This window comes from Taudactylus pleione, unplaced genomic scaffold (assembly GCF_031769625.1).
Source record: "Taudactylus pleione unplaced genomic scaffold, aTauple2 ptg000095l, whole genome shotgun sequence".
NCBI classification, from domain to species: Eukaryota; Metazoa; Chordata; class Amphibia; order Anura; family Myobatrachidae; genus Taudactylus; species Taudactylus pleione.
Window position 1 is genome coordinate 5068131 of NW_028284497.1, and position 144179 is coordinate 5212309.

Genomic DNA, 144179 nt, shown 5'->3' on the forward strand with positions numbered 1-144179 from the left:
ATGGCGCCTTGGCTGAACAGCTGTGCAAGGCAGCCACGGTCTTCCGTCCATACCTTTATCAAGTTCTATGCATTTGATACTTTTGCCTCCCAGGATGCTTCCTTTGGGCGGTGGATTCTCCTCTATGCTCAGGAGCGTCCCCACCCTTAAGGGAACTGCTTTAGGACGTTCCCGAGATAGATTCTGTGGACCCTATGGACCCTGAAGAAGAAAATCAGAGTTATGGTATAACATACCTTAGATAACTTTTTTTCTTCGTGGTCCATAGGGTCCACAGAGCACCCACCCTGACGCACCTGGCCTCAGTTGGGATCTGTTCTTTGCGTTTTTGTATCACTGATTCCCTCTTCATATTTTGAGAGTGTTTCTTCCATACATTGTACTTCCTTCTCCACTTTCCGTCTCTTGCTGTTAGGCTTGATTACAAACTGAATGGCTGGAGGCGGGGTATATAGGGAGGAGGACCAGTACATGCTGGGGGCTTTAAAGCTGTAGCTGCTTGGTGCAATGGATCTCTCCAACTACATACCCCAAGGTAGATTCTGTGGACCCTATGGACCTCGAAGAAAAAGAATTATCTAAGGTATGTTATACTATGACTCTGATTATCAACAGTCATAATAGTAAGCTGAATTAGTATATTTGTGCATAGCATGAATAAAGGTCCAAAATATGAAGCATGAGGAACACACTGTAAACACTTACACATAGAAACTGACACAACTTACTACAAAACGGCAAATAATAAACTCAAACTTGGACCACCGGTGATGTGTCAATGATTTAACCTGAGTGGTAAACACCAATAAGCACATGCAGAAGTGTCGGGGGAAATGGAGCACCGGTGAGCATATCCAACTCTAATGCTAAAGAGGCTAAACATCATGTATTATATAGACCATATAGATGAAGATCATGTGTAGCCTGATTATAGGTGTTCACAGATTTTTAGGGGCCATTTATATCAAATAATATTTGCAAGATATCAGGTGTTTTCAGTGAGTATCCTCTGAATGTATGAACTGCAGAAGATATTGGAGATATCTGCTACGATCCCCCATTTTTGATTGTAAAGGCTGCCCCATAGGTTTCTATAAGGGCTGCTAATTGCCGAATTTGCTAAGCTCCTGTAGCCAACGCCATCTTTATTGAATGGAGAGGTGGTGTTAGAATGTGCATAGTAGTCAGGGAAGTAGATGAGTGAAGGTCTATTTCTGAGCATTGTTTTTACATAGGACAGTTGTCCACAAAATTCCAATAGTAGGACAGAATGGGAGAGACCTAACTCTGAGCTGCTTGACACAGAACTTTTTGACAAGAAGTGTGGGATTACGCAGTTTCTATAAGTTTTGTGATACTTGCAAGTGGCTTGAGCACTGCAGCGCTCACACTCTCTACAGATCCTTTCCAATAGTTGGGAACTTTATAAACGGGTGGCTGTAGACACAGTAGAGCCTCGATCAGGGAACAGAAGGACAGGGCATATTCAACAACTGACTCATAATGTGGAATCTGGGATTGCACAGAAGATTTGGTATGCCACATATTGGTTGGCCTCAGAAGTGCTAAAGCTGATTAAAAAGAAAGTGAAGGAAATTTTGGTGAAGGTTATCATTGTGCCATCTTGTGTGAGTGTAGCTACCACCATTTCCAAAAAGAGCCAAACGATTATTGATTTCTAAATGTATTTATTTATTTATTAACAGTTTCTTATATAGCGCAGCATATTCCGTTGCGCTTTACAATTGGAAACATTGATAGAACAAAACAGGGTAATAACAGACAGACATAGAGGTAAGAGGGCCCTGCTAAATGAGGTGATGGTGACATTGCTCAGGGTGGACCATGTGCTAGACCAACTAGGAGGTGCCCACTCTGTGTCTACCCTGGTTTTGGAGTTCTAACCAAGTAAAAACAACAGCAGTCAACATTCATCACTTCGTTCAGGCCTTACTTCATATGACCTGAAAAATGTCATTTGGGGACGGCTGAGGTGCTGTACCTTAAATATCTTGTGGAGGCAATCTGTTATTGGACCTGGCCCACCAACAAGCAGAAGGTAATAGATTGCCTACACTGGCTATTACTGCCAGTTTGTACTCCAATGTAGCACATGCAAATCTTCCGCTGTGGTGTGTAAAGTTAAAGAGGGCATTCTTGTTGCTGAAGTCCACATTGGTCCAAGCACCAAAACTAACCGGTCTGGAATTCTAGACAGGTTCATAATGCAGATTGATGCTTTATTCTTTGGCCTGGGGCTGTACTGAGCCAAATGGGGGGTAATTGGGACAAAACTTAGTGGTCTATTTCTCATGTAATATTGTGGATAAAGAGGTGGCTTGTTTTACTATTGAGGAATGTTTGCCCAAAGTACTAGCACTAAATAACCTACAACCCTACTTTACTGTCTTGAGTTCTCAGTCACTTCAATGCTTAACTTTATCATCTCTCACAAAAGGGAAAAGGTAATGTTGCTGCCAGAGGGGCATTCCAAGGTTACATCAATGTCCAAAGATACACCCAAATGACCTAGACTTTGCCAACTGCCTGACTGGATAGTGAGCTCTGTCATAAAGATTAAGGGCTGAATCCAATTAGGTTCAAATGGCGAGTAGCGAGTTTGTTTCTTGAAACTCTCACACTTTGCAGAAAAGCAAGCTCCCGAGAATTCTCCAATCCAATTAAAAATGCCTATTCGCACTAATCGCAGTGGAGGGGTGCGAATTGACTGTCAAATGAGATTTGCGTGAAATGTATTAAAATGTGGGGAGAGTATCCTGGACCCCCAAAAATTTATAATTTCATTAGCAGGACAGTATAGACGACTGTTTGTGGGCATTAGGAAGGTAATGTAGGTTTCTAAATGTTGTCAAATGGCTGATTTGTGGGGGGTTTTTTAAATGCAAGAAAATGATAAAAAAAAACTACCTTTTTTCTTTTAATCTCAAATTAATTAACTGAAAAATGCAAAAAAAAGTGGGAAAAAGGATGATTTGGGGGTACTTTAAGGGCACCTTGAAAAAAAAATTCTAAAAATTATTTTTCAACTAAAAAATTATTGTCATTAAATGTGGGCTGCCTAAACTAACAAAAAAGTTGATTTTGGGATAATTAGAGGACATTTTTTTTACCCCTAATTAAAGTAATTGGAAATGTCTAAATGCCTAATTATTCGTTAGAGGTGGGGGAGGTTGTCCAAGGGGTTCAACACAGTATCCCAACATTTTAACTTAAACTAAAGATTTTCCTTTCCATCTCTCACCCTCAGGGAGGTGCGAGTGGAAAGTTGCGAATTCAGTCTGACTGATTCAGTGCAAGTTGCTAATTGGATTGCAAAATGAATGCTATGCGAATTTGAAGTGAAAATAGCAACTCACACCTTGCAATTTGCACCTAATAGGTTTGATCTCTAAGAATGAAAAGAATATGTTATAAAGTGCATCCTTGTCAATGTCAGTATAGGTTCAACTCACCCTGGACCTTTTCACTCATTTTGCACCTGTTCAGCACAAGGCTGAATTTGCATAAGGGAATCAAGGAATCAGGCCTGAAAAAAAAATGCAGTAACTCTCTTGTCCAAAGCTAGAGACCTTGCCCACTCACATTACATTGCGTCACACTGCCTGGACAGGTTTTAAATATGGCTCCCACTAGTCTCAACATTCCTAAGGACAGCTTTTTGTTTCTGGAAGGCTTTAACTTGAACTATAACTATTTTACTGGATTTGTCACTCACAATATGCAAGAAATAGATCTTATACCTCAGAGTAAACTTCATATATGTTGTAATAATAATAATTAATATTATTATTATAGAAGTTTGTTTGGATAATTGAACATGCATAAAATAAAATATGTATATACATACACAAAGATGAGAGACAGACAGGGGATGGGGGGCAGAGATGGGAAATTGGGGGTAGCCAGAAGAAAAACTGGGCCTGATAGCTAGTGGCCTGACAAGTTAAGGGATCCTAATACTAGTTTTCAATACATTTTTATATATCTCTATTTACATTTTTTGCTTTTTTAATGGTTGACAACAAAAGCCGGAAATTGTAGAGGAAACCACCTGTGATTGCTGAGATTACCACAATGGAGTTTTCATGATTCGCAGTCTAGTTGGTAAGGTGCCATGTCATGTAATAATAATAATAGTACAATTTAGTAATGTGATGGAAACGTATGCAGCCATATTGCATGCTAAGTAATAAATGAGGATCTTCGCTCGCATTGAGAGCCCCCATCCATCCACTTGTAAAAGTAGCCGTCATTATAGTCAGCACATTAGCACCAGCACTATCCACTGAAATCTCACCTCTGAGTAGCCCATATGCCCGCAACATGCCCTCAGTCGGAACATTTATCCTACATGTGAGCACCCAGTTGCTGTCCAGTTAAACACACTCAGCCACAAGTGGAGATGCGGGTGAGATGTGGGTGACTTTGAACTACCCATACTAGCTGAAAGGTGCATGTGCTCCACCATGGAACATGCACAACACGGAAAATCACAAGATCTGTCCATAAAACAGACTTGCAAGTAGCCCCAAAGTGAATCACAATAATGGCTGTTTAAGTAAAAGGCCACTTTCTGTTTCTGGAAATACCACATACAGTAAACACACAAAATACATAGATTTAATATACAATATATTTTATTTAAGCCTTGTGTATAGAAAGAATAGAGGTATATATCATTTGCAGAAGGAATGTCAGACACATACAACAGAAATGAAATGTTTCCATCATCACACAGGAAACACGAGATGTGTTACAGAGTTCCTCTATACTGTACAGTCTGGGAGTAATCTTGGGATACAAGAGAAGGATTGTACTGACAGCTTATGCTTATAATAACCTGGTTTTCTCCAACATTGAATTAGCAATAGATTTTGTATCATTTTACCAATAAAAAACATATATGGACCCTAATAAAGTTATACTCTGCAGAAAAAGGGAGAGAAAACTGTAAACTTACAGCTATAAAATAAACAGTAATACAGTGGATGTGTAGAATGTATTATAGTGAAATACATTGCATAACAATTGTTTTACTATGATTATATAAGATGATGAGCAGGTCATTATCTCATTTACACACAGTTGTCATATAGAAATTATACAATATAGAAATGAATAATTCTTCTAATCAGGAGTGGATAACACTATAGCCATGTTAGTCACACTATAGCCATGTAAGTCTATAGGAGGTACCCTATTGGCTGAGAGTGATACTTTCTTACAAGCCAGTCATATAGAAATTACATACAGTATAGAAATGAATAATTCTTCTAATCAGGAGTGGATAACACTATAGCCATGTTAGTCACACTATAGCCATGTAAGTCTATAGGAGGTACCCTATTGGCTGAGAGTGATACTTTCTTACAAGCCAGTCATATAGAAATTACATACAGTATAGAAATGAATAATTCTTCTAATCAGGAGTGGATAACACTATAGCCATGTAAGTCACACTATAGCCATTAGTCACACTATAGCCATGTAAGTCTATAGGAGGTACCCTGAAATGTTGTCTGACAGTGATACTTTCTTACAAGCCAGTCATATAGAAATTACATACAGTATAGAAATGAATAATTCTTCTAATCAGGAGTGGATAACACTATAGCCATGTTAGTCACACTATAGCCATGTAAGTCTATAGGAGGTACCCTGAAATGTTGGCTGAGAGTGATACGTTCTTACAAGCCAGTCATATAGAAATTACATACAGTATAGAAATGAATAATTCTTCTAATCAGGAGTGGATAACACTATAGCCATGTTAGTCACACTATAGCCATTAGTCACACTATAGCCATGTAAGTCTATAGGAGGTACCCTGAAATGTTGTCTGACAGTGATACTTTCTTACAAGCCAGTCATATAGAAATTACATACAGTATAGAAATGAATAATTCTTCTAATCAGGAGTGGATAACACTATAGCCATGTAAGTCTATAGGAGGTACCCTGAAATGTTGTCTGACAGTGATACTTTCTTACAAGCCAGTCATATAGAAATTACATACAGTATAGAAATGAATAATTCTTCTAATCAGGAGTGGATAACACTATAGCCATGTAAGTCACACTATAGCAATGTAAGTCTATAGGAGGTACCCTGAAATGTTGGCTGAGAGTGATACGTTCTTACAAGCCAGTCATATAGAAATTACATACAGTATAGAAATGAATAATTCTTCTAATCAGGAGTGGATAACACTATAGCCATGTAAGTCTATAGGAGGTACCCTGAAATGTTGTCTGACAGTGATACTTTCTTACAAGCCAGTCATATAGAAATTACATACAGTATAGAAATGAATAATTCTTCTAATCAGGAGTGGATAACACTATAGCCATGTTAGTCACACTATAGCCATGTAAGTCTATAGGAGGTACCCTGAAATGTTGGCTGAGAGTGATACGTTCTTACAAGCCAGTCATATAGAAATTACATACAGTATAGAAATGAATAATTCTTCTAATCAGGAGTGGATAACACTATAGCCATGTTAGTCACACTATAGCCATTAGTCACACTATAGCCATGTAAGTCTATAGGAGGTACCCTGAAATGTTGTCTGACAGTGATACTTTCTTACAAGCCAGTCATATAGAAATTACATACAGTATAGAAATGAATAATTCTTCTAATCAGGAGTGGATAACACTATAGCCATGTAAGTCTATAGGAGGTACCCTGAAATGTTGTCTGACAGTGATACTTTCTTACAAGCCAGTCATATAGAAATTACATACAGTATAGAAATGAATAATTCTTCTAATCAGGAGTGGATAACACTATAGCCATGTAAGTCACACTATAGCAATGTAAGTCTATAGGAGGTACCCTGAAATGTTGGCTGAGAGTGATACGTTCTTACAAGCCAGTCATATAGAAATTACATACAGTATAGAAATGAATAATTCTTCTAATCAGGAGTGGATAACACTATAGCCATGTAAGTCTATAGGAGGTACCCTGAAATGTTGTCTGACAGTGATACTTTCTTACAAGCCAGTCATATAGAAATTACATACAGTATAGAAATGAATAATTCTTCTAATCAGGAGTGGATAACACTATAGCCATGTTAGTCACACTATAGCCATGTAAGTCTATAGGAGGTACCCTGAAATGTTGGCTGAGAGTGATACTTTCTTACAAGCCAGTACATACAAGTGTTGCTTTAACCATTTTACGCATTGTGTGTGTTATTAAGTAGGTTTAACTGTTTTACCTAACCAAATTCAAGTTTGTATTATTATTATTATTATCATCAGGAAGCAAATCTTTATTATACATGTTCAAAATTAATATTTAATAAATCAACATGTGCTCAAGGAGGTCTAAATAAATACAGTCGGTAATGAAAAAATAATTACATTCATTCAATTAGCCTTCTTAATAATTTATGTGTAACAGAACAATATTATCACAGGAGATAAAATAAATACAGACAGAGATATCGGAGGTCCAGTATATACACAGACTATGAGAATGTAGCCGAGGAATGCATTGTGGAATGCAATTTATACAGTATGAGAGGATTACAGAATAGCAATGCTGTGTCTGTCCTGAACACCAGTACATGGGTACAGAACAATAGCAATGCAATCCCAAGGATTTGAAAAATGTTATGGTTGGCTAAGCAGTAAGGCGTGTCTGGATCAAATCTCTGGAGGGTACATACAAGATGGAGTACAGCACTTGTTTCTCTCCATCCTCACATCCCCTGTTCTTCTAGCACACATTATTACTCAGCTCCATGCGCTGGACCAGAACAGACACCAGCTTCTCCATGTATTTGGCACTGTCCTTCCCAGCCTGGAGCACTTCTTCATGGTTAGCAATGGCTTCACTGTCGTAGTCCATCACAGCTTTATTGGTAATCAGAGATATGCCCAGAACCTTCAGGCCGCAGTGTCTGCCCACAATGACTTCAGGTACTGTGCTCATCCCTGGACAATGAAAGACAAGGAATAGATGAGACGTTAGATAAACCACAGGGCTTGTATAATAACATGGTCCATAGAGATCCAGCTGAAATGTGCTGTAACCAGACTTTGAGAAAATGATAGATCAAGGGAGATCATCTTTATGCTACTACAGCACATATGTGTTGTTTGCACCTTATTACAAAATAAGCCTTTGTGTATATCAGATGGAGGTGTAATAATATCCAGTGCTGTTAGATTAACAGCCAGTACTGTACTGAGAGATATACAGTATCTTCAGAGATATCAACAGTAATAATGATTTTGCATGGTGTGTAGAAGGAGAAAACTAAGCTGCACACTAATACCCCTTTTACACCAAAATTCGGGATCTGACCTGGGATTTGAAACATGGTTCCAACCCGGGACAGAACCCTTATACATTGCGGCTTTGACCCAGGTTACTCCCGTGTCGGACCGTTTACACTGCACATGGGTGCTGTGTTAAGTTTTCTTCCGGCAGTTCCTATGTTGTAAACGGGACCTGGGTCGGATGACCAGGATCACCCATTTACACTGACCCATAACACAGGTCCAACCCTGCTCGCTACCTGGGTTGGATTGACGGGTCACTAGATCCGGGTTATTTTTCGGGGACTCTTTTACACTGAGCTGTGACCCAGGTTGACACGGCAATAACCCGGATTATTTGGTCACTGTAAAAGAGGTGTAATACATTGTAATTTTACTTTTCAGTACACTCATATTTTCATTGTGTGAGGCTGTCACAGTACACAGAGGCCTACCCTTCCCTTCTCAGTGTACTCTGGTGTTTACATTGTGTGAGACTGTCACAGTACAGAGAGACCTACCCTTCCCTTCCTCGTTCTCAGTGTACTCTGGTGTTTACATTGTGTGAGACTGTCACAGTACACAGAGGCCTACCCTTCCCTTCTCAGTGTACTCTGGTGTTTACATTGTGTGAGACTGTCACAGTACAGAGAGACCTACCCTTCCCTTCCTCCTTCTCAGTGTACTCTGGTGTTTACATTGTGTGAGACTGTCACAGTACACAGAGGCCTACCCTTCCCTTCCCAGTGTACTCTGGTGTTTACATTGTGTGAGACTGTCACAGTACACAGAGGCCTACCCTTCCCTTCTCAGTGTACTCTGGTGTTTACATCATACTTGCCGACAATCTGGCTGCTCCTTCCGGGAGGGAGCAGCCAGATCGGCAGAACAGGGGGCGTGGCCGGCAAAAGGGGGCGGGCCCAAAGGAGCTGAGGTCTGTTTGCGGGTGTGACAGGGGGCGGGGCCACGCGATCGCGTCATTTTAGTCCCGCCTCCGCTACACAATGCAGAAAAAAGGCATTGTGAAGCAGGGGGCGGGGCCAAAATGACGCGAATCGCGTCAGCGGCCCCCGCTGCGGGGGTTAATCAGGTAATGGGGAGGGGGGATCGGCGGCAGGCGGGAGGCTTGCCTGTCTTTCCGGGGGGGCGGGAGCTGCACCCGTTTATCGGGAGGCTCCCGCCCGAATCGTGAGGGTAGGCAACCCTGGTTTACATTGTGTGAGACTGTCACAGTACACAGAGGCCTACCCTTCCCTTCCTCCTTCTCAGTGTACTCTGGTGTTTACATTGTGTGAGACTGTCACAGTACACAGAGGCCTACCCAACCCTTCCCTTCTCAATGTACTCTGGTGTTTACATTGTGTGAGACTGTCACAGTACACAGAGGCCTACCCTTCCCTTCTCAGTGTACTCTGGTGTTTACATTGTATGAGACTGTCACAGTACACAGAGGCCTACACTCTCCTTCCTCCTTCTCAGTGTGCTCTGGTGTTTACATTGTGTGAGACTGTCACAGTACACAGAGGCCTACCCTCTCCTTCCTCCTTCTCAGTGTACTCTGGTGTTTACATTGTGTGAGACTGTCACAGTACACAGAGGCCTACCCTTCCCTTCCTCCTTCTCAGTGTGCTCTGGTGTTTACATTGTGTGAGATTGTTACAGTACACAGAGGCCTACCCCCCCCCCCTTCCTCCTTCTCAGTGTACTCTGGTGTTTACATTGTGTGAGACTGTCACAGTACACAGAGGCCTACCCTTCCCTTCCCTTCTCAGTTTACTCTGGTGTTTACATTGTGTGAGACTGTCACAGTACACAGAGGCCTACCCTCCCCTTCCTCCTTCTCAGTTTACTCTGGTGTTTGCATTGTGTGAGACTGTCACAGTACACAGAGGCCTACCTTTCCCTTCCTCCTTCTCAGTGTACTCTGGTGTTTACATCGTGTGAGACTGTCACAGTACATAGAGGCCTACCCTTCCCTTCTCAGTGTACTCTGGTGTTTACATTGTGTGAGACTGTCACAGTACACAGAGGCCTACCCTTCCCTTCCCTTCTCAGTGTACACTGGTGTTTACATTGTGTGAGGCTGTCACAGTACACAGAGGCCTACCCTTCCCTTCTCAGTATATTCTGGTGTTTACATTGTGTGAGACTGTCACAGTACACAGAGGCCTACCCTTCCATTCCCTTCTCAGTGTACTCTGGTGTTTACATTGTGTGAAACTGTCACAGTACACAGAGGCCTACCCTCTCCTTCCTCCTTCTCAGTGTGCTCTGGTGTTTACATTGTGTGAGACTGTCACAGTACACAGAGGCCTACCCTCCCCTTCCTCATTCTCCGTGTACTCTGGTGTTTACATTGTGTGAGACTGTCACAGTACACAGAGGCCTACCCCCCCCCCCTTCCTCCTTCTCAGTGTGCTCTGGTGTTTAAATTGTGTGAGACTGTCACATTACACAGAGGCCTACCCTTCCCTTCCTCCTTCTCAGTGTGCTCTGGTGTTTACATTGTGTGAGACTGTCACACTACATAGAGGCCTACCCTTCCCTTCCCTTCTCAGTGTACTCTGGTGTTTACATTGTGTGAGACTGTCACAGTACATAGAGGCCTACCCTTCCCTTCTTAGTGTACTCTGGTGTTTACATTGTGTGAGACTGTCACAGTACATAGAGGCCTACCCTTCCCTTCTCAGTGTACTCTGGTGTTTACATTGTGTGAGACTGTCACAGTACATATAGGCCTACCCTTCCCTTCTCAGTGTACTCTGGTGTTTACATTGTGTGAGACTGTCACAGTACACAGAGGCCTACCCTTCCGTTCCTCCTTCTCAGTGTACTCTGGTGTTTACATTGTGTGAGACTGTCACAGTACACAGGGGCCTACCCTTCCCTTCCTCCTTCTCAGTGTGCTCTGGTGTTTACATTGTGTGAGACTGTCACAGTACACAGAGGCCTACCCTTCCCTTCTCAGTGTACTCTGGTGTTTACATTGTGTGAGACTGTCACAGTACACAGGGGCCTACCCTTCCCTTCCTCCTTCTCAGTGTGCTCTGGTGTTTACATGGTGTGAGACTGTCACAGTACACAGAGGCCTACCCTCCCCTTCCTCCTTCTCAGTGTATTCTGGTGATTACAATGTGTGAGACTGTCACAGTACACAGAGGCCTACCCCCCCCCTTCCTCCTTCTCAGTGTGCTCTGGTGTTTACATTGTGTGAGACTGTCACAGTACACAGAGGCATACCCTCCCCTTCCTCGTTCTCAGTGTACTCTGGTGTTTACATTGTGTGAGTCTGTCACAGTACACAGAGGCCTTCCCTTCCGTTCCTCCTTCTCAGTGTACTCTGGTGTTTACATTGTGTGAGACTGTCACAGTAATCAGAGGCCTACCCTCCCCTTCCTCCTTCTCAGTGTGCTCTGGTGTTTACATTGTGTGAGACTGTCACAGTACATAGAGGCCTACCCTTCCCTTCTCAGTGTACTGTGGTGTTTACATTGTGTGAGACTGTCAAAGTACACAGAGGCCTACCCTTCCCTTCCTCCTTCTCGGTGTACTCTGGTGTTTACATTGTGTGAGGCTGTCACAGTATACAGAGGCCTACCCGTCCCTTCCTCCTTCTCAGTGTACTCTGGTGTTTACATTGTGTGAGACTGTCACAGTACACAGGGGCCTACCCTTCCCTTCTCAGTGTACTCTGTTGTTTACATTGTGTGAGACTGCCACAGTATACAGAGGCCTACCCTTCCCTTCCTCCTTCTCAGTGTGCTCTGGTGTTTACATTGTGTGAGACTGTCACAGTACATAGAGGCCTACCCTTCCCTTCTCAGTGTACTCTGGTGTTTACATTGTGTGAGACTGTCACAGTACACAGAGGCCTACCCTTCCCTTCCTCTTTGTCAGTGTACTCTGGTGTTTACATTGTGTGAGACTGTCACAGTACACAGAGGCCTACCCTCACCTTCTCAGTGTTCTCTGGTGTTTACATTGTATGAGACTGTCACAGTATACAGAGGCCTACCCTTCCCTTCGTCCTTCTCAGTGTGCTCTGGTGTTTACATTGTGTGAGACTGTCACAGTACACAGAGGCCTACCCTTCCCTTCCCTTCTCAGTGTACTCTGGTGTTTACATTGTGTGAGACTGTCACAGTACACAGAGGCCTACCCTCCCCTTCCTCCTTCTCAGTGTACTCTGGTGTTTACATTGTGTGAGACTGTCACAGTACACAGAGGCCTACCCCTCCCTTCCTCCTTCTCAGTGTGCTCTGGTGTTTACATTGTGTGAGACTGTCACAGTACACAGAGGCCTACCCTTCCCTTCCCTTCTCAGTTTACTCTGGTGTCTGCATTGTGTGAGACTGTCACAGTACACAGAGGCCTACCCTCCCCTTCCTCCTTCTCAGTGTGCTCTGGTGTTTACATTGTGTGAGACTGTCACAGTACATAGAGGCCTACCCTTCCCTTCTCAGTGTACTCTGGTGTTTACATTGTGTGAGACTGTCACAGTACATAGAGTCCTACCCTTTCCTTCCTCCTTCTCAGTGTATTCTGGTGTTTACATTGTGTGAGGCTGTCACAGTACACAGAGGCCTACCCTTCCCTTATCAGTGTACTCTGGTGTTTACATTGTGTGAGACTGTCACAGTACACAGAGGCCTACCCTTCCCTTCCTCCTTCTCAGTGTACTCTGGTGTTTACATTGTGTGAGACTGTCACAGTACACAGAGGCCTACCCTTCCCTTCCCTTCTCAGTATACTCTGGTGTTTACATTGTGTGAGACTGTCACAGTACACAGAGGCCTACCCTTCCCTTCCCTTCTCAGTGTACTCTGGTGTTTACATTGAGTGAGACTGTCACAGTACACAGAGGCCTACCCTTCCCTTCCCTTCTCAGTGTACTCTGGTGTTTACATTGTGTGACACTGTCACAGTACACAGAGGCCTACCCCCCCCCCCTTCCTCCTTCTCAGTGTGCTCTGGTGTTTACATTGTGTGAGACTGTCACAGTACACAGAGGCCTACCCTTCCCTTCCCTTCTCAGTTTACTCTGGTGTTTGCATTGTGTGAGACTGTCACAGTATACAGAGGCATACCCTCCCCTTCATCCTTCTCAGTGTGCTCTGGTGTTTACATTGTGTGAGACTGTCACATTACACAGAGGCCTACCCTTCCCCCTTCTCAGTGTGCTCTGGTATTTACATTGTGTGAGACTGTCACAGTACATAGAGGCCTACCCTTCCCTTCTCAGTGTACTCTGGTGTTTACATTGTGTGAGGCTGTCACAGTACACAGAGGCCTACCCTTCCCTTCTCAGTGTACTCTGGTGTTTACATTGTGTGAGACTGTCACAGTACATAGAGGCCTACCCTTCCCTTCTCAGTGTACTCTGGTGTTTACATTGTGTGAGACTGCCACAGTACATAGAGGCCTACCCTTCCCTTCTCAGTGTACTCTGGTGTTTACATTGTGTGAGACTGTCACAGTACACAGAGGCCTACCCTTCCCTTCCTCCTTCTCAGTGTACTCTGGTGTTTACATTGTGTGAAACTGTCACAGTACACAGAGGCCTACCCTTCCCTTCCCTTCTCAGTGTACTCTGGTGTTTACATTGTGTGAGACTGTCACAGTACACAGAGGCCTACCCTTCCCTTCCCTTCTCAGTGTACTCTGGTGTTTACATTGTGTGACACTGTCACAGTACACAGAGCCCTACCCCCCCCCCCCTTCCTCCTTCTCAGTGTGCTCTGGTGTTTACATTGTGTGAGACTGTCACAGTACACAGAGGCCTACCCTTCCCTTCCCTTCTCAGTTTACTCTGGTGTTTGCATTGTGTGAGACTGTCACAGTATACAGAGGCATACCCTCCCCTTCATCCTTCTCAGTGTGCTCTGGTGTTTACATTGTGTGAGACTGTCACATTACACAGAGGCCTACCCTTCCCCCTTCTCAGTGTGCTCTGGTATTTACATTGTGTGAGACTGTCACAGTACATAGAGGCCTACCCTTCCCTTCTCAGTGTACTCTGGTGTTTACATTGTGTGAGGCTGTCACAGTACACAGAGGCCTACCCTTCCCTTCTCAGTGTACTCTGGTGTTTACATTGTGTGAGACTGTCACAGTACATAGAGGCCTACCCTTCCCTTCTCAGTGTACTCTGGTGTTTACATTGTGTGAGACTGCCACAGTACATAGAGGCCTACCCTTCCCTTCTCAGTGTACTCTGGGGTTTACATTGTGTGAGACTGTCACAGTACACAGAGGCCTACCCTTCCGTTCCTCCTTCTCAGTGTACTCTGGTGTTTACATTGTGTGAGACTGTCACAGTAATCAGAGGCCTACCCTCCCCTTCCTCCTTCTCAGTGTGCTCTGGTGTTTACATTGTGTGAGACTGTCACAGTACATAGAGGCCTACCCTTCCCTTCTCAGTGTACTCTGGTGTTTACATTGTGTGAGACTATCAAAGTACACAGAGGCCTACCCTTCCCTTCCCTTCCTCCTTCTCAGTGTACTCTGGTGTTTACATTGTGTGGGCTATCACAGTATACAGAGGCCTACCCGTCCCTTCCTCCTTCTCAGTGTGCTCTGGTGCTTACATTGTGTGAGACTGTCCCAGTACACAGAGGCCTACCCTTCCCTTCCTCCTTCTCAGTGTACTCTGGTGTTTACATTGTGTGAGACTGTCACAGTACACAGAGGCCTACCCTTCCCTTCTCAGTGTACTCTGTTGTTTACATTGAGTGAGACTGTCACAGTACACAGAGGCCTACCTTCCCCTTCCTCCTTCTCAGTGTGCTCTGGTGTTTACATTTTGTGAGACTGTCACAGTACACAGAGGCCTACCCTCCCCTTCCTCCTTCTCAGTGTACTCTGGTGTTTACATTGTGTGAGACTGTCACAGTTCACAGAGGCCTACCCCCCCCCCCTTCCTCCTTCTCAGTGTGCTCTGGTGTTTACATTGTGTGAGACTGTCACAGTACACAGAGGCCTACCCTTCCCTTCCCTTCTCAGTTTACTCTGGTGTTTGCATTGTGTGAGACTGTCACAGTACACAGAGGCATACCCTCCCCTTCCTCCTTCTCAGTGTACTCTGGTGTTTACATTGTGTGAGACTGTCACATTACACAGAGGCCTACCCTTCCCTTCCTCCTTCTCAGTGTGCTCTGGTGTTTACATTGTGTGAGACTGTCACAGTACATAGAGGCCTACCCTTCCCTTCTCAGTGTACTCTGGTGTTTACATTGTGTGAGACTGTCACAGTACAAAGAGGCCTACCCTTCCCTTCTCAGTGTACTCTGGTGTTTACATTGTGCGAGACTGTCACAGTACACAGAGGCCTACCCTTCCCTTCTCAGTGTTCTCTGGTGTTTACATTGTGTGAGACTGTCACAGTACACAGAGGCCTACCCTTCCTTTCCTCCTTCTCAGTGTACTCTGGTGTTTACATTGTGTGAGACTGTCACAGTACATAGAAGCCTACCCTTCCCTTCTCAGTGTACTCTGGTGTTTACATTGTGTGAGACTGTCACAGTACACAGGGGCCTACCCTTCCCTTCCTCCTTCTCAGTGTGCTCTGGTGTTTACATTGTGTGAGACTGTCACAGTACACAGAGGCCTACCCTTCCCTTCTCAGTGTACTCTGGTGTTTACATTGTGTGAGACTGTCACAGTACACAGGGGCCTACCCTTCCCTTCCTCCTTCTCAGTGTGCTCTGGTGTTTACATGGTGTGAGACTGTCACAGTACACAGAGGCCTACCCTCCCCTTCCTCCTTCTCAGTGTATTCTGGTGATTACAATGTGTGAGACTGTCACAGTACACAGAGGCCTACCCCCCCCCTTCCTCCTTCTCAGTGTGCTCTGGTGTTTACATTGTGTGAGACTGTCACAGTACACAGAGGCCTACCCTTCCCTTCCCTTCTCAGTTTACTCTGGTGTTTGCATTATGTGAGACTGTCACAGTACACAGAGGCATACCCTCCCCTTCCTCGTTCTCAGTGTGCTCTGGTGTTTACATTGTGTGAGACTGTCACATTACACAGAGGCCTACCCTTCCCTTCCTCCTTCTCAGTGTGCTCTGGTGTTTACATTGTGTGAGACTGTCACTGTACATAGAGGCCTACCCTTCCCTTCTCAGTGTACTCTGGTGTTTACATTGTGTGAGACTGTCACAGTACATAGAGGCCTACCCTTCCCTTCCCTTCTCAGTTTACTCTGGTGTTTGCATTGTGTGAGACTGTCACAGTACATAGAGGCCTACCCTTCCCTTCTCAGTGTACTCTGGTGTTTACATTGTGTGAGTCTGTCACAGTACACAGAGGCCTTCCCTTCCGTTCCTCCTTCTCAGTGTACTCTGGTGTTTACATTGTGTGAGACTGTCACAGTAATCAGAGGCCTACCCTCCCCTTCCTCCTTCTCAGTGTGCTCTGGTGTTTACATTGTGTGAGACTGTCACAGTACATAGAGGCCTACCCTTCCCTTCTCAGTGTACTGTGGTGTTTACATTGTGTGAGACTGTCAAAGTACACAGAGGCCTACCCTTCCCTTCCTCCTTCTCAGTGTACTCTGGTGTTTACATTGTGTGAGGCTGTCACAGTATACAGAGGCCTACCCGTCCCTTCCTCCTTCTCAGTGTACTCTGGTGTTTACATTGTGTGAGACTGTCACAGTACACAGGGGCCTACCCTTCCCTTCTCAGTGTACTCTGTTGTTTACATTGTGTGAGACTGCCACAGTATACAGAGGCCTACCCTTCCCTTCCTCCTTCTCAGTGTGCTCTGGTGTTTACATTGTGTGAGACTGTCACAGTACATAGAGGCCTACCCTTCCCTTCTCAGTGTACTCTGGTGTTTACATTGTGTGAGACTGTCACAGTACACAGAGGCCTACCCTTCCCTTCCTCTTTGTCAGTGTACTCTGGTGTTTACATTGTGTGAGACTGTCACAGTACACAGAGGCCTACCCTTCCCTTCTCAGTGTTCTCTGGTGTTTACATTGTATGAGACTGTCACAGTATACAGAGGCCTAACCTTCCCTTCGTCCTTCTCAGTGTGCTCTGGTGTTTACATTGTGTGAGACTTTCACAGTACACAGAGGCCTACCCTTCCCTTCCCTTCTCAGTGTACTCTGGTGTTTACATTGTGTGAGACTGTCACAGTACACAGAGGCCTACCCTCCCCTTCCTCCTTCTCAGTGTACTCTGGTGTTTACATTGTGTGAGACTGTCACAGTACACAGAGGCCTACCCCTCCCTTCCTCCTTCTCAGTGTGCTCTGGTGTTTACATTGTGTGAGACTGTCACAGTACACAGAGGCCTACCCTTCCCTTCCCTTCTCAGTTTACTCTGGTGTCTGCATTGTGTGAGACTGTCACAGTACACAGAGGCCTACCCTCCCCTTCCTCCTTCTAAGTGTGCTCTGGTGTTTACATTGTGTGAGACTGTCACAGTACATAGAGGCCTACCCTTCCCTTCTCAGTGTACTCTGGTGTTTACATTGTGTGAGACTGTCACAGTACATAGAGTCCTACCCTTTCCTTCCTCCTTCTCAGTGTATTCTGGTGTTTACATTGTGTGAGGCTGTCACAGTACACAGAGGCCTACCCTTCCCTTATCAGTGTACTCTGGTGTTTACATTGTGTGAGACTGTCACAGTACACAGAGGCCTACCCTTCCCTTCCTCCTTCTCAGTGTACTCTGGTGTTTACATTGTGTGAGACTGTCACAGTACACAGAGGCCTACCCTTCCCTTCCCTTCTCAGTGTACTCTGGTGTTTACATTGTGTGAGACTGTCACAGTACACAGAGGCCTACCCTTCCCTTCCCTTCTCAGTGTACTCTGGTGTTTACATTGTGTGAGACTGTCACAGTACACAGAGGCCTACCCTTCCCTTCCCTTCTCAGTGTACTCTGGTGTTTACATTGTGTGACACTGTCACAGTACACAGAGGCCTACCCCCCCCCCTTCCTCCTTCTCAGTGTGCTCTGGTGTTTACATTCTGTGAGACTGTCACAGTACACAGAGGCCTACCCTTCCCTTCCCTTCTCAGTTTACTCTGGTGTTTGCATTGTGTGAGACTGTCACAGTATACAGAGGCATACCCTCCCCTTCATCCTTCTCAGTGTGCTCTGGTGTTTACATTGTGTGAGACTGTCACATTACACAGAGGCCTACCCTTCCCCCTTCTCAGTGTGCTCTGGTATTTACATTGTGTGAGACTGTCACAGTACATAGAGGCCTACCCTTCCCTTCTCAGTGTACTCTGGTGTTTACATTGTGTGAGGCTGTCACAGTACACAGAGGCCTACCCTTCCCTTCTCAGTGTACTCTGGTGTTTACATTGTGTGAGACTGTCACAGTACATAGAGGCCTACCCTTCCCTTCTCAGTGTACTCTGGTGTTTACATTGTGTGAGACTGCCACAGTACATAGAGGCCTACCCTTCCCTTCTCAGTGTACTCTGGTGTTTACATTGTGTGAGACTGTCACAGTACACAGAGGCCTACCCTTCCCTTCCTCCTTCTCAGTGTACTCTGGTGTTTACATTGTGTGAGACTGTCACAGTACACAGAGGCCTACCCTTCCCTTCCCTTCTCAGTGTACTCTGGTATTTACATTGTGTGAGACTGTCACAGTACACAGAGGCCTACCCTTCCCTTCCCTTCTCAGTGTACTCTGGTGTTTACATTGTGTGAGACTGTCACAGTACACAGAGGCCTACCCTTCCCTTCCCTTCTCAGTGTACTCTGGTGTTTACATTGTGTGACACTGTCACAGTACACAGAGGCCTACCCCCCCCCCTTCCTCCTTCTCAGTGTGCTCTGGTGTTTACATTGTGTGAGACTGTCACAGTACACAGAGGCCTACCCTTCCCTTCCCTTCTCAGTTTACTCTGGTGTTTGCATTGTGTGAGACTGTCACAGTATACAGAGGCATACCCTCCCCTTCATCCTTCTCAGTGTGCTCTGGTGTTTACATTGTGTGAGACTGTCACATTACACAGAGGCCTACCCTTCCCCCTTCTCAGTGTGCTCTGGTATTTACATTGTGTGAGACTGTCACAGTACATAGAGGCCTACCCTTCCCTTCTCAGTGTACTCTGGTGTTTACATTGTGTGAGGCTGTCACAGTACACAGAGGCCTACCCTTCCCTTCTCAGTGTACTCTGGTGTTTACATTGTGTGAGACTGTCACAGTACATAGAGGCCTACCCTTCCCTTCTCAGTGTACTCTGGTGTTTACATTGTGTGAGACTGCCACAGTACATAGAGGCCTACCCTTCCCTTCTCAGTGTACTCTGGTGTTTACATTGTGTGAGACTGTCACAGTACACAGAGGCCTACCCTTCCCTTCCTCCTTCTCAGTGTACTCTGGTGTTTACATTGTGTGAGACTGTCACAGTACACAGAGGCCTACCCTTCCCTTCCCTTCTCAGTGTACTCTGGTGTTTACATTGTGTGAGACTGTCACAGTACACAGAGGCCTACCCTTCCCTTCCCTTCTCAGTGTACTCTGGTGTTTACATTGTGTGAGACTGTCACAGTACACAGAGGCCTACCCTTCCCTTCCCTTCTCAGTGTACTCTGGTGTTTACATTGTGTGACACTGTCACAGTACACAGAGGCCTACCCCCCCCCCTTCTCAGTGTGCTCTGGTATTTACATTGTGTGAGACTGTCACAGTACATAGAGGCCTACCCTTCCCTTCTCAGTGTACTCTGGTGTTTACATTGTGTGAGGCTGTCACAGTACATAGAGGCCTACCCTTCCCTTCTCAGTGTACTCTGGTGTTTACATTGTGTGAGACTGTCACAGTACACAGAGGCCTACCCTTCCCTTCCTCCTTCTCAGTGTACTCTGGTGTTTACATTGTGTGAGACTGTCACAGTACACAGAGGCCTACCCTTCCCTTCCCTTCTCAGTGTACTCTGGTGTTTACATTGTGTGAGACTGTCACAGTACACAGAGGCCTACCCTTCCCTTCCCTTCTCAGTGTACTCTGGTGTTTGCATTGTGTGAGACTGTCACAGTATACAGAGGCATACCCTCCCCTTCATCCTTCTCAGTGTGCTCTGGTGTTTACATTGTGTGAGACTGTCACATTACACAGAGGCCTACCCTTCCCCCTTCTCAGTGTGCTCTGGTATTTACATTGTGTGAGACTGTCACAGTACATAGAGGCCTACCCTTCCCTTCTCAGTGTACTCTGGTGTTTACATTGTGTGAGGCTGTCACAGTACACAGAGGCCTACCCTTCCCTTCTCAGTGTACTCTGGTGTTTACATTGTGTGAGACTGTCACAGTACATAGAGGCCTACCCTTCCCTTCTCAGTGTACTCTGGTGTTTACATTGTGTGAGACTGCCACAGTACATAGAGGCCTACCCTTCCCTTCTCAGTGTACTCTGGTGTTTACATTGTGTGAGACTGTCACAGTACACAGAGGCCTACCCTTCCCTTCCTCCTTCTCAGTGTACTCTGGTGTTTACATTGTGTGAGACTGTCACAGTACACAGAGGCCTACCCTTCCCTTCCCTTCTCAGTGTACTCTGGTGTTTACATTGTGTGAGACTGTCACAGTACACAGAGGCCTACCCTTCCCTTCTCAGTGTACTCTGGTGTTTACATTGAGTGAGACTGTCACAGTACACAGAGGCCTACCCTTCCCTTCCCTTCTCAGTGTACTCTGGTGTTTACATTGTGTGACACTGTCACAGTACACAGAGGCCTACCCCCCCCCCTTCCTCCTTCTCAGTGTGCTCTGGTGTTTACATTGTGTGAGACTGTCACAGTACACAGAGGCCTACCCTTCCCTTCTCAGTTTACTCTGGTGTTTGCATTGTGTGAGACTGTCACAGTATACAGAGGCATACCCTCCCCTTCATCCTTCTCAGTGTGCTCTGGTGTTTACATTGTGTGAGACTGTCACATTACACAGAGGCCTACCCTTCCCCCTTCTCAGTGTGCTCTGGTATTTACATTGTGTGAGACTGTCACAGTACATAGAGGCCTACCCTTCCCTTCTCAGTGTACTCTGGTGTTTACATTGTGTGAGGCTGTCACAGTACACAGAGGCCTACCCTTCCCTTCTCAGTGTACTCTGGTGTTTACATTGTGTGAGACTGTCACAGTACATAGAGGCCTACCCTTCCCTTCTCAGTGTACTCTGGTGTTTACATTGTGTGAGACTGCCACAGTACATAGAGGCCTACCCTTCCCTTCTCAGTGTACTCTGGTGTTTACATTGTGTGAGACTGTCACAGTACACAGAGGCCTACCCTTCCCTTCTTCCTTCTCAGTGTACTCTGGTGTTTACATTGTGTGAGACTGTCACAGTACACAGAGGCCTACCCTTCCCTTCCCTTCTCAGTGTACTCTGGTGTTTACATTGTGTGAGACTGTCACAGTACACAGAGGCCTACCCTTCCCTTCCCTTCTCAGTGTACTCTGGTGTTTACATTGTGTGAGACTGTCACAGTACACAGAGGCCTACCCTTCCCTTCCCTTCTCAGTGTACTCTGGTGTTTACATTGTGTGACACTGTCACAGTACACAGAGGCCTACCCCCCCCCCTTCCTCCTTCTCAGTGTGCTCTGGTGTTTACATTGTGTGAGACTGTCACAGTACACAGAGGCCTACCCTTCCCTTCCCTTCTCAGTTTACTCTGGTGTTTGCATTGTGTGAGACTGTCACAGTATACAGAGGCATACCCTCCCCTTCATCCTTCTCAGTGTGCTCTGGTGTTTACATTGTGTGAGACTGTCACATTACACAGAGGCCTACCCTTCCCCCTTCTCAGTGTGCTCTGGTATTTACATTGTGTGAGACTGTCACAGTACATAGAGGCCTACCCTTCCCTTCTCAGTGTACTCTGGTGTTTACATTGTGTGAGGCTGTCACAGTACACAGAGGCCTACCCTTCCCTTCTCAGTGTACTCTGGTGTTTACATTGTGTGAGACTGTCACAGTACATAGAGGCCTACCCTTCCCTTCTCAGTGTACTCTGGTGTTTACATTGTGTGAGACTGCCACAGTACATAGAGGCCTACCCTTCCCTTCTCAGTGTACTCTGGGGTTTACATTGTGTGAGACTGTCACATTACACAGAGGCCTACCCTTCCGTTCCTCCTTCTCAGTGTACTCTGGTGTTTACATTGTGTGAGACTGTCACAGTAATCAGAGGCCTACCCTCCCCTTCCTCCTTCTCAGTGTGCTCTGGTGTTTACATTGTGTGAGACTGTCACAGTACATAGAGGCCTACCCTTCCCTTCTCAGTGTACTCTGGTGTTTACATTGTGTGAGACTATCAAAGTACACAGAGGCCTACCCTTCCCTTCCCTTCCTCCTTCTCAGTGTACTCTGGTGTTTACATTGTGTGGGCTATCACAGTATACAGAGGCCTACCCGTCCCTTCCTCCTTCTCAGTGTGCTCTGGTGCTTACATTGTGTGAGACTGTCCCAGTACACAGAGGCCTACCCTTCCCTTCCTCCTTCTCAGTGTACTCTGGTGTTTACATTGTGTGAGACTGTCACAGTACACAGAGGCCTACCCTTCCCTTCTCAGTGTACTCTGTTGTTTACATTGAGTGAGACTGTCACAGTACACAGAGGCCTACCTTCCCCTTCCTCCTTCTCAGTGTGCTCTGGTGTTTACATTTTGTGAGACTGTCACAGTACACAGAGGCCTACCCTCCCCTTCCTCCTTCTCAGTGTACTCTGGTGTTTACATTGTGTGAGACTGTCACAGTTCACAGAGGCCTACCCCCCCCCCCCCCTTCCTCCTTCTCAGTGTGCTCTGGTGTTTACATTGTGTGAGACTGTCACAGTACACAGAGGCCTACCCTTCCCTTCTCAGTTTACTCTGGTGTTTGCATTGTGTGAGACTGTCACAGTACACAGAGGCATACCCTCCCCTTCCTCCTTCTCAGTGTACTCTGGTGTTTACATTGTGTGAGACTGTCACATTACACAGAGGCCTACCCTTCCCTTCCTCCTTCTCAGTGTGCTCTGGTGTTTACATTGTGTGAGACTGTCACAGTACATAGAGGCCTACCCTTCCCTTCTCAGTGTACTCTGGTGTTTACATTGTGTGAGACTGTCACAGTACAAAGAGGCCTACCCTTCCCTTCTCAGTGTACTCTGGTGTTTACATTGTGTGAGACTGTCACAGTACACAGAGGCCTACCCTTCCCTTCTCAGTGTTCTCTGGTGTTTACATTGTGTGAGACTGTCACAGTACACAGAGGCCTACCCTTCCGTTCCTCCTTCTCAGTGTACTCTGGTGTTTACATTGTGTGAGACTGTCACAGTACATAGAAGCCTACCCTTCCCTTCTCAGTGTACTCTGGTGTTTACATTGTGTGAGACTGTCACAGTACACAGAGGCCTACCCTTCCCTTCTCAGTGTACTCTGGTGTTTACATTGTGTGAGACTGTCACAGTACACAGGGGCCTACCATTCCCTTCCTCCTTCTCAGTGTGCTCTGGTGTTTACATGGTGTGAGACTGTCACAGTACACAGTGGCCTACCCTCCCCTTCCTCCTACTCAGTGTATTCTGGTGATTACAATGTGTGAGACTGTCACAGTACACAGAGGCCTACCCCCCCCCTTCCTCCTTCTCAGTGTGCTCTGGTGTTTACATTGTGTGAGACTGTCACAGTACACAGAGGCCTACCCTTCCCTTCCCTTCTCAGTTTACTCTGGTGTTTGCATTGTGTGAGACTGTCACAGTACACAGAGGCATACCCTCCCCTTCCTCGTTCTCAGTGTGCTCTGGTGTTTACATTGTGTGAGACTGTCACATTACACAGAGGCCTACCCTTCCCTTCCTCCTTCTCAGTGTGCTCTGGTGTTTACATTGTGTGAGACTGTCACTGTACATAGAGGCCTACCCTTCCCTTCTCAGTGTACTCTGGTGTTTACATTGTGTGAGACTGTCACAGTACACAGAGGCCTACCCTTCCCTTCCCTTCTCAGTTTACTCTGGTGTTTGCATTGTGTGAGACTGTCACAGTATACAGAGGCATACCCTCCCCTTCATCCTTCTCAGTGTGCTCTGGTGTTTACATTGTGTGAGACTGTCACATTACACAGAGGCCTACCCTTCCCCCTTCTCAGTGTGCTCTGGTATTTACATTGTGTGAGACTGTCACAGTACATAGAGGCCTACCCTTCCCTTCTCAGTGTACTCTGGTGTTTACATTGTGTGAGGCTGTCACAGTACACAGAGGCCTACCCTTCCCTTCTCAGTGTACTCTGGTGTTTACATTGTGTGAGACTGTCACAGTACATAGAGGCCTACCCTTCCCTTCTCAGTGTACTCTGGTGTTTACATTGTGTGAGACTGCCACAGTACATAGAGGCCTACCCTTCCCTTCTCAGTGTACTCTGGGGTTTACATTGTGTGAGACTGTCACAGTACACAGAGGCCTACCCTTCCGTTCCTCCTTCTCAGTGTACTCTGGTGTTTACATTGTGTGAGACTGTCACAGTAATCAGAGGCCTACCCTCCCCTTCCTCCTTCTCAGTGTGCTCTGGTGTTTACATTGTGTGAGACTGTCACAGTACATAGAGGCCTACCCTTCCCTTCTCAGTGTACTCTGGTGTTTACATTGTGTGAGACTATCAAAGTACACAGAGGCCTACCCTTCCCTTCCCTTCCTCCTTCTCAGTGTACTCTGGTGTTTACATTGTGTGGGCTATCACAGTATACAGAGGCCTACCCGTCCCTTCCTCCTTCTCAGTGTGCTCTGGTGCTTACATTGTGTGAGACTGTCCCAGTACACAGAGGCCTACCCTTCCCTTCCTCCTTCTCAGTGTACTCTGGTGTTTACATTGTGTGAGACTGTCACAGTACACAGAGGCCTACCCTTCCCTTCTCAGTGTACTCTGTTGTTTACATTGAGTGAGACTGTCACAGTACACAGAGGCCTACCTTCCCCTTCCTCCTTCTCAGTGTGCTCTGGTGTTTACATTTTGTGAGACTGTCACAGTACACAGAGGCCTACCCTCCCCTTCCTCCTTCTCAGTGTACTCTGGTGTTTACATTGTGTGAGACTGTCACAGTTCACAGAGGCCTACCCCCCCCCCCCCCTTCCTCCTTCTCAGTGTGCTCTGGTGTTTACATTGTGTGAGACTGTCACAGTACACAGAGGCCTACCCTTCCCTTCTCAGTTTACTCTGGTGTTTGCATTGTGTGAGACTGTCACAGTACACAGAGGCATACCCTCCCCTTCCTCCTTCTCAGTGTACTCTGGTGTTTACATTGTGTGAGACTGTCACATTACACAGAGGCCTACCCTTCCCTTCCTCCTTCTCAGTGTGCTCTGGTGTTTACATTGTGTGAGACTGTCACAGTACATAGAGGCCTACCCTTCCCTTCTCAGTGTACTCTGGTGTTTACATTGTGTGAGACTGTCACAGTACAAAGAGGCCTACCCTTCCCTTCTCAGTGTACTCTGGTGTTTACATTGTGTGAGACTGTCACAGTACACAGAGGCCTACCCTTCCCTTCTCAGTGTTCTCTGGTGTTTACATTGTGTGAGACTGTCACAGTACACAGAGGCCTACCCTTCCGTTCCTCCTTCTCAGTGTACTCTGGTGTTTACATTGTGTGAGACTGTCACAGTACATAGAAGCCTACCCTTCCCTTCTCAGTGTACTCTGGTGTTTACATTGTGTGAGACTGTCACAGTACACAGAGGCCTACCCTTCCCTTCTCAGTGTACTCTGGTGTTTACATTGTGTGAGACTGTCACAGTACACAGGGGCCTACCATTCCCTTCCTCCTTCTCAGTGTGCTCTGGTGTTTACATGGTGTGAGACTGTCACAGTACACAGTGGCCTACCCTCCCCTTCCTCCTTCTCAGTGTATTCTGGTGATTACAATGTGTGAGACTGTCACAGTACACAGAGGCCTACCCCCCCCCTTCCTCCTTCTCAGTGTGCTCTGGTGTTTACATTGTGTGAGACTGTCACAGTACACAGAGGCCTACCCTTCCCTTCCCTTCTCAGTTTACTCTGGTGTTTGCATTGTGTGAGACTGTCACAGTACACAGAGGCATACCCTCCCCTTCCTCGTTCTCAGTGTGCTCTGGTGTTTACATTGTGTGAGACTGTCACATTACACAGAGGCCTACCCTTCCCTTCCTCCTTCTCAGTGTGCTCTGGTGTTTACATTGTGTGAGACTGTCACTGTACATAGAGGCCTACCCTTCCCTTCTCAGTGTACTCTGGTGTTTACATTGTGTGAGACTGTCACAGTACATAGAGGCCTACCCTTCCCTTCCCTTCTCAGTTTACTCTGGTGTTTGCATTGTGTGAGACTGTCACAGTACATAGAGGCCTACCCTTCCCTTCTCAGTGTACTCTGGTGTTTACATTGTGTGAGACTGTCACAGTACATAGAGGCCTACCTTTCCCATCTCAGTGTACTCTGGTGTTTACATTGTGTGAGTCTGTCACAGTACACAGAGGCCTTCCCTTCCGTTCCTCCTTCTCAGTGTACTCTGGTGTTTACATTGTGTGAGACTGTCACAGTAATCAGAGGCCTACCCTCCCCTTCCTCCTTCTCAGTGTGCTCTGGTGTTTACATTATGTGAGACTGTCACAGTACATAGAGGCCTACCCTTCCCTTCTCAGTGTACTGTGGTGTTTACATTGTGTGAGACTGTCAAAGTACACAGAGGCCTACCCTTCCCTTCCTCCTTCTCAGTGTACTCTGGTGTTTACATTGTGTGAGGCTGTCACAGTATACAGAGGCCTACCCGTCCCTTCCTCCTTCTCAGTGTACTCTGGTGTTTACATTGTGTGAGACTGTCACAGTACACAGGGGCCTACCCTTCCCTTCTCAGTGTACTCTGTTGTTTACATTGTGTGAGACTGCCACAGTATACAGAGGCCTACCCTTCCCTTCCTCCTTCTCAGTGTGCTCTGGTGTTTACATAGTGTGAGACTGTCACAGTAAATAGAGGCCTACCCTTCCCTTCTCAGTGTACTCTGGTGTTTACATTGTGTGAGACTGTCACAGTACACAGAGGCCTACCCTTCCCTTCCTCTTTGTCAGTGTACTCTGGTGTTTACATTGTGTGAGACTGTCACAGTACACAGAGGCCTACCCTTCCCTTCTCAGTGTTCTCTGGTGTTTACATTGTATTAGACTGTCACAGTATACAGAGGCCTACCCTTCCCTTCGTCCTTCTCAGTGTGCTCTGGTGTTTACATTGTGTGAGACTTTCACAGTACACAGAGGCCTACCCTTCCCTTCCCTTCTCAGTGTACTCTGGTGTTTACATTGTGTGAGACTGTCACAGTACACAGAGGCCTACCCTCCCCTTCCTCCTTCTCAGTGTACTCTGGTGTTTACATTGTGTGAGACTGTCACAGTACACAGAGGCCTACCCCTCCCTTTCTCCTTCTCAGTGTGCTCTGGTGTTTACATTGTGTGAGACTGTCACAGTACACAGAGGCCTACCCTTCCCTTCCCTTCTCAGTTTACTCTGGTGTCTGCATTGTGTGAGACTGTCACAGTACACAGAGGCCTACCCTCCCCTTCCTCCTTCTCAGTGTGCTCTGGTGTTTACATTGTGTGAGACTGTCACAGTACATAGAGGCCTACCCTTCCCTTCTCAGTGTACTCTGGTGTTTACATTGTGTGAGACTGTCACAGTACATAGAGTCCTACCCTTTCCTTCCTCCTTCTCAGTGTATTCTGGTGTTTACATTGTGTGAGGCTGTCACAGTACACAGAGGCCTACCCTTCCCTTATCAGTGTACTCTGGTGTTTACATTGTGTGAGACTGTCACAGTACACAGAGGCCTACCCTTCCCTTCCTCCTTCTCAGTGTACTCTGGTGTTTACATTGTGTGAGACTGTCACAGTACACAGAGGCCTACCCTTCCGTTCCCTTCTCAGTGTACTCTGGTGTTTACATTGTGTGAGACTGTCGCAGTACACAGAGGCCTACCCTTCCCTTCCCTTCTCAGTGTACTCTGGTGTTTACATTGTGTGAGACTGTCACAGTACACAGAGGCCTACCCTTCCCTTCCCTTCTCAGTGTACTCTGGTGTTTACATTGTGTGAGACTGTCACAGTACACAGAGGCCTACCCCCCCCCCTTCCTCCTTCTCAGTGTGCTCTGGTGTTTACATTGTGTGAGACTGTCACAGTACACAGAGGCCTACCCTTCCCTTCCCTTCTCAGTTTACTCTGGTGTTTGCATTGTGTGAGACTGTCACAGTATACAGAGGCATACCCTCCCCTTCATCCTTCTCAGTGTGCTCTGGTGTTTACATTGTGTGAGACTGTCACATTACACAGAGGCCTACCCTTCCCCCTTCTCAGTGTGCTCTGGTATTTACATTGTGTGAGACTGTCACAGTACATAGAGGCCTACCCTTCCCTTCTCAGTGTACTCTGGTGTTTACATTGTGTGAGGCTGTCACAGTACACAGAGGCCTACCCTTCCCTTCTCAGTGTACTCTGGTGTTTACATTGTGTGAGACTGTCACAGTACATAGAGGCCTACCCTTCCCTTCTCAGTGTACTCTGGTGTTTACATTGTGTGAGACTGCCACAGTACATAGAGGCCTACCCTTCCCTTCTCAGTGTACTCTGGTGTTTACATTGTGTGAGACTGTCACAGTACACAGAGGCCTACCCTTCCGTTCCTCCTTCTCAGTGTACTCTGGTGTTTACATTGTGTGAGACTGTCACAGTAATCAGAGGCCTACCCTCCCCTTCCTCCTTCTCAGTGTGCTCTGGTGTTTACATTGTGTGAGACTGTCACAGTACATAGAGGCCTACCCTTCCCTTCTCAGTGTACTCTGGTGTTTACATTGTGTGAGACTATCAAAGTACACAGAGGCCTACCCTTCCCTTCCCTTCTTCTCAGTGTACTCTGGTGTTTACATTGTGTGGGCTATCACAGTATACAGAGGCCTACCCGTCCCTTCCTCTTTCTCAGTGTGCTCTGGTGCTTACATTGTGTGAGACTGTCCCAGTACACAGAGGCCTACCCTTCCCTTCCTCCTTCTCAGTGTACTCTGGTGTTTACATTGTGTGAGACTGTCACAGTACACAGAGGCCTACCCTTCCCTTCTCAGTGTACTCTGTTGTTTACATTGAGTGAGACTGTCACAGTACACAGAGGCCTACCTTCCCCTTCCTCCTGCTCAGTGTGCTCTGGTGTTTACATTTTGTGAGACTGTCACAGTACACAGAGGCCTACCCTCCCCTTCCTCCTTCTCAGTGTACTCTGGTGTTTACATTGTGTGAGACTGTCACAGTTCACAGAGGCCTACCCCCCCCCCCCCCCTTCCTCCTTCTCAGTGTGCTCTGGTGTTTACATTGTGTGAGACTGTCACAGTACACAGAGGCCTACCCTTCCCTTCCCTTCTCAGTTTACTCTGGTGTTTGCATTGTGTGAGACTGTCACAGTACACAGAGGCATACCCTCCCCTTCCTCCTTCTCAGTGTACTCTGGTGTTTACATTGTGTGAGACTGTCACATTACACAGAGGCCTACCCTTCCCTTCCTCCTTCTCAGTGTGCTCTGGTGTTTACATTGTGTGAGACTGTCACAGTACATAGAGGCCTACCCTTCCCTTCTCAGTGTACTCTGGTGTTTACATTGTGTGAGACTGTCACAGTACAAAGAGGCCTACCCTTCCCTTCTCAGTGTACTCTGGTGTTTACATTGTGTGAGAGTGTCACAGTACACAGAGGCCTACCCTTCCCTTCTCAGTGTTCTCTGGTGTTTACATTGTGTGAGACTGTCACAGTACACAGAGGCCTACCCTTCCGTTCCTCCTTCTCAGTGTACTCTATTGTTTACATTGTGTGAGACTGTCACAGTACATAGAAGCCTACCCTTCCCTTCTCAGTGTACTCTGTTGTTTACATTGTGTGAGGCTGTCACAGTACACAGAGGCCTACCCTTCCCTTCTCAGTGTACTCTGGTGTTTACATTGTGTGAGACTGTCACAGTACATAGAGGCCTACCCTTCCCTTCTCAGTGTACTCTGGTGTTTACATTGTGTGAGACTGCCACAGTACATAGAGGCTTACCCTTCCCTTCTCAGTGTACTCTGGTGTTTACATTGTGTGAGACTGTCACAGTACACAGAGGCCTACCCTTCCGTTCCTCCTTCTCAGTGTACTCTGGTGTTTACATTGTGTGAGACTGTCACAGTAATCAGAGGCCTACCCTCCCCTTCCTCCTTCTCAGTGTGCTCTGGTGTTTACATTGTGTGAGACTGTCACAGTACATAGAGGCCTACCCTTCCCTTCTCAGTGTACTCTGTTGTTTACATTGTGTGAGACTCAAAGTACACAGAGGCCTACCCGTCCCTTCCCTTCCTCCTTCTCAGTGTACTCTGGTGTTTACATTGTGTGAGGTTGTCACAGTATACAGAGGCCTACCCGTCCCTTCCTCCTTCTCAGTGTGCTCTGGTGCTTACATTGTGTGAGACTGTCACAGTACACAGAGGCCTACCCTTCCCTTCCTCCTTCTCAGTGTACTGTGGTGTTTACATTGTGTGAGACTGTCACAGTACACAGAGGAATACCCTTCCCTTCTCAGTGTACTCTGTTGTTTACATTGAGTGAGACTGTCACAGTATACAGAGCCCTACCTTCCCCTTCCTCCTTCTCAGTGTGCTCTGGTGTTTACATTTTGTGAGACTGTCACAGTACACAGAGGCCTACCCTTCCCTTCTCAGTGTACTCTGTTGTTTACATTGAGTGAGACTGTCACAGTATACAGAGCCCTACCTTCCCCTTCCTCCTTCTCAGTGTACTCTGGTGTTTACATTGTGTGAGACTGTCACAGTTCACAGAGGCCTACCCCCCCCCCCTTCCTCCTTCTCAGTGTGCTCTGGTGTTTACATTGTGTGAGACTGTCACAGTACACAGAGGCCTACCCTTCCCTTCTCAGTTTACTCTGGTGTTTGCATTGTGTGAGACTGTCACAGTACACAGAGGCATACCCTCCCCTTCCTCCTTCTCAGTGTGCTCTGGCGTTTACATTGTGTGAGACTGTCACATTACACAGAGGCCTACCCTTCCCTTCCTCCTTCTCAGTGTGCTCTGGTGTTTACGTTGTGTGAGACTGTCACAGTACATAGAAGCCTACCCTTCCCTTCTCAGTGTACTCTGGTGTTTACATTGTGTGAGACTGTCACAGTACACAGAGGCCTACCCTTCCGTTCCTCCTTCTCATTGTACTCTGGTGTTTACATTGTGTGAGACTGTCACAGTAATCAGAGGCCTACCCTCCCCTTCCTCCTTCTCAGTGTGCTCTGGTGTTTACATTGTGTGAGACTGTCACAGTACATAGAGGCCTACCCTTCCCTTCTAAGTGTACTCTGGTGTTTACATTGTGTGAGACTGTCAAAGTACACAGAGGCCTACCCTCCCCTTCCTCCTTCTCAGTGTGCTCTGGTGTTTACATTGTGTGAGACTGTCACAGTACATAGAGGCCTACCCTTCCCTTCTCAGTGTGCTCTGGTGTTTACATTGTGTGAGACTGTCACAGTACACAGAGGCCTACCCTTCCCTTCCTCCTTTTCAGTGTACTCTGGTGTTTACATTGTGTGAGACTGTCCCAGTACACAGAGGCCTACACTTCCCTTCTCAGTGTACTCTGTTGTTTACATTGAGTGAGACTGTCACAGTATACAGAGGCCTACCTTCCCCTTCCTCCTTCTCAGTGTGCTCTGGTGTTTACATTTTGTGAGACTGTCACAGTACACAGAGGCCTACCCTCCCCTTCCTCCTTCTCAGTGTACTCTGGTGTTTACATTGTGTGAGACTGTCACAGTACACAGAGGCCTACCCCCCCCCCCCTTCCTCCTTCTCAGTGTGCTCTGGTGTTTACATTGTGTGAGACTGTCACAGTACACAGAGGCCTACCCTTCCCTTCCCTTCTCAGTTTACTCTGGTGTTTGCATTTTGTGAGACTGTCACAGTACACAGAGGCATACCCTCCCCTTCCTCCTTCTCAGTGTGCTCTGGTGTTTACATTGTGTGAGACTGTCACAGTACATAGAGGCCTACCCTTCCCTTCTCAGTGTACTCTGGTGTTTGCATTGTGTGAGACTGTCACAGTACATAGAGGCCTACCCTTCCCTTCTCAGTGTACTCTGGTGTTTACATTGTGTGAGACTGTCACAGTACATAGAGGCCTACCCTTCCCTTCTCAGTGTACTCTGGTGTTTACATTGTGTGAGACTGTCACAATACATAGAGGCCTACCCTTCCCTTCTCAGTGTACTCTGGTGTTTACATTGTGTGAGACTGTCACAGTACATAGAGGCCTACCCTTCCCTTCTCAGTGTACTCTGGTGTTTACATTGTGTGAGACTGTCACAGTACACAGAGGCCTACCCTTCCGTTCCTCCTTCCCTTCTCAGTGTACTCTGGTGTTTACATTGTGTGAGACTGTCACAGTAATCAGAGGCCTACCCTCCCCTTCCTCCTTCTCAGTGTGCTCTGGTGTTTACATTGAGTGAGACTGTCACAGTACATAGAGGCCTACCCTTCCATTCTCAGTGTACTCTGGTGTTTACATTGTGTGAGACTGTCAAAGTACACAGAGGCCTACCCTCCCCTTCCTCCTTCTCAGTGTGCTCTGGTGTTTACATTGTGTGAGACTGTCACAGTACATAGAGGCCTACCCTTCCCTTCTCAGTGTGCTCTGGTGTTTACATTATGTGAGACTGTCACAGTACACAGAGGGAGGCCTACCCTTCCCTTCCTCCTTCTCAGTGTACTCTGGTGTTTACATTGTGTGAGGCTGTAACAGTATACAGAGGCCTACCCGTCCCTTCCTCCTTCTCAGTGTGCTCTGGTGCATACATTGTGTGAGACTGTCACAGTACACAGATGCCTACCCTTCCCTTCCTCCTCAGTGTACTCTGGTGTTTACATTGTGTGAGACTGTCACAGTACACAGAGGCCTACCCTCCCCTTCCTCCTTCTCAGTGTACTCTGGTGTTTACATTGTGTGAGACTGTCACAGTACACAGAGGCCTACCCCTCCCTTCCTCCTTCTCAGTGTGCTCTGGTGTTTACATTGTGTGAGACTGTCACAGTACATAGAGGCCTACCCTTCCCTTCTAAGTGTACTCTGGTGTTTACATTGTGTGAGACTGTCAAAGTACACAGAGGCCTACCCTCCCCTTCCTCCTTCTCAGTGTGCTCTGGTGTTTACATTGTGTGAGACTGTCACAGTACATAGAGGCCTACCCTTCCCTTCTCAGTGTGCTCTGGTGTTTACATTGTGTGAGACTGTCACAGTACACAGAGGCCTACCCTTCCCTTCCTCCTTTTCAGTGTACTCTGGTGTTTACATTGTGTGAGACTGTCCCAGTACACAGAGGCCTACACTTCCCTTCTCAGTGTACTCTGTTGTTTACATTGAGTGAGACTGTCACAGTATACAGAGGCCTACCTTCCCCTTCCTCCTTCTCAGTGTGCTCTGGTGTTTACATTTTGTGAGACTGTCACAGTACACAGAGGCCTACCCTCCCCTTCCTCCTTCTCAGTGTACTCTGGTGTTTACATTGTGTGAGACTGTCACAGTACACAGAGGCCTACCCCCCCCCCTTCCTCCTTCTCAGTGTGCTCTGGTGTTTACATTGTGTGAGACTGTCACAGTACACAGAGGCCTACCCTTCCCTTCCCTTCTCAGTTTACTCTGGTGTTTGCATTGTGTGAGACTGTCACAGTACACAGAGGCATACCCTCCCCTTCCTCCTTCTCAGTGTGCTCTGGTGTTTACATTGTGTGAGACTGTCACAGTACATAGAGGCCTACCCTTCCCTTCTCAGTGTACTCTGGTGTTTGCATTGTGTGAGACTGTCACAGTACATAGAGGCCTACCCTTCCCTTCTCAGTGTACTCTGGTGTTTACATTGTGTGAGACTGTCACAGTACATAGAGGCCTACCCTTCCCTTCTCAGTGTACTCTGGTGTTTACATTGTGTGAGACTGTCACAATACATAGAGGCCTACCCTTCCCTTCTCAGTGTACTCTGGTGTTTACATTGTGTGAGACTGTCACAGTACATAGAGGCCTACCCTTCCCTTCTCAGTGTACTCTGGTGTTTACATTGTGTGAGACTGTCACAGTACACAGAGGCCTACCCTTCCGTTCCTCCTTCCCTTCTCAGTGTACTCTGGTGTTTACATTGTGTGAGACTGTCACAGTAATCAGAGGCCTACCCTCCCCTTCCTCCTTCTCAGTGTGCTCTGGTGTTTACATTGAGTGAGACTGTCACAGTACATAGAGGCCTACCCTTCCATTCTCAGTGTACTCTGGTGTTTACATTGTGTGAGACTGTCAAAGTACACAGAGGCCTACCCTCCCCTTCCTCCTTCTCAGTGTGCTCTGGTGTTTACATTGTGTGAGACTGTCACAGTACATAGAGGCCTACCCTTCCCTTCTCAGTGTGCTCTGGTGTTTACATTATGTGAGACTGTCACAGTACACAGAGGGAGGCCTACCCTTCCCTTCCTCCTTCTCAGTGTACTCTGGTGTTTACATTGTGTGAGGCTGTAACAGTATACAGAGGCCTACCCGTCCCTTCCTCCTTCTCAGTGTGCTCTGGTGCTTACATTGTGTGAGACTGTCACAGTACACAGATGCCTACCCTTCCCTTCCTCCTCAGTGTACTCTGGTGTTTACATTGTGTGAGACTGTCACAGTACACAGAGGCCTACCCTCCCCTTCCTCCTTCTCAGTGTGCTCTGGTGTTTACATTGTGTGAGACTGTCACAGTACATAGAGGCCTACCCTTCCCTTCTCAGTGTACTCTGGTGTTTACATTGTATGAGACTGTCATAGTACACAGAGGCCTACCCTTCCCTTCGTCCTTCTCAGTGTGCTCTGGTGTTTACATTGTGTGAGACTGTCACAATACACAGAGGCCTACCCTTCCCTTCCTCCTTCTCAGTGTGCTCTGTTTACATTGAGTGAGACTGTGACAGTACATAGAGGCCTACCCTTCCCTTCTCAGTGTACTCTGATGTTTACATTGTGTGAGACTGTCACAGTACATAGAGGCCTACCCTTCCCTTCTCAGTGTACTCTGGTGTTTACATTGTGTGAGACTGCCACAGTACATAGAGGCCTACCCTTCCCTTCTCAGTGTACTCTGGTGTTTACATTGTGTGAGACTGTCACAGTACATAGAGGCCTACCCTTCCCTTCTCAGTGTACTCTGGTGTTTACATTGTGTGAGACTGTCAAAGTACACAGAGGTCTACCCTCCCCTTCCTCCTTCTCAGTGTGCTCTGGTGTTTACATTGTGTGAGACTGTCACAGTACATAGAGGCCTACCCTTCCCTTCTCAGTGTGCTCTGGTGTTTACATTGTGTGAGACTGTCACAGTACACAGAGGCCTACCCTTCCCTTCCTCCTTCTCAGTGTACTCTGGTGTTTACATTGTGTGAGACTGTCACAGTACACAGAGGCCTACCCTTCCCTTCTCAGTGTACTCTGTTGTTTACATTGAGTGAGACTGTCACAGTATACAGAGGCCTACCTTCCCCTTCCTCCTTCTCAGTGTGCTCTGGTGTTTACATTTTGTGAGACTGTCACAGTACACAGAGGCCTACCCTCCCCTTCCTCCTTCTCAGTGTACTCTGGTGTTTACATTGTGTGAGACTGTCACAGTACACAGAGGCCTACCCCCCCCCCCCCCTTCCTCCTTCTCAGTGTGCTCTGGTGTTTACATTGTGTGAGACTGTCACAGTACACAGAGGCCTACCCTTCCCTTCCCTTCTCAGTTTACTCTGGTGTTTGCATTGTGTGAGACTGTCACAGTACACAGAGGCATACCCTCCCCTTCCTCCTTCTCAGTGTGCTCTGGTGTTTACATTGTGTGAGACTGTCACAGTACATAGAGGCCTACCCTACCCTTCTCAGTGTACTCTGGTGTTTGCATTGTGTGAGACTGTCACAGTACATAGAGGCCTACCCTTCCCTTCTCAGTGTACTCTGGTGTTTACATTGTGTGAGACTGTCACAGTACATAGAGGCCTACCCTTCCCTTCTCAGTGTACTCTGGTGTTTACATTGTGTGAGACTGTCACAATACATAGAGGCCTACCCTTCCCTTCTCAGTGTACTCTGGTGTTTACATTGTGTGAGACTGTCACAGTACATAGAGGCCTACCCTTCCCTTCTCAGTGTACTCTGGTGTTTACATTGTGTGAGACTGTCACAGTACACAGAGGCCTACCCTTCCGTTCCTCCTTCCCTTCTCAGTGTACTCTGGTGTTTACATTGTGTGAGACTGTCACAGTAATCAGAGGCCTACCCTCCCCTTCCTCCTTCTCAGTGTGCTCTGGTGTTTACATTGTGTGAGACTGTCACAGTACATAGAGGCCTACCCTTCCATTCTCAGTGTACTCTGGTGTTTACATTGTGTGAGACTGTCAAAGTACACAGAGGCCTACCCTCCCCTTCCCCCTTCTCAGTGTGCTCTGGTATTTACATTATGTGAGACTGTCACAGTACACAGAGGGAGGCCTACCCTTCCCTTCCTCCTTCTCAGTGTACTCTGGTGTTTACATTGTGTGAGGCTGTCACAGTATACGGAGGCCTACCCGTCCCTTCCTCCTTCTCAGTGTGCTCTGGTGCTTACATTGTGTGAGACTGTCACAGTACACAGATGCCTACCCTTCCCTTCCTCCTCAGTGTACTCTGGTGTTTACATTGTGTGAGACTGTCACAGTACACAGAGGCCTACCCTCCCCTTCCTCCTTCTCAGTGTGCTCTGGTGTTTACATTGTGTGAGACTGTCACAGTACATAGAGGCCTACCCTTCCCTTCTCAGTGTACTCTGGTGTTTACATTGTATGAGACTGTCATAGTACACAGAGGCCTACCCTTCCCTTCGTCCTTCTCAGTGTGCTCTGGTGTTTACATTGTGTGAGACTGTCACAGTACACAGAGGCCTACCCTTCCCTTCCTCCTTCTCAGTGTGCTCTGTTTACATTGAGTGAGACTGTGACAGTACATAGAGGCCTACCCTTCCCTTCTCAGTGTACTCTGATGTTTACATTGTGTGAGACTGTCACAGTACATAGAGGCCTACCCTTCCCTTCTCAGTGTACTCTGGTGTTTACATTGTGTGAGACTGCCACAGTACATAGAGGCCTACCCTTCCCTTCTCAGTGTACTCTGGTGTTTACATTGTGTGAGACTGTCACAGTACACAGAGGCCTACCCTTCCGTTCCTCCTTCTCAGTGTACTCTGGTGTTTACATTGTGTGAGACTGTCACAGTAATCAGAGGCCTGCCCTCCCCTTCCTCCTTCTCAGTGTGCTCTGGTGTTTACATTGTGTGAGACTGTCACAGTACATAGAGGCCTACCCTTCCCTTCTCAGTGTACTCTGGTGTTTACATTGTGTGAGACTGTCACAGTAATCAGAGGCCTACCCTTCCCTTCGTCCTTCTCAGTGTGCTCTGGTGTTTACATTGTGTGAGACTGTCACAGTACACAGAGGCCTACCCTTCCCTTCCTCCTTCTCAGTGTGCTCTGTTTACATTGAGTGAGACTGTGACAGTACATAGAGGCCTACCCTTCCCTTCTCAGTGTACTCTGATGTTTACATTGTGTGAGACTGTCACAGTACATAGAGGCCTACCCTTCCCTTCTCAGTGTACTCTGGTGTTTACATTGTGTGAGACTGCCACAGTACATAGAGGCCTACCCTTCCCTTCTCAGTGTACTCTGGTGTTTACATTGTGTGAGACTGTCACAGTACACAGAGGCCTACCCTTCCGTTCCTCCTTCTCAGTGTACTCTGGTGTTTACATTGTGTGAGACTGTCACAGTAATCAGAGGCCTACCCTCCCCTTCCTCCTTCTCAGTGTGCTCTGGTGTTTACATTGAGTGAGACTGTCACAGTACATAGAGGCCTACCCTTCCATTCTCAGTGTACTCTGGTGTTTACATTGTGTGAGACTGTCAAAGTACACAGAGGCCTACCCTCCCCTTCCTCCTTCTCAGTGTGCTCTGGTGTTTACATTGTGTGAGACTGTCACAGTACATAGAGGCCTACCCTTCCCTTCTCAGTGTGCTCTGGTGTTTACATTATGTGAGACTGTCACAGTACACAGAGGGAGGCCTACCCTTCCCTTCCTCCTTCTCAGTGTACTCTGGTGTTTACATTGTGTGAGGCTGTCACAGTATACAGAGGCCTACCCGTCCCTTCCTCCTTCTCAGTGTGCTCTGGTGCTTACATTGTGTGAGACTGTCAAAGTACACAGATGCCTACCCTTCCCTTCCTCCTCAGTGTACTCTGGTGTTTACATTGTGTGAGACTGTCACAGTACACAGAGGCCTACCCTCCCCTTCCTCCTTCTCAGTGTGCTCTGGTGTTTACATTGTGTGAGACTGTCACAGTACATAGAGGCCTACCCTTCCCTTCTCAGTGTACTCTGGTGTTTACATTGTATGAGACTGTCACAGTACACAGAGGCCTACCCTTCCCTTCGTCCTTCTCAGTGTACTCTGGTGTTTACATTGTGTGAGACTGTCACAGTACACAGAGGCCTACCCCCCCCCCCCCTTCCTCCTTCTCAGTGTGCTCTGGTGTTTACATTGTGTGAGACTGTCACAGTACACAGAGGCCTACCCTTCCCTTCTCAGTTTACTCTGGTGTTTGCATTGTGTGAGACTGTCACAGTACACAGAGGCATACCCTCCCCTTCCTCCTTCTCAGTGTGCTCTGGTGTTTACATTGTGTGAGACTGTCACAGTACATAGAGGCCTACCCTACCCTTCTCAGTGTACTCTGGTGTTTGCATTGTGTGAGACTGTCACAGTACATAGAGGCCTACCCTTCCCTTCTCAGTGTACTCTGGTGTTTACATTGTGTGAGACTGTCACAGTACATAGAGGCCTACCCTTCCCTTCTCAGTGTACTCTGGTGTTTACATTGTGTGAGACTGTCACAATACATAGAGGCCTACCCTTCCCTTCTCAGTGTACTCTGGTGTTTACATTGTGTGAGACTGTCACAGTACATAGAGGCCTACCCTTCCCTTCTCAGTGTACTCTGGTGTTTACATTGTGTGAGACTGTCACAGTACACAGAGGCCAACCCTTCCGTTCCTCCTTCCCTTCTCAGTGTACTCTGGTGTTTACATTGTGTGAGACTGTCACAGTAATCAGAGGCCTACCCTCCCCTTCCTCCTTCTCAGTGTGCTCTGGTGTTTACATTGTGTGAGACTGTCACAGTACATAGAGGCCTACCCTTCCATTCTCAGTGTACTCTGGTGTTTACATTGTGTGAGACTGTCAAAGTACACAGAGGCCTACCCTCCCCTTCCTCCTTCTCAGTGTGCTCTGGTGTTTACATTGTGTGAGACTGTCACAGTACATAGAGGCCTACCCTTCCCTTCTCAGTGTGCTCTGGTGTTTACATTATGTGAGACTGTCACAGTACACAGAGGGAGGCCTACCCTTCCCTTCCTCCTTCTCAGTGTACTCTGGTGTTTACATTGTGTGAGGCTGTCACAGTATACGGAGGCCTACCCGTCCCTTCCTCCTTCTCAGTGTGCTCTGGTGCTTACATTGTGTGAGACTGTCACAGTACACAGATGCCTACCCTTCCCTTCCTCCTCAGTGTACTCTGGTGTTTACATTGTGTGAGACTGTCACAGTACACAGAGGCCTACCCTCCCCTTCCTCCTTCTCAGTGTGCTCTGGTGTTTACATTGTGTGAGACTGTCACAGTACATAGAGGCCTACCCTTCCCTTCTCAGTGTACTCTGGTGTTTACATTGTATGAGACTGTCATAGTACACAGAGGCCTACCCTTCCCTTCGTCCTTCTCAGTGTGCTCTGGTGTTTACATTGTGTGAGACTGTCACAGTACACAGAGGCCTACCCTTCCCTTCCTCCTTCTCAGTGTGCTCTGTTTACATTGAGTGAGACTGTGACAGTACATAGAGGCCTACACTTCCCTTCTCAGTGTACTCTGATGTTTACATTGTGTGAGACTGTCACAGTACATAGAGGCCTACCCTTCCCTTCTCAGTGTACTCTGGTGTTTACATTGTGTGAGACTGCCACAGTACATAGAGGCCTACCCTTCCCTTCTCAGTGTACCCTGGTGTTTACATTGTGTGAGACTGTCACAGTACACAGAGGCCTACCCTTCCGTTCCTCCTTCTCAGTGTACTCTGGTGTTTACATTGTGTGAGACTGTCACAGTAATCAGAGGCCTACCCTCCCCTTCCTCCTTCTCAGTGTGCTCTGGTGTTTACATTGTGTGAGACTGTCACAGTACATAGAGGCCTACCCTTCCCTTCTCAGTGTACTCTGGTGTTTACATTGTGTGAGACTGTCACAGTAATCAGAGGCCTACCCTTCCCTTCGTCCTTCTCAGTGTGCTCTGGTGTTTACATTGTGTGAGACTGTCACAGTACACAGAGGCCTACCCTTCCCTTCCTCCTTCTCAGTGTGCTTTGTTTACATTGAGTGAGACTGTGACAGTACATAGAGGCCTACCCTTCCCTTCTCAGTGTACTCTGATGTTTACATTGTGTGAGACTGTCACAGTACATAGAGGCCTACCCTTCCCTTCTCAGTGTACTCTGGTGTTTACATTGTGTGAGACTGCCACAGTACATAGAGGCCTACCCTTCCCTTCTCAGTGTACTCTGGTGTTTACATTGTGTGAGACTGTCACAGTACACAGAGGCCTACCCTTCCGTTCCTCCTTCTCAGTGTACTCTGGTGTTTACATTGTGTGAGACTGTCACAGTAATCAGAGGCCTACCCTCCCCTTCCTCCTTCTCAGTGTGCTCTGGTGTTTACATTGTGTGAGACTGTCACAGTACATAGAGGCCTACCCTTCCCTTCTCAGTGTACTCTGGTGTTTACATTGTGTGAGACTCAAAGTACACAGAGGCCTACCCGTCCCTTCCCTTCCTCCTTCTCAGTGTACTCTGGTGTTTACTTTGTGTGAGGTTGTCACAGTATACAGAGGCCTACCCGTCCCTTCCTCCTTCTCAGTGTGCTCTGGTGCTTACATTGTGTGAGACTGTCACAGTACACAGAGGCCTACCCTTCCCTTCCTCCTTCTCAGTGTACTCTGGTGTTTACATTGTGTGAGACTCTCACAGTACACAGAGGCCTACCCTTCCCTTCTCAGTGTACTCTGTTGTTTACATTGAGTGAGACTGTCACAGTATACAGAGGCCTACCTTCTCCTTCCTCCTTCTCAGTGTGCTCTGGTGTTTACATTTTGTGAGACTGTCACAGTACACAGAGGCCTACCCTCCCCTTCCTCCTTCTCAGTGTACTCTGGTGTTTACATTGTGTGAGACTGTCACAGTTCACAGAGGCCTACCCCCCCCCCCCCCCTTCCTCCTTCTCAGTGTGCTCTGGTGTTTACATTGTGTGAGACTGTCACAGTACACAGAGGCCTACCCTTCCCTTCTCAGTTTACTCTGGTGTTTGCATTGTGTGAGACTGTCACAGTACACAGAGGCATACCCTCCCCTTCCTCCTTCTCAGTGTGCTCTGGTGTTTACATTGTGTGAGACTGTCACATTACACAGAGGCCTACCCTTCCCTTCCTCCTTCTCAGTGTGCTCTGGTGTTTACATTGTGTGAGACTGTCACAGTACATAGAGGCCTACCCTTCCCTTCTCAGTGTACTCTGGTGTTTACATTGTGTGAGACTGTCACAGTACATAGAGGCCTACCCTTCCCTTCTCAGTGTACTCTGGTGTTTACATTGTGTGAGACTGTCACAGTACATAGAGGCCTACCCTTCCCTTCTCAGTGTACTCTGGTGTTTACATTGTGTGAGACTGTCACAGTACACAGAGGCCTACCCTTCCGTTCCTCCTTCTCAGTGTACTCTGGTGTTTACATTGTGTGAGACTGTCACAGTAATCAGAGGCCTACCCTCCCCTTCCTCCTTCTCAGTGTGCTCTGGTGTTTACATTGTGTGAGACTGTCACAGTACATAGAGGCCTACCCTTCCCTTCTCAGTGTACTCTGGTGTTTACATTGTGTGAGACTGTCAAAGTACACAGAGGCCTACCCTCCCCTTCCTCCTTCTCAGTGTACTCTGGTGTTTACATTGTGTGAGACTGTCACAGTTCACAGAGGCCTACCCCCCCCCCCTTCCTCCTTCTCAGTGTGCTCTGGTGTTTACATTGTGTGAGACTGTCACAGTACACAGAGGCCTACCCTTCCCTTCTCAGTTTACTCTGGTGTTTGCATTGTGTGAGACTGTCACAGTACACAGAGGCATACCCTCCCCTTCCTCCTTCTCAGTGTGCTCTGGTGTTTACATTGTGTGAGACTGTCACATTACACAGAGGCCTACCCTTCCCTTCCTCCTTCTCAGTGTGCTCTGGTGTTTACATTGTGTGAGACTGTCACAGTACATAGAGGCCTACCCTTCCCTTCTCAGTGTACTCTGGTGTTTACATTGTGTGAGACTGTCACAGTACATAGAGGCCTACCCTTCCCTTCTCAGTGTACTCTGGTGTTTACATTGTGTGAGACTGTCACAGTACATAGAGGCCTACCCTTCCCTTCTCAGTGTACTCTGGTGTTTACATTGTGTGAGACTGTCACAGTACACAGAGGCCTACCCTTCCGTTCCTCCTTCTCAGTGTACTCTGGTGTTTACATTGTGTGAGACTGTCACAGTAATCAGAGGCCTACCCTCCCCTTCCTCCTTCTCAGTGTGCTCTGGTGTTTACATTGTGTGAGACTGTCACAGTACATAGAGGCCTACCCTTCCCTTCTCAGTGTACTCTGGTGTTTACATTGTGTGAGACTGTCAAAGTACACAGAGGCCTACCCTCCCCTTCCTCCTTCTCAGTGTGCTCTGGTGTTTACATTGTGTGAGACTGTCACAGTACATAGAGGCCTACCCTTCCCTTCTCAGTGTGCTCTGGTGTTTACATTGTGTGAGACTGTCACAGTACACAGAGGCCTACCCTTCCCTTCCTCCTTCTCAGTGTACTCTGGTGTTTACATTGTGTGAGACTGCCACAGTACACAGAGGCCTACCCTTCCCTTCTCAGTGTACTCTGTTGTTTACATTGAGTGAGACTGTCACAGTATACAGAGGCCTACCTTCCCCTTCCTCCTTCTCAGTGTGCTCTGGTGTTTACATTTTGTGAGACAGTCACAGTACACAGAGGCCTACCCTCCCCTTCCTCCTTCTCAGTGTACTCTGGTGTTTACATTGTGTGAGACTGTCACAGTACACAGAGGCCTACCCCCCCCCTTCCTCCTTCTCAGTGTGCTCTGGTGTTTACATTGTGTGAGACTGTCACAGTACATAGAGGCCTACCCTTCCCTTCTCAGTGTACTCTGGTGTTTACATTGTGTGACACTGTCACAGTACATAGAGGCCTACCCTTCCCTTCTCAGTGTACTCTGGTGTTTACATTGTGTGAGACTGTCACAATACATAGAGGCCTACCCTTCCCTTCTCAGTGTACTCTGATGTTTACATTGTGTGAGGCTGTCACAGTACACAGAGGCCTACCCTTCCCTTCTCAGTGTACTCTGGTGTTTACATTGTGTGAGACTGTCACAGTACATAGAGGCCTACCCTTCCCTTCTCAGTGTACTCTGGTGTTTACATTGTGTGAGACTGCCACAGTACATAGAGGCTTACCCTTCCCTTCTCAGTGTACTCTGGTCTTTACATTGTGTGAGACTGTCACAGTACACAGAGGCCTACCCTTCCGTTCCTCCTTCTCAGTGTACTCTGGTGTTTACATTGTGTGAGACTGTCACAGTAATCAGAGGCCTACCCTCCCCTTCCTCCTTCTCAGTGTGCTCTGGTGTTTACATTGTGTGAGACTGTCACAGTACATAGAGGCCTACCCTTCCCTTCTCAGTGTACTCTGGTGTTTACATTGTGTGAGACTCAAAGTACACAGAGGCCTACCCGTCCCTTCCCTTCCTCCTTCTCAGTGTACTCTGGTGTTTACATTGTGTGAGGTTGTCACAGTATACAGAGGCCTACCCGTCCCTTCCTCCTTCTCAGTGTGCTCTGGTGCTTACATTGTGTGAGACTGTCACAGTACACAGAGGCCTACCCTTCCCTTCCTCCTTCTCAGTGTACTGTGGTGTTTACATTGTGTGAGACTGTCACAGTACACAGAGGCCTACCCTTCCCGTCTCAGTGTACTCTGTTGTTTACATTGAGTGAGACTGTCACAGTATACAGAGGCCTACCTTCCCCTTCCTCCTTCTCAGTGTGCTCTGGTGTTTACATTGTGTGAGACTGTCACAGTTCACAGAGGCCTACCCCCCCCCCCCCTTCCTCCTTCTCAGTGTGCTCTGGTGTTTACATTGTGTGAGACTGTCACAGTACACAGAGGCCTACCCTTCCCTTCTCAGTTTACTCTGGTGTTTGCATTGTGTGAGACTGTCACAGTACACAGAGGCATACCCTCCCCTTCCTCCTTCTCAGTGTGCTCTGGTGTTTACATTGTGTGAGACTGTCACATTACACAGAGGCCTACCCTTCCCTTCCTCCTTCTCAGTGTGCTCTGGTGTTTACGTTGTGTGAGACTGTCACAGTATATAGAAGCCTACCCTTCCCTTCTCAGTGTACTCTGGTGTTTACATTGTGTGAGACTGTCACAGTACACAGAGGCCTACCCTTCCGTTCCTCCTTCTCAGTGTACTCTGGTGTTTACATTGTGTGAGACTGTCACAGTAATCAGAGGCCTACCCTCCCCTTCCTCCTTCTCAGTGTGCTCTGGTGTTTACATTGTGTGAGACTGTCACAGTACATAGAGGCCTACCCTTCCCTTCTAAGTGTACTCTGGTGTTTACATTGTGTGAGACTGTCAAAGTACACAGAGGCCTACCCTCCCCTTCCTCCTTCTCAGTGTGCTCTGGTGTTTACATTGTGTGAGACTGTCACAGTACATAGAGGCCTACCCTTCCCTTCTCAGTGTGCTCTGGTGTTTACATTGTGTGAGACTGTCACAGTACACAGAGGCCTACCCTTCCCTTCCTCCTTTTCAGTGTACTCTGGTGTTTACATTGTGTGAGACTGTCACAGTACACAGAGGCCTACACTTCCCTTCTCAGTGTACTCTGGTGTTTACATTGAGTGAGACTGTCACAGTATACAGAGGCCTACCTTCCCCTTCCTCCTTCTCAGTGTGCTCTGGTGTTTACATTTTGTGAGACTGTCACAGTACACAGAGGCCTACCCTTCCCTTCCCTTCTCAGTTTACTCTGGTGTTTGCATTGTGTGAGACTGTCACAGTACACAGAGGCATACCCTCCCCTTCCTCCTTCTCAGTGTGCTCTGGTGTTTACATTGTGTGAGACTGTCACAGTACATAGAGGCCTACCCTTCCCTTCTCAGGGTACTCTGGTGTTTGCATTGTGTGAGACTGTCACAGTACATAGAGGCCTACCCTTCCCTTCTCAGTGTACTCTGGTGTTTACATTGTGTGAGACTGTCACAGTACATAGAGGCCTACCCTTCCCTTCTCAGTGTACTCTGGTGTTTACATTGTGTGAGACTGTCACAATACATAGAGGCCTACCCTTCCCTTCTCAGTGTACTCTGGTGTTTACATTGTGTGAGACTGTCACAGTACATAGAGGCCTACCCTTCCCTTCTCAGTGTACTCTGGTGTTTACATTGTGTGAGACTGTCACAGTACACAGAGGCCTACCCTTCCGTTCCTCCTTCCCTTCTCAGTGTACTCTGGTGTTTACATTGTGTGAGACTGTCACAGTAATCAGAGGCCTACCCTCCCCTTCCTCCTTCTCAGTGTGCTCTGGTGTTTACATTGAGTGAGACTGTCACAGTACATAGAGGCCTACCCTTCCATTCTCAGTGTACTCTGGTGTTTACATTGTGTGAGACTGTCAAAGTACACAGAGGCCTACCCTCCCCTTCCTCCTTCTCAGTGTGCTCTGGTGTTTACATTGTGTGAGACTGTCACAGTACATAGAGGCCTACCCTTCCCTTCTCAGTGTGCTCTGGTGTTTACATTATGTGAGACTGTCACAGTACACAGAGGGAGGCCTACCCTTCCCTTCCTCCTTCTCAGTGTACTCTGGTGTTTACATTGTGTGAGGCTGTCACAGTATACAGAGGCCTACCCGTCCCTTCCTCCTTCTCAGTGTGCTCTGGTGCTTACATTGTGTGAGACTGTCACAGTACACAGATGCCTACCCTTCCCTTCCTCCTCAGTGTACTCTGGTGTTTACATTGTGTGAGACTGTCACAGTACACAGAGGCCTACCCTCCCCTTCCTCCTTCTCAGTGTGCTCTGGTTTTTACATTGTGTGAGACTGTCACAGTACATAGAGGCCTACCCTTCCCTTCTCAGTGTACTCTGGTGTTTACATTGTATGAGACTGTCATAGTACACAGAGGCCTAACCTTCCCTTCGTCCTTCTCAGTGTGCTCTGGTGTTTACATTGTGTGAGACTGTCACAGTACACAGAGGCCTACCCTTCCCTTCCTCCTTCTCAGTGTGCTCTGTTTACATTGAGTGAGACTGTGACAGTACATAGAGGCCTACCCTTCCCTTCTCAGTGTACTCTGATGTTTACATTGTGTGAGACTGTCACAGTACATAGAGGCCTACCCTTCCCTTCTCAGTGTACTCTGGTGTTTACATTGTGTGAGACTGCCACAGTACATAGAGGCCTACCCTTCCCTTCTCAGTGTACTCTGGTGTTTACATTGTGTGAGACTGTCACAGTACATAGAGGCCTACCCTTCCCTTCTCAGTGTACTCTGGTGTTTACATTGTGTGAGACTGTCAAAGTACACAGAGGCCTACCCTCCCCTTCCTCCTTCTCAGTGTGCTCTGGTGTTTACATTGTGTGAGACTGTCACAGTACATAGAGGCCTACCCTTCCCTTCTCAGTGTGCTCTGGTGTTTACATTGTGTGAGACTGTCACAGTACACAGAGGCCTACCCTTCCCTTCCTCCTTCTCAGTGTACTCTGGTGTTTACATTGTGTGAGACTGTCACAGTACACAGAGGCCTACCCTTCCCTTCTCAGTGTACTCTGTTGTTTACATTGAGTGAGACTGTCACAGTATACAGAGGCCTACCTTCCCCTTCCTCCTTCTCAGTGTGCTCTGGTGTTTACATTTTGTAAGACTGTCACAGTACACAGAGGCCTACCCTCCCCTTCCTCCTTCTCAGTGTACTCTGGTGTTTACATTGTGTGAGACTGTCACAGTACACAGAGGCCTACCCCCCCCCCCCCCCTTCCTCCTTCTCAGTGTGCTCTGGTGTTTACATTGTGTGAGACTGTCACAGTACACAGAGGCCTACCCTTCCCTTCCCTTCTCAGTTTACTCTGGTGTTTGCATTGTGTGAGACTGTCACAGTACACAGAGGCATACCCTCCCCTTCCTCCTTCTCAGTGTGCTCTGGTGTTTACATTGTGTGAGACTGTCACAGTACATAGAGGCCTACCCTACCCTTCTCAGTGTACTCTGGTGTTTGCATTGTGTGAGACTGTCACAGTACATAGAGGCCTACCCTTCCCTTCTCAGTGTACTCTGGTGTTTACATTGTGTGAGACTGTCACAGTACATAGAGGCCTACCCTTCCCTTCTCAGTGTACTCTGGTGTTTACATTGTGTGAGACTGTCACAATACATAGAGGCCTACCCTTCCCTTCTCAGTGTACTCTGGTGTTTACATTGTGTGAGACTGTCACAGTACATAGAGGCCTACCCTTCCCTTCTCAGTGTACTCTGGTGTTTACATTGTGTGAGACTGTCACAGTACACAGAGGCCTACCCTTCCGTTCCTCCTTCCCTTCTCAGTGTACTCTGGTGTTTACATTGTGTGAGACTGTCACAGTAATCAGAGGCCTACCCTCCCCTTCCTCCTTCTCAGTGTGCTCTGGTGTTTACATTGTGTGAGACTGTCACAGTACATAGAGGCCTACCCTTCCATTCTCAGTGTACTCTGGTGTTTACATTGTGTGAGACTGTCAAAGTACACAGAGGCCTACCCTCCCCTTCCTCCTTCTCAGTGTGCTCTGGTGTTTACATTGTGTGAGACTGTCACAGTACATAGAGGCCTACCCTTCCCTTCTCAGTGTGCTCTGGTGTTTACATTATGTGAGACTGTCACAGTACACAGAGGGAGGCCTACCCTTCCCTTCCTCCTTCTCAGTGTACTCTGGTGTTTACATTGTGTGAGGCTGTCACAGTATACAGAGGCCTACCCGTCCCTTCCTCCTTCTCAGTGTGCTCTGGTGCTTACATTGTGTGAGACTGTCACAGTACACAGATGCCTACCCTTCCCTTCCTCCTCAGTGTACTCTGGTGTTTACATTGTGTGAGACTGTCACAGTACACAGAGGCCTACCCTCCCCTTCCTCCTTCTCAGTGTGCTCTGGTGTTTACATTGTGTGAGACTGTCACAGTACATAGAGGCCTACCCTTCCCTTCTCAGTGTACTCTGGTGTTTACATTGTATGAGACTGTCATAGTACACAGAGGCCTACCCTTCCCTTCGTCCTTCTCAGTGTGCTCTGGTGTTTACATTGTGTGAGACTGTCACAGTACACAGAGGCCTACCCTTCCCTTCCTCCTTCTCAGTGTGCTCTGTTTACATTGAGTGAGACTGTGACAGTACATAGAGGCCTACCCTTCCCTTCTCAGTGTACTCTGATGTTTACATTGTGTGAGACTGTCACAGTACATAGAGGCCTACCCTTCCCTTCTCAGTGTACTCTGGTGTTTACATTGTGTGAGACTGCCACAGTACATAGAGGCCTACCCTTCCCTTCTCAGTGTACTCTGGTGTTTACATTGTGTGAGACTGTCACAGTACACAGAGGCCTACCCTTCCGTTCCTCCTTCTCAGTGTACTCTGGTGTTTACATTGTGTGAGACTGTCACAGTAATCAGAGGCCTACCCTCCCCTTCCTCCTTCTCAGTGTGCTCTGGTGTTTACATTGTGTGAGACTGTCACAGTACATAGAGGCCTACCCTTCCCTTCTCAGTGTACTCTGGTGTTTACATTGTGTGAGACTGTCACAGTAATCAGAGGCCTACCCTTCCCTTCGTCCTTCTCAGTGTGCTCTGGTGTTTACATTGTGTGAGACTGTCACAGTACACAGAGGCCTACCCTTCCCTTCCTCCTTCTCAGTGTGCTCTGTTTACATTGAGTGAGACTGTGACAGTACATAGAGGCCTACCCTTCCCTTCTCAGTGTACTCTGATGTTTACATTGTGTGAGACTGTCACAGTACATAGAGGCCTACCCTTCCCTTCTCAGTGTACTCTGGTGTTTACATTGTGTGAGACTGCCACAGTACATAGAGGCCTACCCTTCCCTTCTCAGTGTACTCTGGTGTTTACATTGTGTGAGACTGTCACAGTACAGAGAGGCCTACCCTTCCGTTCCTCCTTCTCAGTGTACTCTGGTGTTTACATTGTGTGAGACTGTCACAGTAATCAGAGGCCTACCCTCCCCTTCCTCCTTCTCAGTGTGCTCTGGTGTTTACATTGTGTGAGACTGTCACAGTACATAGAGGCCTACCCTTCCCTTCTCAGTGTACGCTGGTGTTTACATTGTGTGAGACTCAAAGTACACAGAGGCCTACCCGTCCCTTCCCTTCCTCCTTCTCAGTGTACTCTGGTGTTTACTTTGTGTGAGGTTGTCACAGTATACAGAGGCCTACCCGTCCCTTCCTCCTTCTCAGTGTGCTCTGGTGCTTACATTGTGTGAGACTGTCACAGTACACAGAGGCCTACCCTTCCCTTCCTCCTTCTCAGTGTACTCTGGTGTTTACATTGTGTGAGACTCTCACAGTACACAGAGGCCTACCCTTCCCTTCTCAGTGTACTCTGTTGTTTACATTGAGTGAGACTGTCACAGTATACAGAGGCCTACCTTCCCCTTCCTCCTTCTCAGTGTGCTCTGGTGTTTACATTTTGTGAGACTGTCACAGTACACAGAGGCCTACCCTCCCCTTCCTCCTTCTCAGTGTACTCTGGTGTTTACATTGTGTGAGACTGTCACAGTTCACAGAGGCCTACCCCCCCCCCCCCCCCTTCCTCCTTCTCAGTGTGCTCTGGTGTTTACATTGTGTGAGACTGTCACAGTACACAGAGGCCTACCCTTCCCTTCTCAGTTTACTCTGGTGTTTGCATTGTGTGAGACTGTCACAGTACACAGAGGCATACCCTCCCCTTCCTCCTTCTCAGTGTGCTCTGGTGTTTACATTGTGTGAGACTGTCACATTACACAGAGGCCTACCCTTCCCTTCCTCCTTCTCAGTGTGCTCTGGTGTTTACATTGTGTGAGACTGTCACAGTACATAGAGGCCTACCCTTCCCTTCTCAGTGTACTCTGGTGTTTACATTGTGTGAGACTGTCACAGTACATAGAGGCCTACCCTTCCCTTCTCAGTGTACTCTGGTGTTTACATTGTGTGAGACTGTCACAGTACATAGAGGCCTACCCTTCCCTTCTCAGTGTACTCTGGTGTTTACATTGTGTGAGACTGTCACAGTACACAGAGGCCTACCCTTCCGTTCCTCCTTCTCAGTGTACTCTGGTGTTTACATTGTGTGAGACTGTCACAGTAATCAGAGGCCTACCCTCCCCTTCCTCCTTCTCAGTGTGCTCTGGTGTTTACATTGTGTGAGACTGTCACAGTACATAGAGGCCTACCCTTCCCTTCTCAGTGTACTCTGGTGTTTACATTGTGTGAGACTGTCAAAGTACACAGAGGCCTACCCTCCCCTTCCTCCTTCTCAGTGTACTCTGGTGTTTACATTGTGTGAGACTGTCACAGTTCACAGAGGCCTACCCCCCCCCCCCCTTCCTCCTTCTCAGTGTGCTCTGGTGTTTACATTGTGTGAGACTGTCACAGTACACAGAGGCCTACCCTTCCCTTCTCAGTTTACTCTGGTGTTTGCATTGTGTGAGACTGTCACAGTACACAGAGGCATACCCTCCCCTTCCTCCTTCTCAGTGTGCTCTGGTGTTTACATTGTGTGAGACTGTCACATTACACAGAGGCCTACCCTTCCCTTCCTCCTTCTCAGTGTGCTCTGGTGTTTACATTGTGTGAGACTGTCACAGTACATAGAGGCCTACCCTTCCCTTCTCAGTGTACTCTGGTGTTTACATTGTGTGAGACTGTCACAATACATAGAGGCCTACCCTTCCCTTCTCAGTGTACTCTGGTGTTTACATTGTGTGAGACTGTCACAGTACATAGAGGCCTACCCTTCCCTTCTCAGTGTGCTCTGGTGTTTACATTGTGTGAGACTGTCACAGTACACAGAGGCCTACCCTTCCGTTCCTCCTTCTCAGTGTACTCTGGTGTTTACATTGTGTGAGACTGTCACAGTAATCAGAGGCCTACCCTCCCCTTCCTCCTTCTCAGTGTGCTCTGGTGTTTACATTGTGTGAGACTGTCACAGTACATAGAGGCCTACCCTTCCATTCTCAGTGTACTCTGGTGTTTACATTGTGTGAGACTGTCAAAGTACACAGAGGCCTACCCTCCCCTTCCTCCTTCTCAGTGTGCTCTGGTGTTTACATTGTGTGAGACTGTCACAGTACATAGAGGCCTACCCTTCCCTTCTCAGTGTGCTCTGGTGTTTACATTATGTGAGACTGTCACAGTACACAGAGGGAGGCCTACCCTTCCCTTCCTCCTTCTCAGTGTACTCTGGTGTTTACATTGTGTGAGGCTGTCACAGTATACAGAGGCCTACCCGTCCCTTCCTCCTTCTCAGTGTGCTCTGGTGCTTACATTGTGTGAGACTGTCACAGTACACAGATGCCTACCCTTCCCTTCCTCCTCAGTGTACTCTGGTGTTTACATTGTGTGAGACTGTCACAGTACACAGAGGCCTACCCTCCCCTTCCTCCTTCTCAGTGTGCTCTGGTGTTTACATTGTGTGAGACTGTCACAGTACATAGAGGCCTACCCTTCCCTTCTCAGTGTACTCTGGTGTTTACATTGTATGAGACTGTCATAGTACACAGAGGCCTACCCTTCCCTTCGTCCTTCTCAGTGTGCTCTGGTGTTTACATTGTGTGAGACTGTCACAGTACACAGAGGCCTACCCTTCCCTTCCTCCTTCTCAGTGTGCTCTGTTTACATTGAGTGAGACTGTGACAGTACATAGAGGCCTACCCTTCCCTTCTCAGTGTACTCTGATGTTTACATTGTGTGAGACTGTCACAGTACATAGAGGCCTACCCTTCCCTTCTCAGTGTACTCTGGTGTTTACATTGTGTGAGACTGCCACAGTACATAGAGGCCTACCCTTCCCTTCTCAGTGTACTCTGGTGTTTACATTGTGTGAGACTGTCACAGTACACAGAGGCCTACCCTTCCGTTCCTCCTTCTCAGTGTACTCTGGTGTTTACATTGTGTGAGACTGTCACAGTAATCAGAGGCCTACCCTCCCCTTCCTCCTTCTCAGTGTGCTCTGGTGTTTACATTGTGTGAGACTGTCACAGTACATAGAGGCCTACCCTTCCCTTCTCAGTGTACTCTGGTGTTTACATTGTGTGAGACTGTCACAGTAATCAGAGGCCTACCCTTCCCTTCGTCCTTCTCAGTGTGCTCTGGTGTTTACATTGTGTGAGACTGTCACAGTACACAGAGGCCTACCCTTCCCTTCCTCCTTCTCAGTGTGCTCTGTTTACATTGAGTGAGACTGTGACAGTACATAGAGGCCTACCCTTCCCTTCTCAGTGTACTCTGATGTTTACATTGTGTGAGACTGTCACAGTACATAGAGGCCTACCCTTCCCTTCTCAGTGTACTCTGGTGTTTACATTGTGTGAGACTGCCACAGTACATAGAGGCCTACCCTTCCCTTCTCAGTGTACTCTGGTGTTTACATTGTGTGAGACTGTCACAGTACACAGAGGCCTACCCTTCCGTTCCTCCTTCTCAGTGTACTCTGGTGTTTACATTGTGTGAGACTGTCACAGTAATCAGAGGCCTACCCTCCCCTTCCTCCTTCTCAGTGTGCTCTGGTGTTTACATTGTGTGAGACTGTCACAGTACATAGAGGCCTACCCTTCCCTTCTCAGTGTACTCTGGTGTTTACATTGTGTGAGCCTCAAAGTACACAGAGGCCTACCCGTCCCTTCCCTTCCTCCTTCTCAGTGTACTCTGGTGTTTACTTTGTGTGAGGTTGTCACAGTATACAGAGGCCTACCCGTCCCTTCCTCCTTCTCAGTGTGCTCTGGTGCTTACATTGTGTGAGACTGTCACAGTACACAGAGGCCTACCCTTCCCTTCCTCCTTCTCAGTGTACTCTGGTGTTTACATTGTGTGAGACTCTCACAGTACACAGAGGCCTACCCTTCCCTTCTCAGTGTACTCTGTTGTTTACATTGAGTGAGACTGTCACAGTATACAGAGGCCTACCTTCCCCTTCCTCCTTCTCAGTGTGCTCTGGTGTTTACATTTTGTGAGACTGTCACAGTACACAGAGGCCTACCCTCCCCTTCCTCCTTCTCAGTGTACTCTGGTGTTTACATTGTGTGAGACTGTCACAGTTCACAGAGGCCTACCCCCCCCCCCCCTTCCTCCTTCTCAGTGTGCTCTGGTGTTTACATTGTGTGAGACTGTCACAGTACACAGAGGCCTACCCTTCCCTTCTCAGTTTACTCTGGTGTTTGCATTGTGTGAGACTGTCACAGTACACAGAGGCATACCCTCCCCTTCCTCCTTCTCAGTGTGCTCTGGTGTTTACATTGTGTGAGACTGTCACATTACACAGAGGCCTACCCTTCCCTTCCTCCTTCTCAGTGTGCTCTGGTGTTTACATTGTGTGAGACTGTCACAGTACATAGAGGCCTACCCTTCCCTTCTCAGTGTACTCTGGTGTTTACATTGTGTGAGACTGTCACAGTACATAGAGGCCTACCCTTCCCTTCTCAGTGTACTCTGGTGTTTACATTGTGTGAGACTGTCACAGTACATAGAGGCCTACCCTTCCCTTCTCAGTGTACTCTGGTGTTTACATTGTGTGAGACTGTCACAGTACACAGAGGCCTACCCTTCCGTTCCTCCTTCTCAGTGTACTCTGGTGTTTACATTGTGTGAGACTGTCACAGTAACCAGAGGCCTACCCTCCCCTTCCTCCTTCTCAGTGTGCTCTGGTGTTTACATTGTGTGAGACTGTCACAGTACATAGAGGCCTACCCTTCCCTTCTCAGTGTACTCTGGTGTTTACATTGTGTGAGACTGTCAAAGTACACAGAGGCCTACCCTCCCCTTCCTCCTTCTCAGTGTACTCTGGTGTTTACATTGTGTGAGACTGTCACAGTTCACAGAGGCCTACCCCCCCCCCTTCCTCCTTCTCAGTGTGCTCTGGTGTTTACATTGTGTGAGACTGTCACAGTACACAGAGGCCTACCCTTCCCTTCTCAGTTTACTCTGGTGTTTGCATTGTGTGAGACTGTCACAGTACACAGAGGCATACCCTCCCCTTCCTCCTTCTCAGTGTGCTCTGGTGTTTACATTGTGTGAGACTGTCACATTACACAGAGGCCTACCCTTCCCTTCCTCCTTCTCAGTGTGCTCTGGTGTTTACATTGTGTGAGACTGTCACAGTACATAGAGGCCTACCCTTCCCTTCTCATTGTACTCTGGTGTTTACATTGTGTGAGACTGTCACAGTACATAGAGGCCTACCCTTCCCTTCTCAGTGTACTCTGGTGTTTACATTGTGTGAGACTGTCACAGTACATAGAGGCCTACCCTTCCCTTCTCAGTGTACTCTGGTGTTTACATTGTGTGAGACTGTCACAGTACACAGAGGCCTACCCTTCCGTTCCTCCTTCTCAGTGTACTCTGGTGTTTACATTGTGTGAGACTGTCACAGTAATCAGAGGCCTACCCTCCCCTTCCTCCTTCTCAGTGTGCTCTGGTGTTTACATTGTGTGAGACTGTCACAGTACATAGAGGCCTACCCTTCCCTTCTCAGTGTACTCTGGTGTTTACATTGTGTGAGACTGTCAAAGTACACAGAGGCCTACCCTCCCCTTCCTCCTTCTCAGTGTGCTCTGGTGTTTACATTGTGTGAGACTGTCACAGTACATAGAGGCCTACCCTTCCCTTCTCAGTGTGCTCTGGTGTTTACATTGTGTGAGACTGTCACAGTACACAGAGGCCTACCCTTCCCTTCCTCCTTCTCAGTGTACTCTGGTGTTTACATTGTGTGAGACTGCCACAGTACACAGAGGCCTACCCTTCCCTTCTCAGTGTACTCTGTTGTTTACATTGAGTGAGACTGTCACAGTATACAGAGGCCTACCTTCCCCTTCCTCCTTCTCAGTGTGCTCTGGTGTTTACATTTTGTGAGACAGTCACAGTACACAGAGGCCTACCCTCCCCTTCCTCCTTCTCAGTGTACTCTGGTGTTTACATTGTGTGAGACTGTCACAGTACACAGAGGCCTACCCCCCCCCCCTTCCTCCTTCTCAGTGTGCTCTGGTGTTTACATTGTGTGAGACTGTCACAGTACACAGAGGCCTACCCTTCCCTTCCCTTCTCAGTTTACTCTGGTGTTTGCATTGTGTGAGACTGTCACAGTACACAGAGGCATACCCTCCCCTTCCTCCTTCTCAGTGTGCTCTGGTGTTTACATTGTGTGAGACTGTCACATTACACAGAGGCCTACCCTTCCCTTCCTCCTTCTCAGTGTGCTCTGGTGTTTACATTGTGTGAGACTGTCACAGTACATAGAGGCCTACCCTTCCCTTCTCAGTGTACTCTGGTGTTTACATTGTGTGACACTGTCACAGTACATAGAGGCCTACCCTTCCCTTCTCAGTGTACTCTGGTGTTTACATTGTGTGAGACTGTCACAATACATAGAGGCCTACCCTTCCCTTCTCAGTGTACTCTGGTGTTTACATTGTGTGAGACTGTCACAGTACACAGAGGCCTACCCTTCCGTTCCTCCTTCTCAGTGTACTCTGGTGTTTACATTGTGTGAGACTGTCACAGTAATCAGAGGCCTACCCTCCCCTTCCTCCTTCTCAGTGTGCTCTGGTGCTTACATTGTGTGAGACTGTCACAGTACACAGATGCCTACCCTTCCCTTCCTCCTCAGTGTACTCTGGTGTTTACATTGTGTGAGACTGTCACAGTACACAGAGGCCTACCCTCCCCTTCCTCCTTCTCAGTGTGCTCTGGTGTTTACATTGTGTGAGACTGTCACAGTACATAGAGGCCTACCCTTCCCTTCTCAGTGTACTCTGGTGTTTACATTGTATGAGACTGTCATAGTACACAGAGGCCTACCCTTCCCTTCGTCCTTCTCAGTGTGCTCTGGTGTTTACATTGTGTGAGACTGTCACAGTACACAGAGGCCTACCCTTCCCTTCCTCCTTCTCAGTGTGCTCTGTTTACATTGAGTGAGACTGTGACAGTACATAGCGGCCTACCCTTCCCTTCTCAGTGTACTCTGATGTTTACATTGTGTGAGACTGTCACAGTACATAGAGGCCTACCCTTCCCTTCTCAGTGTACTCTGGTGTTTACATTGTGTGAGACTGCCACAGTACATAGAGGCCTACCCTTCCCTTCTCAGTGTACTCTGGTGTTTACATTGTGTGAGACTGTCACAGTACACAGAGGCCTACCCTTCCGTTCCTCCTTCTCAGTGTACTCTGGTGTTTACATTGTGTGAGACTGTCACAGTAATCAGAGGCCTACCCTCCCCTTCCTCCTTCTCAGTGTGCTCTGGTGTTTACATTGTGTGAGACTGTCACAGTACATAGAGGCCTACCCTTCCCTTCTCAGTGTACTCTGGTGTTTACATTGTGTGAGACTGTCACAGTAATCAGAGGCCTACCCTTCCCTTCGTCCTTCTCAGTGTGCTCTGGTGTTTACATTGTGTGAGACTGTCACAGTACACAGAGGCCTACCCTTCCCTTCCTCCTTCTCAGTGTGCTCTGTTTACATTGATTGAGACTGTGACAGTACATAGAGGCCTACCCTTCCCTTCTCAGTGTACTCTGATGTTTACATTGTGTGAGACTGTCACAGTACATAGAGGCCTACCCTTCCCTTCTCAGTGTACTCTGGTGTTTACATTGTGTGAGACTGCCACAGTACATAGAGGCCTACCCTTCCCTTCTCAGTGTACTCTGGTGTTTACATTGTGTGAGACTGTCACAGTACACAGAGGCCTACCCTTCCGTTCCTCCTTCTCAGTGTACTCTGGTGTTTACATTGTGTGAGACTGTCACAGTAATCAGAGGCCTACCCTCCCCTTCCTCCTTCTCAGTGTGCTCTGGTGTTTACATTGTGTGAGACTGTCACAGTACATAGAGGCCTACCCTTCCCTTCTCAGTGTACTCTGGTGTTTACATTGTGTGAGACTCAAAGTACACAGAGGCCTACCCGTCCCTTCCCTTCCTCCTTCTCAGTGTACTCTGGTGTTTACTTTGTGTGAGGTTGTCACAGTATACAGAGGCCTACCCGTCCCTTCCTCCTTCTCAGTGTGCTCTGGTGCTTACATTGTGTGAGACTGTCACAGTACACAGAGGCCTACCCTTCCCTTCCTCCTTCTCAGTGTACTCTGGTGTTTACATTGTGTGAGACTCTCACAGTACACAGAGGCCTACCCTTCCCTTCTCAGTGTACTCTGTTGTTTACATTGAGTGAGACTGTCACAGTATACAGAGGCCTACCTTCCCCTTCCTCCTTCTCAGTGTGCTCTGGTGTTTACATTTTGTGAGACTGTCACAGTACACAGAGGCCTACCCTCCCCTTCCTCCTTCTCAGTGTACTCTGGTGTTTACATTGTGTGAGACTGTCACAGTTCACAGAGGCCTACCCCCCCCCCCCCCTTCCTCCTTCTCAGTGTGCTCTGGTGTTTACATTGTGTGAGACTGTCACAGTACATAGAGGCCTACCCTTCCCTTCTCAGTGTACTCTGGTGTTTACATTGTGTGAGACTGCCACAGTACATAGAGGCCTACCCTTCCCTTCTCAGTGTACTCTGGTGTTTACATTGTGTGAGACTGTCACAGTACACAGAGGCCTACCCTTCCGTTCCTCCTTCTCAGTGTACTCTGGTGTTTACATTGTGTGAGACTGTCACAGTAATCAGAGGCCTACCCTCCCCTTCCTCCTTCTCAGTGTGCTCTGGTGTTTACATTGTGTGAGACTGTCACAGTACATAGAGGCCTACCCTTCCCTTCTCAGTGTACTCTGGTGTTTACATTGTGTGAGACTCAAAGTACACAGAGGCCTACCCGTCCCTTCCCTTCCTCCTTCTCAGTGTACTCTGGTGTTTACTTTGTGTGAGGTTGTCACAGTATACAGAGGCCTACCCGTCCCTTCCTCCTTCTCAGTGTGCTCTGGTGCTTACATTGTGTGAGACTGTCACAGTACACAGAGGCCTACCCTTCCCTTCCTCCTTCTCAGTGTACTCTGGTGTTTACATTGTGTGAGACTCTCACAGTACACAGAGGCCTACCCTTCCCTTCTCAGTGTACTCTGTTGTTTACATTGAGTGAGACTGTCACAGTATACAGAGGCCTACCTTCCCCTTCCTCCTTCTCAGTGTGCTCTGGTGTTTACATTTTGTGAGACTGTCACAGTACACAGAGGCCTACCCTCCCCTTCCTCCTTCTCAGTGTACTCTGGTGTTTACATTGTGTGAGACTGTCACAGTTCACAGAGGCCTACCCCCCCCCCCCCTTCCTCCTTCTCAGTGTGCTCTGGTGTTTACATTGTGTGAGACTGTCACAGTACACAGAGGCCTACCCTTCCCTTCTCAGTTTACTCTGGTGTTTGCATTGTGTGAGACTGTCACAGTACACAGAGGCATACCCTCCCCTTCCTCCTTCTCAGTGTGCTCTGGTGTTTACATTGTGTGAGACTGTCACATTACACAGAGGCCTACCCTTCCCTTCCTCCTTCTCAGTGTGCTCTGGTGTTTACATTGTGTGAGACTGTCACAGTACATAGAGGCCTACCCTTCCCTTCTCAGTGTACTCTGGTGTTTACATTGTGTGAGACTGTCACAGTACATAGAGGCCTACCCTTCCCTTCTCAGTGTACTCTGGTGTTTACATTGTGTGAGACTGTCACAGTACATAGAGGCCTACCCTTCCCTTCTCAGTGTACTCTGGTGTTTACATTGTGTGAGACTGTCACAGTACACAGAGGCCTACCCTTCCGTTCCTCCTTCTCAGTGTACTCTGGTGTTTACATTGTGTGAGACTGTCACAGTAACCAGAGGCCTACCCTCCCCTTCCTCCTTCTCAGTGTGCTCTGGTGTTTACATTGTGTGAGACTGTCACAGTACATAGAGGCCTACCCTTCCCTTCTCAGTGTACTCTGGTGTTTACATTGTGTGAGACTGTCAAAGTACACAGAGGCCTACCCTCCCCTTCCTCCTTCTCAGTGTACTCTGGTGTTTACATTGTGTGAGACTGTCACAGTTCACAGAGGCCTACCCCCCCCCCTTCCTCCTTCTCAGTGTGCTCTGGTGTTTACATTGTGTGAGACTGTCACAGTACACAGAGGCCTACCCTTCCCTTCTCAGTTTACTCTGGTGTTTGCATTGTGTGAGACTGTCACAGTACACAGAGGCATACCCTCCCCTTCCTCCTTCTCAGTGTGCTCTGGTGTTTACATTGTGTGAGACTGTCACATTACACAGAGGCCTACCCTTCCCTTCCTCCTTCTCAGTGTGCTCTGGTGTTTACATTGTGTGAGACTGTCACAGTACATAGAGGCCTACCCTTCCCTTCTCATTGTACTCTGGTGTTTACATTGTGTGAGACTGTCACAGTACATAGAGGCCTACCCTTCCCTTCTCAGTGTACTCTGGTGTTTACATTGTGTGAGACTGTCACAGTACATAGAGGCCTACCCTTCCCTTCTCAGTGTACTCTGGTGTTTACATTGTGTGAGACTGTCACAGTACACAGAGGCCTACCCTTCCGTTCCTCCTTCTCAGTGTACTCTGGTGTTTACATTGTGTGAGACTGTCACAGTAATCAGAGGCCTACCCTCCCCTTCCTCCTTCTCAGTGTGCTCTGGTGTTTACATTGTGTGAGACTGTCACAGTACATAGAGGCCTACCCTTCCCTTCTCAGTGTACTCTGGTGTTTACATTGTGTGAGACTGTCAAAGTACACAGAGGCCTACCCTCCCCTTCCTCCTTCTCAGTGTGCTCTGGTGTTTACATTGTGTGAGACTGTCACAGTACATAGAGGCCTACCCTTCCCTTCTCAGTGTGCTCTGGTGTTTACATTGTGTGAGACTGTCACAGTACACAGAGGCCTACCCTTCCCTTCCTCCTTCTCAGTGTACTCTGGTGTTTACATTGTGTGAGACTGCCACAGTACACAGAGGCCTACCCTTCCCTTCTCAGTGTACTCTGTTGTTTACATTGAGTGAGACTGTCACAGTATACAGAGGCCTACCTTCCCCTTCCTCCTTCTCAGTGTGCTCTGGTGTTTACATTTTGTGAGACAGTCACAGTACACAGAGGCCTACCCTCCCCTTCCTCCTTCTCAGTGTACTCTGGTGTTTACATTGTGTGAGACTGTCACAGTACACAGAGGCCTACCCCCCCCCCCTTCCTCCTTCTCAGTGTGCTCTGGTGTTTACATTGTGTGAGACTGTCACAGTACACAGAGGCCTACCCTTCCCTTCCCTTCTCAGTTTACTCTGGTGTTTGCATTGTGTGAGACTGTCACAGTACACAGAGGCATACCCTCCCCTTCCTCCTTCTCAGTGTGCTCTGGTGTTTACATTGTGTGAGACTGTCACATTACACAGAGGCCTACCCTTCCCTTCCTCCTTCTCAGTGTGCTCTGGTGTTTACATTGTGTGAGACTGTCACAGTACATAGAGGCCTACCCTTCCCTTCTCAGTGTACTCTGGTGTTTACATTGTGTGACACTGTCACAGTACATAGAGGCCTACCCTTCCCTTCTCAGTGTACTCTGGTGTTTACATTGTGTGAGACTGTCACAATACATAGAGGCCTACCCTTCCCTTCTCAGTGTACTCTGGTGTTTACATTGTGTGAGACTGTCACAGTACATAGAGGCCTACCCTTCCCTTCTCAGTGTACTCTGGTGTTTACATTGTGTGAGACTGTCACAGTACACAGAGGCCTACCCTTCCGTTCCTCCTTCCCTTCTCAGTGTACTCTGGTGTTTACATTGTGTGAGACTGTCACAGTAATCAGAGGCCTACCCTCCCCTTCCTCCTTCTCAGTGTGCTCTGGTGTTTACATTGTGTGAGACTGTCACAGTACATAGAGGCCTACCCTTCCCTTCTCAGTGTACTCTGGTGTTTACATTGTGTGAGACTGTCAAAGTACACAGAGGCCTACCCTCCCCTTCCTCCTTCTCAGTGTGCTCTGGTGTTTACATTGTGTGAGACTGTCACAGTACATAGAGGCCTACCCTTCCCTTCTCAGTGTGCTCTGGTGTTTACATTGTGTGAGACTGTCACAGTACACAGAGGCCTACCCTTCCCCTCCTCCTTCTCAGTGTACTCTGGTGTTTACATTGTGTGAGGCTGTCACAATATACAGAGGCCTACCCGTCCCTTCCTCCTTCTCAGTGTGCTCTGGTGCTTACATTGTGTGAGACTGTCACAGTACACAGATGCCTACCCTTCCCTTCCTCCTCAGTGTACTCTGGTGTTTACATTGTGTGAGACTGTCACAGTACACAGGGGCCTACCCTTCCCTTCCTCTTTCTCAGTGTGCTCTGGTGTTTATATTGTGTGAGACTGTCACAGTACACAGAGGCCTACCCTCCCCTTCCTCCTTCTCAGTGTACTCTGGTGTTTACATTGTGTGAGACTGTCACAGTACATAGAGGCCTACCCTTCCCTTCTCAGTGTACTCTGGTGTTTACATTGTATGAGACTGTCACAGTACACAGAGGCCTACCCTTCCCTTCGTCCTTCTCAGTGTGCTCTGGTGTTTACATTGTGTGAGACTGTCACAGTACACAGAGGCCTACCCTTCCCTTCCTCCTTCTCAGTGTGCTCTGTTTACATTGAGTGAGACTGTGAGAGTACATAGAGGCCTACCCTTCCCTTCCTCCTTTTCAGTGTACTCTGGTGCTTCCTGGTGGAAACGCCGGCATTTCCCATAGCAATGCTTCATCTCGACAATCCGTCGCAGATGTATGGGCAGCTTTACACCTGATTTTGTTACTATGGTGTAATGCAGAAGACACAACATAGACCAGTGTTTCCCAACTCCAGTCCTCAGTGACCAATAACAGTGTATGTTTTACAGCAGAGGTCAGGGAACTTTTTTACCTTTTACCCCAAAATATATTTAGATACGCCGACGTACCCCCTTGATTTGAAAGGAAGGAAATATGAGAGCATCAATATTGGGGCATTTTGATGTCAGAGCAATTTGGATACAGCCTTCAGCGTCCAATCGCCCCTGTAGTAGTAATGCCCCTGCAGTAGTGCCCCCCATATAATGCCCCTTTAGTAGTGCCCCCATAGTTATGCCCCTGTAGTAGTGCCCCCATAGTTATGCCCCTGTAGTAGTGCCCCCCATATAATGCCCCTGTAGTAGTGCCCCCATATAATGCCCCTGTAGTAGTGCCCACATATAATGCCCCTGTAGTAGTGCCCCCATAGTTATGCCCCTGTAGTGCCGCTTGTACAAAAAAAAAAACTTACCTAAATCCCCGCTCCCACATCCGCCGCCGTCCTGTCCGCCCGACTGCTCCTCGGAACTATGGGAGAGACGTCATGCTGGAGTTCAGAAGAGAACTCTAGCCTCCGGCTAACACGGTGCTGCAGGGAAGGAGCCGGGCGCCCGCTGGTAATAACATCCAGCGGACGTCCGGCTTAGAGCCTCCCTGCGGCGCCGGGCTGGAGGTCACTGGCGCCGGGTACAGCGGGTGTGGCGCTGTACCCAGCACCAGTGACCTCCATTCCTGGCGGGTAATGGACGGACAGCCGGGCATGCAATGATTCATATGCATGCCCGGCTGTCCGTCCATTACCCCCAGGATTTTCATTTTTACCCCATGTGGGGTAATTTACCCCTGTTCCCCGACCACTGTTTTACAGATATCCTAGTGGTGCCTTGGTGTATTCATTACTACCTGACACATTGTAAAAGATCTAGAGGTGGAGCTAACTGTGAGATCTGTAAAAACATGCACTGTTAGGGGTCCCTGAGGACTACAATTGAGAAAAACTGTCATAGCAGCCTTCCATATAGTCACTTTCTTAAGTCTACTAAAAGTTATGACAAAGTGAATGATATGAGCAGGGCCAGTGAATAAAACACTCCTCACTGAGCACCAGTTGCTGACATGGTGACATGGTGGAGGGGCTACAGCAGACAGCTTCCTACCAGTAACTTGCCAGCTGCTGCTTCTCTACGTTGGCATTGGGCTGGGGGTCCAGTACTGGGCTATGATGTCACAGCCTAGTGCCACACTTTTAAGAGGAGACAATGCACCAGACAGAGGAGTTGCTACCAGTGAGAACGTGCTGGCACTGGACAGGGGTTACTGCATACCTCCCAACATGACCCTCTTCAGGAGGGACACAATGCTCTGTTCATGGACTTCCCTGGTCATTTATGATTGCAGACACCTGTGGTGAAACAGACCTTTCTTATCAATTAACTAGTTCAACACAGGTGTCTGCAATCATATATTACCAGGGAAGTCCAGGAACAGAGCATTGTGTCCCTCCTGGAGAGGGTCATGTTGGGACTAGGTATGGTTACTGCACATTTCTGCTCTTGGCAAATATTTTGTGCCTCACACACCATTGAACAAACACAATATATCACCCCTCAGTCATTGTCTCTTACCCACAGCGTCTGCTCCAAGTTTGTTGAGAAATCGACATTCTGCAATGGTCTCAAAGTTGGGCCCGCCAAGGCTGCAGTAAACCCCTTCCCTCATCTTCTTAGACAGACCTTGCTCCCGTCCGACTGCCAGAGCCAGCTTTCTGAACTCCTTGTCATAGGCATCAGACATGGGGGGGAACCGAGGGCCAAAGCTGTTAATGACACACAAACACAAACTCAGTAATAAGAAGACATTTCATTACCCTCATTGGATTTTGCTTATCATATGACTAAAGCAACGGCAGAATGGAGAATTGTCCCAATTGATTGTTGATATATGGGCTCTATAAGTGTAATTTCAAAGACTGTGCTAGATAAATGACAGAAGCTGACTGGTTGCTTTGCACAACTTCTCCACTTTATCTCTCGCCAAGGGCTCTATTTACTACAATCCTTACAGGGACAAAGCTTGCGATAAAGCTCTGTCCCTGCGAATCCCCATCGCAGCCTTATCACTGTATTTTTCAGAAACAATACAGTGACAAGGTGCCGCACATGCGCCGACCGGCCACCGCTGGAACGCCCCACCTTCATTGAGACCTACTAACAGAAAGTAAGGGGATCCGGTCACATGGTCACCGGGCACATCAGAATTCCAGAAGTGCTAGGATCAGGCTGCGAGGGGGAGCGGGGGGGTTAGGCGCTCGGGGGGAAGGTTAGGGGGAGAGATTAGGGATTTGGGAATAATACCAGAACTGCCGCAAGTCAGATGTCTGCACCAGAATGGTACACACGTGAATGCCAGGACTCAGAAGAAGATGCTAGAGTCACTGCAGCTGCCGGGACATGTTATCTGTTAAGACATGATAAATGTTGACATGGTCAATTGACCATGTCGAAGTTTTCATAAATGTCACCACACCCCAAAGTGAATTTTTATTCTAAAAATTACACCTAACCTGGATTACACTATCATTGAAGTGACTGTCTCCCACATTATTAGCACATTGATCTCCTGAAATGCTCTGTGCTGTTAATATTTCAATTATCTATTCTGGCTTCAGGTTACCCTATATCCACCCAATTCAAAACACATGAATGAACCTCAATAACTCTACCGTAGGCTTGTGAGTACAACATGTGCAAATGAGCAATTAAAGAAGATAACAGGAAGACCTATAACAGCTATAGACTACATTCTATTTGGCTAAGTTGACATTGCCAATTCCCATAAGGTAAAAACATGAATTTGTAGTTGTTACTGTGCAATCCTATTCCCAAATGAGTTGGGAATAGGATGCCAGCGGTCGTGATGCCGCCGATCAAAATACTGACAGCATCCAAACACTACAAGGTATGGTACCTAACGCTAACGGTATACAATCGGGAAACCGGCTGCCTTAATACCGACAGCCGGCTTACCAACTGTCATATCCCGGCGAGGGTGAAATGCCGGGCATCTAGATGTAGACGCCTGACACTTCCCCGATGCCGGGAGACCGGCGCCCCGATCGAAGGGATGCCAGGCGCCGCGAGCGGACAGCCGCGGGGGGAGAAGGGTTAGGTTTAGGGCACCCGGGGGGAACTTAGGGTTAGGCACCCCCCCCCGGGAGAGTTAGGCTAGGGGGAGGAAGGTTTAGGGTTAGGCACCCCCCCCGGGGGACTTAGGTTTAGGCAGCGGGGAAGGGGGGGTTAGGGTTAGGCACTTAGAGGGGGGATTAGGGTTAGGCACTTGGGGGGAGGTGGTATTTCATACCGATTCCACGCTAACCCTTACCCCTAACCCTCCTTCCCCGGTGCCTAAACCTAACCTCCCCCTAGTGCCTAAACCTAACCTCCCCCTCACCGCACCCTAACCCTCCCCCTTATTGTACTTAACCCTAACCCTCCCCTAACCCCCTTCGGGATACTGGAGGTCGGGATACTGGAGCCAGGATCCCGTCGCTGTTGGATTCCGGCGCCGGTACTTTGACTGTCGGCATCCCAAATGCCGGGATGCTGACTACATCTCTGTAGAATTTGGTTGTTTTTACAATGACATGGTATACAAAGATGTATGGGAGGAGTAGAGAGTGTTTCCTTCTTGTTACAGCAATTTCCTCCGGTGTGATGTTTTCACAGCAATTACATATAAGAAAATCATCAATGGATTTGAACAATTTAACAAGCAAAAACTGACACTGTGCTGATACTTTAGTATTTCACCAATACTGCTGAAGCCAGTAGTTCTTCCATAGGTTAATACCACATTTTTGGACTATACAAGAACTACGTCAGCATTACTTTAACACAAAACAAACTATCCACACAAATGTCAGGATACATTTGTTAAATGTTATATTCAATTAGGGAAAAGCTCTTGTCGGACAGTAAAATGTTAGCTAAATGTTAACAATTACGTGTGTACTTGGTTTCATTGATCTTTCTATGAAAACGTTACAGGTCAGGCTAATATGATTGTTTGTAACCGAGCTTACTTCTCCTCGTTAGGACCAGTGAGCGGATTCTGTCCGGCAAATCCTGGCATATTTATGTGATCCTTTATCACCATCATGTCACCAACTTTATAATCTTGGTTCAAGCCCCCAGCAGCATTGGTGACAATCAGAGTTTCCACCCCAATCAAACGGAAAACACGAATAGGAAATGTGACCTGAAATGAGTGAAAAGAAATGACAAGCTAATTCACCTTCTATGGGCTCTCATACACACTTTGTTCTGACGATTATTAATATATTGGACGTGGTGTTAGTTTAAGGATCACAGTGTATTGCAACTGCCTATTCTCGCACAGAAAATAGCTTAAAGTAAGCCAGTCACCTACACACTGCGGAGGATGGCATTTGTTATTCATATCAACGCAATAGGGAATAGTGATATTCCTGAGGCAGAAGGCATTATGCTATGCTTCAATGAGATTGTAGTAAGTTGATAGGCTGCATTCTCATGCATATTGGCCCAGCCTCCTCCGTGTGTAGGAGACGAAGACGCATGAACTTTGCTTAAAAGTAATTTTAGTGCTATGTGGTACAAGACAGTCAGTGTTACATACATTCTTAAGGTAATGCTCACCTTCCACAATGGGTAACCCTCATAGAAATGAAACCGTCCTTGCATGCACACACATGGCTTCCCATTGAGGTTCCCAAATATTAGACGTCCAGCGTGTCCAGGAACTGCAGGACAGGAGAAGACGGAACAGTACATTACACCTCTATGTAGCAATTATAAGGAAATGTTATTGACAGTATGTCCCATAAAGGAAGTGTCCTAAACATACATAGCCCTATATATACTGTAATATTGCACAGGGTTGTATGATGTTTTCAGAATTCAATAAATAGTTTAAGAAAAAGGTAATAAGCTTTATGATTTATATTACTAAATTATCCTTTCTAGCCAGTGCCCAGAGTCAGCCAGTTATACCAATTCTCAGGCCATACAGGAGTCTCAATTTGGGATAACTATAACATAACTATTATACTGTATATCTACACGGCCGACCCTTGCCAGTTACTCTGGCTTACATACCTGTGCTGTGTGGGAAGTTGGGGATGTCACTGTAGTGGAATACCATCTGATCCTTTAAGAGTTCACCCAAACCTCCAAGCCCAGAGCCACATACAATGGCCACTGAGGGCCGGTGCTCAGTATTGGACAAGAGCCAGTCTGCAGTCTGTTTGTAATCTTCATAAGTGTACCTGAAAATACACAATAAGTAAATGTAAAACAACGATAACCATGTTTGCCATACTCAGAATTTGAAAACTCACAAAAATGTAAATGAAAATCAATACTTCTCAGTTGGTCATTGTTTTTCTACATATACGAGTGACTTAAAAAGTGTATTATCAGGGCATTACATATTCAGTTTTTGTTTTCTTATGTCCATCACATATTTTACTGTGTATATTGGAGTGACATACAGATATTCCAATGGCACTCTTACATTAGAACGACACGCAAAGGTCGCAATGGTTGTTCCGATTTCCCTTCATCCCAGAACAAACTATATAGTGCGTACACACTATGCAATCTTCCAAACGATGGCACAATATATAATGGCGGAGCACTGTATCCATTAATCTTTTCTCCTGTACACACTATGCAATTATCATGTAGATCACCGTCAGTTCACATGATATCTTCAGAGAAAAGATTGAACCAATGTATATTATGGTCTCCCAGTTGAGCATACACACTGCACAATTTGCTCAACATCGTTAAAGTACTAGGGGGTCTATTTACTAAGCAGTGTTAGGAGACAGAGTGAAAAGTGATAAGAAAGTGATAAGGTGCCAGCCAATCAGCTCCCAACTGTCATTTTTCAAACACAGCCTGTGAGATGGCAGTTGGGAGCTGATTGGCTGGCATCTTATCACTTTCTTATCACTTTTCACTCTGTCTCCTAACACTGCTTAGTAAATAGACCCCTGTATCTTCTCATCTGCCGTGCAGCACAGCAGATGACAAGATGCACGTTAATGCACGATTATGCGTACACATTAGACGATATGTCCTTCCAATTCGCCTCAAAACGTCAAATAGTCCAATATTTCGTCTAATGTGTACCACACCTTATTTACTGATACTTGGAGTTACACAGAAGGCACACCATGCACTGGTTTATAGTTACATACAGTGGCAAATTTTACCTCCTCCCAGTAAAATCAGCCACCTCAGTGAGCCAGCTGCAGTCTGTGACTGCACTGCATACACTGTGACTGGCAGTGACTTCCCATTAGAAGCGCAACCTGTCAGTCACACACAGGACAGGCAGTCCCAGGGGGAGGAGATCTCACCTCCCCGTGGGACAGTCAAAGCGCTGCGATTAGTAGAGCTCGCTCTTCCAGTGGGAAGCCGCTCCTCTGCCTGTCGGGCAGCCCTATCTGGCTTCTAAAGGCTGTAGCTGATTCAGGGGTCTATGTACTAAGCAGTGATAAGAGACAGAGTGAAAAGTGATAAGTAAGTGATAAGGTGTCAGCCAATCAGCTCCCAACTGCCATCTCACAGGCTGTGTTTGAAAAATGACAGTTGGGAGCTGATTGGCTGGCACCTTATCACAGACTTATCACTTTTCACTCTGTCTCATAACACTGCTTAGTACATAGACCCCCTCAGTCCCTAGAAGCCAGTGTTATGTGCATGCGCAGACTAACCACTGCATGTGCACATGTGCCATTTCTGGCGCCTGCCAGATCCATTGCACAGACTGTAGTGTCTCCTCAAAACACGAGCATTCTGCAGTGTGTTTTTGTGGCGGTACTCATGGGTACTCAATGCTGGCGGGATATATACGTTTGGTTGACAATCAAAATGTTGACAGTGAATATGTGGACAGTAGCACCGTAATGCAGACGCGATTGCAATATTACTTACAGCATTTAGCGGTGTTGGCATAACTTTAAAGATGGTCGTTAAGCACTATGTTTAACTTTAAAGTCATAATGCAGACGTATCATTCATTTACAACAGTGTCTGCATTATAGAGCCAGCATTCTGCTATCCACTAATCACTGTTGACATAGTGATTGTAGACAACCTGACTGCTTTCTGTACTGGCACCATGTTTTTGATTACATATTTAATTTCAGAAACCAGACAAAAGCAGTTAAATCAATTCAGAAATGAATAAAATAAGCATCTGTACTTTTTACCAGTGTGTGGAAGCTATTGTAAATCTTGTATCAACTTTAGGCAAGTACAGGCATCTGTTTTTCATAGAACAAAAGCACTTGTATTATGTCATAATCCCTTTTCCGAGAAACGTTTGGCATAATTGTAAGGATCAGAGAAATGAAAGTAAATGTCTGACTGGCACATTATTCCAAATTCTCAGGGAATATGTATATTCATCATTACTATCAATACTCATCACTACATAACTGCTTATATGTCTGGGAGCCTTGTACACTGGCTCACCTTACTTATCTCTCACCTCAATTTACTATACTAGAATAAAAGAGGACCCCTAGACTGTGATCTCTGGCACAAGTATATTTGAACCGTCCACAATGTTCTGCACATAATGTTTTGCCCTCATAGCACATGTTCTTAAGGCAGTGTTTTGTTTCTCAACTACGGTGCTCAAGTCCCCCGAAAAATTCAAATTTTAAGATATCAATGCTTGAGCACATGCAATTTAATTAGTGATTGAGAGGCCTATTCATCATCGGAGGCCGTAAGGGTAGGCAGTTCTCCCACAATCTGCCCACTTCCTAGTGAAGTGGGCAGAATGGGGAGAATTTCCACATCGATCACGGGTCCCTGTGTAGGGGGCGGGGCTTAATGGTGTGATTCTCCGTGAATCTCGTCATTTAGCCCGCCCCATTTAAATTTAAGCCAATCGTGGCAATTTGCCGTGAACGGGGCGGGACTTAATGATGTGACCTGTCAGACCCCGCCCTCATCACAGCCCACCTGCTTGTCCTCCCCAGGCTTCTCCTGGTGGGATTAGCAGTCAACACTGTATTTACAGATTTCACATTTCATGAAATTTATAGTCTAGAAACAAATCTAGGATGGTAGGAGATATTAATTCTGCTTTATGGTGTACTTGGGGCACAATAAGGAATACATCCAGGCAGAATATAAATTATTGGGGAATTCTGCATTAACACATAAGGACAAATTCTGCCTTGAAAACGTGTACCCAATGTGAAATAAGTGTATTATTCCCCTGAACATTTTTTAGAAAGCAGCTGTGTATGCTATGTATGCTGAATATAATTTCTGTGTAATTCCCTCAGACAACCTATCAACCCACGTCTTGATAATAAGTATTTTCCAGACAAAACAAAAACAATTCTAAGTACACAATGACCCTTTTCTGTGTCCTGGCTGGATATGCAATTGGGGAAACTTCTGAGCAGTAACCTAACACTGAATGTTTCACATTAAATAAATGTTTATGATCCACAATTTTGCTCGCAGCCCATTTGTGCAAGTGTGACTTTTGCTCATAAACACATCATTCCACATTATATGGATTAAAACTGGATAATCCTAATCGAGGAGTCTGTCCCACTGTTACAACAGTCAGCACCTTTGGGAAGTATGTCCCCCCTCCCCATGGCGGTGGTTAGGGGTAGCCTAGTGCTGGTCATCCACAAATAATGTCCAGAAATCAAGTTTACCATTTTTGGTTTGGCAGACCATGTTGATCATAATTGTGATGCAATAGAAGTATGCCATAGAAGAGCGTATTCTTGCTGTATATGCTACTTTGAAATGACCTTTAAAACAACATTTCCTGTAGCTTTGAGAATGCAAAGCTTGAGATATACGGTAGGTCAACATCAAAGCAACAGCAGATCAGTCATATGTAACATGCCATTCATTACAGCATTTGTAGCTTGGAGAGAAATAATAATGTACAGATGCAAGACCGTACTGTCAGAACCCAGAAACAGACACTTCTCTGTGTGGCGTGCTCATGAACTCAAATCATATACTGTATACTGGAGGTAGGAACCTAAGACACAGGAAGACGCGTCTTTGTGCCCTAACCTGCAGCTTTAACTGTAACTAACTACAATTATCTTGCTTAATTCCCCTAGTTCATGTAACAAATCTCTAAAGAAAGTCTATGGTTTTAGCCCTATGTCCTGAGCTGTCCCTTTTAATTCATAAGACAAATTCACAATGACATGAAAGCAAGCACACTTCTTAAAGATTAACAGAGGCTGAACAAAGCCTGTTAAAATTATAATTTTATTGGAATTAGAAAACAAGAAACTACTGACCAGTCACGAGAATCACATTATAAATTCAAAGCCATTACTACAGTATTTAAAAAAAATAAGATATTGTATCCAACCCTAATGGAGGGGCTCCTTCTACAATCTTCAGAGTAAGAAGAATGCATGAACATACTGATATAAAGGTGACTGGCCACTTTATAATACAGGTTGAGTCTCCCATATCCAAATATTCCAAAATACGGAATAATATTGGCATGACTGAGATAATGAAACCTTTGATTTTTGATGGTTCAATGTACACAAACTTTGTCTAAGGTACAAATTATTAAAAATATTGTATAAAATTACCTTCAGGCTGTGTGTATAAGGTGTATATGAAACATAAATGAATTTCATTTCTGTACACAAACTTTGCTTGAGCCACAAAATTATTGAAAATATTGTATAAGGTGTATATAACACATAAATGCATTCTGTCTGTATATTTGGGCTCCATTCCCAAGATATTTCATTATGATATGCAAATATTCCAAAATACGGAATATTCCGTTATCCAAAATACCCCTGGTCCCAAGCATTTTAGATATGGGAGACTCAACCTGTACTGTAGTTATTTGACATATCAAATAAAACGTGTTTAGAATGACTTTCTGTTTGTTTCTTTATATATCATTATGACTTAAGTGATCAAGGGTATAAGGGTACATTTTATGTTAGCTTTAAGCTATATAAATGTCAGTAATGGTACTCCCCCTGAGGAATGTAATATGATTCAGGTGAAAGGCCTATTCCAGTGGTTCCCAAACTTTTTCAAATCACAGCGCCCTACAGTATCAACATTTTTTTTCACAGCACCCCTGGGCCAAAAGTTTCTCATTGAGAAATTTAGCAAAAATTAAATTAAGTAAATTGTGCTTATATGTTACTATTAGGGTCAGTTATGTGGTGGTTGACAGGGCTACGCTTCTTTTTGTCCACATATTGTTTGATTTGCAACCATTAGCACTGGTTTTGCCTATCACGCTGACTAAAAATAATTTTATTTGGTACTGGACCACCAACCCGAGGCACCCCTGCAAGTGCCCTGAGGCACCCCAGGGTGCCACGGCACACAGTTTGGGAACCACTGGCCTATGGTTATTATTTCCAGGTTTTATGAGATGCCAAAAGACAATAAAAACACAACCTTTCACTGAACAGATTTATATCAGAGATCATCTCAGGCTCTATGTATTAATAATTGTGTTGTCCCCCACAAAGTAATATTCCATATTGTTGCACATCGGAATGCTATAAGTAATTTATCAACCAGGAGCTTCGCTACTAAGCACTGCTTTTCTCCCCTCATCATCAGCCTAAAGGCCCCCACACGCGGTATGATTTTTTTAACCGATATTGCCGTTTTCGACCGATTGGAACGACATATCGATTAAAAAGTGTAGTGTGTAGGCATGATAACGACGCCAATGCCCTCTCCCGCTGTCGTTGATCGTGATCGCTGATCTCTTGAACATGCAGAAAGATCTCAACCTGTCTTTCACGATTTGGCACACATCATTTCGTGTGTATGCTCGATGAACGATTTCATGGATGATGAACGGTTTGTTGTCACTTTTCCTGGCCACTCCCCTCCACCATTTTGTACAAAAGAGACAGAAGATGCATCGTGAGGATATTTGCTGCCAAACGATATATCGTTAACGAGTTGTAGTCGTTAACGACCCATCTATATCGTTTGTACAATCGTTCCATGTGTACTCACAATATCATTTGTCAGGGAGTGTTCAGGAGTTCAAGGGAAATCGCTAACAAGATTGGATCGTTACCTACATCGTACCGCGTGTACCCGGCTTTACACTGCTAGCGAGGAGCTCAGCCAATATGCACATATGCAATGAGACATGACCCTGAGATGATCCTGAAAAAGCCACTCCCCACTAGAGCTTTGCAGGATACATGTTGCAGGTTATAGCTCAAGATGCATTACCTAGCCGCTTCCCGCTGTTTTATCAATTAAACATAAACCACAGTTCTAGATTTCTCTGCAGTAACCCTCTTCTTAATTCAGAGGAAACGGGGACAACCCCTTTATCCAGCAATAAAGCCAGAGGAAGCAGTTATCACTGCTTTAAGAATAGACCAAGTAGAGCACTGACATTACTCCCTTTTCTATTAATGTTTCAGGCCTTATGTACCACATAGAGCTGTGAACGTCAGTACTGGTTCCACAATACAGCTGTCAGAGGCCTCATCTTGATATAACTGCATTTACCTTACAGATTTTTCCTGTCTCAGAACTTAGCGGTGGTGATAAGGGCATAAAATGTCTTTTGTTACTATTGGGGCAGATGTATGAAGCTCTGGGAAGTGATAAAGTGGAGAGTGATAAACGACCAACCAATCAGTTCCCAACTGTCATTTTTCAAACAAAGGAGCTGAGTGGTTGGTCGTTTATCACTGTCCACTTTATCACTTTCCAGAGCTTCATACATCTGCCCCAATAGCTATAGACTAGCCAACAGAAAATACAGAAAGAAAAAAAATATGCATATATATATATATATATATATATATATAACTTAGCAAAAGTATACACGATCACTGTTTTGTGAACATTAGTTACTCTAGATGCCATGACTGTAATTTGTACTGTTTTCTACAGATAAGAGAATTATATTGCTTCATGGGTGTCAATGTCAGACATCTTATACATTTTATTATATTTGTTATATATTGGGAAAAGACCACACCTTAACAAAGCACAGTTATACAATAATCCAACCAGATAAGAGTACTGTACATATACTATGATGGGAATGGGTGTGAAATCCCGACTACAGAAGCCCGACAGGACAAGATCCCGACTAGGGCTGGTAAGTACCCTAACTCTCCCCTCCCCCCCCCTAACTCGCTTTTAGTGGTGCCTTACCCTAAGACTCCCGGGTTGGTGCCTAAAACTGAGGGTGCCTAACCCTAACCTCCCCCCAGTGGCACCTAACCACCCTCCCCCTAGCCTAACCCTTCCCGGGGAGTGCCTAACCCTAAGTCCCCCCGGGAGTCCCTAAACCTAACCTCCCCCTTGCACGGCTAAGTGCTAAGACGCCCGGACTTACCTCGATCGGTCTGGCGTCCTTCTGTATTTCGACGTTGGGATTAAGGGTGCATACACACCTGTACGATATCGGCCCGATTTGGCCGATTTAGCAAAATCGAAACAACAAATCGGGCATATCGTGCAGTGTGTATGCCCAATTTGCGTGTACCCGCGTTTCGCATGCGATATCATGCGATTGGCTGTGCTGCACAGTCAATCATACGATATCGTATGTGAGAATGTACAAGTTAATGAAGGACGGAACAGTGATTGTTCTGTCTTTCATTACATCTTTCAAGTGTGTACCGGCAATCATGTGATGTCCAGGGTGAAGACAAATCGCCCTGAACATCGGCACGATTGCCGGTCGTTTAGGTGTGTACCCAGCCTAAGATAGGCGTCAGTATTTCGACGCCTATCTTAAGTCTTAAGTCCCCCGTCAGGCTTTAGTTGTTGGGATATAGACCGGCGCATGTAGTCCTCCGGTCTATTAACTACATCCCCTATGATACAAATGGGTAGTCTTTGTATTTTGTGCTTAGTGATATCTGTGAAATGTAACATGTTTTGTGAAAAGTATTAATTCAAGGTATTGTGCTGATGAACTTTATTAGTTTCAATGTTCACACATACATTAGAGAGGGCTACTTAAAAGGCCTAATGTCCTTGAACAAAATAAATCCTCTTGAAAGAATATTCTTCTACTTTTTAGCACTCTTTTTACAATTACTGTGTTGCAATTTCTTCTGTAGAATTTTTTCTTATTGACCAACCATGCATAATAATGAAATGTAGATATGACTATTTTTTCACTCAGGATTTACGGTTAAATTAAAATGAAACTAACATTACTTTACAGTACAGAACCATTTCAGAGGAAATGACTCATTGTCAAAACAGCTAACACTAATGCCAAATATAGCCTTGCCCTGTGTGCATAGTGTTGGTACTGCGACTGTTCTGCCAGCTGTATCTATTGTCCACTCATATATATATATATATATATATATATATATATATATATATATATATATATATATATATATAAACGGAATAGTCTGTTTTCCAATTTTTGAGGGAAGTAATTTTCCTTTAGAGTCTGGAAATTAGAAATGCCAAAATGTTAACCCTAATTTGAAATGAGAAGTCACAGCTTTAGTTTGCACATGCAGGCCATCGTCACAATTAACTATAAATGACTGCCTTTTCTGTAAAATGCCTCTTACTGTATCTTATTTTTAATATTTAATACACCTACAGTATGTGCTGATTCTAATAGGAGAAGTTCATAATGGGGACTGATGCAGGTGAACATGTACGCCCATTTGGGGAATAAATCATCCGAGTTTTCAGATTGCATCGCCATTTACAGCTGAAAGTGCATTTGTTGGATGTGCTGCATCATTGTTATGTAGGCAATGTTCAATGCGTGCTACTCAGAGTTGGCCAAAAGTGGAAATACACCTGATTTCAGGCAACCTATTATTTACATCAAAGATAGGGCTGGTGCCAATGCGTACTGATGATGATGATGACCAATCCAAGCGCACATTAGGATGGTTCGCTTGCACAGATGCGTACAACAGAGCCCATTTGTTGTCGCTCGGTGCCGCCCACTTCCCGAGTGAAGTGGGTGGTCCAGCGACTTGAAGCGATCTGCTTTGAATTGCGTCATCATTGCTCCACATCCTGCCTTAAAATGGCGGGAATCACAGCATTGCATAGCAAGGACAAGGCCATGATTATGTGATCTCAGCACCATGCACCCTGCTACTGCCACCTGTCCAGTCCACACACCTCGGGACCTCCAACCAGGCTCCTTGCTCCCGGCAGACAAGAGTCAGATGTTGGCAAGTATAGGTTCTAGTTCTGGTGCCCCTGAAAATGGTGGATAATGTTGGCACCCAGGATAAGTAGCTCATATAGCATACACATTTACAGTGTGTACTACATTGCAGGCATAATGTCAGCATCAGATGGTATAATCTTTGGCACAATAAGGGGTCTATTTACTAAGCAGTGTTAGGAGACAGAGTGAAAAGTGATAAGGTGCCACCCAATCAGCTCCTGCCATCTCACAGGTTTGAAAAATGACAGTTGGGAGCTGATTGGCTGGTATCTTATCACTTTTCACTCTGTCTCCTAACACTGCTTAGTAACTAGACCCCTAACTCTGAAAAGACTTTTCACAATTTAGTTAAATTCCCACACGTGTCACGCCTGTCTGTCTGCCCCTCCCCTTAGAATGTAAGCTCTCACGAGCAGGGACCTCTTCCCTCATGTGCTTCTCTTTACATTTTCTTCTACTCCTTACTCCCCATAAGGGCACTCAACACAGGACTGCCAACTCCCGGCTGCTTATTGTGAGTGCTTTAATCGCTGTTGCAGCAATGTATACAAGTCGTATCCTTGTCCTGCACTGTAATGTACTGTAAGTTACTTGTTTCTTGTTCCCTTACTAGTTTTATGTACTATGTAAGGCGCTGCGGAACACTTGTGGCGCCATATAAATAAAGGATAATAATAATATGAGTAGCTTCTTCAATTGGGTACACACTGGAGCAATGTTGTTCTGATTTGGACAAATGGGAACGACAAACTGTGCAGTGTGTATGCACGATATGCGCACTCCCGCAGGCGCATGTGACTTTGCCAAGTTTGACCTGATGATATCGCATGCGGCAGAACAAGAAACATCCAGCGCTAACCTGAGACAGAGGATCAGGTATTAATGCAGCAGTAGAAAGGAGGTATTTGCCAACCTCACTAGCAAATAAAAAACACAATGAAACTGCGCTTAAATGCGGCACCATGCAGTGTAATGAAGGACAGAACAAGTGATCGTTCTGTCGTTCATTCCATCATTCTGATGTGTACCCAGGATCCGATATGTTTGGATGGGTACACATCGCTCAGTGTGTACCCAGCTTTACAGGAATGCGGTAAACTGCTGTACTGATAGGACCGCATAAGAAATCAATGATTTCTCTTCGAAAACTTGTTTTGTAAATTTACTAAACAAGTTATTGTTGCACCATTTTCAGCAGAAAAATGGGTTATCAATGCTTTGTAAATATACCCCATAATGTCACTAGTTCCGTCTGTAAATGTATAGTATGTGTATAATATTACCACAAATTTGCTCTTTTTATGAATTCACAAGAAACAGGTTATACATATAGTCATATACAGTATAGTCACTATGTAAGTGGGTAGCAATGATAATCATGGAAATAATATATTTTGTTGACAGTGTTATATGTTGGAATCTTGAAAGGATGCTGACTACAGCTCCTGATCTCCTTGTATGTCTGTATGATTGACAGAGCCGTAACTAGACTTTTTGGTGCCCTCTGCCAGGAAGAGCATTGGCGCCCCCCTAATTTTTCAAAGCGATATAATGCACCCAAAAAAGGGCCATGGCTTCATGGGGAAGGGCCAGGGAAGATATAGGAGAGGCCAGGAGATGTTGGGGATGAAATAAGAGGAAGCTACAAGCAAGAATGATAATAAACAGAACTTTTACAGACCCAAACAGCACCCCCTGACCTGTGGTGCCCTGTGCGATGGCACCGGCTGCACTACCCTAGCTACGACCCTGATGATTGAGCACATAGACAGACACTACAGACAGAACTCCATTTTATAATGTATTCTCATTAGAAGCCTGCAAACACAAATAGCAATCATATGATAAGGACACAAAAAAGGATAGTTTAGAACAAAAATACTGTACTTGTGACTTCTGGTACAGATTCATTACAGATACTGAATAGAAGTGGAGAATAATACAGTAATTGTATCTGTGTTAGTTTAGTGGGATGTAGTCAGCATCCGGCGATCAGGATGCCGGCTGTCAGAATCCCGGCACCGGAATCCTGATCACTGACATCCTGGCAGTGAGTATTAGGGGGAGGGCTAGGGGTTAGGGTTAAGCACTGGGGGAAGGGTTAGGGTTAGTCTGTAGGAGGGATGGGCTAGGGCTAGACTGCTGGGGGGGGGAGGTTAGGGATAGGCTGTGGGAGGGGAGAGTTAGGATGCGGGATAGGTGGGTTAGGGGTAGGTTAGGGTTAGGATGCAATAGGTGGGTTAGGGGTAGGGGAGGTTAGGATGAGGGATAGGTGGGTTAGGGGGAGGGGAGGGTTAGGATGCCGGATAGGTGGGTTAGGGGGAGGGGAGGGTTAGGATGCGGGAAAGGTGGGTTAGGGGGAGGGGAGGGTTAGGGTTAGGATGCGGGAAAGGTGGGTTAGGGTAAGGGTTAGTATACATACAAACTTCTGTCAGGATTCTGACTAATTGGATGCTGCTGTCGGCATCCTGACCAGCAGGATCACGTACCCAACCCAGTTCAGTTGTTGCAAGTAAAATAGGTGATGACTGTAGTATTGTCATTTGATAAATAAATGGACGCCACTTAGGATTTTGTTCTCATGTACACTTTTTTCTGTTTTGTTACAGTGCACCAATACTATCCTGATGTATATGATGGTATTTTGGAGTATCTGGTACCTTACTAATTTGTCACTCCCAAGACTCTCTTTGTAATTTCAGAAGCCACCCTCTACATGGCTGCAAAATGGTATGCATAGACATGAATAGTGGTAATACAAATATAAGGGGTGCTCAAGCACTCATGGAGCTGGCTTCTTTGACCAATGGTACATGTTAAACAGCTGGAAAGGTTGGATAGGAGAATTCATCTATCTCCAAGTTATGCTCAAGATAACCAAATCCTCTCTAGGATAAGTATGCAGTGGTACCTATATTATAAACAAATAATTCAAGGACACTTTTTAATTAGAATTGGCATTTTATGTTAAAGACAAGCTTTTGAGAAATCTACTCTATTCTTCTTGTCAAGCATTGATTTACAAATGTACAAAAAAAGCCAATATATCACTGACCAAAATTAGAGTGAAGGGTAGAATATGCACAAGGAAATACAAAGGAGGATAGGAGTAAAGGTACTGAAATATATGTAAGGATGTTGGTGATAGGTTATGAGGTGTAATGGAGGGAAGGGTTCTATAAGCATCACATAGTGGCAGAACAAGGCTAGTCACTTCTCTATAGACTGATCACTCAGCGCTGATTAGATGCTCCTTTCTGAACCATAGGAGAGATTTTTGAATCCTTGTGCATATAAAGTCTAATCCATAGCGGCCGATTGCTTAGAAAACGAACGCAAACACATGTGTGAGCCATACGGGTCACAGCACGAGTTTTGTTGTCATCTGTTCATCAGTATTCATCAATACCCTTAAACCAGCATCATCTTTAATACCTGATCATCAGAACAGTGTGACCGTGACAAATGATGTCCCACGTGTGCGCAGTCACTAATAGAAGAGACGATTCATGTAACACTTACCCATTACGACGTGCTTCGTCTTTTATGTTGATCTCCTGCTTCTGTGTGTCATATACTGGGGGAGACATAACAGCACTAACCAGCACCTGTAAGCAATCACACAACTGTGTACAGTGTGCATTACATACAGGGCTCCCGGGTTATGTGTATATGTTATGTACACAGAAATGACTCACAACGTTCTACAAGAGAAAAACGTTCTTGATTGGCTGCGAGAAACGTGCCCTTCACACTTCCCTAAAACGATTGGGTAATTTCTCTCCTTCAAGGCAAGCCCCCAGTTCTGATTGGCTGTAACTTTGTCAGTGACTCATTAGCTTTCCGTTCCGCCTGATAACATATATGGTCTGTGTGAGTCAGTCAGTGACATTGGCGATTGGCGGTGCCCGGATGTGGCAGGGAGCGGGGAGTTTGTGGAAGTTGTTTTGTGATCATAGACATGGAGCGTTTCGCGATTTAAAACTTGGTCACTGTCACTGTGACACAATGGGGCCAATCCTATTCCCTGCGAAGGGTACAAGTTTCCGTTGCAACGGCGTTTAAACACTGGCAATGGACCGGCACCTTGCACCCTCGCGGGCCGCTCTGAGACCAAAATTGGCATAATTTTGCTCGGAGCCCTATGGGGCTGCAAGCACTTTTAAGCAAATACACGCTGCTGTCAAGCGCATTGAATGGGATTGAACCCAATGTCTCCATTGTATTGCCACACTTATATATTGAGGGCCTGATTCAAAGATAGACACAAATGCTGTTGCAGCTGCGATCTCTCACGGATCGCATTTGCGAAAATATGCTAATGACTCACTTGTCGTCCAGTGCTTAGAGACGCCCACTGACAGCATCTCACATCCAGCGCTCATGCACAAAACCAGAAACAGATCACAGATCAGGCGGCCATCAGCCCTCTGAGTAAGTCTAAGCTGTCGCAGACATAGCGGGTCTCCAGACACGCAGAGGGCTCTCCTGCTACGAGCAAGAACGCAGTGGCTAATGTATGGACTCCCCTAAAACGGTGTTTAAACGGTTCCACATACCTGCGTTTTTCTAACCACCTCCTCTTGTTACCTCCCCTAAACGCTGACTATCTGACACTAATTTTGAGAGTGATTCCTCTGTGTGATCGTATTCGCAATTTAATTGCTGTGCTGCACAGTGTAGCTAACACGCAGGCGCAATAGCAAGCAATTGCTCAATCTGCGTAAATATCGACATTGCATCCATCTCTGAATCATGCCCTAAGACCATAAATGGAACTACTCAGTAATAACATTGACCGTGCAGTCTGTGGCAATCTAGGGCCATAGTGTGGCAACATTATGCAACATGATCATGTGTCAGAAATTCACGCTGCCGAGATTCCAGCACTGGTATTTTGATTGTCGGCATCCCGCACGCAGGGATGCTGACTACATCCCAGTATAGCTATGGGGTGAATTTATAATGCTGTCAGGAACTGTAAATAAAGGAATACATCTATAATTTTCAACTTCTGAAACTGTAACTCTACTCCTTACTAAAGTTGTTAATTTGGCTATTTAAAACTACACATACTGTACAAATAGATATACTGCATTTAAGTTATTTGAAAATATACTGTATGGGGTCAAATCAAATAGGGCACTGCCAGCCATTTTCACTGCAAATTCGCACAGTGCATTTAATTTGCAATTACATTTTTTTTATATGCAATCTCTATGCAGGTGAAAAGGTAGGAAAAAAATTTGCAGAAAGCATACTACTCTAAAGAAAAAATCATGCTTTTGGATGGGTTAAACTATCTTAATTTGGCGGATAAAGACATGTCAGTTTTCGGGTGACTTTATCTAAAAAGCTCTATGATGGGTTAAATTATGTGGGACAGGTATGTGGAGATGTAATGATGTAGAACAGGTATGTGGAGGTGTAATGATGTAGGACAGGTATGTGGAGGTGTAAAAGATGTGGGACAGGGATGTGGAGGTGTAAATGATGTAGGACAGGTATGTTGAGGTGTAAATGATGTGGGACAGGTATGTGGAGATGTAATGATGTAGGACAGGTATGTGGAGGTGTAAATGATGTGGGACAGGTACGTGGAGGTGTACATGATGTGGGACAGGTACATGGAGGTGTATATGATGTAGGACAGGTATGTGGAGGTGTAAATGATGTAGGACAGGTACGTGGAGGTGTAAATGATGTGGGACAGGTACGTGGTGGTGTAAATGATGTGGGACAGGTACATGAAGGTGTAAATGATGTGGGACAGGTACATGGAGGTATATATGATGTAGGACAGGTATGTGGTGGTGTAAATGATGTAGGACAGGTATGTGGAGGTGTAAATGATGTAGGACAGGTACGTGGAGGTGTAAATGATGTGGGACAGGTATGTGGTGGTGTAAATTATGTGAGACAGGTATATAGAGGTGTAAATGATGTAGGACAGGTACTTGGATATGTAATGATGTAGGACAGGTATGTGGAGGTGTAAATGATGTGCGACAGGTTTGTGGATGTGTAAATGATGTGGGACAGCTATGTGGAGGTGTAAATGATGTGGGACAAGTATGTGGAGATGTAATGATGTAGGACAGGTATGTGGTGCTGTAAATTATATGGGACAGTTATGTGGAGGTGTAAATGATGTGGGACAGGTATGTGGGGGTGTAAATGATGTGGGACAGGTATGCGGGGGTGTAAATGATGTGGGACAGGTATGTGGAGGTGTATATGATGTGGGACAGGTGTGTGGAGGTGTATATGATGTGGGACAGTTATGTGGAGGTGTAAAAGATGTGGGACAGGTATGTGGAGGTGTAAATGATGTGGGAAAGGTATGTGGAGGTGTAAATGATGTGGGGCAGGTATGTGGAGGTGTAAATGATGTGGGAAAGGTATGTGGGGGTGTTGTATTGATGGGAGAGGGATTTTACAAGTTGCACATGAGAGCTAAAAGTATTTTTTTCCAGCTTTTTAAAACCTGTATAAGAACACTAGACAATCACATTAAACACATTTATCTGTACCCCAAAATATTGAAAAGACTTACATTTGTTGACAAAGCAAAAATCATTTTGTCATTATTAATAAATAAATGCAAAAATCAATAATTTTATCTCTTTTAAGAACCTACAGTACTTCCCTTATGGTCACTAACAGCCTTCAATATGGCCCTGCCATCTCATTTGTCACTTCTCCCTGGTCACTTTTTGTAAGCCACATGAGCTTGCAGCGAGTCCCGCAAATCACAATTTATAATTGAATCTCGCATTTCACGGGTGCTCGCGTTGCCACAATGTATGCAAGTTTTGATACGATTTTGCTCTCGCAAACTCAAATCTTATTGAATTGACCCCTATGTCTGGAATTGTTTATGTGCAGGCCTCCATTAAGTATGTGAACTATCTGCAAAATACATACAGGATTCAGTGGCAGTTCCTTACCTGCACAGAAATACAAACCAAGAGTAAATTAGCCGATAGAAATTAAAATTTTGTATTTCTAGTTAATTGAGGTAGAAAAAATATTCTTTACATTAATATAAAAACAGTATTTGTTCAAATAATTAATATATACTCATCAGTATGATTAAATAAGGCAATACTTTTGCTGAATATCTATATATCTATAATATTATTCTGTCCAGACACAGCAGTAGCCCTACGGCCAATTGTGATATAAAATTAAAAACCACTAAAGTGATGATCAACAGAGATCAACAGAGATAAATCACTCCGTAGGAAGGATTATTTCATTCAACATTTTTTATCCAATTGGTACTGTGAGGTGGTGTTTGAGGTTACATTACATTAACCATGGGGAAGTCTAATACAGGTGATCCTCACAGATCACTCTGCACTTGCAGTAGTGTTAATTAAATGTATTTATGCAACTCAGACATTTACCATAGTGTGGTAAGGATGAAAGCAAAACAAGTGTCCTCATGAGGAGATTAACCTGTATGGTCTGTACAGTTGAGGGACGGAGGGCGCGGTTAAGATAGGAACATCCACAAATCAAAAAACAGTATGCATCAAAAAAAAAAAAAGCTGTGTTATAATATTACCTGCACATATAACATACCAGTACCAGTAACAAAGTAAAATAAACACAACAATGTCAAGGCTGCACTTGCAGTTCATGTGTAATGTTCACAATACAGTACCTACATTGGGTTATTGTCTGTACTTCCTCTGCCTGCTTCTTTACCTTACTTTACTTTGATATATTCACTTGTAAAGTATTACATTTCTATATAAAAGGCCCTGATTGCTTAATGTTTTTGAATGTGTAGAGTGTTTACAATTGGAATGGTATATAATACCTTACCCCGTACTTGTTAACTTTACAGACGCCTCTCTGACCCAATAGGTGTTATCACCACTCTGACTAACCTACTTGCGGTATGTCCATTCTTTGTCTCAATTCAAAGAACAGCTGTGGGAAATTACAGCTATGGAAACTCCAGTATAATATGGGTACCACTATCTATCTGAATTGCAAGCAGAATGCTGTTTTCAAAACACCTTGCCTTGTTAATACCATTATTTATTCACCACATTGAGCCAAGTAGTGAGAGATAAGAAAACTAGAGAAACAGATGACTAATAATCACCAAGTCACTGTTTATAGTAGTTTGTAACAGGGACGGACTGGGGCTGTAGATCAGCTCTGGCAGTCCGCCCTGTGCGATGGGGTGGCGTGCTGCGAGTCACAGGGGCCTAGCCTCACGACACGCCCCCATGCAGAGCGCACCGGACCATCACTGCCACTACCCCCTGGGCCGGCTCCAGGGGTTGCCGCGCCTTGTGCTGGTCCGGTCCCCGGCGCCTCTTCACTCGTGCCCCTATAGGTCACGCCCCCTAAATGTCGTTATTTGGGGACGTGTCTGTATGGCACGCCTCCCAGTAATGTCAGGCTGGGGGCGAGCCCGGACAGAGGATGACACCCGCGACTGTTATGCATGCACAGTGAGTGGGTGCATACACCTCCATAGCATCATGTGACACATCATGTCCGTGACACTGAGTGCTGAAGAGGGGACTTGGGAGCCGCTCTGCACTGTATGCAGCAGTGTGCATGCAGAAATTGAACACAGCGGCGGAAGTTGACTACTCAGCGGCTTTGGAGTCAGGGAAGGAGGCACCATATACTATATAGGGAGGCATTGTGGGATGTATTAGGAGGGTACGCTCATGTGATAATGCCTCCAGAGCAGGGCTGGCTCCAGGGGGAGTCGTGTCCTGTGCAGGACGGGACTCATGCGCCCGTTACCTGCGCACGTCTTGGTTGTGAGCAACTGAAAATGGGCGTGTGGCCTAATTACCATAGGACATGCCACTAAATGACGTTATTTGGGGTGTGCCGTTAACGCCAGGCTGGGGAGAGCCCAGCACTACATCAGTAGCTGGGCTGCCCCCAGCTCTCTTCTGCACTGAATGGATGCCGTGCACATGTGCGTCCATTCCTCTTCTCCAGGGCCGCCACCGCCGCACAGCTGCGGAAGTGGCGGTGCCCAACTTCCTGACTGCCCGTAGGACACTTCATAGCAACAGCGGGGCAGTGCCCGAAAAACGGGACTGTCCCACTGAAATCAGGAATGGCTGGGAGGGGTGCGCCCTCTGTGAGATGGCTCCCCTGTTCGACCGCACTGGTCGAACATGCCTCGAGCTGGCCCTGCTCCAGAGACACAAAGCTGCTAATATCATCTGAAAATGGTGTTAACAAACGGTGCCAAGCACCAAAAGCTACGTTTTTCGGAGCTAGGTAAATACAGCCAGACAGCAGTCCAGAGAGAGAATAACGGGATCTGAGGTCTGCAGCGTTGTTTAGTCTAATGTACAGATACCTCTAAAATCTCCTGCATTAGGCTAATCTTAAATAACCCCGATACCTAATTTACGTTTCTGCATGATTTTAAAGTAACAGATTGATAAATATGTCCCTTACTGTTTAAATCTTGTTGCCTGCTTCTTGTTCTCTATTCAACCCATATTTCACTCTTTTCACATTTTTGTATTAAATGATGAATAAACTATAATAACTTTTGTTTTAATTTATTTTAATCAACACCAGTTATGTGCATATAGGTGAAAGGGCTTGCAGCAAAGTTAAGTGATGGGAGAGAATTAAAAAAAATTCTGTGTTTGTTTGCTTTGTACAGCCACGGATGAATAATTATCTTGAAACACAGTACAGTATGTCAGTATCACATTTTTTCCCAACATTTAATGGTGTGAGAGTGAGGAGAGCCCAGCCCCAATCAGTACAAACTATTTCTCACACCCTCCATAGGCAGCCAATCAGGACTCAGTATCATAACACTCCCTCCCCTATACTTTGCCAGAAGTAACAATGGGAACCGCCACAAAAGTTAACAAATATTCCAGAGATCCACATGAATACAGTGTTGTTTCCTTTCACTATCACTATATACCAGTTTATCTGTACTCTAATCTAGCTAGATTATTTCCTAACATTTCACACATCATCTATGGATCTGTATCCTGTTTTGTGACACATTAAGCTTGCATGCTTGTGAAACCCTTTTTACTTTTTTAAGCCTTGTTCACATTTTTTATCCTTTTAGTGCTACTAGTATACATGTTTATTTATAGATGTCCAGTAGTAAACAAAGTTAATGTGCCCTCTTAATGGTGTCAAGTATAAGGAACAAGTTACATTTAAGCTGCGTACAGATGGTACGATAAAACTGATCGATTTGAACGATAACGATATCATTCATATCGTTATCGTTCAAATCGTTCAGTTTTTGGCCCCTTCCAACCCTCCAACGACCTGCGATGCGCGGGCATGTATGGACGATATGGATATCGTCCATCGCTCGTGCATGCAGGTCAAGTTGCTCGATATCAAGCAGGTTACGCGGGTCGTTATAGTCATTGGTAAATTGGTGGTGTGCTGGATGATCGATATCGATCATCCAGCACACCAGGAGGGCGCAGGATGATCAGACAGCGATAGCGTTGCCTGATCGCTCCGTGTGTACGGAGCTTTAGGTCTACATGACACCTGACAATTATACAGACTAGCGGGTAGAACATTTTCAAGCATTTTAGAAATTAGTATATTCATTATGTTCAATCCTAATTTTAAACTGGGATAGTTTAGTTTACTCCCAATAATTGCAGTCCGAGCATTAGTACCATATCTTATACTGATGTTAGACAAAAGGGCTGATTCAGTGTTGCACACAAATCATGGAACTTAAGCAGCGTACACACTTGGCGATTAGGAAAGACAGTACGATTACAACATCGTAATCGTACAGTCGTTCCTGATCCCCTGTAGGGCCTACACTGAACCATATGTCATTCAGTGTAGGCACCCTCTCTCATGCCTGAACATGGCCAATCTGTCGTTATTGGCTGATTGACCTGCATGTTCAGGCGATGATAGATGTCAGAAACGACCAGCAGGAGCGCGCATTGCTGGTCGTTTCCGACATTATAGTGCACGATTTGTGCATGATTAATGAGCGATTGAATGATTACGATTTTGTAATCATTCAATCGCTCATTAATATCGCCAAGTGTGTACGCTGCTTAAGGGCCCACTTCAGACCCGCTCGCTAGATGTGTTCGCACGCAGCCAAAGTATGCAAATCCCGCGACCACACAGTAAGACAGTAGAATGCCCACTATGTCTTGGCATGCGATTGCGGTGTGTATTTAGATGCCCAAGAGTCTGTCTTAAGACGCTCACTTATGCACATCAAATCCAGGAAGTGTATGCAACCATCGGTAACATCGAGTACCATCGGATGCGATCGCAGCACTTGTGGTTGACCATACCCTACCGCAAGCACTTCGAGTGCTTCAGTGTGTAATTCAGTGTGTAATTCAACCATGTGACGTGTACTATGACGCTCCATAATAATTAAGCACGCCGCTGAAATGGCATTAAGACCATCAGACACGCCTGCGTTCGCACCACCACACCCCCGTTTTCAACGACCAACCCCTGTCACCTCCCATAAACGGCTTGTCCTGTCACTCATTCTAGCGAGCTGGCTATGCTCAGTGGATGAACGCTTCCCGATCACATGGACTAGTTCGCACACGCGCACTGTGATGCATGCGCACATTGTGGAACATCGGCAGCTACAAGTGAACGCATCCTAGCAAGCGGGTCTGAATCGGGCCCTAAGGGCGTGATTCAGCAGAGGATGCAGGAACATGTTAGCAGCTGTGATAGCTGTAATACTGGAGCATACTTGCCTACTCTCCGGGACTGCCCGGAGCCTCCCAAAAATCGATTGCCGTTCCCCGCACCCCGCAAGAGTATGCCATCCCCCGGGAATGGCGGCCGCCACCCCCCCCCCCACGATGCCCCCGCATCCGCTGGGTCTGTGGGCAGTCCTGCGGTGCGATGACACGATTCACACTGAATTGCATCATCATAGCCCCGCCCCCTTCTTTATAATGCCGGTAAAGCAGGGGATGGAGACGCGATCGCGTCAGCACGCCCCCCTGCTCTGCCTACTGAAACCGCCTCCACCCTCCCTGCTGCACCGACCTGGCAGCCCCCTCCTGTCGATAAATATGAGCAGGAGGCATCCAAGGATGCAGCATCGGATAATCTGCGATCACATTGGCTGGCTGAGTGACCCATGGGGTCACACAAACCAGCCGCCGCAAATACAGGAGGCCAGGAAATCTCTGTCAGAGATCCTGACCTCTTCCCTCCCCCCCATTGGTGGAGACACAGCTCCATTTTGGGAAATGGAGGCATTCGTCGCCCACTCACAAACGGCAGCAGACTCAATCACTGACAGTCTGCTGCCACTCTGCATACGATCACGCAGGACTCGTACTGCACATGCGCAGCACGGTCCGATGCCTGCACAATTTCCCAGCCATTGGTTTAGCAGTGTACGTAATCAGGGCCTAAATGCAGATATTCGCCCCTTGTGCAGAGTTATATGTATGTTTGCGACTGCATCGCCCCATCTGTACACTTGCTTAGCTAGATGTCATCATTATTATATTTATATTGATTTGTTGATATGAGCTGAGAAGGTCTTCATGTAGCAAAACAAAACTAGTCATTATTTGCCATGTAGTGAACATCCAAATAACACTTGAAAAATGTGTTAATAATATGTTGCCAAAACGAAATCATGTAACGTGTCCTGCTTCTTATCTCAGGGCCTGATTCACAGCTGGACACTAATGTATGTGCTGCTGCCATTTATTTTGAATTCGCTGCTGCAATAATATGCAAATGCTGGTATCAGCCTCCCCCTCCTTCAATTGTGAGCACTGGAGATTGCAAGCCCTGAGATGCCCACATTCCATGTCCGTGGCCAGAGGAAATCCGCCGGTGTATTCAAACACTCCACCATCAGCACACCATTACGAAGACCATATGGCTGGCGCATTGTCTCATTCTCAACTTTCTATAAACATGGCCTCTGTAGCTGCAGCTCTGCGTCTGAGAACGCAGCCACCTTCACTGACCCACCCTTGACAATTCCGTAAGATGCCCAAGACAACCTTTTTTTGTGTTCACTTCAAGCCACCTCCCTAGAACAGCCATGACTGTCTGCCGCCAGCTCTATTATTACAAGTGACTCAGGCCCTGATTCAGACCCGCTCGCAGGTCTGAAGGGCGTTTTTTTTTTTTGTGTCCGGCCTCCACCCACAGCTTTAGCGAGCGGCCAGGTGATGGTCGCGACCATCGCGACCCTTGTGGTAGGGTCTCATCTGCTGCAAAGCCGCAGTGAGCTTCCGGCTCTAATAGAGCCGTAAGCTCACCACTGACATCACTTGTGATGTCAGTGGGGCCGCCCCCAAATGGCAGGCGTTCCTTCGGGAACGCCTCCGTTTGGCCAGCCACCCCCCCCTGACCTGCCTACCAAACGGGGCGAGCTGTCGATCAACATCTACAGCCGCCCCTTTTGGACGCGAGCGCCGGAGCAAGTGATTTCTCGCTTGCTCCAGGGCTCGCTCACACGCAGTGCGCACGCTGCCCGGCCATCGTCCCGCTTGCGAGCGGGTCTGAATCAGGCCCTCAGTTCACAACAGCATTCTCTGCATACACTCAGTGGTAAGCCTGCGCAATCGGGGTTTCTCAGACATTAGCAAAAAATTGATAAACTGCGCAATCATCAACACTGCGTCCACCTCTGACCCACAGTGACTACAGCAGAGGCGTCACCAGGTGTGGTAACACCTGGCGTGGCACTCACTGGGCCCTTGTACATGGCAGAGGCGTGCGTCTATCACCCCACTGGTGCGCTATTTGGTGACACCATCCAAGAGGGTGACACCAAAAGAGCAGCTCAAATGGTGTCACCTGGTGTGACCTGCACCCCCGTAGTGATGCCTCTGGACTACAGTATCCTGACCATCTGCTTAATTAGAAGCCACTCATTTAGAAACCTGAAAGACACATTCTACACCTGTGCTCTTTTTACACACTAAAAACAAAACAAATGAAAGGATCCATGTGGATCTAGAGAATGTTACATCCACTCAGGCCAATTCCTTCCTTACCTAGTATGTCTAGGCAACCAGTCACTGCGCTCTGCAATCACTAATTACAGCAGGAAGCACACAGAGATTCATATCACCATGTACTGCCTCCTGCAGTTGTTGATTAGGTAGTGCAGTGATATAACTCCTAACTTTGCAGCGCTGTGAAGCAGTACAGGAGTCATAGCCTGCTACATTTCCCTGCCAACATGCATTGCTGGGTGTACTAGTGGCAGAACGCAAGTGGAAATGCGAACATATCTTGCGCATTTCAGCATCATGCCCATGCACCAAGCAAAAAAATCGACATCTGCGCATGTGCTGGATAGGGTATACACACATGGACGGATTGATCCCTCTTTCCGTGAAATGGGCATTTCTGTCCGGTAACAATGTGAACGCACAGAACTATTCTGTGCCGTGAGAGTGTATTGTGGCTTCCAATCTGACGGGTCTTTGCGCACAGCAAGGAGTGAATGCTAGTCCGGATACTAATGATGACAGTTGCGGATGCGGACACAAAAAAAAGCGGGTGGGATAGGCTTCCATATGCAGAAACAGATTTTTAGTATACACAGGTGGATTCTTGCATTAGCATAAGGAGGCTACTGCAATATAAAGGAAAAGCTCCCACGGATGCGTCCGACTCAGAATGAAGCCCATAGTCAGTGCAAGAGGAAGTGCACATTGGTGCGTTTCCAACTACATTCACTGCTTGCAGAGCGCATTGACTGGCTTCTAGATGTATTGGCGTGGCAACATAGGCTGAGGGCCAGGAAGCACAGTGTTAAGTAGTAATAGAGTATTATTACTTGAGGGGAAGGTTAGACTTCACATCAAGCCTGTAAAGTAATATCCTCAAAATCATACCTCCCAACTGTCCTTAGTTAGGCATCCCTTTTAGAATGTAAGCTCTTTCGAGCAGGGTCCTCTACCCTCTTGTGATTCTCCCTATTGTATTTTCATTTATCTCTTACTCCCCAACTAACACTTGGCTGCTTATGTGGATGTAAAGGTCAGTAATATATAGCTATGTTTTTTATCCATGTCCTGCATTGTATTGTATTGTAAGTCGCTGGTTACTTATTTGTTTATGTACTTTGTAAGGCGCTGCAGAACACTTGTGGCGCCATATAAATAAATAATAATAATAATCCCGATTTGAATTTTCTGTGTCGCTGTCCTGGTTTGTGGTGATGTTGACAGCTATGCCACATTAACTGCTATTCTGCATACCAGAGTAATGGTGCATAGCAGAGTAATGGTGAACAGGTTCCGTGTGCGTTTGTCACTAATGAATGAATAATTGGGTGTTAAGAGGGAAATGGAGAAGGTAAGTGGCCTAGCACTTCAAAAGTGACAGACCATTCATGATGTAAACACACTTGCTACAGTACCACATCCCCCAGTCCTGATTCATGGCATTGCTTTTTTTTCAGATATATTTATTGTGGCAAATAGAAGCAAACTACATGTCATATAGAGCAAGCAAGATATTTAGGGCGTAATTATCACAATCTGCATTTTTAATGTGGATCTGATAAATATTTTTCACCTAAATTTGCATTTTGAAGAGGAATATTTTCATGCATATATACCATTAAGCTCTCTTTTCCCGGTTCAGCTCCAGAGCTTATAGAAATCTCCAATAGGCTACTATAGACTAATACATCTTCAAATGACGTTAGCTACCGTGTCCAAGCTCCAAAGCATTGCAGAGCTTGGTAAATTTGTCTGCATAGCATCCCCAGTAATGGAGTAATGCAGCAGATATTGGTGATAACAGATGATGGTGAAAATATGTCAGGACAGGTAATAAAAGTCCTGAAACAAGAAAAGATAAATAAAAGCCACTAGGTTTCAGATTTCCAATAAAACTTTACAAATATAGCAAAACATAAAAAGGAGAAGTAATATCATATACAGCTTTCAAATGTCCGAAGCCCCTGTTTTTTCAAGCGGAGTGACACTCCCCACCATTTTATGGTATGAACTTCCGTTTCTTTTAATCATTGCTCTCATTTGGAGCTATTCTGATTGCTTTGTCATGTTGGAGCTTATTGTATTTATTTATTCTTGTACTCAACTTCATTGTATCCATGATATTGTTTTATTGCATGGGAATTTAATATGAAGTTATTCCTTGCTCTGGTATTTGGAGCTAATTTTATGCACTTTGATCTCTGATATTTTATTATACTGCGTTATGTCTTTATGGTGATATTCATTTAATAAATTCAGTTTGCCACTGATATTCAGACATAGTTTTCATTTGATCCATTAACGGTAAGGTCACTACATTAAACTTTGTTTGTGTATTCTCTCGTGGGTAAGGGATACCCTAAGTTAGTGACCAGCAGCTGCTTTTGAGGTGCGCTTAGGGACTTACCATTTATTTTATCCTATTATATCAGTCAATCAAGGCTGCACAAACTGCTACTTCCAGGGCCTTGAAGTCCCCAGCTGCAAAACATACCCGCCAGTCAGCCAGTGAGGCCTCGAGAGCCATGGAATCTCCACGAGCAACACAAACTCGACAATGTGCTAATGCTGCAAGAACTGCTGTTCTTAGTTTAAAACATGGCAAGACTTTAAAAATGGGTAAAACTCCCACCACTCTTGAACCCAACCGAGCCACTTAAGTCTCTGGTTGCTCGAACACACAATAAATCAAAAGTGTTTTGCTCAGACATTCGAAAATATAACTCTCCTTTACTATTCAGGATCAATGGAAAAAATGGCTGCAGATGTACTCTAAGGGCCATGATGTCTATGAAGAACTTCGAGGGGTTATAGGCAAGGACAATGTAAAAAATAAAGGCTGCAGATGTACGAGTAAATCAAGGTCCATTCTTCAACCCAGGCAATGGCGGGTATCGTATGAAGTCACAAATAACTGGCAGAAGTCAGCTGCTCCTTTGCTGGTTCAGATGCAGAGAGCAAACTTGGAAATACTGAGAGCTGTCAGGAGACCCCTAGGCAGGGACATGCAGTCAGGGTAAGCAAGGGTGGCAGAGCCTCATCTCTCATATTCCTGAGATTTGATATAATATGATTAGAATAATACAAAGAAGTAATTTATAACTTAGAAACATCTTCATTGTTTATTGTAATAATTTTTATAGTAAACACTCAGATGAGAGATGAGGCAGCAACAGCTCAGCCTCGCTTCTGTATAGTCAGACACTTCTTGCAGAGCTGGGGGCGGGGCCACTCCACGGGCAGTAAGCTGCACAGAAAGAGAGCTAATAGAGGTATGCCTCTGAGTATGGGGGGAGCGTGCCTTGAGCACTGATGGACACCTTGGATGTGTCATATGACTAGGAAGTGCACTGCAGTGTTTAGAGATTGGAGCTCAGCAGCAAGAGAAGACACAGTGATGCAGGTAGGAGAATCAATGGGCACTGAAGATTAGTGTAGTGAGGGGAAAGTTACAATGAGTAGAGAATAAGACAGGCTCCCAGCACTCAGACCCATCTCCATATGTGCCTCTCCAACTATTGACTTTAACGCACGTTACTGCCGCTAGGTTATAATATTACTAACAGTTTTCAAGGGGCACGTTTTTTTTATTTGCCCTGGCCATTTTCCCGGTGACCTGTGCATACACTATAGACTCTGGGCACACTCTAGTGCCCAGAGTATGTAACTCCAGCGCTGGCCGCGCACAGCTCAGTGCGCTGCCGGCTGCCGGGCGGAGAGGAGGGGGCCCGTGTCGGAGACTGCACACGGGCCCCCTCCTCTCTAGAAACGCCCCTGGTAGGGGCACACCTCTGTGGATAGCGGTCAGCAAAAGTAATGTCTCCAGGCAAGTTGTCATCCACTGCGGGCACCAAGCAATAGATCCAGACTTGTAAAGGAACAAACGGGGTGTCTCTAACTGGTTTCGCTCCGTTTTCTGGGAGCTTTTTCAAAGAGTCTCCATATGTGCCTCTCCAGCTATTGACCTCACCGCACGTCATTGCTGCTAGGTTAGAATTTTACCAACAGTTTTCAAGGTGCACCATTTTTTTATTTGCCCTGGGCACCATTGACCCTAGTTATGCCTCTGATGATGAGGATAATTTTGGTCCTTTAGTCTAGACAAGCTGTAGTCTATATCAGCAGTGTTCAGCTGCTTTATATTTCCAAAATCCCTCCCCCATTATTATTACTGATAAAATATGTAGGTAGTACTTAAATATGTAAGGGAATATAACTGACTAGTTGGCGGTTTGGAACAAAAATTATGCAATGTATGGTATCAAACGATATTCGTTGAGTAGTGTGAAAACGATCAAAAACATTCAAAAAAAGTATTTTCAACTTGTTGGTTAAATGATAAATCAAGCATGTTTGATTTGTTCTCAGGATGTATGACCTATACATTTGATAAGGCTTTCCAATTGGCAGTAATTGGCAAAATATAGCCCTAAAAGTTCATGCAACCCACTCACACAGCAAAACTGTCAATACAACTACCAATCCTGCTGCTCGATGTGAGTGCACAGTGACAGGATCACTACCCAATTTGGCCACTCAAGTGGTTGGCTAAACCCAATGAAATACAGATTTTTGCACTTTATGAGGCATATTTACTAAAATGTGTATTAAAGAATCGAAAATTAGCTTTTCTTATCGTTGTAGCAATTTGGAATGCTATTGTAGGGCAATGTATCAATAGTGAGATGACGCAAATGCTAGAAATTAAAGTGATTTCAAACCCCACTGACTGGGCCAAGCATGTGCAAAAGGTAATTGCTGGAGAGGGACCCTTTGGGTGTCTTTCTGAAACAAAATGTAGCCCATAGACTAGAATGGGCAAATGCCATCTTTAGCTAATGTGGCCGAAAGCTTAGCTTTTTGGTGCTTGGTAAATTATTATTATTATTATTATTATCCTTTGGGCGCGTCGCTGAAATGTTTGAGTACACAAATGCTTTATTGCTCACATTGAAGACCATTCTCAGTTGGAAAATATGCACCTACCACGGGGCTGGTGCAAGTTTCAACGGTGTGACCAGATGCACTAAGCGGTCTTACAGCGTCTATATACACTTAGAGGGGTATTCAATATGGGAGCGAAAAGTGTCATTCCCTGGGGTGCAGGCTATTTTTTTTAAGCCTGCACCCCTAAACCCCAATTCTGCACTTTTTTTCACCACCTATTCAGTGGTGAAAAGTTATCCCTGTTTTCGAACCTGCGAAAAGTCTTTGAAATTGAATACGGGGATAATTAAAATCAGCGCAAATGACGTCATCGTCAATAATTTTCGCTCCAAATTGAACACCCTTGTTAAAGTGGGTGTACCAGTCCTTGTACATGCAGATGCACACTTGTACACGAGGGGAAGGACTGATACAAGCATTAGCATATGGTCGCAGACGCGACTAATGCAAAGGACGGCAAAGCAGCGGCAGCTGCCTGCATGTTCAGCTTTAGACTGTGTTTTATGAAACTTTTTTAAATGTTAAGTAAATATACCTGAAATTAATAAATGTATTTCTAAATAATTAAAAAAGAGTTGCTGTTTGATTAGTTTTGTAGATATTTATACTTACTTGATATTAACTGTCACTCTTAGGTTAATTCAATATACTGAAGAACCCCACTCCAAGGGAATACATTTCCATTGCATAATCACTGTGTTTATATTTGATATACATTACTAGTGGTTGATTTTCAATTAAAAGGATTATATGTACTGTACATGGCAGAATGTAATATAAAGGTAAAGTCAACTAAATGGGCCACATGTAATAGCCTGCAGGTTGCAGAGTTTGCGGATATTTCAGGGATTTAGCAGTGTCTTTTAAAGTAGTAAATTTTTGTAAGGTACAACCAGGTTGGTTTTGCCATTAAAAAAAGTTGTCACTTTAGATCTTTGAGTGAAATATTGTTGAACTCTGCAACCTGCAGGCTATTTCATTTGGCCTAGCCCTATACATATGTCTGTAAGTCTTTAAAACAGGACCATGCATGTGCAGAAAAGCATTAGCAAAGCCTTGGGCCATTCATGATATGCTGTAACAGAAGGAGACAGCTACTTTATTAGTTTTCCTAAGGTATCAGGAGTAGCGATGTAAATCATAAATTACTCTATATTGTAGCTGGTTGCTGACACATTTTCAGGAAGTCTGTCCCAGGTCACTGACAAAACTGCCCAGGTCACAAATAATGTCTATTACTGTCAGTTTGTGTAACAGCTGGGAAGGCCACTTTATAATACTCATTCCACAGATTTATTTTTAAAGTCCAAAACCTGCATATATGATCTAAAGGAATTTGTAACTAGAGAGATGAGAACAGTATCCTGAAGAGATCCCTTCCCAGTCATAATTCCTGAATGGTTTCAATAAACTAAATTGAAAACACATTTACATGATCATAGTTTGAGGAAAAGGCGGTTTATGATCTACTGAAAAATTCTCCCAAAACCAAAAAGGACAAATAGTGCAGCACACCTCTCCTGTCATTCCTGCTGCATCCTCAGCCCTACCACTACACACAACATGACGTGTGAAGGTCAACATGTACTCACAGCCTTGTTCAGCACTCTACTGAGGGACATGCAGCTGTGTATTCTAAAATGGTTTTAGTGTAAATAGAAGTTATACTAATTAGGCAGAACTAGAATCCTTGACAAATGTGTAAAATGGGACCCTTTTCCCTTGTTACCCATTGGATAATTAACAGAGAGACTAGCAATACGTTAATAAGTGACTTTATATTTTGCAGAATGGACAAATTATTTTGGTTAGGAGGTTTAATATATAAATACATAGTGAAGAAAAGTTGAGATGCTTGTATGTAGAAAGGTGCTTGTAGTATAGCATTGGGATAAGCAGACTGGGGCTGACTAAAGCAGGGAACACACTGAGCGATGTGTACCCAGCCGATATGTCGGCCTGGTGGGCCGCCATATCTGATTCTGGGTACACATCAGTACGAGGTAATGAACGACGGAACGATCATGTGACCAGCAGTATCTCCACTCGCCGCTAAGTGAATGTTACTGGGCAGTAAGGAGGTGTTGGCACGTGGGCTAAGTGTTCGGAGAAGCGTATAGATGGAATTGTGGGCTACTTATAGGTGAGCATATGCAGAGATCTGGCTTATTTCAGCTGATCTCTATCACCAAATATAAGAATGGCGCCACTGCGAGCTGATAGTGATGATGGCTACTTTCACAAGTGGATGTGTGGCCACTTAGATGCAGCCTCCCTGAATGCAGTTATAGATCCACCTTTATTTCGCATCTGCGTCCGACTTGAGTGTGACTATGAATCAGCCCCATACTAAGCATAATGGGACTAATGCAGACCCACATGTATTTTGCACATATCAAACATCAAACCTAATTGAGAAGCGGCTAAGGAAGGGGCGTTCTCATGTAGGCAAAGTTCAATTGTTGACGCAAAAGAGGCCCATGCAGACCAACAAGTAAGCACACATATGCTGGTGTAGGTTTGTGTACTGGTCTGTGTTTTCCGCCTGAACAGATACAAGTACACGCTGATAAAAGTGATGATGAATTGTAGTAAGCTGGCACATATGATCCCAATGCAGAGGTGTATCAACATGTATACAGCATTGCTTATGTGCATCAGTTATTTTCCTGTGCACTTTTGTTTTTATTACCTTACTCTCACTTTGCTAACCAGGGGAGGAGTAAGAGAGGAGGACGTCCGTGTGCAGTCTAGGTGCGGGTGCCACCCTCTCTCGCCGGCACAGTTGCCGTGTAGACCCGCACATGTGCAGATCTCCTGGAAAAATCATTCACTAAATATGAACATACATACCTCCCAACTTATGACTTATGCAAATCGGCAGCCTCAAGCCCCTTCCTTCCCCTGAAAACACCCTTGAATTGCACACACTAGTGCATGATGTGGCACACAGCATCATAGAGAATGGGGACATACATCCAGACCTCCAGGCAGATAGGATGAACATGGTAACTGCCAGGACAGAAGAACAGCTCTCTCAAATCAAGACTGTTCCCCATATCGGGACACTTGGGGAGGTATGCACATACTGCCAAATCATTTTCTGATTGGAAATGTGTATTTTCAGTTAATCACTAATATATAATGAATATTCATTATGTAGCATAGTTTAAACTACTAGGGGTATATTTACTAAAGGTTGATTTTAATCGATTAAAAATCATAATTGATGTTGTGTTTCTGGGGCTTAATCACACATTTACTAACAGACAGTTTTTGATTTAGTTTTTCAAGTATTAGTAAATGTGTGATTTAGCTCCAGAAACACAACATCAATGTTCATTGATTTTGATCGATTTTAAATTGATTAAAATAGACTAAAATCAACCTTTAGTAAATATACCCCCTAGTCTTTCTTTGAATCATCATTTTGGAAATTGTATAAAGCTGTGACTTACATCATCTGCTGATTTTGTAATGTTGTGTCCAATGCAATTCACAGGTCACATGACTTTCTGGAAACCGTAATGTGTGGTGTCTCAAGATTCTGAGCCTCATTTTCATTGCAATGGATTACATAAATTCACCAAGTATGCCAATAACAGTTTCATAACCGGACATTTAGTAAAGAGCATTAACAAATATCTGCAACACTGTTTCTCTTAGTAGGGTGCAAGGTTTAAATACCAATGAACTACAAATCCAAGCATTTAAGATAAGATATGAAAATAAAAAGAATGTAAATGGTTTACTGCCATCGATGTTAAACACTGATTGCACTATATGTGGAAACCATTGATGGCAGACCCATTGACAACCATCCCCAACAGTGGCTAGACTGCTCATTGATGGATGGTGCTGTCCATTCACCAGTCACAATGGTGGGAGGTCTCCACCTACTGACTGGTGGATGGCTGGAGCTATCCACCAATCAGATTGCAGGAAGCTGCCTGTAAGCAGCAAGCGACCAAAACAAGGGTAATTTGTTGAGTCATCCATTGATCTGAGGTTTGATTTATAATTGTAGGGTGGAGCAAGACTCGCATTAAAATATAAAGTCAATGGAACAGCTGACATTCTCTGTATCATATTAAGGGGCCCATTTATCAACAAGTTTATGATAAAACTTGTTGCGTATGATAAATGGTGCTCAAGCCAATCAGCTTCCAACTGTCATTTTTCAAACAGATGAAAGTTGGGAGCTGATTGGCTGGAGCACTATTATCATACGCAATGCGTTTTATCACTTGTTGCGTATGATAAAAATAGGTCCCTAAAAATGAAGACTCTTGCAGAACATAGTATCTCTGTCTCAAAAATCATGACATCTTTACAATAACTATCTTTTCTTGTGGTGAAAAATAATTGGACGCTCTTGACACAAAGGGGCTGATTCTGAGTTTCAGGCAAAAGCAGCATCGATTGGCAGACACCTGTCTGTGAGTTTATGCCAATGCAACTACAAACTCCTTCCCTTGTGTGCATCCGTTTGGCCAAATGTGCAAGGTCTGAGACTTTTAGCATCTGTGCATACTGTACACTTTTATCATCCGTGTATGCTATAATACTAATTGGTGTGTCCTTATACACCACTAACGGTCGCACCATCAAAACTTGCACCAGCCCTATGGCAAGCTTCTCCATCTAACCATGGCCACCAATGCCTGCGGTTGTGCGCCTGTGAACGCAGCCACTTGCCATGCCCACGACAATCCCATAACATGCCCACTGAACTGACCATTTTTGCGTGCATTTTTAGCCACCGCCCAGTCATGCCCATCACATTCCCACAACCTTTCTGGTACCATCTATCCCGATCACAGCAACACCTCTGTGCCTACACTGTGTGTTACGCATGCCCCATAGTTTTCAGGAATTTGTGCACAGTTGCAAAAAATCATTCACCTGAGTGAACATCGATATTACATGTGGCTCTGAATGGGGCCCGAAGCCTGTATCTCTTCCTTGTATGGAAACAGCAAAGAGTGTTGAGTATTGGATATTCTTTTGTATTGTCTTTTCTACAAAAGGAATAACATAATCCTGTCACATTTCCTGTGGGCATATCCACTGTAACATTGTAAAGAGTTAGGCTGCACTCGCCATTATATTTTGCATAACAGTTTTAAAACTTTGGTTGTGGAATAAGTGGCAATTTATCACGATATCATGATGGTTTAATCTATGATTTATTTAATGCGTTTTTCATTTAGTTTCCATACAGAAATATTATTTGATTTTAAAATGTTTCTTGTAGTTGAATGTTTACAAATTTCACAAAATACTTTACTATAAGGTGATTTCTTCAAAAGTAATTGATCAATATTCCTAGTAAAATATGTCCCTATTAATAATGGACTACTTTCGAGCGGGTTTCAATTAGAGCTTTTCCAACGTAAATATTTTCTTTAAACTCATCCTAGTATTTTGTGGGCCCCATCCCTGGCATCATGACATTTTTTTGTTTATAGCAGGGTCCTCGAGGTTATAGGGCCTGATCCAGCTTGGATTGCAGGTGCTAATACGCATGCAATCGGCCGATTGTTGCGTTCTGCACATGCATATGCATCGCAGTGCACGAGCTGGCCACTGCGATCAGGACTGCGATCACAGCGGCTATGCAGACCCATCGCATAGCTATTGACAGGAAGTGCCGTTTGTGGGTGGTGACGGGGGAGGTCGGATGCAGGCGTGCCAGTGCATTCACACGCCGTTTCAGGGTTGTGCATAAATTAGCCACTGCAAGGCCATACTCAGTGTAAGGTCTCGTAGCGTTTGTGGCTGTTAGCAATTTCTGAGTAAGGTCAGGGCTTGTGCATGTGTGCGCATAGGTCCGATGGTACTTAATTGTAATGATCGTTTTGCTAATCTGCTAAACATTATGGATGTGTGTAAGGTAAAGTGAGCGTCCTTATGTGATGCTGAGTTTGCATTGCGATCGCAGTGGTTTGGCTTGCTATCGCAGTTGGACTATGTGCTTATGCAATATTGTGATCTGTAGTGAATCAGGCCCATAGTCCGCTGGGACCACTGAATACAGCAGTCCCAAAAAAGGGACCTTATAAAAGTAATAATTTATGGAAGGAAATTTAAAAAACTTAATGTAAAGTGACAACCCCTTTTATAATGCAAGGAAGTCATATTACAGCTGCTGGCTTATATGTTATATAAGAAACAATATATATACAATAACAACTGGTATATTCAGGCTCAAAATTAGGAGTAAAAAAACAAGCCAATAATCTCTTATTAGCATGCAGATCCTAGTGAGTGTCTCTGAAAAACAGCTAATGTAAAGTGAAAGACCCCTTTAATAATGCAAGGCAGCCATATTGCAGCTGCAGGCTATTACATTATGTTTCTTGTGTACTGGCGGAATCTCGGCTGTAATGTCAGAATGGCAGCTTCAGGTTTAGTGAGGATACAAATTTAATTCAAAGCAGATAAGCAGCTTACTGCTCTTCTAGTGGTCAATTCTGTTAAGCTGACATTTCCAAGCCATTGAAGATTGTTAAAAAATGAATGATCTTTAGAAGCAATAACTAAGCATATTGATTATCACAGGTCTAGCACACAGAAGGGCGATTTCAGATTTGCATGCAAGTGGCCAAAATTACACCCACATTGCATGCACAGATATATATATATATATATAATTATATATATATATACTGCACTGCTCCTACACATGCACTTGATTTCATATTGCTCATCATTAGCAGTGCACACATGTACCAGTCCTAGCTGTAGTGTAAACTTTCTGAGATCAGACACATCTCTGCGTACACATGACTCGGTATGGCCTGCATATCCATCTACTGGACCTAAACATGTCTTCACCAAACTTGGGGCCTGATTCAGAGCCGGACGCAATTAGCGCTCGCTCGTCCAGAAAATAGGGGTGGCTATTCAAATGAAACGTTCGCTCTTTGCGGTCTGTTCACGCCTCTAGGTCGAGCTAACAAAACTTGCGGTCGTTTTTTGGAAAAATACGCCCCCTGGCCACTCGCATCCTATGTCATGTCCGCTATTTATTAGATTAATCGAGTACATCGACCAGTGTATGAATTGCTCGCTATTCTTGTGGTTGGTTTTTCCTACCACAATCTTGCGAGCAGTTCTGGCTATAAAATAACCCAGTGACGTGGTCAATGACGCTGCTGTATTAATTATGCACACCCTTAAAACGCCCGTTTTAACCTTTAAGCACACCTGCGTTCGGATCTCCAATCCCCGTTTTCAAGCACCTTCCCCTGTTACCACCCACATACGCCTCATCCTGTCACTCAAAATAGCAGGCATTCGCTGTTTAGCGAACAAACGAATTTCGGCCGCACTGACTGGTTCGCACATGCGTATAACGATCCGTACACATGCGCAGTTGGGCAAACATCGCTCGGAGCGAACGAGCAGCCGCCTACGAGCGGCTCTGAATCAGGCCCTTAGTGTGTGAGCATAGTGTGAAACACCAGAGATAGGTCTACAAAATGCAGTTGTGTGCAAACCTGCATCAACCCGGATCTCTGCAGCATTAACTATACAACCATTGTTAATGATAGCCTGTCTCTGCTTTAGGGCACTGCAAACAGGTTTGTCAACTGGTCAATGGTTTCCAATGACTACTTGTCATTGAAAGTAAAATTAACCTCAAAATGTATCTCTATGTATTGAATATCTGTCAATATACTGATCCCTACATTATAATATAATATTATAATTGAACAGTGTATTGCCACAACCAAACAGTAATTATCGGTCTGTCAGACATTATGAAATTGTCCATCATGTCCGATAAATCGTATAGTTGGACAACCGGATCTGACAGTGTGTGCACAACCGTGGCCAACTGCCCGATGTTCCTTCACATGGGAGGAATGGGGAAATGTTTCCACCCCAGATATCGTGGCCAAACAATGGGAAATATCTAACATTATATGGCCATGATGTCTGTTGAGTTTCAACTTGTTGTTCTGACAGACATTTTATTTGACAGTGTTATTCCCAGCTTTAGACAAACTGTGCCTGCAGGGTTTTTGTCATGACCATATTTCTGTAGAAGAAAAGTCAGGACCACTTGCTTGTGTTTGCCCCCTAGGCTGAAAGTTGACAACCAGCCAATGATTATCAGAATTGTGGCCCGTCATATAACTGCACATGCTGGCTAAAATAAAACTTCACCTTAATCTCCTAAGTAATGACAGTAAGGTCACAGTGTCTCTTTATTTCATGTGCTGCATTTGTAAACAATGGTTTTGTTATATTGGTATTTGTGTACCAATACATTCACTTATTTGTACATGGCGTACATTAGTGGACAGTGTAATGTGCAAAAACAGGCACTTGATAGTGTAGAAGTAAAAAACTATTAGCGAAGGTGTGCAAAGTTTTACATGTATGTAATTAACTCTGGAATTTATGCGATATTACAGACAGCAGATGCAATCCCTCTCTTGTACCCAGGACAGTGCCTTAAATCCCTCTCTTGTACCCAGGACAGTGCCTTAAATCCCTCTCTTGTACCCAGGACAGAGCCTTAAATCCCTCTCTTGTACCCAGGACAGAGCCTTAAATCCCTCTCTTGTACCCAGGACAGAGCCTTACCATTCTGTTATCTGCCGTCCAATGTATGTAGACGGTGGACAGCAGAAGTGGTGAGACGCTTCCCATCCTGGCACTGTTCTATCATCTTTTCCTCTAGCTCCGAATATCTGGTTTACACTGCGCTACTTCAGCACAATGCTGGCATGCCTACACATTATATTGCGCTGCATATTACCAATATTTAGGCAGTAAACGCCACAGCATACAGAGGGTATCTGTGTATGATGATTATTGATATGTTTATTGGTGATATTGACCATGTAAGCAATTATTATATTGAATATGCCTGGTTTTTTTAATACATTACAATAGTAAACTGTTGAAATAGGTGTATACCTTGTATAGAACATAAATCAATGTAAAGACTACTGTTGATCACTGAAAACATATTACGGTGGTACTGTCTAGAATAGATAAAAACAACAGTGACATCAGAAGTGATACCCATCTGTACAATTACCTTTTAAGTACAACAGTGTTTCATTTTGGTTTTAAATGGTGCGTGTCTGATATTGGAATTGTTGCAATTCACAGATATTGTACAACAATTGATTATGGAACATTGCTACTAGATATTTGAACAGGATGAGAGTAACATTAATTTATGCAGTCACCTAGCCATTGATACAATTCATGCCATTGATACAATTCTCTAAGTGCAGTGATGTCTTACTGTTTTGAGATACATTAGATGTACTTTTCATTGCTGCAAATCAACTATTGTGCTTATTATTTTCTCATAACTTTGTGCATTATTACAGCTGAAAATACACTTTTTTTGGCACAGACTCAGGTGACATTTCCCTCTGAGTCAGTTGTTAACTCCTTGTTCTTGGAGTGAATCCTTTAGATTGTGAATATATACATCACTTCATTCTGTTTCAATAGCCATTCACAGCCATTTAAAATATATACCAGGGAAATTATTTGCACCCAATTCAATACTATTTAACTCGGGGTTAGCGTAATATCCCTATTCTGACAATGATTTATACTGCACCATCACAGGCAATGACCAGTGTTCTACATATCATCTAGGGGAATATGGTGAAAAACTCCTTTTATTTCCTGAAGTGTTGCTGTTTAAACGTGTAATCCTTGTGCTTTTGACATATAGCCATCATTGGGTGTTTGTCCTTTCAGAAAATATTCCTGCATAATGCCATATTGTAGTTTATTGTGTACAAAGGCCCTCATTCAGAGCCGTACGCTCTGAGCAGAGCGCACGCTCTGAATGAGGGCCGGCCTCCATGAAAATGGAGCGTCCTTCTGGACGCTCGTATAGCTGTGGGTCACCACCCACAGGCTATACGAGCGTGCATTTTGATGGCCGCGATGGTCGAGACCATCGCGACCATCGAAATTGCGAGCCGGAGCCTGCGGTTGAGGTTTTCAACCGCAAGCTCCGGAGTGATTTTGGCTCTATCAGAGCCAAAATCACTCCCACTGACATCACTAGTGATGTCAGTGGGCCGGCTTCTGATGGGAGGCGTTCCCGTGGGAACGCCCCCATCAGGGAGGCACGCCCCCAGCACGCCTACCAAAGGGGGCGTGCTGTCAATCAACATCGACAGCACGCCCCCTTTGATCAGACACAACGAGCGAAGGACTTTCCTTCGCTCGTCGCGTCTGGAGCATGCGCACGACGGAGCTCCCTCCGTCGTGCGCATGCTCAGTCCATAACATCGACCCACTTGCGAGCGGACAGCCGCTCGCGAGTGGGTCTGAATCAGGCCCAAAGTCTCCTGTAAGAAATAACAGTGCTGGAACAGGGAATGGAAAGACAAATATAAAGATGTGTTATACTGGGACGGTCTGAGAATTTCATCTTTGACTGTAGAGAACTTGTGTTATTCATGGGACAGAATGAAATGGAAATAAAATATCAGAATATGGCAACAGTACACTGTAAGATCCTTATGTACTAACATGTGAGATGCAGACACAAGCGTGGTTCTGACAAGTAAGCCCAGGATTTTAAAGCAATAATAATTTTAAAGAAATTATTATTGCTTTCCATTCCCTGTTCCAGCACTCCTATTTCTTACAGGAGACTTTTTACACAATAGGCTACAATATGACATTATGCAGGTATATTTTCTGAAAGGACAAACAACCAATGATAGCTATATGTCAAAAGCACAAGATTACACATTTAAACAGCAACGCTTCAGGAAATAAAAGGAGTTTTTCACCATATTTCCCTAAATGATTTGAAGAACACTGGTCATTACCTGTGATGGTGCTCCCTTTAATCCAATGTTTTCTTCCTAGAATTTCCCTCGTGTTTGGGAAGAACATATAACAGAAAAGAATTCCATAGCATAACACTGTAAGATAATGTCCACCATGCCACTCTTTTGAAAGGTAGAATGTGTGGAACTTCTCTAAAGATGTTGAAAAGAAAATGAGGCAAAATCAGTACTTGTCCCCTTCATATAGTGTGCACAGAAGGCTGATAGATGACAGGCTTCATATAGTGTGCACAGAAGGCTGATAGATGACAGGCTTCATATAGTGTGCACAGAAGGCTGATAGATGACAGGCTTCATATAGTGTGCACAGAAGGCTGATAGATGACAGGCTTCATATAGTGTGCACAGAAGGCTGATAGATGACAGGCTTCATATAATGTGCACAGAAGGCTGAGAGATGACAGGCTTCATATAGTGTGCACAGAAGGCTGATAGATGACAGGCTTCATATAATGTGCACAGAAGGCTGAGAGATGACAGGCTTCATATAGTGTGCACAGAAGGCTGATAGATGACAGGCTTCATATAGTGTGCACAGAAGGCTGATAGATGACAGGCTTCATATAGTGTGCACAGAAGGCTGATAGATGACAGGCTTCATATAGTGTGCACAGAAGGCTGATAGATGACAGGCTTCATATAGTGTGCACAGAAGACTGATAGATGACAGGCTTCATATAGTGTGCACAGAAGGCTGAGAGATGACAGGCTTCATATAGTGTGCACAGAAGGCTGAGAGATGACAGGCTTCATATAGTGTGCACAGAAGGCTGAGAGATGACAGGCTTCATATAGTGTGCACAGAAGGCTGATAGATGACAGGCTTCATATAGTGTGCACAGAAGGCTGATAGATGACAGGCTTCATATAGTGTGCACAGAAGGCTGAGAGATGACAGGCTTCATATAGTGTGCACAGAAGGCTGATAGATGTCTACTGTATAACCGGTTCTGTGTTACACAATCACCAGGCATGGGAAACTAATGGCTGGGTGTACTCTGCATGAGGCAACGGGAGAGACAATGAAAGCTAAAGAAGTTACACACGGGTGGAGGTGGAGACATTATGGGATGATCATTCCATACCTCCCTTCATTCTAATACACACAGAAATATTTGTCGTTCTCCCCACTGGCACCTAGCAGCTATGTGCAGTATATATTGTGTATTCATAAGGTATATTGTGCGTATATAAGGTAAATTGTGCAGTGTGTATATATATATATATATATATATATACATATATATAGTGTCTATTCATAAGGTATATTGTGCAGTATATATTGGGAGGGGTACATAAGTTTTATATTGCAGTATATATATTGTGTGTACATAAGGTATATTGTGCAATATATATTGTGAGGGGTACATGAGTTTTATATTGCAGTATATACATTGTGTGTACATAAGGTATATTGTGCAGAATGTATTATTTATGTGTGTGTGTGTGTGTGTGTACATGAAGATGCATTATGCAATACGGTCCATATGCCCAGACTCTGATACATGCCCCCTCCCTCCTCAATCTCTGGCTGTCATCATTATTTCCCATCACTCCTATTATAGTGTTACCTGCTGTCCTCCTTGGAGTGTGCCATGCTGAGTCTCTCCCCGGGATGCTGTCTCTCTCCCTTCTGCTCTCGGTATTATGTGGCAGCAGCAGCTTCTCAGGGAGTCACTTTCTGGGTATGAACCTGTGTCGCCTGTCAGTCGTGACGTCACTGGAGGCAAGTCTCTCACTGACCAATGGCGATGGCTTTCCCCGCCAAGATGCTACAGCGGATGCATTTTATATTCCTGATCGTTGGATGATTTAACGAGAGAGTGTGTCCTATTCATATACATGGTTTATTGTCGCTATTGCCAACCATAAATGCTTGTCCTCAATAGGAATGTAACATAATAACACTATTCAGCTGACAGGATGCCTGCAATATGTTACCACACTGCCTGTGTAATAGGATCCTGCTGTGGGTAATGCGTAATAAAGAAAAAACCCTGACTACTTGTCTTCTGCAGGTATCATACGGATACATAATAGAGACACAAAGGACTTTACATCCTGGACGCATACTGGTACAAAAGGAAAGGTGCTATAATCCAAAGCAACGGGCTAGCTTTCTTTTACTTATACAGAGGTCCCTAATTTGTGGGTCATCCAGAGGTGTCTAATTTGTGAGTCAAGACTTCAATTTGGTCCCCCGTCTGATTTTATGGTGTACTCTCACTAGAAGAAAATTGGACACTGACACCTGGGGGTATATTTACTAAGGTGCGGGTTTCTAGCAGAGGAGGTGACCATAGCAACCAATCAGATTCTATTTATTTAGCACCTTACAGAAAATAATATCTAGAATTTGATTGGCTGCTATTGGCAACACCTCCACTTCTATAAACCTGCACTTTAATAAATAGGAGTCCCAGGCAGCAAAAAGTTTAGTAGGACTAGGTCTGCCCAATAATTTGAAACAAAGGGGTCTATTAATTATGTTAATTATTGGAGTCCGAGTGGACCCCGATAATTAATATTCTTACTCGCAGCGAGCGCCGGAGGAGTTCATCATTGCTCTGGTGTGGAGAAAGCTGATTTGAAAATTAGCTGTCTCCCGAACGGTAATTAATAGACCCCAAAATGTCCCCTACAATTCACTAGTAGCCTTTCAGTTATTTGTGTAAATATTTTAAAAAATAATGTGGGTATTTATAAATTGTAGGACACATATAAGCAAATTTTGCTCCATAGAAACCAACCTAATGTCTGTCATACTAGAATTGAGAACATTATTTTTTTCCACTGTTATAAATGCCCTCAATACTGTAGTTCCTAATAAAATAACAAAACATGAACATGTTACAACATACAAACAATATGCTGTCCCTTTTATGGGTTGTGATTATTTACTATTTAATCAAAATAATTTTATACCTAATGAAGCCAAGATACAAAGCAACACAATGGGGGTAATGTAGAGTTGGACATAAAAACATTGGGTCTGATTCAGAGTTGGGAATAGAGGGCCTGATTCAGAGCCGCTCGTAAGCGGCCGCTCGTTCGCTCCGAGCGATGTTCGCACAACTGCGCATGCGTATGGGTCGTAATGCGCATGCACCAACCAGTCATTGCGGTCGGAAATCGAGCTCTCGTAAAACAGCGAGTGTCTGCTAATTTGAGTGACAGGATGAAGCGTTTGTGAGTGGTAACAGGGGAAGGTGCTTGAAAACAGGGAGTGGTGATCTGAACGCAGGCGTGCCAAACGGTCAAAACGGGCATTTTAAGGGTGTGCATAATTAACAAAGCAGCGTCATCGGCCACGTCACTTGGTTGTTTCTTAGCCTGAACTGTTCGCATGATTGCGGTAGGAAAATCCAACCACAAGCACTGCGAGCAGTTCAGACGCCTTTCGATGTACTCGATTAATCTAATAAATAGCGGAGATGATGTAGGATGTGAGCGGCCAGGGGGCGTCTTTACAAAATAGCGAGCGGATGTTTCGTTCGCTCGCTGAGACATAGAGGCGTCAACAGACCGCAAAAAGCGAGTGCTCAATTTAAATAGCCAGCCCCTTTTTCTGAACGAGCGAGCGCAAATAGCGTCCGGCCCTGAATCAGGCCCAGAGAGAGATATCTCTCTCAACTGACCATCTTGGTGAAACCATGCTGCACTGCAGGGGGGGGGGGGGGGGTGGCAGATTTAAAATGTGCAGAGAGATTTAGATTTGGGAGGAATGTTTTCAAACTGACATCCAATTGTAGAGTAATAATAAAGCTGTGCAGTATTTGTGGGCTACATGTAAGAGCAGCCAGTATTTACCCTGCATGCAAAAAAAAAAATTGTGTATTTCCACCCCTTGCATTGCAACATAGTTTGTCCAGGTTCACAGTTAAGTGCTATCTCTCTCTCTATTCCCAACTCTGAATCAAGCCCATTGTTTTAACCATAAAATGTGTTTGTCTTTTTATTTGTACTGATCATGTGCACAGACATTATTATGCATCTGTCCCCATATAGAATTAGTTTAATAACTAGAATGTTTAGAGAGGTGATTAACAACTGTAAGGGCATGTCTTCACAAATACATACTATGCAGACCACAGAGATGCAAATTACGAGCATTATTTGTTTGATATTTACAATTGGACTATGGCAGGAAAGCAGATTCACATTTGATTTTTTTAAAGGGAAGGACAACAGATCTGTGAATTGACTTGAAAATGTACTAGTACTTTTTTTTGCCTTTTACACAGTTTTTCACACCCTTCTAATACAGGGGCCCACAATGTCTCATGGCACCCCTGATATTACTATTCCCTCCTAGTGTAAAACTGGTGCATATGTCATACTTGCAGAGCTGGACACGTCTTGAGATGCAAAAAGCACCGTTACAGGGTGTAGCTTTAGAGCAAAATTAGACCAACTCTAATCAACCCAAAACAATATATACTACATTGGTAGGATTCCAATGGAGTAATGCTCATTACAAGACACAGAAAAAGTGAGAAACTCTCTTCTATTAGTAACATTAGCAAACAAAACACATAGAGGAGAACATAGCAAAGCAGGAAACCAGAGGAAAGGACAAAACACTTTATTTCTCCTCCTGAGGCATAAATGGATGAAGATAGACTTACATGTGTAACATCCATATAGTGCTTCATCAGTTGCTGGGTATGGGATCCCAATGGTTACAATGCCAATGGTCAGAATACAGACAGTGGCACCCCGATGGTTACCCTAACCTTAACCCACCCTTCCTGCAGCCTAACCCTAAACATACCGTCGGAATCTGTCAGGATGCTGCTGTCTGTATTGTGACCGTGGGCATTCTGATGGCTGGGATCTCTTCTTCACAGTATAAGGCTGGAGTTGGCCTATTGGTATGTACTTGAAACCAGGGCCGTAACTAGGGTAGTGCGACCTGTGCCATGGCACAGGGCTCCGCAGGGCAGGGGGCGCTGTTTGGGCCTGTCAATTTTCCTGTTTGTTATCATTCTCACTTGTAGCTTCCTATTTTTTTATCCCCAGCATCTCCTGGCTGCCACAGGAGTACCCCTATCTCTTCCCTGGCCCTTCCCCATGAGGCCATGGCCCTTTTTCAGGTGCACTATCTTATGTCCCTAATAAAAAAATGGGAGTGGGAGGCGCCAATGCTGTCAGAATCCCGGCACTGGCATCCCGGGCACCGGCATCCTGAAGGTCAGTAGTGGGCTTAGGAAGGGGGGTCGGGACTAGGGGGAGGGTTATGGCTTGGCACCGGGGAGGGATGGTTAGGGTTAGGAAGAGGGAGAGGGTTAGGATACCGACAAACAGGTGTCGGTATCCTAACCCTGTCAGGATGTCGGCGTCAGGATTCTGACCGCCGGGATCCCGAGCGTCGTAATCCAGTACCCAACCCCCCTGGCGCATAGGCGCCTAGATATCAATTATTTTCTGGATATCCCCAAAAATAATTTTTTTGGGGGGTACCCACAAATATTAAGTATCCCTGGCATTTATGTACAGGGGACCTCAGCAGCATTTTGCTTTTTGATCAATTTACCAAGATATGAGATGCGATGCATTCCGGAGCATGGGCGTGGTAGCTAAAACCATCTCCAGATGGGCTACATCCCACTAGAGTTACTAGGAGAAGGATGTGCGCATGTGTGGTAATGCATACGGCACCCGAAGGAGAAGTGATGGGATCACATTAGCGGATTGCGAGTTATGTTTTTGTTTTGTGTTATGAAACAGAATACAACAGTCCATTATATGTATATATTGTTATTATTATTATTATTATTATTTTGTAAAACAAATCTGTAGTGGTCACTTATTATAAGATTGAATATGTGCATCTGTACTACATATATGAATATTTTACTTTCAGGGTTTAGTTTTGACCTATTATGTCCCTTGATCAAGATATCTATTGAATTTAAAGTAATTTTATTATATTTGATATAATTTACAATTAACAATTATCAACTTCTTAGCAGTGTCAGTGTTACTTGTTTCCAGAGTGCCGTAACATTGTATTAACAATGTAAACAAAATAACAATTATTTCCCCTGCAGGTCCCTGGAGGATAACTAATGAATGAGTGATTAGCAAGAGTACAATACATATGAAAAGCAACATTTTGTGGGTGTTGTACAAACACTGTTATGTCTAGTATTTTTCCTGCGGTTTTATTGTAGAAGCTGATGGTGAGCGCTTCTAACTCTCTGTGTAACTGATATACTGTATATTATGCAAATTAATTGGACATTTTTTGGAGCACTTTGAGCATTTTCATACAAAATACTGCTGTCAGCATTTATCAAACCGCTAAAGTGATGTTAGTGTTTGTGTAACATCTTACAACATTTATTCATGATTTCAATTTGTGTTCAAATGTGGTCTAAGAAGAGTTGGACTATAGACATTTCTCTCTAGCCATAATCTAGCATAGCTAGCATTAATGATCTATGGCTCAGGAAAATGTATCCAAATTCAGGGTCATTTAATTGATGCAGGCGTTGTATTAATGCAAATTAATTTTCAGTACATAATATACATTACCTTTTTAGAATGTAAGCTCTCACGAGCAGGTCCCTCTTCCCTCATGTTCTTCTCCTTACTTATACTTTCTTCTACTCCTTACTCCCCACATGGGCACCTAACACTTGATTGCCGTCTCCATGCTGCTTATTATGAGTGTTATAATTGCTAATACAGCAATGTATATAAACCATGTCCTTGTCCTGCACTGTATTGTACTGTAAGTCACTGGCTTCTTATTTGCTTATGTACCTTGTAAAACGCTGCAGAACACGTGTGGCACCACATAAATAAAGGATAATAATAATAATTATATTATACTTTAAACAATGCATACTTACACAGTGAGCGGACAGAACAATGTACTAAACTCATATGGAAAATGTTTGCACTGCTAGGTAATTTACACATGAAGTACAGTGTATTTATTTTCCAAGAGTTTGGAAAAATGTATGTGCATGTGATTAGATTTGTGTCTAACTGTAGCATACATACACTACTAGAATACTCCAATATTTCCAGATTTTATTGAAATTTACACAGTTTAATGTCTAAGGCCCTCATTCAGAGCCGTACGCTCTGAGCAGAGCGCACGCTCTGAATGAGGGCCATCCTCCATAACTATGGAGCGTCCTCCTGGACGCTCGTATAGCTGTGGGTCACCACCCACAGCCTATACGAGCGTGCAGTTTGATGGCCGCGATGGTCTTGACCATCGCGACCATCGAAACTGCGAGCCGGAGCCTGCGGTTGAGGTTTTCAACCGCAAGGCCCGGAGTGATTTTGGCTCTATCAGAGCCAAAATCACTCCCACTGACATCACTAGTGATGTCAGTGGGCCGGCTTCTGACGGTAGGCGTTCCCTTAGGAACGCCCCCGTCAGGGAGGCACGCCCCCGGCACGCCCACCAAAGGGGGCGTGCTGTCAATCAACATCGACAGCACGCCCCCTTTGATCAGACACAACGAGCGAAGGACTTTCCTTCGCTCGTCGCATCTGGCGCATGCGCACGACGGAGCTCCCTCCGTCGTGCGCATGCTCAGTGCAGAACATCGACCCACTTGCGAGCGGACAGCCGCTTGCGAGTGGGTCTGAATCAGGCCCTCAGTGTATTCTCAAATGACAGCATAGAACAAATAAACAATTGGAGATGAAAGAAATTATATAATCATTTTGTTTAAACAAAATCTAACCCCTTTACTGCTGAGTGTTTCTCACCCCTGTGCTGAGGCCATTTTTCAGTGTTTGTGCTCGTCACATTCCAACTTCAATATCACTGACTTCTTTTATGCAGTACAAATTATACCTTGGTTTTTTTTCCCAAAAGACTTTGAGGTAAATGTAATAGCCTGCACAATGCAGACATCAGTGAGAATGTTTTAAAGGGGCAATCTTTTAACCACTTAATTGACGATGTTTTTTTCCAAAAAAATGCTTAGAAATTGTTGGGATTTTTTATGATTGAATTAGGTCAAGAACATCTTTTTAAAACGTATCCAACACGATTTTATTAAAAAAATTTAAACACAGTATACCATAAAACTAGCAATTTTTATGGTATACTGTAATGATAGCTATTGATAGGTGTACTATCAATGGTCAATGGGGCAACCATCGATAAAAAATGAATTGATTATTTGTTTCATTAACATCGGTTGGGGGCTGCCATCAGTGTGCGGCACCGGTGCTCGCCAGCGATGGCAAAACCACTTGTTTTTGGGCATGACCATCGATGGTTTGTATGTGTGTATATATTTATATATATATATATATACACACAAATACTGTATATATACTGTATGTATATTATATATATATATATATTGTGTGTATATATATATATATATATATACAAAATGTGTCTATACTGCCCTATCACTGTGGCCACCAGAGACAGAAGAGGCAAAGCTGCTTCTGACCATAAGGAATGAGAAGGAGTTGAGGTTGTCTCCGGCCAGGAGGAGATAGCTGCGCTTCTGCGATACTTGGGAGCAGCAGCAGCCGAATGGGAGGAGGTGGGGGGTGCGGGCGGCTGGACACATGCCGGCTGGAGGATGCCGGCTTCCCGATCACAGCTGGTCACAGTGATCGGGACAAGGCAGCAGCAGCGGCTACCAGTAGCCGCAGCTGCTGCTTCTATGGGGGGCACGGCTGCCCTTGCATGCGCACTGGTAGGGGGGTGCTACCGGGTCTCGATCACCGTGGCCAGCAGTGATCATGACACAAAGGAGGGGGAGCCGCGGGGCAGGGGGACCAGGAGGTCCCTCTCATATACTGTAGGCGACTGCAGGAAGACTAGCTTCCTGCAGCCACCTAGTGTGCTTTTCTGACTGGTCGCATCAGATGCAGCCATGTCAGGGAAAGCCCAACTTGGTGTGGTTACATCTGATGTGACCGTGCCAAGCAAGTGATTAAAAGGCAAAACCCCTTTTTGTTTTTAGAAAATACAATTAGCCTTTTTTCTTATTCTAACACATCAAATAAAATTTAAACAAAGTGGCCAATGAAGTGGGGGTTTTTTTTTTCTTTTTTTTAAGTGAAATTCCAATAAAGTGAACCAAAAGCAAACATGATAAATACTTTGAGGTTCTTGATTCGGCATTAAGTAACCAGCAGGATTCTGTGTCTAGTTTTTCCCCTAAAAACAATGCCTGCACTCAAAAATTTATGCCGTCTCAATTTAAATGGTAACCTTGTGTAGGAATAATATTGTAGCCCAATAAGGCCTACTATTTTGAAATGAGAAATCCTATGAGAGATAGGCCACAGTGTGTCCTCCCGTCATGTAAGGAAAACAACAGCAGAGCGGGTTGATATAATCTGTTGATCACAGGTGATCACCAGACAATAGCTGCTAAGGGGCTACATCGTTTGAAAGAGGGTACTCCTCAAATGATGTAACCCCTTTGCAGCTATAAATCAAATACATTTGTTTTCCATAGCTCATTCAACCAAGGGGGCACCTCTTTCAATTGTGAGAGCCCCCTTAGTTACAGGCTCAATTATGGGCATTATAGGACTCGTAGTTCCCTCCCGCCGATATACGGAAAAACTTTGTTTTCCATAGCTCTTGGTAACATTGCCTGGTGATCACATCTGGTGATATCAGTCGCAGTGCTCCAAAGCCGCCGCAGGATTGACAGGAACCTTTTTTCCTTTTGCTAAGGCTCTTGCTGTGGAGGATAAGACTGACCCCTCCTTATGAGTCTTAATGCACATCTGTAGGATGTACCTGACTAGTCCTCCACAGCAAAATGTATATACATTTTTGACTCATTATAAGTAGCCACCTTTTGCAGCTATAGAGGTATATTTACTAAGCAGTGTTAGGAGACAGAGTGAAAAGTGATAAGGTGCCAGCCAATCAGCTCCTAACTGCCATCTCACAGGCTGTGTTTGAAAAATGACAGTTGGGAGCTGATTGGCTGACACCTTAACACTTTTCACTCTGTCTCTTCTCTGAGGTCACACTCCTTTTTAAACACACAGCAAAGACAGGTGGAGGGTCCCGGGTTACAAGGTTTATTTGTTGGGAGATATGCCATCATGCTTCCTTCTCTATGTTTGACGGTTGGTGTCACAGAGGTTTGTTTACTACATTACAGAGGCATAGGGGTCTATTCATGTACAACATGAACTGGCTACCGAAAAATACCACTATATATTGCAACACATTGAGGCGATATATAGTGATGTTTGTAGCCACTCATGTACACCTACCTGTCCGGCGTGCTGTCCACTCCTCCATGATCCCTGGAAGCAGTGAGAAAACAGACAAAATTGAGAGTCCGATATGTCTGCTTCCCACTGCATGTGCCGGTGTCTGAGGGCAGCAGGTCACGTCAGACCTGCTGCAAAAGACGCTGGGCCAAAAGGGCAGATGCCAGTGCCAGGTGCTGGGCAGAGAGCAGGGAAGTATTCAAATTCCCTGTTCTTTTCATTTCGCAGCACAGATTACGCCATCCTGAGATGGAGAATCTGTACACTGCAGAGAACCAGAAAGCTGAGTTTTCCGTTCTTCTATGAATGGCTCTCCCCATACTAGTGTGAACTTTTCCATGGTAACCCCCTTCATGAATAGAAATAAGCAGTGAAAAGCCCCATTTTCAGTAAAACAGGACTTTTCTCTACTTCATGAGTAGACCCCCATAATAACAAATGTATGAAAGAAAGACTGGGCACACTATACAATGGTTAATGATTAGCGGAGGTGGAAACTTTTACTTGCCAACCAGGCATTGTTTTTATTCAGTGAATCATGGTTTATACTTGTCCAACTGCAAGAATTTCTGTTCTCCCTGCTGAGCCAGCATTCATGTGTATGAAAAGCCACATACAGGGGTCTAGTTACTAAGCAGTGTTATGAGACAGAGTGAAAAGTGATAAGTCTGTGATAAGGTGCCAGCCAATCAGCTCCCAACTGCCATCTCACAGGCTGTGCTTGAAAAATGACAGTTGGGAGCTGATTGGCTGGCACCTTATCACAGACTTATCACTTTTCACTCTGTCTCATAACACTGCTTAGTAAATAGACCCCAGAGTGTGTTACACTCCCAAGTTCTGTAATAGTACTGTGATTGCAGGTAGGCCTCACATGTTAAATCAAATACAAAATCATAGCATAATAATGACATTATTTAATAAAACACTGATTCTTAAGTATCCCAAAGGAAAAATAGATCTATTGTGATGGATTTTATCACCTCTGTAAAATGCCACTAATAACCCTTTTACACATAGCCTAAATAGCTGGGTTTTTGTCAGTGCACACGCTCCTGCCAAGGTCTAGACTATGTTAGAGGGGCTGATCTGGGTCAGAGTCCCAGCTTCACGACCCTACCCTTTACCAGGGTCGGGGACTGAGACCCACATAGGCAAACGCAGGGGGAAGGTGGGGGGGGGTGCGGTTGCCTGGAAATCCCCCTCCCCAGCCCACACCATGACCACAATATAAATAGTAATATAGAATTTTACTAGTGCTGCATGTTCTTCTCAGTATCACAAATGAAATAGTTAGCACAACCTGTGGTTCTTTTAACATGTGTCAGCCAGTAATGAATACACCTGTGTAGCAACTAGGAGATCTGGAAAACATGCACTGTTATGCTATAGACCATCAATAGGGTTAATACCATATAATAAGACACTATCCAGTGCAAAAGGAGACCAGTATGTACATATACAGTCAGGTGCATAAATATTGGGACATTGACAGAATTTTAATATTTTGACCTCTATTCACCACCACAATGGCTTTGAAATGAAACAAACAAGATGTACTTTAACTGCAGACTTCCAGATTTAATTTGAGGGTAATTACATCCAAATCAGGTGAACGGTGTAGGAATTACAACGGTTTCTATATGTGCCTCCCTCTTTTTAAGGGGCTAAAAGTAATGGGACAAACTAAACAATCCTAAACCTAACTTTCACTTTTTAATACTTTGTTGCAAATCCTTTGCAGGCAATTACAGCCTGAAGTCTGGAACGCATAGACATCACCAGACGCTGGGTTTCATCCCTGTTGATGCTCTGCCAGGCCTGTACTGCAAATGTCTTCAGTTCCTACTTGTTCTTGGGGCATTTTCCCTTCAGTTTTGTCTTCATCAAGTGAAATGCATGCTCAATCGGATTCAGGTCAGGGGATTGACTTGGCCATTGCATAACATTCCACTTTTTAGCCTTAAAAAGCTCTTTGGTTGCTTTTGCAGTATGCTTCGGGTCATTGTCCATCTGCACTGTGAAGCGCCGCCAATGAGTTCTGAAGCATTTGACTGAATATGAGCATATAATATTGCCTGAAACACTTCAGAATTCATTCTGCTGCATTTGTCAGCAGTCACATCATCAATAAATAAAAGGGAACCAGTTCCATTTGCAGTCATACATGCCCACGCCATGACACTACCACCACCATGCTTCACTGATGAGGTGGTATGTTTTGGATCATGAGCAGTTCCTTTCCTTCTCCATACTCTTCTCTTCCCATCACTCTGGTACAAGTTGATCTTTGTCTCATCTGTCCATAGGATGCTGTTATAGAACTGTAATGGCTTTTTTAGATGTTGTTTGGCAAACTCTAATCTGGTCTTCCTGTTTATGTGGTTCACCAATGGTTTACATCTTGTGGTGAACCCTCTATATTCACTGTTGTGAAGTCTTCTCTTGATTGTTGACTGTGACACATATACACCTACCTCCTGGAGAGTGTTCTTGATTTGGCCAACTGTTGTGAAGGGGTTTTTCTTCACCAGGGAAATAATTCTTCTGTCATCCACCACAGTTGTTTCCATGGATTTCCGGGTCTATTGGTGTTGCTGAGCTCTCCGGTGCGTTCTTTCTTTTTAAGAATGTTCCAAACAGTTGATTTGCCCACACCTAATGTTTTTGCTATCTCTCTGATGGGTTTGTTTTGATTTTTCAGCCTAATGATGGATTGCTTCACTGATAGTGACAGCTCTTTGGATCTCATATTGAGAGTCGACAGCAACTGATTCCAAATGCAAATGTCACACCTAGAATCAACTCCAGACCTTTTACCTGCTTAATTGATAATGAAGTAACGAGGGAATAGCCCACACCTGTCCATGAAATAGCTTTTGAGTGGATAGTCCCATTACTTTTGGCCCCTTAAAAAGTGGGAGGCACATATAGAAACCATTGTAATTCCTACACTGTTCATCTGATTTGGATGTAATTACCCTCAAATTAAATCTGAAAGTCTGCAGTTAAAGCACATCTTGTTTGTTTCATTTCAAAGCCAATGTGGTGGTGAAGAGAGCCCAAAATATGAAAATTCTGTCAATGTCCCAATATTTATGCACCTGACTGTATGTCTAGGGAAGTGCATGGTTCTTCTGCTGCTTCCCCAGACTCCCGGACTTGCTCCAATGCTCTGTAATGGTGCCTACATCTGAAATAAAAACATTCAGCTCAGGCAGGATGGCTCTACTGCCACATTTAATGACTTACTGTGATCGCTGGTCCTGATTATGCCAGAATTCTGACACACAATATACTTTGTATGATGCATATTAAAGCTGGATAAGTGCTAATAACGCCCTCCTCATGGACTAGCCACACTCACTCTAAAATCAAGTATTTGGAAACCCCCATCTAGAAATCCTGCGTTTGCAACTGACCCAGGTTGATAGACCTGAGTATTTCTCGGGTCGTCGTTATGAAAGGAGCATAAGTGTATCTTTCAAATTGGGAAATAGTACATATTGGCTAAATATTCAAGCCGCTCAAAGGTATTCCAGAATAATGCGATATAATCGTACATTGTATTACCATTTTGCATGTATAATGACTCAAGGCCGGATAAAGGGGGGTGACAGGGACGGTCGTCCCTGGGCCCCCACACACAGAGGGGCCCCCACACAGGGTCGGTGTGACCCTGCCGAGAACAGGTGTCCAGCGGCACCTGTTCCCGGGTATACGCTCTGGAACCGCAGCTGTTTGACAGACTGCATGCAGTGCTGCTGCATCAGCTGTCTATGGCCCTCATTCAGACCCACTCGCAAGCGAGCGCACGTACGTTAGGCGTACGTACAAAAATATTTAAATTCAATGGCTCGCTCGTATTTTCGTTCGCATCTAAAATTCCTCCCTAATCTCTGACGACCCCTCCTCTAACTAACGAGCGTACGAAATAGCGAGCGTACATCCCCGAAATGGCTTGAAAGGAACGCACGCACAAGTATAAACAGGAAGTGGCCTTGTCAGATGTCGATTACCTGCTCCTTTATTCTGCCTACCTCCCTCAATCGTATCATGCCAATCAATGTATCAATTAGCTTAATTGTTTGTTTTTTTTCAACACAATGCAAGAAACTTTACTCTTGTCCGTGTTTGTGTTTACCCGCAGAATACGTACGGATGAAACATTCGCTTTTATTGTTCAAAAAACATGTGAACCACAATTAAACAATTGTTCTATTGCTGTGGATCCCCGCATATTTCCCTGGGTTCATTTCTTTATTTAAATTTGCTTACGCATGTCACTGCATCAAGCCTATCATAACTCTCCAGAGATTTCTGGCCCTGTCGAACACATGACTCATACACTAACCAATAAAATTGCTCCTGTTCATTTCCAAAATACATTAGCCAATCAGAAAATTTTTAAACACTTTATCAAAAATGATTTTTAAGAAAAACACCATTGCCATCATGAGAGCCTCCGCATTCACCAGGCGCGAGCTGCTGGTGCTTACGGAGGTCATGGATCGCCGGATCACCAGCCAACCTCAACCCATGACCAACCGGCAGAAGCGCTCCGCGTATGCGGAGGCACGGTCCCGCCTGCGGTCCTTCGGCTCACGCCGCAACATCGGGCAGCTGGAGCGCAGGTGGTCCGACCTGCAACGGCGAACGCCCCGCTTGCTGGCATGCTTTCGCATGGAGATCCTGGAAAGTAAGTGTTATGTATTGTGGTTTTAATGTTTGTGTTTGTGGGGCAAACTGCGTGTGCATGTTTTCGTGTCTGTCCTATTTATTATTTGTACTCATATCTGCGTGTGCATGTTTTCCTGTCTGTCCTATGTATTATTTGTACTCATATCTGCGTGTGCATGTTTTCGTGTCTGTCCTATGTATTATTTGTACTCATATCTGCGTGTGCATGTTTTCCCTCTATTTCTGATTTATTCATTCTACTCCTATTTGGCTTATTTTTTGGGTTTTTTTTTTTTTTAGTTTTGGTCCCCGGATTTGTCCAGAAACTAACCGCAATTTCTTTGTCATATTTTAGGGGGACAGCCAAGACTCCGCCGTCACCGTCCGTCCAGACGGCGTTCCCGGCCACTATCCCCAACCCCCAGCCAACACTCCACCCCAAATCTTTCCCCTATTCCCCACTCCTCCCCATCCTTCCCAGACCCTCTCCCGGAAATGTCGGGCCTCCTTCCCCTCCGTCCCACTTCCCCCTCTCCTCCACCCACCCCTCTTCCAATTACCCCCTCCCCGGAGTCCATCATAACTCCTCCCCATTCTTTGGGGAATGACGGATCCTCCGAGGAGGATCATGGAGGCATTTCCGGAGCTCCCGTTTTGGCTCCCGGTATGTTTTTATTTTATTTTTTTTTAAAGCACAAACTGTTTGTATGTAATCATGTGTCGTGCCTTTCTTCGTGTTTTTGTGGCTTGACTTTTGGTGATTTTGCAGTTTGCCTTTACCTCTTCCTGGTGATTTCAACATACACATATCACACCTGTGGGAATTTGTACATAGGCCTTGTATTTTTGGCAGCACCCCCTTTTTTTTTTTTTTTTTAGGTTTAGGAGTGATTTCGTTGTGTTTTTGTTTTTTTAATGTGGATTCCCTATTGTTGTATTAACCCACACACTTTTCTCACCCACAGAGGAACAGAGGCGTCGGCAAGAGGTGGCGGATTGTGTTGGCCAGATGCGGCAACATGTAATCGGCATTCTGGTGGCCCTCGACCGGCTGTCTGGCCTCCTTCGCCAGTAGTTTTTTTATTTTTGTTATCGTTTCTAAATAAATTTATTCTGACAAATATACGTTCTGGCTCATTTTTTAAATCCAAAACCAAGATAGTTTAGCATGACATAAGTAGACTGTTCCTGCAAGGATTTCCCTTTTTTAAAAGTTAGATTGTGTTTTGTCTTTGTATGTCAAACAGACACAAGAAACACATAACAGTAACAATGTCATTTCCCTTTTTGGGTGTAGTGTCAATTACATATTTCGACATTTTACAGGTTCCTAGTTGGTGCGCAAGCTGCTTAGGCCAATCTTACAAATCCCAAGGTTGGGCCAGGCTTCCTTTGGGTGTGGGTTGGGAATCTGAAAACATATTTCAGTTTAGCTCAACTGGCGTCAGTACTGGATTACCCCTTAGTCAAATGTAACTTGTGTTAACCTGGTTACACTTGCTGTTAACGTCCCAAAAAAGGAAGACCATTTCACTCTCCAAACATTTATTCACAACATAACAGAGAAAACAAAGTGGTCACTCCCAAAAAAAGAACACAGTGATAAATTCAAATACAACACATACCAAGAAATAATTAAATAAAAACAAAAAATCAAGAACTGGTTGACGAAGGACCATGCCAACATGATTCCACAAACATGGCGTTGCAATATGGGTTCCAGAATATATGCCCAAAAGGACCAGATCCAGGTTTGGTAAGGGTAGCAGGAAGTAGTGAGCGTTGGAGTGCCAAAGATTATGTGAACAAACAGAAGATGGTGAGAAAAAAAACACAAAATTAGATGTTCGCAAACAAACACAAACACATTAGGTATAAACACTGTAGTTTTGTTACAACTTACCTAAAAAATCTGGCCACCACATCATCGCGTATGGCCCCCCACATACTGACCTACGACCAACCTCGGGGGGGCCATCCTCAGGTAAGGCATCCTCTGGCTGCATTGGGACACCACTCCTTATGGCAATGTTGTGAAATATCCCACACAGGACCACAATTTTAGACACCATATCCGGCACATACATGAGCTCGCCACCAGAGCGGTGGAGGCATCTGAATCGGCCTTTTAAAAGGCCGATACAGCGCTCCACCACTTGCCTGGTGGCTGTAAGTGCGGAATTATACGCACTTTGTGGCCCTGGTGTGGGAGCCAAATAAGGAGTGAGCAGCCAGGACATGCAAGGGTATCCACTGTCTCCTGTGAAAAAAATTAGCCAACATCAGGACCACTGTGTATCAAGCTTAACATTGTTATGTACTAAAGGTCTCCACTTACCCAGAAGCCACGCATCACCAGCTTGTAGGTTGGTTAATTTCTGCCATATCCCTGATTGCCGGATGACGAAGGAGTCATGAGCACTTCCTGGTAATTTAGCATTCAGGGACAGGATCTGGAGGGAGGCATCACATACCACCATTACATTCAGGGAGTGATAGTGTTTACGGTTTCTAAATATTGCCTCCAGCCGTGCTGGAGGCTGAAGTGGTATGTGAGTACCATCCACAACCCCTATGATGTGTGGGAAGCCAGCTATTTGGTAAAAATTGGCCTTGGCCACACTAAGGGCACCCATATCCAAAGGCATTTTAATAAAATGATGGAGGTGCTTGAAAAGTGCCTCCATCACTGCCCTCAGGATCCGGGAAAAGGAGGATTGGGAGATGCCCGCCACTATGCCCACCGTTGTTTGAAACGATCCTGAGGCACAGAAATGTAACACCGCCATAAATTGCGTCAGTGGTGGTATTGCTGTTGGACTGTCAATTTGCCGCTCCAGATCACTTTCTATTAATGAGAGAGTGTCTATGATGATTTTGGGAGGTAGACGGTAGCGTCTTAAAACCTCATCATCGGGCATTCCAAAAAGGGTGACACGTGTTCGAAATATCTGGGGCCTTGCATGCCTACGATGCCTACGCCTGGGACGAGTTTGAGGTTGGTCGTCTTCCGGGAGCAGGGCCAGAACAATTCACCCCAGATCTACCTGAAATTCAAAGTTTACAATGTAAGGCTTTTGAGTCACCCCAAAAGTAACATAAAACAACTTAGCTTTATGATACCATCCATAGCTGCTTACATGCCGGGGTATTGTCATGATACGTATAAACTGTAAAAAAGCCAAAAATGAGACATCAAAAATTTAGAGGGTGATTTTTTGTTTGTCAAATTGGTGCAAGCCAACACATAAAATAGTCGAAACACACATTTGGCCATCGATGAAAACGACATTGCACACCGTACGTCAAATAGGGGTCAAATGGACCCCAAAAATGGAAAAGGGCAAAGCAAAACTGGTTTACATGATGAATAAGCCTCGAAAAATGCGTTAATTAGTTCGCAAATGCAAGTCACTACACCAACTGTCAAAAATGCGTTAATTAGTTCGCAAATGCAAGTCACTACACCAACTGTCAAAAATGCGTTAATTAGTTCGCAAATGCAAGTCACTACACCAACTGTCAAAAATGCGTTAATTAGTTCGCAAATGCAAGCCACTACACCAACTGTCAAAAATGCGTTAATTAGTTCGCAAATGCAAGTCACTACACCAACTGTCAAAAATGCGTTAATTAGTTCGCAAATGCAAGTCACTACACCAACTGTCAAAAATGCGTTAATTAGTTCGCAAATGCAAGTCACTACACCAACTGTCAAAAATGCGTTAATTAGTTCGCAAATGCAAGTCACTACACCAACTGTCAAAAATGCGTTAATTAGTTCGCAAATGCAAGTCACTACACCAACTGTCAAAAATGCGTTAATTAGTTCGCAAATGCAAGAAAAAAAATGGACTTACCCAACTCGAATATATAAGATTTCCAACAAAAAGGTCTTTGGGTCCGAAAGCCAAAACAAACTAAAATAGATGAAATTAGTGTAAAAAAAAAAATATAAAACCAAAAACCAGAAGTAGACACCAATTGCCCACAAATTAGACTGCACAAAACTTACCAAATCAGGAAACGATGGAAAAAAATCAACCCAAAAAATGCGAACGGAAAACCAAAACAACTGTAGCAAAACCAAAAATAAACAAACTCCGCCAAATCCTCCAACCGCAAACAACCAAATCCAACCACCTTAACCGCCAACAAACCAACAACGCAACCTCGACTCCACACACACCAAGCCATAAATAGTGTTTATTTTCCCGCACAAATTAAGGATGAATCATAGGGACGCACAATCAATGATGCGGCCGCAAACTAAGGACGCATGTATAAATACGTCACGAAATCACATTTAATTTCTGGTTGATTTCATTCTGGAAGCAGAGACATGGCTTCAGACCAGGGAAACAATGGCCAAAAATCCGACGGTAAGGCCTTCATGCATTTTGTCTCAATGATTCTTTTAAAACATAATATTGTGAAAGTTGTGAAGTGGCTAAATCTACATATTTACCCAAATAGGTGAGGGGGATGACATGGAAGAGACTGCTGGCCCCAGTCAACCCGCCAAAGCTGCTAAAAAAAAAAGGCAGCCACATTTCACAAGCAAGGAGATGGAGGTTTTGATCCAGAAGTGCGTTGACATCCTGCCCCAGGCAGCCAGGAATATGAGCCAAAGCCAGAAGTGGAGAATGTGGGAGGAGGTCGCCGTTGCTGTCAATAGGGTGGGTGATTATGTCCGTCTAGCCCGGGATGTCAAACGGCGGTAAGTAAACACTTTCCCATCCTATAAACAAACCCCATTGTAAAACAAAGGATAATGGTTCCAATTTCATTCCACAGATGGGCAGACTTCAAATATCGTCTCAAGCAAAAACTTGCCGACAGGGCTAGGCATGCAAGGGGGACAGGTGGGGGTCCCACCCCTGTGTCATTGGAGTTGACAGACTTAGAAGAGCTGGCACAGGGGTGTGTGCAGGCTGTGGAGGTGTTTGGCGTGTCCAACATGGATACGGACATGCCAGACTTTGCGGCTCCTCATGTTGGCCAAGGTAAGTCTTGTGATGTCACCAACTCTGAAATGCTATTGTGCCAATATGTAGATTCTAATGTGAGTCTTTTCGCATTTTTCCTAACAGAGACAGAGGCGGATGAGTCTGCTCCAGAGGGGAGCCTTGGCCGCAGAATTTCTGCTGGCTCTGCAGGGGAGGAACCAGTACATCCGGCTGAGGACCCTGCAGAAGCCAGTCCAGGGCGTGCCCCCTCGCAGGCAGTGGGCCTCCTCACAGAACTCAATTTTAAATCGGATTTCCATACGGAGATTCTGCAGAGGATGGACGCCAGTCTGATACGGGTGGCTGAGGCCCTGGAGCAAAATGCTGCGGCCAACGTGACCATTGCTCAGGCCCTGGCGGAAAATACCAGGGCCAACATCCGCATCGCCGATGCCCTGGAGCAGCTCGTTCGCCAGCACATGGTGGAGCCGACCTCCCTTCCTGCCGGAACATCCGGATCCTCCACCTCTGGCACAACATCAGCCAATCCTCCAAATGTGCCTAGCCCTGTGCCTAGTCCAGAGGCCACAACATCTGCCTCTGGACAGGCCAGCCCGATGGCATCCCGGACCCGGTCTGGCGCCCACCCTCACCCAGCCAAACGGGCGAGAAAACGGTGACAGCAATGGCGACTTTGCCCACACTCCTTCTGTGCTTGGCTCATATTCCTTTCTGGTCAAAACTTCCCTCTCCTTTCTTGTGAAATTTTTATAAATTTGGTATTTACGTTTATGTTACCAGTTATGGCATTTTTTTTTATTTTAACAAATATCTTTGCCACAAAAAAAAGGACAAAAAATATTAGGCCAATTTGTTGGTGTTTATACAATAAATTAAAAACAAAAAACTGACATTGTATTGTGACATTATTGTACAAATGGGTTACATTTAATCCTGGCCCTAAAGGCAAAAACTGACCCTCTTAAAAAAAAAAAAAGGCCTCTTTAAGGAACGCTTCAAAAATCACATAGCGATGCAAATTCCACAGTAAACCAAAAAAAAGGGGAGCTAATTAAAACATGATGACATTATTGTTACAATAGGCCATAACCAACAAATTGTGGCCAAAATAAAACACCCAAAATGTACGCTAATTGATTGTGTAATCATGACATTAGCAGCTCTGATTTCCACCTGCGTACGCTTTTGTGCTATCCCAATAAACTGCTTTCCAAACACATACCAAGCCGGTTTTCAATCCAACACTAATTACTTTACTGACCAGCCGCGATTAATCGCAGCACCATCGTTGAGTCCCGGGACGGAGGAGAAAGCCATCGCCAATGTGGTCGAGTAATCCTGACCCTAAGCTGTGCGAGCATTTTGAAGGGAAAGCGGATGTTCCAGTGACGTATGAGACGGTCCGAACACATTTGACGTTTGCATCTGCTAATGTATGTACGCCCCAAAAACGCCTCGCCACGCCTGCGTTTTTTCATCTCCACCCCCGTCAACACCCAAAAACGCCCTGTTCTGTCAATCACATTTGACATGTCACTTCCTGTACGCTATTTTAGGAACGAGAGAAAAAAAGCTCGCAATCTGCCATACGCACATGCGCAGTGTAACACCGACGCATGCGTGGTTAGTCAACATCGGAACGCAACGAGCGTACTGTTGTTAACGTGCGGCTCTGAATGAGGGCCTATGTCCGGAGAGGGGGTCAGCTTTTTGCAGTAGCACATAAATCCCCCCGCAGCAATGCCTCCCCTCCAGTGGCCACATTTGGGGAGGAGCCAATACAGCAAGCCCCGTCCCCATTATCCCCGAGAATCGTGTCATTACATCGCAGAGATCGGGGCCTAATGAATTGAGGAGCCTGGTGCCCAGGTCCTTTTGCAACCTGTAGTCCTGTAACAGGCCAGCAGCAGCTGCTGCTGCATTAAGTGTAAGTATGTATGTGTAGTGTACTGTTTTAGGGTGTATGTATGTATGTAGTATGTATGTGATATTGTGCATTTGAGTTAGTGTGCATACTGTATATATGTGTTAATGTGTATATATGTGTTAGTGTGTGTGCATACTGTTTATGTGTATGTGTGTTTGCCCCTATCTACATGTAGCCTTGGTGGGGGAAGGGATGTGGCTTTGTGTGGGCCTTTTTTTGAGGGGAGTAGGCTCGGCTCTGTGTGGGTTGAAGGGGGCCCCCACAGCTAAGTTGCCCTGGGGCCCCCACAAGCCTTAATCCAGCCCTGTAATGATTTATACAGTACAACTCAGTGTACCAACTAGGGCTTTCCCTGCACATTACAAATATTACATGCCTTGTTTTCAAACAACTGGCATAAAAACTACGCTTATTTGAGGTCCATGGCAGTCGGTATGTCCAGTTCCTATGGCTTATGTAAAAGCCATAATTAATAATGAGAAGAATTAGTAGTTGTTTTCACAATTGCAACATTTTGTTAACAGTACAAACTCCAATTAGGTGCGAGTTTGCAAAAGTGAGCTTGTTTTATGAAACTCGCAAACATCGCACGAATACGTCCCCCCCGGTGGAATGCGAGATTCAATTAGAAATGCCTATTCGCACTACTCGCGGTGAGGGTGTGCAAATTTACTATAACATGCAACTTCGGAGAAGGGCATGAAAACGTGGGGAAACCATCCTGGACCCCAAAAAATCTGACAACTTTGTTGCAGAATCAAATAGAAGGCTGTTAGTGGCCATAAGGAATGTACTGGGGTTTTTTAAAAGGTGTCAAATGGTTGATTTGTGTATTTAAAAAAAAGATAAAATTCTAACTTTTTTTGTTTAATTCACAAGTGAATTAAACAAAAAATGCAAAAAAAAAGTAGGAAAAAAGGTAATAATGGGCGGGATGCACTACTCTCTATTATGTGGTCAAACTCCCAAAAATGCAGTTTTTCGGGGGTTTGACGCATTTCTCATATGCACCAAGCTTTGGAGAGTGAAGCTTTCCACAGCATGGAGCCGGAGGGCAAAGCACAGCGTTCTGCGCAATGCACAAAGAATAACACATGAAACCTGAAACGCTCATTTGACGAGCTACAACTCCCAGGTTAAACCAGTTAGGTCATGTGAAAATGATGTACAACTGGTTTTGACATTAATGTGTTTGTGTAAGCACAGGCTTTATTTTACCTGTTGGACTTGAACATTAAGAGCCCACCAGGAGAATGCAGAGGTAGGGTCCCGTGCTTAAGGGGTGTGGTCTGCACCAGAGGGATTGTAGCCAGCTACCACAGAGGCTTGGCGAACCTTCAGAGAGTACATGTTTTGAAGGCAAAGGGTGATCATACTAAATATTGATTTGATTTAGATTTCTCTCCTGTTCATTCACTTTGCATTTTGTTAGTTGATAAAAATAAACTATTAACACTTCTATACTTGAAAATATTCTTACTTTGCAGCATTTTTTCCACACCTGCCTAAAACTTTTACACTGTGTGCCAGAAGACGAGCCAGAGACCTCATTTGAGGTCACCACTAGTTCCAATGCCTTTCTTCGGGGGGGAACATTTGCTCGCATCGCAATGGATCTCGACGGTCCACTGGAAAAATCAAAGAGGGGTAACCAATATGTCCTGGTGATCTTGGATTACGCCTCCCACTATCCAGATGCGATACCCTTACGGAATACCAAAATGACTATTGCCAGGAAATTGATGCTCCTGTTTTCTCGACTCAGGTTCCCTAAGAATTCCTTGCAGATCAGGGGACTCCATTTATGTCCATTTATGTCCCAAGTAATGGCAGAACTGTGTAAGAAGTTGGGTGCGTCTGCATACCTCTTTTTATCACCCACAGATGGATGGGTTGGTGGAGAGATTCAACAGGACCCTAAAGTCTATAATCCGTCGAGTTGTCCTAGATAGTAAACGGGACTGGGATGAAGTACTTCCTACTTGAAGTACCCCAATCATCACCTGGGTTCAGCACTTTTGAGTTCTTCTATGGGAAAGGAAGCCTATAGGCATTCTAGACCTTTTAAAAAAAGACTGGGAACAGCAGAGAGTAGAGGAACCGAAGCTGTGGACTATGGCCCTGATTCTGACTATGGCCCTGGCTCTGAATCAGGGCTGGACAGTGTTTTTTTACACCGGCCTCCAGGCCGCTCACTAAGCTGTGGCTCTAGCGGGCGGCCTGGCGATGGTCGCGATTATCGCGACCATCGGGCTTGCGACGAGTCCCTTGTGGTAGGCTCTTGTCCACCGCAAGCCCGAGTGTACTTCCTGCTCTAGTAGAGCAGAATGTACACTACTGACCTCACTGGTGAGGTCAATGGGGCCGCCCACAAACGGCAGGCGTTCCTTCAGGAACGCCTCCGTTTGTGCAGCCACCCCCCTGCACGCCTACAAAACGGGGCGAGCTGTCAATCACAATCGACAGCCACCCCGTCTTGTAGTGAGTCCCGCAGCGAGTGAAAATTCACTCACTACGGGGCTTGAGCACGTGCAGTGTGCACGTTGCTTGTGCGCAGTGCCTGTCCATTGACCCACTTGCAAGCGCTATGCGCTCGTGAGCGGGTCTGAATCAGGCCCTATGTCAGGAAAGTATATTAATGGCTACATACAATAGGACCCATTGTCCGTGAAAATCTTGTAGAGGCCTATGGTCGTCAGAAATGAGCATATGATGCATCAGTTCAAGTTCGAGAATTTTGTCCAGGGAACAAAGTTCTGGTGCTAGTGCCAACACAAGAAAGCAAATTGATTGCCCACTGGCATGGACCTTACAAAGTGTTGGAACCTGTGGGGTCAGTAAATTATCGAGTTAGTCAGCCAGGGGTAAATGTACTAAAGTTCAATTAGAGATTCATTTTTATGAATCATTGAAATCTCCTGAGATCGAATTGAACTTGAACAGCAAAATCCCTCAGCATATCTCAAATTTACTAAGAGTGGATTTTGCTTTCGATTTTCAACTCGAATTCGATCTTGTTTCAGATTAAGAAGGGATTTGCTGTTCGATTTGCATGTTCATGTCCAAATCGAGCAGCAAATCCCACTACAAAATGAACTTCAAAGCCCCAGATGAATCGAATTGCTTCATGCTTTCATTTTCAGCATAAGCAGTTCATTTAGACACAGATACATGCATACATGTATCTTACTGCAAAAAGCTTGTAAAGAGTTAATGTCCCCCCCTAAATACACAACCAGCTCCGGACTTTGCATAGCCAGTGCTGGTTGTGTAAGTACAAGGAAAAAATTGCGTAGGGTTCCCCTGTACGTAGCACAACCAGCACCAGGCTCAGATCTGGTTCTGGAATTACTGGGGGAAAAATGAGTAGGTTTCCCCTGTAAATCCCACAACCAGCACCAGACCCTTTCTAGCAGGGGGGTGGGGGGTGGGTAATGTCACAGCCAGGGAACCCCATCACCAGGTTCCCCAGCCGAAACATTACTCCTGACTGCTAGTCAGCCCAGGCTGGGGATCCTTGGGGACCCCACAATAAAAGGGTCCCCCTCTCCAGGGCACCCCAGGCCTAGACTGGTAGAACGGGGCTATCCCCGCCACACGTAGGCGGTGGGTGGCGGGTTGATAGTGTATGTGTAGTGTAAACAAAGATAATTGAAAACATTGTCTTTACAAGTGGAACTGCAGGTCCCAGCAACCCTCCCCCACATGCTGGTACTTGGAGAACCACAAGTACCAGCATGCAGGGCATTAAGGGCACCCTGGCACCAGTAGTTCACCTGTAAAGAAATGTTTAAATAAACACAATACACACACACTGTGACAGTATAGTTTTAATACATACACACTCACACATACTCACCTACACCTGGACTGGTCCACTTCTCCCTGTAGGCATCCTTGATCTTCATTTAAAAAAAAAAAATCAAAAACTGACCCATGCAACAGATAACAACCACGATGGTTGTTACCTCCCGAATGAAGAGCACAGGTGATGATTGGGGTACTTCAAGTAGGGAGAAACTTTTTTGCCTGTTCTTGCCTATGGAGTTTCCGCCTAGGCGAAAACGTCCTGGAATTGAATAGGGAGATACTTTGGAAATAGAAGAAAACCGTGCATCGGCAAACAATTTGTGCTCGATCGCGGCTTTTCACATCTAATAGAATATGGGCCATAGCCCAGCAATCACAAGTTGCACATTGGAGGAGTTTACACTCAACTAGTTCACAAAGGAGTATAAACGTTATTGATGTTTTATCATTTTAACCACAAGTATTTTATTTATTTAATTATCCAGTTGGATTGTTTTTTTACTATTAAATATTTATTCCCACACTAAAACCATATAGTTCTGTAAAATACACACTTCGCTCATCTTATTAACCCAACCCTAGGTACAGGCCAGTCGGCTCGAGAGTCTTCCTTACCTATATGGTGGTGTCTCTGCAACGGGGAACCTCTGAAGAAATTGATCATCCCTGGGCAAATGGTGACTTCAGTATTCACTTTTCACGTAGGCGATCACATGGTCCGGAAGATGTCTGTTTGCATAGGAATATAACCAATGTCATTGTCAAATAGCAGAGGTTCAACCAGCTAATACATAGTAACAGCAGTGTTGGTGTATGGCAATATGTGACCTTCCCTGATCAAACAAGTCTATATAATTCAACTGTATTTGCTAAGTTGGTACCATTTGTATCAGTAATACAGTTTCTTTAGAATTGGTGCCTTAATAAAGATCACTGTTCCCAAGCCTTTTCTGCAGCTTTAGACATTTTTTAATACTTTACTAAATGGGTAATAAAATATAGTTGGGCATAGGTAAAATCCTATGGGTTACTTGCCTGTAATAGTTTGTAAACTCACTAATGTATATTTTCGTGTAACCTTATAATAACCTTATATACAGTGCAACTTAACTCCTAAAAATAAAGACACAGACAACAATGTTGGCGTTTCAAATCTTTGTCAGTTTTATATTTTTACAAAATAACTAGATTTTTAACTATAAGTTAATTCTAATATTGGTGATGGCACAAAAAGAACGCTGATGACAATAACAACAAAAACAGTTCAAACAAACACACACACACACACAAGCCAAGCATAAACTCTCCTTTTCTTTTAAGCACCCGTCCGGGTGCTATAGCCATTTCCCGTCCAGGACAATTGGCTGGCGCCTTACTCCACTTTCCAGGAGAGCGCAGCCACTAAGCCTAACTATTAACATAAACCAACCAAGTGCCGTTCTTTTCCACAACCCCAAACAACCATCCAACATTCAAACAAAACAAAAAGGGAGGGAGGGTGGGAAAAACTGGAACGAAGAGGCAGATTTTCATACATCTCTCCATTAAATACCCCTAGCCCACCCCCATAGGGAACATTCATTGGCTATCTAAGACCAGCTAAATGTAAAGGGGCAATAGCCAATGGGATGTAGTTATTAGACTGGCGGCCGCAAGCCTGCCGGTCTCAATCCCTACATCGAAATCCCGGCAAGGAATTTAAGATAGGCGTCAATGCCTATCTTATTCCCGATGCTGGAACGCAGAGGACGCCAGCCCGAATGAAGGTAAGTCCGGGGTGCCCTTAGTGTTAGCCGCGCGGGGGGAGGGTTAGGTTTAGGGAGCCTAGTGGAGTTAGGGTTAGGTTTAGGAGGGGGGAGATTAGGGTTAGGCACCCTTAGGTGGTAGGGTTAGGCACCCCCAGGGAGAGATTAGGATTCGGAACTAGGAGGGGAGGTTAGGGGTAGGCACCGCTAAAATAGGGTTAGGGTTAGGGGGGGGACAGGGAAGGGTTAGGGTACTTACCTGCCCCAGTCGGGATCTTCATCCTGTCGGGCATCCGCTGTCGGTATTTCAATCACATTCCATAGCAAACACCTTATTAAACTAGCAACACTCAAAACACTCCTGGTTTAATGTCCCTCATGCTTAATTCTCAGCCTTTGGGCTTATCTACTATTGTAGAGGCGACACCATGTTAGGCCAGTCTCAGTTTTGCAACAAAGTGCAGTATAGCCACCTAATGCATAAAAGCATGTTTGCAGTTATACTGCCAAAAGCATTCAAATGCATTAATTAGCATTTTAATGAGTTCTGCATAGTGGTGCATGGATTATGCTGCCAACAAAAACATTGCATTGTTCTTGTCAACATTCTGATTGCATCCCATATTTCTTACCTATTGATATAGCTTATTGGGGTGGTGGTCACAATAGGTGTCAGGAGGAATGTGAAAGTGAACATTAGCAGTGACGTCATGAGGGGGGTGCAGGCCGCACATGCTTGTTACCCACTGTGGGGGTGACACCAATATACTGACTCCTTTGCAGTGACAGAAGCCAGGTGCTGAAATGTGACATTCTCCTGCAGCACCCGGCTCCTGTCCTTTAAGAGGAGCCGACATTGCTTATAGCCCAGTCTCCGGGGGCAGCCCTGCATCTTTGGCTATGCTGGGCTGCCCCTGGAGTGAAGTCATCGAGATCCCTCGCAAGGCCACGGGCCTTCATTTTAGGCCATGCCACCTTTTCGGACGTGCTTCTGGCACGCAGGGATAATCGGAGTGCGCACTGGTTGTCACCAGACCCGGTGACACTTCTGCCATTAGGCCACAAAGAGAGTCCATAACTAGGATGCCGTGTTTATTGATATCATCAGGGTGACAGGTAACAGTGGTATTAGCGATAAGCAGAATAGTGGTATTGCAGGGATTACCAGTGGTATTTAGGTGTCTCATTTGAGGAGCATCCATCCAGTACGGTGACACGTTACACAGTAAAGATGGCACCAGCTGAAAATGAGCAGTAGCCCAGCAGTGGTGTCATCAGGTCGGAGGTCGCACCTCCCTCTGGGTCCTAGTACTCAGCATGTATAGTAGACAAATGAGACAGTGCCGGACTGCACTGCTCTCTAACACCATCCAGGTCTATCTCCGTTACCTTCACACAGGATACAGTGGGTAAATAACCAGACAGGTGCTCATACACAGTTGATTCTTGACAGTTTTGAAGCCAAAATTTTAAACTGCAATGCACCTTATCCTCATTATGAAGCTGTTACATATATTAAAAAAACAGAGATATATACATTCAAATGGGATCATTAGTATCATTTTCCAGCATTGGTTATAAGGCACAATGGCCCTCATTCAGAGCCGCACGTTAACAACAGTACGCTCGTTGCGTTCCGATGTTGACTAACCGCGCATGCGTCGGTGTTACACCGCGCATGTGCGTACGGCAGATTGCGAGCTTTTTTTCTCTCGTTCCTAAAATAGCGTACAGGAAGTGACATGTCAAATGTGATTGACAGAACAGGGCGTTTTTGGGTGTTGACGGGGGTGGAGATGAAAAAACGCAGGCGTGGCGAGGCGTTTTTGGGGCGTACATACATTAGCAGATGCGAACGTCAAATGTGTTCGGACCGTCTCATACGTCAATGAAACATCCGCTTTCCCTTCAAAATGCTCGCACAGCTTAGGGTCAGGATTACTCAACCACATTGGCGATGGCCTTCTCCACCGTCCCGGGACTCCACGATGGTGCAGCGATTAATCGTGGCTGGTCAGTAAAGTAATTAGTGTTGGATTGAAATCCGGCTTGGTATGTGTTTGGAAAGCAGTTTATTGGGATAGCACAAAAGCGTACGCAGGTGGAAATCAGAGCTGCTAATGTCATGATTACATAATCAATTAGCGTACATTTTTGGGCTTTTATTTTGGCCACAATTTGGTGGTTATGGCCTATTGTAACAATAATGTCATCATCTTTTAATTAGCTCCCCTTTTTTTTTGTTTACTGTGGAATTTGCATCGCTATGTGTTTTTTAAACGTTCCTTAAAGAGGCCTTTTTTTAAAAAAAAGAGGGTCAGTTTTTGCGTTTAAGGCCAGGATTAAATGTAACCCATTTGTACAATAATGTCACAATACAATGTCAGTGTTTTGTTTTTAATTTATTGTTTACACACAAACAAATTGGCATAATATTGTATTGCCTTTTTTTGTGGCCAAGATATTTGATAAAAAAAAAAAAAAAACATAACTACTAACATAAGCGTAAATACAAAATTTAAAAACATTTCACAAGAAAGGAGAGGGAAGTTTTGACCAGAAAGGAATATGAGCCAAGCACAGAAGGAAAGTGGGAAAAGTCGCCATTGCTGTCACCGTTTTCTCGCCCGTTTGGCTGGGTGAGGGTGGGCGCCAGACCGGGTCCGGGATGCCATCGGGCTGGCCTGTCCAGAGGCAGATGTTGTGGCCTCTGGACTAGGCACAGGGCTAGGCACATTTGGAGGATTGCCTGATGTTGTGCCAGAGGTAGAGGATCTGGATGTTCCGGCAGGAAGGGAGGTCGGCTCCACCATGTGCTGGCGAACGAGCTGCTCCAGGGCATCGGCGATGCGGATGTTGGCCCTGGTATTTTCCGCCAGGGCCTGAGCAATGGTCACGTTGGCCGCAGCATTTTGCTCCAGGGCCTCAGCCACCCGTATCAGACTGGCGTCCATCCTCTGCAGAATCTCCGTATGGCAATCCGATTTAAAATTGAGTTCTGTGAGGAGGCCCACTGCCTGCGAGGGGGCACGCCCTGGACTGGCTTCTGCAGGGTCCTCAGCCGGATGTACTGGTTCCTCCCCTGCAGAGTCAGCAGAAATTCTGCGGCCAAGGCTCCCCTCTGGAGCAGACTCATCCGCCTCTGTCTCTGTTAGGAAATTGGAGAAAAGACTCACATTAGAATCTACATATTGGCACAATAGCATTTCTGAGTTGGTGACATCACAAGACTTACCTTGGCCAACATGAGGAGCCGCAAAGTCTGGCATGTCCGTATCCATGTTGGACACGCCAAACACCTCCACAGCCTGCACACACCCCTGTGCCATCTCTTCTAAGTCTGTCAACTCCAATGACACAGGGGTGGGACCCCCACCTGTCCCCCTTGCATGCCTAGCCCTGTCGGCAAGTTTTTGTTTTAGACGATATTTGAAGTCTGCCCATCTGTGGAATGAATTTGGAACCATTATCCTTTTTTTTACAATGGGGTTTGTTTATAGGATGGGAAAGTGTTTACTTACCGCCGTTTGACATCCCGGGCTAGACGGACATAATCACCCACCCTATTGACAGCAACGGCGACCTCCTCCCACATTCTCCACTTCTGGCTTTGGCTCATATTCCTGGCTGCCTGGGGCAGGATGTCAACGCACTTCTGGATCAAAACCTCCATCTCCTTGCTTGTGAAATGTGGCTGCCTTTTTTTTTTTGCAGCTTTGGCGGGTTGACTGGGGCCAGCAGTCTCTTCCATGTCATCCTCCTCACCTATTTGGGTAAATATGCAGATTTAGCCACTTCACAACTTGCACAATATTATGTTTTAAAATACTCATTGACACAAAATGCATGAAGGCCTTACCGCCGCAATTTTGACCATTGTTTCCCTGGTTTGAAGCCATGTCTCTGCTTCCAGCATGAAATCATCCAGAAATTCTATGTGATTTCGTGACGTATTTATACATGCGTCGTTAGTTTGCGGCCGCATCATTGATTGTGCGTCCCTATGATTCATCCTTAATTTGTGCGGGAAAATAAACACTATTTATGGCTTGGTGTGTGTGGATTCGAGGTGGGGTTGTTGGAGTGTTGTCGGTTAAGTGGTTTGGATTTGGTTGGTTGGTTGCGTTTGGAGGATTTTGGAGAGTTGTTTTTTTGTTTGTTTTTGCTACATTTCTTTGGTTTTTCCGTTCGCATTTTTTTCATTTTTTCAACATCCTTTCCTGATTTGGTAAGTTTTGTGCATTCAAATTTGTGGCCAATTGGTGTATTCTTCTGTTTTGTGGTTAGTTAATTTGTTTAACACTCATTTCATCTTTTTTAGTTTTTTTTTGTTTTCGGACCCAAAGAAGTTTTTTGAGGACATCTTATATATTCGAGTTGGGTAAGTCCATTTTTTGTCTTGCATTTGCGAATGAATTACGGCATTTTTGACTGTTGGTGTAGTGACTTGCATTTGCGAATAATTTACCGCATTTTTGACTGTTGGTGTAGTGCCTTGCATTTGCGAATAATTTACCGCATTTTTGACTGTTGGTGTAGCGCCTTGCATTTGCGAATAATTTACCGCATTTTTGACTGTTGGTGTAGTGACTTGCATTTGCGAATAATTTACCGCATTTTTGACTGTTGGTGTAGTGACTTGCATTTGCGAATAATTTACCGCATTTTTGACTGTTGGTGTAGTGACTTGCATTTGCGAATAATTTACCGCATTTTTGACTGTTGGTGTAGCGCCTTGCATTTGCGAATAATTTACCGCATTTTTGACTGTTGGTGTAGTGACTTGCATTTGCGAATAATTTACCGCATTTTTGACTGTTGGTGTAGTGCCTTGCATTTGCGAATAATTTACCGCATTTTTGACTGTTGGTGTAGCGCCTTGCATTTGCGAATAATTTACCGCATTTTTGACTGTTGGTGTAGCGCCTTGCATTTGCGAATAATTTACCGCATTTTTGACTGTTGGTGTAGTGACTTGCATTTGCGAATAATTTACCGCATTTTTGACTGTTGGTGTAGTGACTTGCATTTGCGAATAATTTACCGCATTTTTGACTGTTGGTGTAGCGCCTTGCATTTGCGAATAATTTACCGCATTTTTGACTGTTGGTGTAGTGACTTGCATTTGCGAATAATTTACCGCATTTTTGACTGTTGGTGTAGTGACTTGCATTTGCGAATAATTTACCGCATTTTTGACTGTTGGTGTAGTGACTTGCATTTGCGAATAATTTACCGCATTTTTGACTGTTGGTGTAGCGCCTTGCATTTGCGAATAATTTACCGCATTTTTGACTGTTGGTGTAGTGACTTGCATTTGCGAATAATTTACCGCATTTTTGACTGTTGGTGTAGTGACTTGCATTTGCGAATAATTTACCGCATTTTTGACTGTTGGTGTAGCGCCTTGCATTTGCGAATAATTTACCGCATTTTTGATGGCTTATTCATCATATAATCCAGTTTTGCTTTTCCCTTTTCCATTTTTTGGGTCCATTTGAACCCTATTTGACGTACGGTGTGCAATGTAGTTTTCATCGATGGCCAAATGTGTTTTTCCGCTATTTTCTGTGTTGGCTTGCAACAATTTTTAAACAAAAAAAACACCCTCTAAATTTTTGAAGTCTCATTGTTGCCTTTTTTACAGTTTATACGTATCATGACAATACCCCGGCATGTAAGCAGCTATGGATGGTATCAGAAAGCTAAGTTGTTTTTTCTTACTTTTGGGGTGGGTCAAAAGCCTTACATTGTAAACTTTGAATTTCAGGTAGATCTGGGGCGAATTGTTCTGGCCCTGCTCCCGGAAGACGACCAACCTCAAACTCGTCCCAGGCGTAGGCATCGTAGGCATGCAAGGCCCCAGATATTTCGAACACGTGTCACCCTTTTTGGAATGCCCGATGATGAGGTTTTAAGACGCTACCGTCTACCTCCCAAAATCATCATAGACACTCTCTCATTAATAGAAAGTGATCTGGAGCGGCAAATTGACAGTCCAACAGCAATACCACCACTGACGCAATTTATGGCGGTGTTACATTTCTGTGCCTCAGGATCGTTTCAAACAACGGTGGGAATAGTGGCGGGCATCTCCCAATCCTCCTTTTCCCGGATCCTGAGGGCAGTGATGGAGGCACTTTTCAAACACCTCCATCATTTTATTAAAATGCCTTTGGATATGGGTGCCCTTAGTGTGGCCAAGGCCAATTTTTACCAAATAGCTGGCTTCCCACACATCATAGGGGTTGTGGATGGTACTCACATACCACTTCAGCCTCCAGCACGGCTGGAGGCAATATTTAGAAACAGGAAACACTATCACTCCCTGAATGTAATGGTGGTATGTGATGCCTCCCTCCAGATCCTGTCCCTGAATGCTAAATTACCAGGAAGTGCACATGACTCCTTCGTCATCCGGCAATCAGGGATATGGCAGAAATTAACCAACCTACAAGCTGGTGATGCGTGGCTTCTGGGTAAGTGGAGACCTTTAGTACATAACAATGTTAAGCTTGATACACAGTGTTCCTGATGTGGTCTATTTTTGTTCACAGGAGACAGTGGATACCCTTGCATGTCCTGGCTGCTCACTCCTTATTTGGCTCCCACACCAGGGCCACAAAGTGCGTATAATTCCGCACTTACAGCCACCAGGCAAGTGGTGGAGCGCTGTATCGGCCTTTTAAAAGGCCGATTCAGATGCCTCCACCGCTCTGGTGGCAAGCTCATGTATGTGCCGGATATGGTGTCTAAAATTGTGGTCCTGTGTGGGATATTTCACAACATTGCCATAAGGAGTGGTGTCCCAATGCAGCCAGAGGATGCCTTACCTGAGGATGGCCCCCCCGAGGTTGGTCGAAGGTCAGTATGTGGGGGGGCCATACGCGATGATGTGGTGGCCAGATTTTTTAGGTAAGTTTGTTCAAAACTCCAGTGTTTATACCTAATGTGTTTGTTTTTTTTGGCAAACATCTAATTTTTTTTAAATTTTCTCACCATCTTCTGTTTGTTCACATAATCTTTGGCACTCCAACGCTCACTACTTCCTGCTACCCTTACCAAACCTGGATCTGGTCCTTTTGGGCATATATTCTGGAACCCATATCGCAACGCCATGTTTGTGGAATCATGTTGGCATGGTCCTTCGTCAACCAGTTCTTGATTTTGTGTTTTTATTTATTTTTTTCTTGGTATGTGTTGTATTTGAATTTATCACTGTGTATTTTTTTTGGGAGTGACCACTTTGTTTTCTCTGTTATGTGGTGAATAAATGTTTGAAGAGTGAAATGGTCTTCCTTTTTTGGGACGTTAACAGCAAGTGTAACCAGGTTAACACAAGTTACATTTGACTAAGGGGTAAACCAGTACTGACGCCAGTTGAGCAAAACTGAAATATGTTTTCAGCTTTCCAATCCACACCAAAAGGAAGCCTGGCCCAACCTTGGGATTTGTAAGATTGGCCTAAGCAGCTTGCGCACCAAGTAGGAACCTGGAAAATGTAGAAATCTGAAATTGACACTACACCCAAAAAGGGAAATTACATTGTTACTGTTATGTGTTTCTGGTGTCTGTTTGACATACAAAGACAAAACACAATCTAACTTTTAAAAAAGGGAAATCCTTGCAGGAACTTATGTCAGGCTAAACTATCTTGCTTTTGGTTTTTAAAAATGAGCCACAACGTATATTTGTCTTTAAAAATTTATTTGGCAAATACAACAAAAAAAAAAAAACTAATGCCGAAGGAGGCCAGACAGCCGGTCGAGGGCCACCAGAAGGCCGATTACATGGTGGCGCATCTGCCCCACAACATCCGCCATCTTCTTGCCGACACCTCTGTTCCTCTGTGGGTGAGAAAAGTGTGTGGGTTAATACAACAATAGGGACTCCACAGAAAAACATAAAAAAAAAAACAAATCACTCCTAAACCCAAAAACATAAATAAAAAGGGTGGGCTGGCAAAAATACAAGGCCTAGGTACAAATTCCCACAGGTATGATATGTGTATGCTTAAATCACCAGGAAGAGGTAAAGGCAAACCTTCACAATCAACAAAAGTCAAGCCACAAAAACACGAAGAAAGGCACGACACATGATTACATACAAACAGTTTGTGGTTTAAAAAAAAATAATAAAAAACATACCGGGAAACAAATCGGGAGCTCCGGCAAAACCTCCATGATCCTCCTCGGAGGATCCGTCATTCCACAAAGAATGGGGCGGAGTTATGCTGGACTCCGGGGAGGGGGTAATTGGAAGAGGGGTGGGTGGAGGAGAGGGGGAAGTGGGACGGAGGGGAAGGAGGCCCGACATTTCCGGGAGAGGGTCTGGGAAGGATGGGGAGGAGTGGGGAATAGGCGAAAGATTTGGGGTGGAGTGTTGGCTGGGGGTTGGGGAGAGTGGGCGGGAACGCCGACGTTGACGGCGGAGTCTTGGCTGTCCCCCTAAAATATGTCAAATACATTGCGTTTAGTTTATGGACAAATCCGGGCAAACAAACAAAACAAAAAAAAGAAAAAAGAAATAAAACCAAAAAAAATAGCAGTAGAATTAAAAATTCATAAAAAGAGGGAAAACATGCAGACGCAGATATGAGTACAAATAATAAATAGAACAGACAGGAAAACATGCAGACGCAGATATGAGTACAAATAATAAATAGAACAGACAGGAAAACATGCAGACGCAGATATGAGTACAAATAATAAATAGAACAGACAGGAAAACATGCACACGCAGATATGAGTACAAATAATAAATAGAACAGACAGGAAAACATGCAGACGCAGATATGAGTACAAATAATAAATAGAACAGACAGGAAAACATGCACACGCAGATATGAGTACAAATAATAAATAGAACAGACAGGAAAACATGCAGACGCAGATATGAGTACAAATAATAAATAGAACAGACAGGAAAACATGCAGACGCAGATATGAGTACAAATAATAAATAGAACAGACAGGAAAACATGCAGACGCAGATATGAGTACAAATAATAAATAGAACAGACAGGAAAACATGCAGACGCAGATATGAGTACAAATAATAAATAGAACAGACAGGAAAACATGCAGACGCAGATATGAGTACAAATAATAAATAGAACAGACAGGAAAACATGCACACGCAGATATGAGTACAAATAATAAATAGAACAGACAGGAAAACATGCACACGCAGTTTGCCCCACAAACACAAACATTAAAACCACAATACATAACACTTACTTGCCAGGATCTGCATGCGAAAGCATGCCAGCAAGCGGGGCGTTCGCCGTTGCAGGTCGGACCACCTGCGCTCCAGCTGCCCGATGTTGCGGCGTGATCCGAAGGACCGCAGGCGGGACCGTACCTCCGCATACGCGGAGCGCTTCTGCCGGTTGGTCATGGGTTCTGGCTGGCTGGTGATCCGGCGATCCATGACCTCCGTAAGCACCAGCAGCTCACGCCTGGTGAATGCGGAGGCTCTCATGATGGCAATGGTGTTTTTCTTAAAAATCATTTTTGATAAAGTGTGTAAAAATTTTCTGATTGGCTAATGTATTTTGGAAATTAACAGGAGCAATTTTATTGGTTAGTGTATGAGTCATGTGTTCGACAGGGCCAGAAATCTCTGGAGAGTTAGGATAGGCTTGATGCAGTGACATGCGTAAGCAAATTTAAATAAAGAAATGAACCCAGGGAAATATGCGGGGATACACAGCAATAGTACAATTGTTTAATTGTGGTTCACATGTTTTTTAAACAATAAAAGCGAATGTTTCATCCGTACGTATTCTGCGGGTAAACACAAACACAGACAAGAGTAAAGTTTCTTGCATTGTGTTGAAAAAAAACAAACAATTAAGCTAATTGATACATTGATTGGCATGATACGATTGATGGAGGTAGGCAGAATAAAGGAGCAGGTAATCGACATCTGACAAGGCCACTTCCTGTTTATACTTGTGCGTGCGTTCCTTTCAAGCCATTTCGGGGATGTACGCTCGCTATTTCGTACGCTCGTTAGTTAGAGGAGGGGTCGTCAGAGTTTAGGGAGGAATTTTAGATGCGAACGAAAATACGAGCGAGCCATTGAATTTAAATATTTTTGTACGTACGCCTAACGTACGTGCGCCCGCTTGCGTGCGGCTCTGAATGAGGGCCAATGATCCCTATGGCTACATGCATTTTCCGAAAAGTATCAGTGTATTTTTTATCAACAAATAGATCTTACTAACGGCTTTGGGGCTCGTT

The 144179-nt window shown here is 45.2% G+C and overlaps 1 protein-coding gene across 2 annotated transcripts; it reads right to left on the reverse strand.

Annotated features, from left to right (window-relative positions):
• Positions 1 to 4640: 4640 nt before the first annotated feature.
• PNP (purine nucleoside phosphorylase) lies at positions 4641 to 108256 on the reverse strand. 2 transcript variants are annotated; one of them, XM_088469916.1, is made up of 6 exons: positions 108133 to 108256; positions 67656 to 67825; positions 67197 to 67300; positions 66602 to 66777; positions 64146 to 64336; positions 4641 to 7974 (listed from the first exon to the last, which is right to left on the reverse strand). In XM_088469916.1, the coding sequence occupies exons 1-6, from the start codon at positions 108156 to 108158 to the stop codon at positions 7757 to 7759; spliced, it is 885 nt and encodes a 294-aa protein (XP_088326042.1). In that variant the 5' UTR covers positions 108159 to 108256; the 3' UTR covers positions 4641 to 7756. The 2 variants fall into 2 exon arrangements, with proteins under 2 accessions (XP_088326042.1, XP_088326041.1); XM_088469915.1 differs by lacking the exon at positions 108133 to 108256 and adding an exon at positions 80293 to 80454.
• Positions 108257 to 144179: the final 35923 nt, after the last annotated feature.

Excerpts from the sequence above, each read along its gene's own strand:
- PNP (XM_088469915.1), bottom strand. The coding sequence starts at position 80,360 with ATGTCTCCCCCAGTATATGACACACAGAAGCAGGAGATCAACATAAAA. Across the intron at positions 67,826-80,292 it reads GACGAAGCACGTCGTAATGG|GTACACTTATGAAGATTACA; the intron begins GTAAGTGTTACA and ends GTGTATTTTCAG. Across the intron at positions 66,778-67,196 it reads AGGGTTACCCATTGTGGAAG|GTCACATTTCCTATTCGTGT; the intron begins GTGAGCATTACC and ends CACTCATTTCAG.